The sequence below is a fragment of the Gordionus sp. m RMFG-2023 genome, chromosome 1, assembly GCF_954871325.1.
Source record: "Gordionus sp. m RMFG-2023 chromosome 1, tfGorSpeb1-WG-v2, whole genome shotgun sequence".
Taxonomy (NCBI): domain Eukaryota; kingdom Metazoa; phylum Nematomorpha; class Gordioida; order Chordodea; family Parachordodidae; genus Gordionus; species Gordionus sp. m RMFG-2023.
Genome location: NC_088775.1, coordinates 54,655,667 through 54,799,845, shown reverse-complemented (window position 1 = coordinate 54,799,845; position 144,179 = coordinate 54,655,667). Strand labels below are relative to the sequence as shown.

Below are 144,179 nucleotides of genomic sequence, written 5' to 3'. Positions count from 1 at the left end.
AAATATAAAAAAATTTTTTTTCATATTTTATTAACGACCTGGATTTCGGATCATGGGCACATTGTCAATACATTAAAAACCTACCCAAAAATATCTAGTAATAATAATTTGTCGTTTATTTCGAATCCCGGAAAAAAACCCCAGGAAAAAACCCCTAGGAAAAAAAACCCCCGGAAAAAAAAACCCCGAAAATTTTTTTGGCATATTTTTATTTGGATTTAATAAGGTATAGACAAATTAGTATTTATAAAAAAAATATGTAGATCATATATTCACCATAAAAAAATTTGATGTTCAAATTGTTACTAGGACAAAAAACATCAGTAAAATAATCCATGTATTACTTATTTTCGTAATAATTATTTGCTTTAGTAATAAATACAATATCTATCCTTAATTACTATATTAAGTAGACTAAATTTGACAAAATTTGTAATAAGATCTATTTATTTTATTAAAAAATCATTATTATGTATATATGTTAGCGGCAATGTTAAATATTCGGCAATGTGAGGTAGTGGTAGGCAGGGTAATTTTGTTATTTCGGCAAATTATACATTGCCGAAATAACCAGGCAATGTGTAATTTTTGTAATATTATATTATTAATAATTTTTTCGTTATTATTAATAATTTTTTAAGAATAATTATATTTTAATTTGTTTTATTTTTAAATTTTATATTTTTTTTTCAATATATTTTTTTGATTGATATTTTTTTTTAAATATATTTTTTTTACTAGGTCCGTGAAGTTGGCCGCACAATTTTTGATTTTCAATGGTTTATCAGTTGGTGTGATTAGTACCCGATTTGTACCGATTTGTAGCGTTTTCAGTTCGATTTGTACCATCACCGTTTTTGAGATATTCAAAGAACAAAATGGGGGGCTAACTTCACGACAGCCCCCCAACTTTTGAACTTAAAAATAAAAAGTGAATAGGTCGATAGAGAATGATTTGTACCGATTTATATCGTTTTCAGTTCGATTTGTACCTTAACCGTTTTCCAGCTATTGACCGTTGAAAATATGGCGCAAAAAAAAACAATCAAAATTTATTTTTTTAAAGTTTTTTTAAAGTACAACGGTAGAGAATTTTTTTCTCTTCCTAATGATGCCTCAAATTAAGCTTTATCTTCATTATTTATTTCGGAAATCAAATTTTAAATCTTGTATTATAGCGTGAAGTTAGCCCCCCCTCCGATATTCAAAATTTGAGATTTTTCAAATTTTTAAAACGGGATTGATTTGTACCCGATTTGTAGCGATTTGTACCGTTTCAAACTCGATTTGTACTATTACCGTTTTCCAGCTATTGACAGTTAAAGATATGGCGCCAAAAATAAAAAAACACTCAACATTTATTTTTTTTAAAATTTTTTAACGTACAACGGTAGAGAATTTTTTCTCTTCCTAATGATGCCTCAAATTAAGCTTTATTTTCATTATTTATTTCGGAAATCAAATTTTAAATCTTATATTATAGCGTGAAGTTAGCCCCCCCCCCTCCCCCGATATTCAAAATTTGAAATTTTTCAAATTTTTAAAACGGGATTGATTTGTACCCGATTTGTAGCGATTTGTACCGTTTCAAACTCGATTTGTACTATTACCGTTATCCAGCTATTGACCGTTGAAAATATGGCGCCAAAAATAAAAACACTCAACATTTATTTTTTTAAAATTTTTTAACGTACAACGGTAGAGAATTTTTTCTCTTCCTAATGATGCCTCAAATTAAGCTTTATCTTCATTATTTATTTCGGAAATCAAATTTTAAACCTTATATTATAGCGTGAAGTTAGCCCCCCCCCCCCGATATTCAAAATTTGAGAATTTTCTTATTTTTAAAACGGGATTGATTTGTACCCGATTTGTACCCTTTCAAACTCTATTTGTACTATTACCGTTTTCCAGCTATTCACCGTTAAAGATATGGCGCATAAAATAAAAAACACTCAAAATTTATTTTTTTTAAAAATTAATGAAGATAAAGCATAATTTGAGGCATCATTAGGAAGAGAAAAAAATTCTCTACGGTTGTACGTTAAAAAATTTTTTAAAAAAATAAATGTTGAGTGTTTTTTTATTTTTGGCGCCATATCTTTAACGGTCAATAGCTGGAAAACGGTAATAGTACAAATCGAGTTTGAAACGGTACAAATCGAGTACAAATCAATCCCGTTATAAAAATTTGAAAAATCTCAAATTTTGAATATCGGGGGGGGGGGGAGGGGAGCTAACTTCACGCTATAATATAAGGTTTAAAATTTGATTTCCGAAATAAATAATGAAGATAAAGCTTAATTTGAGGCATCAATAGGAAGAGAAAAAATTTTCTACGGTTGTACGTTAAAAAATATATAAAAAAATAAATTTTGAGTGTTTTTTATTTTTGGTGCCTTATCATTAACTGTCAATAGCTGGAAAACGGTAATAGTAGAAATCGAGTTTGAAACGGTACAAATCGGGTACAAATCAATCCCGTTTTAAAAATTTGAAAAATCTCAAATTTTGAATATCGGGGGGGGGGGGCTAACTTCACGCTATAATATAAGGTTTAAAATTTGATTTCCGAAATAAATAATGAAGATATAGCTTAATTTGAGGCATTATTAGGAAGAGAAAAAAATTCTCTACCGTTGTACGATAAAAAATTTTTAAAAAAATAAGTGTTGAATGTTTTTTATTTTTGGCGCCATATATTTAACGGTCAATAGCTGGAAAACGGTGATGGTACAAATCGAACTGAAAACGGTACAAATCGGGTACAAATCAATCCCGTTTTATAAATTTGAAAAATCTCAAATTTTGAATATCGGGGGGGGGGGCTAACTTCACGCTATAATATAAGGTTTAAAATTTGATTTCCGAAATAAATAATGAAGATGAAGTTTAATTTGAGGCATCATTAGGAAGAGAAAAAAAATCTCTACCGTTGTACGTTAAAAAACTTTAAAAAAAAATAATTTTGAGTGTTTTTTATTTTTTGCGCCATATTTTCAACGGTCAATAGCTGGAAAACGGTGATGGTACAAATCGAACTGAAAACGGTGCATATCGGTACAAATCATTCTCTATCGACCTATTCACTTTTTATTTTTAAGTTCAAAAGTTGGGGAGCTGTCGTGAAGTTGGCCCCCCATTTTGTTCTTTGAATATCTCAAAAACGGTGATGGTACAAATCGGGTACTAATCACACCAACTGATAAACCATTGAAAATCAAAAATTTGGGGCCTACTTCACGAACCTTTTTTTACTTGATATATCTTTTGATCGCTAATTTTTTTTATTTTTTGTATTATATGATTTTTTTAATATTTTTTTTTCAATATATTTTTTTGATTGATGTTTTTTTTACTTGATATATCTTTTGATCGCTAATTTTTTTTATTTTTTGTATTATATGATTTTTTTAATATTTTTTTTTAGTATATATTTTTTTTAAATATAAATATTTTTTTAATATATATATTTTTTTGATTGATATTTTTTTTAAATAAATTTTTTTTACTTGATATATCTTTTGATCGCTAATTTTTTTTATTTTTTGTGTTATATGATTTTTTTAATAAATTTATTTAAATATATTTTTTTGATTGGTATTTTTCTTTAATATATAATTTTAAAATGATTTTTATATATTTATATTTTACGTAATTTTATCTATTACATATCTTTTGATAGATAATTTTTTAGGTAAAAGTGACAATTGTCATAATCTTTATTTTTAAACTTTTTTGAGTTTTTTTAAAGCAAATAGATAAAAATATGTTTTGTAAATATGTTAAATTAATATTTCAGTGAAAGTGTACTATAGAAAAGTGACAATTGTCATAATCGTTATTTTTAAACTTTTTTGAGTTTTTTTTAAAGCAAATAGAATAAAATATGATTTGTAAATATGTTAGATTAATATTTCAGTGAAAGTTTATAGAAAAGTGACAATTGTCATTATCGTTATTTTTAAACTTTTTTGAGTTTTTTTAAAGTAAATATGTAAAAATATGTTTTGTAAACATGTTAAATTAATATTTCAGTGAAAGTGTACTATAGAAAAGTGACAATTGTCATTATCGTTATTTTTAAACTTTTTTGAGTTTTTTTAAAGTAAATGGGTAAAAATATGTTTTGTAAACATGTTAAATTAATATTTCAGTGAAAGTGTACTATAGAAAAGTGACAATTGTCATAATCTTTATTTTTAAACTTTTTTGAGTTTTTTCTAAGTAAATAGGTAAAAATATGTTTTGTAAACATGTGAAATTAATATTTCAGTGAAAGTGTACTATGGAAAAGTGACAGTTGTCATAATCTTTATTTTTAAACTTTTTTGAGTTTTTTCTAAGTAAATAGGTATAAGTATGTTTTGTAAACATGTGAAATTAATATTTCAGTGAAAATGTACTATGGAAAAGTGACAATTGTCATAACCATTATTTTTGAACTTTTTTGAGTTTTTTTAAAGTAAATGGATAAAAATATGTTTTGTAAACATGTTAAATTAATATTTCATTGAAAGTGTACTATAGAAAAGTGACAATTGTCATAATCGTTATTTTTAAACTTTTTTGAGTTTTTTTTAAAGCAAATAGAATAAAATATGATTTGTAAATATGTTAGATTAATATTTCAGTGAAAGTTTATAGAAAAGTGACAATTGTCATTATCGTTATTTTTAAACTTTTTTGAGTTTTTTTAAAGTAAATATGTAAAAATATGTTTTGTAAACATGTTAAATTAATATTTCAGTGAAAGTGTACTATAGAAAAGTGACAATTGTCATTATCGTTATTTTTAAACTTTTTTGAGTTTTTTTAAAGTAAATGGGTAAAAATATGTTTTGTAAACATGTTAAATTAATATTTCAGTGAAAGTGTACTATAGAAAAGTGACAATTGTCATAATCTTTATTTTTAAACTTTTTTGAGTTTTTTCTAAGTAAATAGGTAAAAATATGTTTTGTAAACATGTGAAATTAATATTTCAGTGAAAGTGTACTATGGAAAAGTGACAGTTGTCATAATCTTTATTTTTAAACTTTTTTGAGTTTTTTCTAAGTAAATAGGTATAAGTATGTTTTGTAAACATGTGAAATTAATATTTCAGTGAAAATGTACTATGGAAAAGTGACAATTGTCATAACCATTATTTTTGAACTTTTTTGAGTTTTTTTAAAGTAAATGGATAAAAATATGTTTTGTAAACATGTTAAATTAATATTTCATTGAAAGTGTACTATAGAAAAGTGACAATTGTCATAATCGTTATTTTTAAACTTTTTTGAGTTTTTTTAAAGCAAATAGAATAAAATATGTTTTGTAAATATGTTAAATTAATATTTCGTAAGATTAATTTATTTTTTCCTAAAATGTTAATTACGTAATATATTTAAATATAGAATACTGCATCGGTTATTTGTATATCAATTAACTATAAATATCTTTGACTTATTTATTTCAATTCTGTGAGTAAATACATTTTAAATATTTATTCAACGATCTGAAATTACAAGTTAGAGCTACTATTGAAAATTAAATCTATCAAAGTATTAAATAGCTTTTCGAAAATGAATATAATTACGAAATTAATTTTAGCATTTTCAAGTTAGCCCTCATATTTATATTTATTTTAAACAATTACTAAGACAATACACCAAATATTCTATATCTAAGTTTTTTTCGAGAAATGAAGGCCTTTGGATAATTTTTTTACTATATTTTATTGAATTATGCTAGGCTCTCTTTGAAGGCCTTTGGCCAATTTATATTTTAAATTTTCCTCGGGTTTATAATCTTTTTTTAAAATATTTCTTACAAATTTTATAAGGTCATTATTTTTATTCATTTTTTTATAATTTTATTACATCATATATGCACTTTTAGTTGAATCTAGGAAAATAATTCCCCGGAAAAAAAATCCCCAGGAAAATAATTCCTAGGAAATAAAATACCCTGAAAATAATTCCCCGGAAAAAAATTCCCAGGTAAATAATTCTCCGGAAAAAAAATCCCCGGAATAAAATTCCCCTGGAAAATAATTCCCCGGAAAAAATATCCCCACTATATATTGAATTGCTAATGCATTGCTAAACTGCATTGCTAAAAAGCAATCAATCATAATCAATCATAATTCAATCAAAATTTTATTATGTATATTTTATTAATGATAATTTTTTAAACTTTTTTTAAAATATACTTAAATCATTAAATGAAGAATATTGATTAAATATCATATAGTATATAATTTTATTTTTATTTAATATTATTAGTAAGAAATTTATTTTTCTAGCTTATTAAAACAAAAGTACATTTTATTCAATTTTAAAAATTAACAAATATATATCCGTAAGAGGGCGTTATATGTTTTAATATGTATCATTTTAGGAAACCGGAATATATTTGGGTATATATACATATGAAAAACCTAAAAATTAAAAATTTTTTTTAGGTTTCTTTGATGTTTAATTTATGAGTAGGTTTAGAATAGTAAAACAATGGAAATTTTCTAAAGTAAATATTGCTGGCGTTATTTATCAAGATCACTTCATTTTTGTTTTATACGTGTATATTTACGTGCTAAGCATTATAAAAAATATTTTGATTTGACCGATTGCCGAGTTCAAAACCGACCACTTTAAGATAAATTGAAAAATGTTGATTTTTGTTTTATGTATCTATAAATATGTATAAAACATAATTCCAAAAAATATTTTAAAAATATCGTGATTTGACCCGAAAACCGACCGAATGACCAAATACTGCATTGCTGGCGTTATCCATGGAAAAATCTTCATTTTTGTATTATACGCGTATATATATATATACGTGCTAAGCATTATCCTAAAAAATATTATGAAAATAATTTGATTTGACTGATTGCCGAGCTCAAAACCTAACTTACTAAATATTTGATTGATAAAATTTACTAGTAATATGATTTGAAAATGTTTATTTTTTGTTTTATATATATCTATAATTACGAGTAAAACATATACGATTCGGTTATCCGCCAAACCACGATATTTTTTAAATATTTTTTGGGATTATGTTTTATATGTATTTATAGATATATAAAACAAAAATGAACAATTTTCAAATTATATTACTAGTAAATTTGAATCTAGGAAAATAATTCCCCGGAAAAAAAATCCCGTGACCAGGATCTGCTCTGCAGTATTTAATTAAATAGAAATGTTTTTTAAAGTCAAATTTCTTCGAGGATTTGAGATTTTAAATAATAAAACGAAAGTTAAATAAATCTAGTTCACTTTTACACACTTTCATCAACTTTTAGGTATTTATTAAAAAATTATTTTTACACAAATTTTAATCATTTTTTTAGAAATATGATAAAAGGCTTTTCACAGTTTACTAACTCTTAAATAGCGCCCCTTTTTGATTTTACAAGGATAAGCTATTAAATAATATAATTTTATAAATTTTGTGGCGAAATAGGAAATTAGCAATTCAATCTGATACCCTCTATTTGATAAAAATTATTTTACTGAAGTATTTACCTACTTTAAGAATTTAACTGACTGAATACAAAATAACTATAAAACTTGCAAAATTATATTTTTTACTGCCCAATTTTAATTAAATACTGCCAAAAGTAATGAAAAATGCTGACTACTTTAATCAAAATACATCCAGCAGCAGTGAGTATTATATTTTTCTAATCTAACAATTATTATTTTGCTTATGAATTTTTTTCAAAAGTTACAGAAAAGAAATAATTATAGTTTTATTAAATGATTAGAATAATAAATTATATTATTCAAAAGAAACAATTCTAGAATGTATATGTTCTCCAATTGAAGAGAGAAAATTGGGCAAGTCCCTTCTCTCCTCTAAATAATCAATGCATAAATTTTTTAAAATAGTTTGTTTCGTTGCATAAATACGATTTTTTTTGGGAGTGTATGTCCCAATATTCCATTGGCCGATCTTTCCCATATCAACCGCTATTTCCATCCTTATTTTTTCGAGTAGTTCCCATATCTTCGGTTTTTTGTTGCCTACAATATGCTTAAATCGGTTATTCCATCCTTCACATACATTGTTTGTTCGATTTTCCCCAGCAATCGTAACATTGAACACATTCCATGTTTCTGGTGGGAACAATGGCTCTACTTGCCTTTGAGAGTTTTTCCCATGTCTCAATTCTCCATTCACATAATTTTTATCAAAATAAAACAATAATTCTTTGTTTTCATCCTATACAATGGTTTTTAAATACTCTATACCTCGTTTGACATCGTGTATAGGTAAGAATGCTAATCCATCGATCATAGCTGCAAATAAGCATAACATTGGATCATTCCGATATGATGATTCTAACCCCAATTCCTGAATCTTTCTATGAGTTGATTGAGTTAGATGATAAAAACATCCTTGGATGTTGATATCTCTACCTAAAAGTTGAAAAAATATAGATTAAAATTATTGTATAGGTTTTATTTAATATTTATGTCTTTATCAATTTTTATTAATTACACTGTGTGACAAGAAAAATGGGAGAAAAAATAAATAAAAACAAGTTTTGGTGCAGAATTTGACATTGAGTTTGAATTCGTTTTCTAAGTTTTCCCTTCACGTCAAGTTTTAAAAATATTATCGTATAAAGGCAACTTTTCGAAATCTCAAAAATGGTAAAATTTAGGTCTTTATACGGATATATTTTAAAAAGTATCAAATGAAAATCCCTGAAAATTGGTGATAGTGTTAGACTTATATTTCCTTATAAATTTATTAATTTTTATAATTTTTTATCGATTGCCTTTTGAGAAAAATGGTAAAGAATTTCGTTTTGGGGGTCTTAAGTTTTCAATTTAAATTCCCGGCAAGAATCGTATAAATATGTTGGCGGACTCTGCTGGAGTGTCTTTTTTGAAAATAAATCCTCAACTTTATATTCGCGGAAATATATTTAGATTTACCATTAAATGTTTTTAAATTAGATAAATTTTATGTTATTGTTTAATTTGTTTTAAATTCAATAAATTTATTGTATATTACAAGTTAAATCCTATATAATAATGAAGGAGGGGGTGAGACAACGGACCGATAAAAGGTTTATTAAAAGTAAAATATGAGATAGGTTAGCTTAGCATAATATATTTATTTAAATATGAGAAATGTAACTATTTCATTTAAAATAAATTGTTTGGGAATCGTACCTTGTGCAGTGTAGCAAAGAGAACGAAAGCACAATAAATATATTAAATGAAAGCTATATTAAAAAAGAATCTAGAAAAATAATTCCCCGGAAAAAATCTCCGTTTTTAAGATAATTAAAATTACAAAATTAATAAATTAGGAGAAAAAATTCCCTATAAATAAATCAACGATACCCAGATTGATGGGTGCTTGTTCCCAACCAGATTAGAAAAACGATGATTCCAACCTTCTCATTGATTATTTGTGCGTTCTTCATCGGATAGAATGCTCTCATTCACGTTCCAAGTTTCTGGAGGAAATCGAGGCCCAATTCGACGTGTCTGGGATTGAGAATTGTTTCTTGAAACCTCTCTTGATACTCCATTGACGTAATTTTTATCGAAATATTCAAGAATATCTTTACCATTGGTCGGAGTAACCGATCTCAGAAATGCCATTGCATCGCCCATATCACATAAAGGAACAAAAGCTAAGCCGTCCAACATACCACAAAAGAAGCTTAGGGCTTCATTGGTTCTGTATTGCCTTTCCATGCCTCCTAGCTTTTGTATTTTCCTGTGGGAACTTTGACACAAATGGTAAAAGCATCCTCTGATTATGATATGATCTCCTAATTGAAAAAATAAATATAATTATTTAACATATTAATAATCATATCAATGACAGTTTTAACCGCGCTCATAGCAGACCTTTCGAAATCCATGTATATATAATGGATCAGGAAATAAATCCCTCTCTTGACATTTAGACAGTAATATTTCGATTTTTCATAAGTATTTTGTGTTATTTTTTTAGTACACAATAAACAGTGGTGATAAAAATATGTTTATTGATACTCTAACGATATATAATTGTAGAAAATTTTTGGGGGACATGGCAAAATTTTCATCCATATACCATGATGTTGTATTTGATATTAAATTCAAGGATTCATCCGTTGCAAACATGATGATGCGTTCTTCAGCTTGTGGGCCATTATCAAATAATAAAAATCTTTCTTCGTTCTGGGAACCACAATTCGCCCAATCAACTATAATATATAAATTTTTATGTAAATAATTTTATTTATACTAATACCTTCAATAACCTTCCAAATTATCAAGATTTAAAGGGTTGTTCTTTGCCTTATGATTCCTTAGGGTTCTTTTGATTGAATCTTCAGATATCATGTGTGACTGAACACTTTGAACTAATTTTACAACTTCCTCTGCTTAAATTTGAAGAGGTTTTGCTAAAGCGTCTGCACATCGTTTTTTCTAGTTTGCAACAGATTTCATTGCTACTAGTCCATCTAAATTTGGTAGATGATTATGAGCTGTTTCAACTATCGGGTTTTGATTTTCAAGTGTTGATGAAAGTATTGCCCGTCATTTGAAAGATGAATATTTTGAACAGCGCCATCTTATCTTGTTTACGCATTTTTTATGAATGGTATAAGAATAACCTTCAAATATGATTTTTCCAGGATGAATTAGATCCATTAGTTTTTTAAAATAAAATTAAAATTTTATGACTTAAACATTATATAATAAATTATCAAATTAAAATACAATAAAAAAATTTTTTGTCTTTATTTACCATATAAAGATGATACAAATTATTAATTTTGTCTTAATACCAGGAATTTTAGCGTTTTTAATACTGTTAAATAATTTTAATTCTGTTGATTAAATATTAATTTAAACCCTTAATGATAAACAGTAAGTTAATACATCTTAATAGCTGTTCATTTAAGTATTTGCCGAGCAATTATATTTTTTAACAAATTATTAAATTTTCAATTGTCTAAATACCAGGAATTGCAGCGTTTTCAATTCTGATAAACAATTTTAATTCTGTTGATTAAATAAATTTAAACCCTTAATAAGGAATACATCCATGAGCAATCACTTATAAATTTATTTATCAAAATTAAATTGAGAAGAAAAAATGAGAAAAATAAGTTTTTTTTCCATGGGTTTTTTTTTCCTGGGAGATTTTTCCAGGGGTTTTTTCTCCTATTACCGTTTATTTCTTAGTAAATTGCTCTATTATAGTTTATGAATCTTTATAAATATTCTTCCACTATAAAATAATGACAATATTCTTCCAATATGAAATAATGACTCAAAATTAAAATTAATAGCGATATATCATCAGATATCAAAATAATGGCACATTCATCAAATATCAAAATAATTGCGATCTTTTTCGACTCAAAAACAAAATTATTCTATTTTATTTTTTATCGAAGAAAAAATATGATATAAAAAATAATAATCTCGATTGACATTTTCTTTAAAATAAATAAACATTTATATTCCTCTTTAATTTAACATCTGCGACAATTATATTGTGCCAATATATTATATTCTCAAAATACTATTTACATACATGCATTTTTTTAAATAGCAATTTATTTTTATCTTATAAATAGTAAATACAATATATTCTCAAAATATTATTTATTTCTATTTTTATAAATATCAGTTTTATTTTTTTATAAATACAATCCATAGAATTGTCATATCATTAATACACCAGTGGCGTTTCTAGGGGGAGGGGCGCAGGGGTTCGAGCCCCCTGGAAAATTTGAATAGCCCTTTGAAGCAAAATTTTTTTTAATGGAATCTTATTGAACTAAAAATAAATTTTTTTGATTGCCACCTGAAAGATTTCTTTTATAATTCTATTAAGTAAAATATAGATTTAATTTTATTATTTAAAAATTAATAAGACTATTTAAATATTTATTAAATTAATACTATTTTAAATATTAGATTAAATTATTACATATAAATTATGTTTTCACTATGTCAGCTAGCAATCAAATTTTATGTTAAAAATAGAATATCAATATTACTCACTAAATATTAATTTAGCATTAACAGTTGAAGTATTATTATTTAAATTATTTTATTAATTAAATAAATATAATCATTTATTAATTGAAAACTAAAAATTTTAAAATTGTAATTAGCAGAGTTCAAAATGACTAATCAACTGTATATTTATATCATACCTACTCCTAAAAATATTTTCAAGGTCCAAATAAGTATAATAAAAAGTAAGTAAGTAGACATATAGTTTATACTCTATTATATACAGTTGTTTATAAAATATAAGATAAAATTACACTTTTATAGGCGTATTTGACAGTTATAATATATTACAGCTAATATTATAATGAATTTTACTAATAAATGCTTTTGATAATAAATATAGTAGCAATTTGCTTTCAAGTATTTAACGCCATTTATTTAGTTATAAATAATTATAAAAATTAAACATTTTATTATTCATCCTACAAATAGATGTAATAAATTTGATATCTTTTCCTTTCTTTTTTACTTTAGGAAAGCTATTTTTTCTTTTCAAAAAACAGTTTTGAGTTAAATTTTTAATACAAGCATATTTTTGATATTTTTACAAACTACTATTATTTTAAGATATAATTTACCAACTAGAGGTGGTGCGACAATATATAAAATCTTAATTATTTCATCATATCATTCTGGTCCTTATTTTATAGTTCTAAAATATTTCATTTCTAATATGGCATCCTTGCCGTGTAAATAACTCAAGGCTTCAATATATTTGCACAACTATTTCTTCCAAAGATTTTTAGTGTTTTTATTTTATCAATTTTTACAACATAATAAATTCTGATACTAGTTTACATCGTGAGTGTCATGGTTAATACTGCAAATTAACCACTATTATTTATGTTGCTATGTAATTTAAGATTATTGTTGCAAATGTTGAAATAAAGAGATAAATAATAAATGTTTATTTATATCAGATTATTATTCTTTTGATAATATGTTTTTATTGGAAAAATAATATTTTATTCAGTGTGTGATTTTTTATTTTATTAAATGAGTTGTATATTTATGAATTGGAATTTGAATTATTCGATTATTAGATTGTACTATTGGAATTTAATAGATGAAAAATAAAGTGTAGTTCTTGTAGTTTATAATTAATCGTATCAGAGTTAAAAAAGTCGCCCACCCTTCAAAAGCCCAGATACCATATAATTATCGTTCTTTTAGGACATTGATCATTTCCTCGTCATGTATCGAATTGTACCTTTGAACATTATCAACTTTTAATTCTTGAATTTCGACATGCGAATTATAATAATTAATATATACATACACATTTGTATTCAACAATCCCATACAATTATTGTTTTCCTTTTCGTAATTTTCAATTATAAAACAAATAATTGACCACAAACAAATAAAAGAATACGATTAGGGATAAGAAATAATAATTTATAATTATCACTATTAAAACTACATATATCATTATATCCTTATATTTATCACTGTTAAAACTAAATATGCAATATTATTATATCGATTAAGAAAATAATATTAACCACAAAAAAAAATTAATATGCCATATAACAAAAATACTAAACTACAATATATTTATAAATAAAATATCACCAAAATCGTATTTTTTGTTACAAAAAAAAATATAAAGATGTGACGATGGATATAAAAAATTTAAATTTATAATTATAACTATTATATCATCACATCATATTCCATACCTTTTTAAAACTCTTTTATTTTACATAATTCTTCACAAGGTCAAAGTTTAAAATCTTTTTATGGTCCACCAACTTTTTATTTAAAGTTTTTTTTTATCACATATTATTTAAAAAAAATTTATTTTACATTGTTTCACAACAATGTCTCTTTAAATTTAAAAAAAAAATTTTTTTTTATAAATTAATTTACACAAAAGTTTGTATTTCATTGAACTTTCTAATACCATGCCACGTGGTATTATTCACATGAATTTATTAAAGTCAATGTTTTTTTTTATTGATAACAATTTAATTCTTAAATTAAAATATTCTTCTCTATTGCTTAAGATAAATAATACTTTTCTTCCCAGATGTTATTCTTATTAAAAATTTTGTTATAATATATTATCACTTTTAATTAGGCCTTACTCAATTTTGTATTTACCCGAAAACACCAACACTATTAATTTCTTTTTCAATCATTAAAATTTTATTCATTATATTTGAATCACCATTAATATCATTAATATTCATGCCTAAATTCAACTCTGAATATCCATATTTTTTTTATTAAATATATTGAAATTATTTTTAACAACACTATATATATTACAAATTTTGTTATTAATATATGATCTTTCAATTTCTATATGATTCTCTTTCAAATCATATAGTCATTGCAATTCACTCACATATTTAACACAATTCATGGCCACATGACCCATTTTCTCACATTTAAAACACATTCGGTCATTATCTTTATTGTTCATATCTTTTTCACTTAAATTTAAAATAACCGAATCTTTTATATTACGTATCACGGGATTTATCAATACCGATGGTCTCTTTGGAAAACCAGCTTTAAAATTGGCTTCATTCACTATGCAATTCTTTTTAATATGACCTGTGAAACCATATCGATGACAAATTATATCATTTTTATCATTTAATTTTACATTCTAATTATCATTGATTTTTCCCACTATGACCCCTCCGGCCACAAATATCAACAATTTTCAAATTATTATTTTTATTTCTAATTGTATCTATATCTTTAGAAATATTCTTCAAATTTTCTTTAATTTCTTTTATATCATTTAAAATTACACCTTTTTTCATTTCTTTTAACAAGTACTTTACAACCTTCATAGGTTTATTAATCACAATTTCAGAAATTTCATTCATAAATGAATCTAACTAACATTTATATCTTCTGACGTCATAATACTTTTACCAACAATAGGCATTTCACTAGTATTTGACTTCTCATTCCCACTGGAATTACTTATTTTCTGAATATTTAAATTTCTAAGTTCAATTAGAATCAAATTTAAACTATTTTTTAGATCTTCAGAAAAATCTAAAAATTTATCAGATGTCATAGGATTCACATCCACAACATTATCATCTAACTTACTTTATTTGTAAAATATTTATTCTTAATTAACTGTATAATAAAAATCAATGAAATATATAAGATGAAAAAAATCAAAGCTGTAACCACACAATTGGTCACATCCAATTTATCAAAACTCGAATTAAATACTTTAACAAAATTAATCTTATAAACTTGCATTTTATTAAAGTTATAATTCCTATTATTACTAATAAAAAAAAATAAACCATGTTCTCATTAAATTATTGATAATAAAAATTTTATCCTAAACAATAATTGCGTTGAATGCAACAAGATATTTAACAAAGACAATATATTTTTATTTACCTTTTTTATCCGGATTCGAATGATCCTTCAAATTTCTTCCTCGAATAAAAATGATCTTCTTTGGGAACTGTGTCCTATAAATTTATTTCTCTTTATTTAAATATTTTTCCCAGTAAAATTTCGATCCTGGTTCAACGTGTACCACTTTTTTAACTCTGATACGATAAATTATAAACTACAAGAACTACACTTTATTTTTCATCTAATAAATTCCAATAGTACAATCATAATAATCGAATATCAAATAATTCAAATTCCAATTCATAAATATACAACTCATTTAATAAAATCTCCGACTCATTTCATATAAAAAAACACACACTGAATAAAATATTATTTTTCCAATACAAACATATTATCAAAAGAATAAAAATCTGATTGACATTTATTGAAAATAAATAAACATTTATTATTTATCTCTTTAATTCAACATTTATTACTACAACGGCTGAGAGCATATGATTGCATATTTTAAATAAACAATAAAGGTCAACTGTGTAGTAGTTTATATATTATATATCATTTTTAGAAATTAAATATCTAACAATAATTTTCTCGATTACTTATCTAGCTACCATCATGTCATCTAAAAGGAAGCTCTAACCACTTAATAGTTTTATGATTTGGATTGGTCGTTTATACTGGTTTAGGCCTATAAAATTTTCCTTATTAGTCCATTCTATAAATGTGTAAAATGGTAACAGAGAGTTATATTAGTTTGATAATCTTTTGTCAATGTAAGTTGCTAAGAATTATATTATTGCATTATGTGGTTTTTAAAAACTATTATCAATTGAGGCATATGTATGAATTAATTTCTTTTTTATCACTTGTATTCTTTAGACATTTTTTTTATATCAGCAATCGAAAATATTTTATACTGTAATATATAGATTTTGTATTAAAAATTTTATTTTTAGAAATGTCTTGTATTGTTTTAATTATTTATATGCCAGTTTATTTTGTATGCATAATATAATAAATGAGGAAATTAAACCCCATAAAATTTTTTTAGTTGAGCCCCCTGAGATTGTTAAGGCTAGCGACGCCCCTGTAATATACTATATATTCTCAAAATATTATTTACACAATTTTTTCATCAATTTGTAATATACCAAATATATGTTTAGAATAAAAAAATAATACTCGCTGAAAAATATGATAAAATACCGAATAGGTGAATTTTTTGTTTTATACCAGGTCGAATATAATTTAAAAAAATTACTAACCGGGCCTAAAGTTTCTAAACCCGGGCCGGGCCGTAAAAAATTTTGAAAAAAAATCCGGGCCGGGCCGTGCAAATGGCTCCTCTGCAGGTCTCTGAAAAATAGACTTAAAATAAAACATTATTACAAAATATACCTTTTTTGAAAATGGTTTTGACTTTTCTTCCTTTTTCCAAGTTTTTTAGAGAAAAAGGAAATATTAAATAATTGAATATTATTGTCTATAGCTCCACAGGGAAAGGGATTTCATTTATATTATCGTTATAAATTGATTTTTTAAAAAATTTTTAACATAAAATGTGGCATTTTTCTAAATGGGTGCTAATTTTTAAAAAATAAGCTACTAATATTTGAAAAATTGGGTTTAAAATTTTCCAAAATTTGTATATTTCAAAAGGGGGTTCCTATTCTTAGACATCCAAGACTGAAGCGCCTAGAGAAACGCAAAATGTAACGACCTTATTTTTTTGATATTTTAATTTGGAAAATATTTTAGATTACATTCATTAAAACAATAAATTTATTGGTAAAATATTAAAAACGACATCCCCCCCCCTCCTACACACTGTATATAAATATAAATCGATTTATGGCTAAGCTTTATGCACTATAAAGATTTTTTTAAATTTTATTTTTCAATATTCTCCATTTTTTATGATTAATTTATGCAATAAATCTTATTTTTTAAGAATAATTAAGTATATTACTACTTGTAATCTTGTTAGAAATTGTTATTTTATAATAATTTAGTTGTTGAGTCTTATAATCAAAAAATCCTTTATATTATTTTAGAATAAAATAAATATTAAAACATATGGATGATCTATATAATTAGATATAGCATCTTCTTATAAGTTAAAAAGCACAAAAAGTGTTAAAAATAAAGTGTTCAAATAAGATAAATATTAACATGAAATATACCTTTTTTTTAAATCAAGAAAGCATGACAAAGTTATTAAAACGGGCTGGATTACGAAAATATTTAGATGCTACGACAAAACGCCTGGGTTCCGTTTCAACGTCAACACAGTTTGATATTGTTTTTGGAATTGATGGAACTAAAAGCGTTAATTCCAGCGATTATAAATGCACTTTAAATATGGTTAAGGTATCTTGATATAAAATCGATTAATTATAATTATATACAACATAGGGAATCAAAATTTATGCTGTTTTTAAAAAAAAATGACTAACAAGAACCAAAAAAATAAAATTTAAAAAATATTAATTAGATTAACCAAATTAGTAATTTAGTAAAATCTTGTATTGCATTAGAGTAGTGTTGATAAAATCCAGATTTGGGTAGATTTTTAAAAACGGTCCGTTTAAAATATAACCTATATAATATTATGTAGGCCTCGTGCAAATAGATGCCCAAACCTTTTTCTTATCAACGAGAAAAATCTCTAGGCTTTAATAATATTATGGTTTTAATCATATTCGGGCCGTTTTTAAAATCGACCCGAATCGGGCTTTTTATCAATACTACATTAGGGTATAATGGAAATCCTTTTTATATTAGAATCGTGGAATCCCATCTTATATATACAATTTCAATTATTTTAAATATTTTTCAATTTCTTAATTATTTCACATTCATCGTTAGCATTATAATTATCTTTTGAAGAAATTTTTAAATAATCTTTTTTAACTTTTTCCTGGATTTTCAATTGTTTTAAATAAATATCTTTTTCACTTAAGAGTTTCATCTTAATTGATGTCTTCCCTATTAATGGTAATGAATCATTTCAAGGGCAGCATTGGATGTTATTTTTTCGAATACTGTAAATTTTATCATTAATAGTTAATGATTTATTCTAGTTATCATCCAAGGAAGTACATTTATTAGACCTTAACAACGTATGCTTATCCAAATTGAATGTATTGTAATATACTTCTTAAGAAAAAAAATGTGAATTTTAGAAACGAAGTTATTATATTACATAAGCATTAACGGGAATAGAATATTGCGAAATAATCATTTACATTTCTTGCGGAACTTTGACAATAGATACACACAACTGACCGTGGAAGCTATATATGTAAAAGTAGGGCTACATGCAGGGGGCGGATAGATAATGTTTTGGGTAGAAAGTATTAAAATGTAGAATAATGTTGATTTTGAGAGTGCTTCCATATATGCAAGTAATGTTTAAACTTGATTTGTTTCTAGAATACTTGTAATCAGGTAAAAACCATTCATAGTTAATTGTTCTCTCGGGAAAACTCAGTTTAAAATCAATTATTAAAAATAGTCTAATTAGTTTAAAAATAAACAAAACGGTTATAAAATGAATTAATGACAGTAGATATTATAAAATATTTAAACTGAAAATCCCCATTAAAAACTATTTTGCTTCGATACTTACAGGGTTACCTAATCAGAAACGAGAAAGTCCCAATCAAAGGATGAAAAGTGTCAAGCAAAGAAAGGTCTAATCAAAAAAAGTAAAGTGTCAAAAGGAAAATTCCCAAAAGGAAAGAAAAAGTCTCTCCAAAAAGGAAAATGGTTGTTTTTTAAAATATTTTTTTCTTGTCATTTTTCAAAAAAATAAATAAAATAAGCTTGATTAGGGATTTAGCCTCTTTATATCTTTATTTTTCTTACAGGGTTTCCCTTTTAAAAAAGGAAAATTGTCAATCATAAAAGGAAAAGTGTCTTTAATATTTATTTTCTGATTTTTTCTCAGTTTTGACCATTCTTTTTTGTAATTAATTTTAATTTTCATTTAATTTTTATTTCTCAATGGCAGACAATTTTTTTATTAGAATTTTTTGCATATCAAATTATTTAATTACAATTGCTGGATTAAATTAATCGTTTGTTGATAATGAACCTTCTTAAAATCTAATAAATTTAAACTATAATACCAAACGATATATAAATTAATAAAATATAAATGTTTGACTAAAGGCTTAGGTAAAATTTTTTGATATATTCTCTATTAATTGAAGTGAGATTTAATTTATTATGATATAAATAACTTATAAAAATTAAATTATTACATATATTCATTAATAAAGGAATATATTAATAGTTATATTTCCTTTAATATAATTTTATTAAAAATAATTATAATTACATTTTAAATTTCAATAATATTAATATAGGCCTTCCTATTATTATTTTATGAAAAAAAATTTAAAATTTTTTGTTTTGATATATTTTAAAATCAGATTATATAATTACTTAAATAGGCGTTTGACTAAACAAGGGAAACTGCAAATGCTTAAGTAAAATTTTTCGATATAAACACTATTAATTGAAGGGAGATTCATTTTCTTATGATATAAATAACTTTTAAAAATTAAACCATCAGATATATTCAATATCAATAATAAAGGAATATACATTAATAGTTGTATTTCCTTTTTTCTCATAACAAATAGTTGAAATCATTAAATATAATTATATTAAAAATAATTATTATTACATTTTAAATTACAATAATATTAAATCCACTGGCATGGACAGGGTTGCCATGCCCCCCCCCATTAGCGGGAGACTCCGTAATTTTTTAGTTTACACGCAGACATCTCACTCCCGCAAAATTACCGCAATTGGAAATCTTCGCTAAAATCTACCCCAATTTTTTAAGTTCTCCCGCAGTTTTTTATATAAAAATAATAATTTTGAGAGACAGTAATTGATTATTTTTATATTTTTTAAATAAATTTTAAATATTTATTCGAAAAACATGTCTAGTTTGTAAATTTCTTTCTATACTGTTCTATTTTTATTCAATAATAAATCAACATCATTCCATTCATATAAGTCAGTACAGGAGAGTATATCAACAGATTGCAATACAAAAATATTCTCCAAAAATAATAAATAATACAGATGCAACTACAGTTGCGAAAATCGTATGCATCTATCATGTAGTTCAACATTCACAGATCATCACAATATGGGTCGAATCTTTTCCCCATAATATTTAACGACTCCAATATAAGTGCAAACTTTACTTGTGGTAGAACAAAATGAGCAGGGCTATCTCAAATGTTTTAGGACCTGAATCCAAGAGGTCATTTATAGACGATTTGAAAAATGGCACCCATATGCAATTTTAAAAGATGCATCTAATAAGGGAAATATTAAAACATTTCCCTTGATTCTTCGCTATTTCAACAAGAATGAAGTCATTTCAATAAATTAAAAAAAATTTCCTCGGATAGTGAAAAATTCAATGTTATATCTAACCACATAATGGTTAATATAGCTGATTCAGGGTTATAAATGAGTTGCATGTCAGCTTTCTGCGCTGATAATTCCTCTGTGAATTTTGGCAAAAACCAAAGTATATTTACCGAATTGAGGCAGCAAAATAATGAATTAATATCAACTGACTGTATATGCCATATACTAAATAATTCTTGCAAGAAGGCAAGTAATGTACTATCCGTGGATGTCGAAATAATTGTGATAAATGTTTTAACGATTTAGTTCATCAACTAAAAGAGTTAATGAATTAAAAGAGGTGGTGGAGTGGTCTGACTTGGAATGATGTGAGTTGTTGCGACATGTACCTATCAAGTGGTTATCATTAATACCTGCCATAGATAGAATTTTAAAATTTTAGAACCCCTAAAAAAATACTTCTTAACTAAAGATTTTAAAAGCTGTCCTAAAATTTTGAAAAATTTTTTTGAGGATAAAATGGCAGAGGCATATTTGAGATTAGTTTCACATGTAGGAAATCTACTTCATGCAGTTAATATTCATTTGAAATAAGAAGATTCTTCATAAAATCATGCTACAGCACTGTTTATCTCTACAGTTAAAAATTGATAATGAATTTTATGGCGCTATTGCTAAAAATATCATATTAAAATGTTCAAATAATACTCTAATTAATATATTTTTAAATGAAGCAGATATTTTTATTAAGATGCAATCAAAATTTGATTTTAATAACTCTATTTACAAATATATTAATATTATGACCTTGGAACAGAAACCATCATTGATGGTTTTGTAATTTTATAAATATATTAAATACCGATAGAAATTGATGTCTTGTTTGAGGAGATAGTAAATCTCTCTATTTGCCAAAATACTTAAAGTTTGATGGTCTACAAACAGAGGAGAAATGGGTGGAATTTTTTCGTAACAACGATAAATCCCCATGCTTGGAAAACATATGCGAGTATGTTTTCTTTTTACCTCACTCTATTGGAGCGCATTTTTAACTGCCTGGAGAAAGGAGAGAAATCGGAAACAACATTAAAGGCCGAGCTAATTAAATAAAATATAATATTTCATGGAATTTTATAAATATCTCAATAACCGTTTAGTTTCATTATTTAAATCTCAAATAAAATATAATTAACATTATAACTATTTAATTTTCAATATTCTTTTTTATATTTTATAAAATCTTATTTATACATTCTCATAAAATAAATATATTTTTTACATTGTAAAATTAATATTTTGAATATTCTGGCAAATCAAAAATAGAGAGCATTACAATCTTCTCAAGTAAGATATCAATATCTATCGGTATTTTTAAAATATTTGAACATTTAAGTTTAAAATTTATTGTCAATTTTTAACTGTAAATTATGAACACATCTGCAGCATAATTTTGTGAATCTTTATTAAAAAAGATTCTTCTGATTTCAACTTCATATTAACAGCATGTAGTGGATTTCCTACTTTCAAAATGTTAGGACAGCTTTTATAATTTATTTAAGAAATATTTTTTTAAAGGTTTGTAAAATTTTAAAATTCTATCGATGACGTGTATTAGGAACATGTCGCAACCAACATTTCGCTAACTCAATTCTGTAAATACACTCTGAATTTTGCCAAATTCACTGAGGGATTATCAGATCAGAAAGCTGACATACAATTCATTGATAATCCCGAATCTGCTACATATACCATTATTTGGTTAGCTATGTCTTTGGAATTTTCACTATTTGAGGGAAAAAAATTTAATAGTTTTATTGAAACGACTTTAATTTTGTTGAAATAGCGGAGGATCGAGGGAAGTGTTTTAATATTTCCCTTATTAGATGCATTTGTTAGAATTGCATTATATGCTCATCTTTCAAATCGTCAAAAATTGACCTCTTGGATTCAGATTCTAAAACATTGATGATATCCTTTCTCTTTTTGTTCTACAAGTAAAGTTTTCATTTATCTCGGAGTCGTTAAATATTATGGGGAAAAGATTCTACCCATATTGTAATGATAAGTAGCTCTGTGAATGTTGTACTACATAATAAGTGAATACCAATAACGCAACTGTAGTTGCATCTGTATTATTTCTTATTTTATTTTTGTTTTTCAATAGTAGATACACTCCCCAGCACTGATTATAAATAATGTTATTGAACTATAATAAATAAAATAATTATCATTGAAATAACAATATTACCTTATTATGCATTTAAACGTGATAATTAAGCGCCTATCCCTATAATGTTATACACAACACGCGGTAGATTTCCAATTGCGTTAGTTTTGCGGGACATTGCATAAAATATATTTTTTACATTGTAAAATTAATCGTTTGTGTTTTTTTTTTATAAAATTTTATCATGTTTACATTCTATTATATTTAAAAAACGCTCGTTCTTTTTATAAAATTAATATATTTTCATAAATCAAGATGTTATTTTAATAATAAAAATAGTATTCAAAAATTTTTGCCTCGTACTATAATTATCTATTTTATTTTGAAAAATAGTTACCGATTTTGTATTATATAAACTAATTGTTATAAAAAATAATAGAAGGATAACTAAGTCAATTAAAATCCCGGGCGTTGCGGGCTTTTTTTAGCAATTTTTATATTTCTCCCACAAAATACCAAATTTCTTCCCCAATTTGAAAATTTTGACCTGGCAACCCTGGGCGTGGAATTATAATAATTTTTAATATAATTATATTGAAGGATTTAAACCAGGGTTTCAAACCGAACCGAACCGCCAAACCGGAATGGACCGTTATTAATTTCTGAACCGTAGCCATCGAACCATTATAAAGATAATCTAAAAGAGCGAACCGAACTGTTATAAATATTTTAAACTGGTTTAAAACGGTTTTATAAAATTATTAATTTTAAATTACTAACCTAAATTTGAAATTTTAATTTTCCTTGGAGGCAATTTTTAAATTAAATTTTTTCAAATTAAATTTTTTTTAACAATATCTACTAAATATCAATCAATGCCAAGTATTGTTTTTGAAAATTACCAATTAATTAGATAAGATATAATCTTAAAATCACACTCTTGACTGAATTAACAAGTTCTTATATATATATATATTAGTTATTAATTAGCTTTTATAATAATACTTGCTAATAATTTAGGGAAAAATCATGTAATTTTACCATCAATAACTAACATCTAATAAAAATCAAGTACTGATTTTTAACATTTGAAGAAAAAGAGATCGCCAAAAAACATCTTTTTAAAACTTGGAACTTGCTACAAAATTTAAATAATCAGAATATTGAAATTTTAGACACTATGCCTACGTGTTCACATACGAAAGATAATTTAGATGATGATTTTTGTTTTGTTGCAACACCAATAGTTTTTTTCGAGAAAGGTATAAATTACACTATATATGGGCTAATTGAAAATATAATAATATTTACCAATAATGGTTTAGAATTTAATTATTATATTACAACAGGCCTGATATGTATTACTTTAAAATACTAATCATTGTTATTAAAAATTAAATTAAATTTAAATGTTGCACATAAAAAAAATTTAAAAGCCTTTAAAACCCTATTTGACTGTAAATAAACTGTGATTACAAAATTTTCCATATAAATGTGAAAACAAAATTTTCCATACAAGAATTTCGAGGAAGAACAAATAAAAATTTTTTTTAATATCGAGTCTGTAATAAATTCTTTAAACAAGCGTCTTTTCGTTCAGTCCCATATCAGGCGCACGAAGGTCGTATCCAGGCTTCTTCCCCACCAGCTATCAATAAGCTTGGTGTCCCCATCCTCCACTATGTCGCAAGGGGGAAACTTGCACTAACGTCGATAATAATATGAGAACGGTATAGAATTTATGATGACACAATAATAGTAGAATTTATGATGACACAATAATTTCTTTATTTAAAAAATTTCAATGTATTTATTATATACAAAATGTCCTTATATATATATTATTTTCTTTTTAAATAATTAACTTTTAAACTCAAAATAAACATAATACATGTCCAATTACAATATAAAATAACGCCTTAAACATTAAAAAATAAATAATATAATATTTAACAATTTTGAAGATTTATTAAAGTCGCATGAAAGCCTTAATAAGAATAATTCTCAGGGAGATAATTATAATAAATGTTTGATAATATCAGAGTTGTTATTCGCTACTTTTAAAAGTAGCGCGCTACCGTTATCGCTATTTGTCAAAAAAAGTAGCTCGCTATTAGCTCTTATTTTTTTAAAGTAGCTTTAGCTACTTTTTATAAAAAAAATTTAGAAACAAATTTGTTTTATTTTTTTGCTTATAATGTTATTGTATAGTAAATATATAAAAATCATCATTTATAAATATTAAAATATAGTTTGTTTTGATTATAAAAAAATTTATGTAATAAAAATAAATATTTATGGTAATTTGTTGCATTTTATAAGTTTTTACCTAGTTTTATGTGTCCAACTATCTACCGTGGTACATATACATAATATATATGATATCTTTGATAACTTTACTATTAGAGCATCTTTCATCACTTTAAAGTTATCTGCTATTTTATTCATTAGTGTCTGGCGACATAAAATTGTTGTACCAGGGAATAGAATTTTAATCATCATGGTAAATGATGGATTATCAACAAAGGACATTGGCTGAACTGTATCAATTATAAAATCAACAATAACTTTATCAGCCAATTTCTGAGAAATATTGGCATTTGGATTATTAATTAATTGTTTGATTTGAATTAGTATTTTTGGATGTAGAGTCGCCTATACCAAAATTATTTAAATGTTTCTCCATTTCCTTAAAACTATTGGTATGAACATTATAAAATAAATACTATTAGAATGTAAAAATGACAATTTACCTTTTGGTGTTTCTTGAGGTTATAACTGGATTGATTTGAGGAAATATTTTTTTTACATTTTAAACAAATAAATTTGAAGCTAGTTTTGGTTTTTATATTTATTTTAAAAAAATTTTCAAATCTAGGGAATGGGAAATTTGTATTATAGCTATTAAGAACATTTTCTTCCCAGGTATTTTCCATTTCATTAATATCATTGTCTGAATCACTTTCAACGATTTGGATATCCATAGGCGATGACATTTTAAATTATTAACCCGTGATTTAGGTGTATAATACAAATGAAAATATAAATTACATATTGAAAATATAAATCACAAATTGAAAATATATTTCAATTTCAAAATTAAATAATAAATCATAAAAATTATAATATTATATTTAAATTTTGTTTATACTTACCTTTATTATATTTTTAAAAGTAGCGCGCTAAAAAATTAAATAATTATAAAAAAAAGTAGTCGCTATTAGCTATAGCTACCAAAAAAGTTAGCGCACCAAGTAGCTCGCTACTTTAACAACTCTGTAAATATAGAGATTAGAAAAAGATACTAATCTTTTGAATTATTGGGAAAATATAAAGAATAGTATGCCAGAACTTTATAAGTTAGATATAATTGTGCTAGCAGTTCCAGTATACCTAAAACGAATTATTTGTTATTTGATATTCGACTCGATTCGATTCGTATTTTACGAATACGAATAATACGATTATTCGATTCGAATCGAATTCGAATAAGGAAAACATATTATTCGTCGAATAAATTTTTATCTATTATTCGATCGAATTATTCGAGATTATTCGATTAAAATAAAAATATTGAAAAATAAATTATTAGTAGGAATTATTTGCAATTATTCCTATTTAATAAAATTTCCTAATGGAATAATGAAGAAACATTTTATATTTCTAAAATTGTTGTTAACGGCTGTTTTTATTCGAATAACTTCATAATATAAAATTAACTTCCGAAAATTGTTTTATGATGGACGAAGTAGTGTTGTTAAACGGCTCGTTTTGAGCCGATTTTTAAAAACGGCTAACTCAATATTTCATCCAGAACAATATTACGCAAGCCTGAAGATTTTGTTTGTAGAAGGAACATAGGTTTGGACATCTATTAGCAAAATCTCAAGGCTTAGGCAAAATTTTTCTGGCTAAAATATTGAGTTAGCCGTTTTTAAAAATCGGCTCAAAATGAGCCGTTTAACAACACTAGGACGAAGAAAGTATTTATTATTTATCTTTATCAATGAGAGCCGGTTTTTAATATCAATGAGGCGGTTATATTATTCACAAATAAATAAAAAGGCTATTAAAAATGTTCAAGAGATAAAGAAATTGAATTATACTATCATTGCTGCTCTCACAATTGCAGGAATATTCAGATTCGAAGTGATGCCCCATGCAGCTATATACTTTAGCAACTTTATAAATGAAATACTAATCATTTTGATGATTACATGATGAATTTAATTTTTGTGATGGATTATGTTCCATTTTATCATAACCATACAATTAGGAAATCGATAGAAAGAAGAGGGCATACAATAAAATATTTACCATATTACAGTTCTTATCTTAATTCCGAAAATATGTATTTTAATATAATTTTGTCAGAAATTAAAATCCAAATAACGAGAAATTAAGGGTATGACTAAATACTGAATTGCTACAATGCATTGCTAAAAGCAATTAATCAGAATCAACAAAATTTTATTAAATAATCTTTTTTTTTAAATAATATTAAGGAACATTTTTTTTAAATATTCAAAAATCACTTTTTTATTTTAAATATCAAATAATTTATAATTCTATTTTTAGTATATTAATAGAAAAAAAATATTACTAGCTTATTGCAACTCAAATTTTATTTTTCTAAAATTTAACAAATACATATCTATAAGAGGAGGTCCGTGAAGTTGGCCCCACAATTTTTGATTTTCAATGGTTTATCAGTTGGTGTGATTAGTACCCGATTTGTACCGTTTTCAGTTCGATTTTTACCATCACCGTTTTTGAGATATTCAAAGAACAAAATGGGGGGCCAACTTCACGACAGCCCCCCAACTTTTGACCTAGAAAATAAAAAGTGAATAGGTCGATAGAGAATGATTTGTACCGATTTGTACCGTTTTCAGTTCGATTTGTACCATCACCGTTTTCCAGCTATTGACCGTTGAAAGTATGGCACCAAAAATGAAAAACACTCAAAATTTCTTTTTTTAAAGTTTTTTAACGTACAACGAATAGAGAATTTTTTTCTCTTCCTAATGATGCCTCAAATTAAGCTTTATCTTCATTATTTATTTCGGAAATCAAATTTTAAACCTTATATTATAGCTAGTAGCCCCCCCCCCCCCGATATTCAAAATTTGAGATTTTTCAAATTTTTAAAACGGGATTGATTTGTACCCAATTTGTACCGATTTGTACCGTTTCAAACTCGATTTGTACTATCACCGTTTTCCAGCTATTGACCGTTAAAAAACACTCTTTTTTAAAGTTTTTTAACGTACAACAATAGAGAATTTTTTTCTCTTCCTAATGATGCCTCAAATTAAGCTTTATCTTGATTATTTATTTCGGAAATCAAATTTTAAACCTTATATTATAGCGTGAAGTTAGCCCCCCCCCCCCGATATTCAAAATTTGAGATTTTTCAAATTTTTAAAACGGGATTGATTTGTACCCGATTTGTACCGTTTCAAACTCGATTTGTACTATTACCGTTTTCCAGCTATTGACCGTTGAAAATATGGCGCCAAAAATAAAAAACACTCAAAATTTATTTTAAAAAAATTTTTTTTAACGTACAACGGTAGAGAATTTTTTTCTTTTCCTAATGATGCCTCAAATTAAGCTTTATCTTCATTATTTATTTCGGAAATCAAATGTTAAACCTTATATTATAGCGTGAAGTTTGCCCCCCCCCCGTTTTAAATTGATTTCCGAAATAAATAATGAAGATAAAGCTTAATTTAGGAAGAGAAAAAAATTCTCTACCGTTGTACGTTAAAAAAATTTTTAAAAAATAAATTTTGAGTATTTTTTATTTTTGGCGCCATATTTTCAACGGTCAATAGCTGGAAAACGGTAATAGTACAAATCGAGTTTGAAACGGTACAAATCGGGTACAAATCAATCCCGTTTTAAAAATTTGAAAAATCTCAAATTTTGAATATCGGGGGGGGGGGGGAGATGGGGCTAACTTCACCCTATAATATAAGGTTTAAAATTTGATTTCCGAAATAAATAATAAAGATAAAGCTTAATTTGAGGCATCATTAGGAAGAGAAAAAAATTCTCTACCGTTGTACGTTAAAAAAATTTTAAAAAAATATATGTTGAGTGTTTTTTTATATTTGGCGCCATATCTTTAACGGTCAATAGCTGGAAAACGGTAATAGTACAAATCGAGTTTGAAACGGTACAAATCAATCCCGTTTTTAAAATTTGAAAAATTTTGAATATCAGGGGGGGGGGGCTAACTTCACGCTATAATATAAAGTTTAAAATTTAATTTCCGAAATAAATAATGAAGATAAAGCTTAATTTGAGGCATCATTAGGAAGAGAAAAAAATTCTTTTATTTTTGGCGCCGTATTTTCAACGGTCAATAGCTGGAAAACGGTGGTGGTACAAATCGAACTGAAAACGGTACAAATCATTCTCTATCGACCTATTCACTTTTTATTTTTAGGTTCAAAAGTTGGGGGGCTGTCGTGAAGTTGCCCCCCCCCCCATTTTGTTTTTTGAATATCTTAAAAATGGTGATGATACAAATCGAACGGAAAACGGTACAAATTGGGTAATAATCACACCAACTGATAAAGAAAATCAAAAATTGTGGGGCCAACTTCACGGACCTCTTTTCGACTTATAGACCTACCCTATTTTTTGATATAATATATTTTCATTTGTTATATTATTTTTTTAAATATATTTTTTAATTGATTTTTAATATATATTTCTAAAATGATTTTTTATATATTTATTTTTTACATGAATTTTTTCTTGATATATCTTTTGATCGCTAAATTTTTTTTATTTTTTGTGTATTTTTTTAAATATTATTTGAGATAATATATTTTAATTGTTATATTATTTTTTTAAATATATTTATCTTTATATCTGGGTGTAAATACATGTAAAAACCTAAAATTTAAAAAAAAAAGATAGTTTTTTTGAAATTTAAATTATGAGTAGGTTAAGAATAGAAAAATAATAGAAAACTTGTAAGGAACATATTGCTGGTGTTATTGGTCAAAGTCTCTTCATTTATGTTTTATACATGTATATTTAGGTGTTAAGCATTATCATAAAAAATATTTTGAAATATTATGATTCAACCGAATGCCGAGCTCAAAACCGACCACTTACTAAATATTCGAGTGACCAAATTTGTTTATTATCTATTTAATAAAGTTCATTTTTGTTTTATTTATTTATAACTATGTGTAAAACATTATCCCAAAAAATATTTTAAAAATATCATAATTTGACCGATAACCGATTTTAAATTGAAATACTGCATTGCTAGCTTTATCCATGGAAAATTCTTTATTTTTGGTTTATAAGTGGATTTTTAGGTGTTAAGCATTGTACTAAAAATATTTTAAAAATATTATGATTTGACCGAATGCCGAGCTCAAAACCGATCCCTTACTAAACATTCGATTGACCATAGTTGCTATTAATATCAATTGAGGTCAAATCATAATATTTTCAAAATATATTTTAAGATAGTGCTCACCACGTAAATGCACGTATGTAAACCAAACCAAAAATAAAGAATTTTCCATGGATAACGCCAGCAATGCAGTATTTAGTCATTGAGTTGGATTAATCGGTTATCGGTCAAATCACGATATTTTTAAAATTTATTTTGGGATAATGTTTTACACGTATTTATAGATATATAAAACAAAAATTAACAATATTAAATTGATATTACTAACCAAATTTGATCAATCGAATATTTAGTAAGTGGTCGGATTTGAACTCGGCAATTGGTCAAATCATTTCAAAATATTTTTTAGGATAATGCTTTGCACCTAAATGTACACGTATAAACCAAATATGAAGAATTTTCCATGGATAACGCCAGCGTATTTCCTTTTCAAATCGGTTATCGGTCAAATCACAATATTATTAATTGGGATAATATTTACACGTATATAGATAAATAAAACAAAAATGAACATTTTATAATTGATATTATTAGCAAATTTAATCACTCGAATATCAAATAAGTGGTCGTTTTGAGCTAGGCATTCTGTCAAATCATAAAATTTTTTAGGATAATGCTTAACACCTAAATATACACTTATAAATCAAAAATAAAGAGATTTTGATCAATAACACCAGCAATATGTTTCTTACAAGTTTTCTTATTTTTCGATTCTAAACCTATTCATAAATTAAATGTCAAAGAAAACCTATATATTTTTTTAAAATTTTATGTTTTTCACATCTATTTTACACCCAAATATAAAAAAAGCGCTAATCAATATTCATTCTGGTTTCCTAAGATGATATTTTCATGTTTATGCATTTAACGCCCTCTTAAGAATATATATTTGTTAAATTTTAAAATTGAAAAAAAAACTTGAGTTGTAATAAACTAGTAAATAGATTTTTTTTTCATTAATATTGTAAAAATAGAATTGAAATTATTTAATATTGAAAATGTTTATGAAAATTAATTTAAAAAAAAGATTATATAATATTAATTTGATTTTTAGCAATGCAGTATTATTTAGTCATACTGAGATTAATTCGTTTTATAGAGCATGGAAAAGAAAGGAATATCTGAGAGGATGTAAATAATTATTTTAGAAATATGGTTACTTATATTGCAAAATGTAGAAGAGAAATTATTAATATAAATTTTTGTTTCTTACTATATTATCATGATTGTAATTAAATTATGCAAAAATTTCTAATCAAAATAAGGTCTGCCAATGAGAAATCAAAATTAAGTGAAAATTAAAAATAATTAAAAAGAATGAGGAAAAAAAATTGAGAAAAGAACAGAAAAATAAAAATATGACTTAAGAGATTGAAAAAGTTAGAAATATGTAAAAGTTAACATATAAGGAGAAAAAATCATAAAAAGTCAAAATGTTATTATGTAGGATGAAAAAAGCGAAAAGAATTGTTAAAAAAATGGAGTAGGAAGTGAAGAAAAATAACAGGGAAAATTTATAATTATTTTTAAAGTGACAAAAATGAATTATCAAAATTGAGAAGAAAAATAAATTAGGAAAAGATTAAATGACTTAAAGAAATCGCAAAAAGTTAGAAATAAAATAAGAAGGAATAATAAAAAAAATAAAAACTATTTGAAAAAATAACGATCTTTCTTTTTTGAATTATACTTTTCCTTTCATTTTAGGAAATTTTTCTCTTTTAATCGACACTTTTCCTTTTTTGATCGGATCTTCCTTTTTGATTGAACCTTTTCCTTTTATCATTGACACTTTTGCTTTTTTGAACGGGAAACCCTGTATTTCATACCCAAAATGGGCCCCTTAAATATGCATGGCCAATTTTATCTTAAAAATATCATTTCAAATCCTTAATTCGCAATATATTCGAAGAAATACAATCTTTCTTTAATAAATAAGAGGGAATGCATTAGCGGTTATATATTCACTGTAATGCATGCGCAGTATGCATACGCGATAATGTATTCACTGCTTTTAGATTTTCGTTCTACTAACATGTAACCAGAATGAAATAAAATGTTTATTAATGGAATTCAATTTCACACTAGAAGAATGGGATTTCATTTAAAATGAATTTTTTTTATATATTTAATGATACCTAGAGCAAAGATATACCCATTAGTAGTGTTGTTAAACGGCTCATTTTGAGCCGATTTTAAAAAAACGACTAACTCTATATTTTATTAGGAAAATTATTATGCAAATCTTAAGATTTTGCTCATAGGTGACACAAAGGTTTGAACACCTATTAACGAAATCTCGAGGCTTATACAATATATTTCTGGCTAAACCATTGAGTTAGCTGTTTTTAAAAATTGGCTCAAATCGAGTACCCATTAGAGATCTAGAATGCCTTGGGTCGGGCAAAAATATTATAGGGCCGGGCATGAAAAGATTAGATGCATGGCATGCTCAATAGAGAATCGATAAAAATCTTCTAATGCCTATAATTTTAAAGATTAAGAATCTGCTAACTATGATTATTTATTCAATAAATATTTTTTTAAACTTTTATGTTTATTGCTATAAAAATCATGAAACCTAAATCCTCATTATTAGGATATTTCTGGGGAGGCAATCTTAATAAAATTCGAACAAGACCCAGCAAAGATTAAATAATAACCGGGCTGGGCTTAAAAATTTTGTAATTTTAGTACCGATTATAACTGTTGGGTTGATACTGCCAATATTTATTTTTATTTAAATTAATAGATTTTTAGTTATTTTAAATATAATATTATAAGTTATTTTTTACCCAACCCCTAAAGTTTTTCTTAATTAAAAAGTAAGCATTATGCTATTTCATTAATTTTTTTCACAAATTTTGAAATATTTATAAACATATTAAAAAAATTTGACAAATGATTCCTATTGTATTATACCTAAAACATAACAATATATTCGATTCTAATATAAAATATATTATTTGTCGAATAATTTTTTATTTATTATTCGTATTAATTTAAAATTATTTATAATGTTTAAAAGAACTTGTAAATATTTGAAATGATTCATAAATATTAAAAATTATTAATTAAATATGAAATTATTTATATTTATTGCATTTCCTTGCGGAACTCTTTATTTTTTTTCACATCTATAAATCACTTTTGAAATTCTAATAATACATTTTTTCATTTTTGAAAATATTTTTAAAGAATTTAATTTTCGAATCGAATATTTGACGAATCAAATCGAATGTTATTGTTTCTACAAATACGAATTATTTTATATTAGAAAATAGGAATTGAATTCGGATTAAACAAATTCCTTAATACCATTCGACATATTTAAAAATTTAGTTTGGACTAGTAGCCCTTAATATTTGTCAGCTATTATACATTAATCTTTCATTTTCCTCACTTTTGGTAAATCTAGTTAGAAATTCATCCCAATTTGTTTTTTTACTATATAAATCTTGATAAAACAGCATAAATTTTGACAATTTACTAGAGTGTAAACTATACCTTAAGTTTTTATTTGATTCGTTTTTAAAAACTTTATCATAATATATGTATAAAATAGATGATTTTTCCTAAAAATAGCATTCTATTTAAAATATCTGATAGGAATTGACTAAGCTAATAAATGCAGTTCAGCCTATAAATAAAAATGGGACAAGGGTAGGAATAATAAAATTTTCATCCGAGCCAATCATATCATTAAAACTGTATGAGGGCAATAATCTAGAAAAAGTTTTATCTGCGTTAGCTGATTCAACAGCTCCCGTACCTGGTAAAATTTCAACCTTATAATATATCATTTAAATTTAAGAAATTTTTAAAAAAATATATCATTTAAATTTAAGAAATTTTTAAAACACATTTATACATTTAATTTTTTTTATATAATGAACAGGCGTAAGGACAGATAGAGTAATCAATGTGGCAAGGAGAATGCTCAAAGGTGGCGGTAGACAGAAGGCGATGAAGCTTATGTTTATCATAACAAATGGTAATTCTAAGATCAACCCTAAAAAATCAGCGGATTTTGCTAGAAGTGATATAAGTAATTAAATATTTATAAAATTATTATTTATAACAATTGTCAATGTTTGGTGTTGCTACAAAAATTTTAAAACCCGAGTGAAAATGGTAAATTCAACCCTAAAAGGAGGATGAAAATTAAAATATGAAATAATGAGATTTTTAAATTTTTATTATGACATTTAATTGAAAAATCTTCCATCACTTTTCTACGGTACATCTTCACTGAAAAATCTTCCATCACTTTTCTATGGTACATCTTCACTGAAATTTAAATAAATTTCTATGGTACATCTTCACTAAAATTTAAATAAAACATGTTTACAATATATATTTTTACCCATTTGCTTAAAAAAATTTCAAAAAAACTTAAATGACGATAATGAGAATTGTCACTTTTCTATGGTACATCTTCACTGAAATTTTAATATAACATGTTTACAATATATATTTATACCTTGCTTTAAAATAATTTTAAAAAAGTTCAAAAATAACAATTTAAAATTTTAACCTGTTCCTTCAAAGAAAAAGAAATTCAAAAAAAAATATATTAAAAATAACTTATAATATAACTCATATAGTTATTTTAATGACAAATTCTCACTTTACTTCTTTTTGTTTATCTTCTCTGATTAGTCGACTAAATTAGTCGTTTTTAGTCGACTAATCGACTAATTTAGTCGTTAAAGTTTTTAGTCGAATTGTTCGACTAAAACTATTAGTTAGTCAACACTACTGTATATGAATAAGTAGCGAAATTCAGGAACTCTAAAACATTTATTATTGAAGGTCACGGTCCATGGATGTCTGAAATAGACCGGCTGAGACTGTGGTACCAAATAAAAAGACCCATCTTTTTATTTTTTTATTATTTTAAAAATATTTTCGTTTTTATCTAATTTAATTCTTGTTTTATCATCCTAATTTAATTCTTGTTTTATCATTCTAGTAAATATAAAAGTAATCTATGTTAAGAATATCAAATCAAATATGTATAATAAAACTATATAAGTATTTAACTTAATTGTTTGAAGAACTGCACTGATAGAAGATACCTTTTGTCCATTATAGAACATTTTAATATTATTTGGTTCATAGTTTAGTTTGATATTTATGTAAAGGTACTGGGTATAGTAACTTTGAGCTCGTGGATTATATTAAAATTGAAAGTAAATTTTAAAATGGACTAAAAAAAGAGGTTAAAAAAATAAAATTTAGTAGGAAAGAAAATAAAATTTATGGTGATCTAAATGATTTTATTGAACTTATGTTTAGAAGAAAAGCTAAAAGAAGTCAGGCCACTAAAAAATATGTTTATTGATTTGGAGGTATTAAAAATTGGGAGCAAGGAAAGATACCTGATTTTAAGGCAAGGGAAGATGAAGATAAATATTTAATACAATGGATAGCTTTAATGGTAGGAATGAAATGAGAAAATGTGATAGTAAAATATACAGGCAATATAGGTCATATGATAGAAAAATAATAGGTATAAAGAATATTATAACTGTTATTTATATTTATAAATGTTCAAGCCACTTTGTGTATAAGCCCAAACTCTAATTTTGCATATCCTTACTGTGTATATTACAAAAATAATTGCGAATTCATATAATAATAATTTTTTTAAACTTCTTTTACAAGTAACAATTAACATTTCTATCTTATTTTTTTTTATAGATGCGAAAATATTTGTAATACCGATATCCTCTAACGATGTTGATTTTACCCAATTGAAAGTTATAACAAGTCCAATTACTTCTAAATATATTTTTAACATAGCCAGTAATTGCGATTTTGTAATTCCATTTTGATAAACAATTTTATTTAAATAAATGAATTAACATTGTATGCATGTCGTATGCAAAAAACTATATAAAACCTTATATTATTTTAATTTCATTTAAAATTTTTCCAATTTCTCTAATAGTTCACATTATACTTCGATTTTCTATTCAATAAAAAGAAATCAATTGTAAGTAGAAAATTGTCAAACCATGAATATTGTAATTTTAAATTGTCAGGAGAAATTTTTCGATTAGTAAAAGATAAAAATTTATAAAGTTTCGCAATATGTCATGAGTATGACAAAAAACTCACAATTAATAAGAGATAACTGTCAAATAATAATAGAAAACTGGCATCTGATTTATATAGATTTGATGTAAATTAATTTGGATATCTTTTACATTATTATAATATAAAACACTTTAATAAGATTTAGTTTTAATTAGGGATATAAAAATAAAAAAAACAAACAAATTGTGTTTTCAAACAAAGAATAGGTTTAAATATATTTTGAAACACTCAAAATATAAATCATAAAAACAACAAAAAACAATGCCACCAACAACGATGGAAGAACAATGAAAAGTATATTCTGTTTGATTTATTTTTTTTATATTATATTAGATAATAAAACCATCTCAAGAAATCTTCAATTCAAGGAAATTTTTTAATTGGATGAAATATATTTAAAAATAAAAAAATTTGTAGGATTAAAGGTTAGAGAGATATGGGTTAGGGTTAATTAAAAGTTCGAGAGATATGGACTAGTGTTAAAATATATAAAAAATAGTTTTAATAAAGTTTATTCATTTTTATTAATGACTTGTCAAATCTGACAGGTCATGTGATTAAAAATGCATTCCTTGAGTTGGACCAATGAAATTAATTTTCTTATTCAAAAAAAATGTAGAGATTAATTAAATATTTTAAGAAAATTACAATAGTAATTATAAAATGATTGTGATAATGAAAAATTTGCAATACAATTAAATTTATTTTAAAAAAATATTTGTTTTTGTTTACAAAGAGGTCTTTTTTCATCCCTAGTTAATATATTTTAATTATAGAATTATTAATAAATAATGTTTTTAATTGCAAATTTACAATAAAAAAACTCAGCAAAAAATTAATAAATTATAATCCATTCATATCAAAATTGTTTGCATATGTTTCAACAATCCCCACAGTTGTAGTTCAATAAAAAAGAATATTCTCTAATTGCTATTTAGTTCGCTCTATGAATAAGAGAAATAAATTAACAAAATCATTAATAAATAAATTATATATAAATATTAAAAACTTTGATTCATTTTAGGTTGCATTTCAAGTAGTTCTGGATCATCTTCAGGCAAAGGTGGAAGCTCCTTTTATTTAAAAAAAATTTTTATATTTTTTGCAACCTTTAATAAGTAAATAAGTGATTAAAGTTATAAAATTTAGATTATATATAAAAGTATTATCACTCACTCGTAGCAAAAACCGCTCCAAGACACTTATAAAATATGGGAGGACTACATCCCAAAGTACCCCGTGGAACCCCTATCCTCCTAGGACATAAAGAAATGATAAATAAGGACGAACTATAACTCGTGATGGCCAGATCCATGACGGCTATAAAAGATCTGACATTCTGTTGGTAATCCGGTTTGGTAGCGAATCAAAGGTGGAATGCTGTAAACATGAAGAGAATAAGTGGCTTCTATACCCTCAAGCCTATAAAGCAAATAGCATCTATATCTATAAAATTTAACCCATTTCCCCTCCCACTTTTTAATTACATACTCAAATATATAATAAAAATACAATTTAATGTTTTAAAAAATAATAAGGCTGGATTCATAATGGGATCTGATCCGACAGGATTTTAAAGCTGATCGAATTTTAAAATCTGTTTCTAATATCAATTTTCTTTAAACCCTATTATGAATTCAAATGTCTGTATGAATGAAATTGAAATTTTTTGGAAATATTCTTGGGGAAATGCTTATCCCCTTAATAATTTTTTTTTAAATTTAACTATGGATTAATTAATAAACCGCTTATGTAAATTAAATTTTTTTTTATATTGAATATAACACCTTTGCTATCAAGCGCTTGTTCAGATTCATAATGAACGGAGGTGTTTGAATGACAATAATTTAGGAAAAATTTACTATTAAAGGTTTATTTGGAATATGGTTGCCTGAGAATTAGAATATTCTATCTTCACTGTAAAATTTTACAGTTGTTTTAAAAATTAAGTTTCTATTGTTTTCAATAGATGGTTAACCTAATATATGATTTAATTTGAGTTATTTTATAAATATTTTGGATTTTTTATGTAACTAGATTAGTATAATTACAAAAATTTGATATGTAAAAAAGTCATTTTTGACAAAAAGTGGATATAAAATAACCTAATTATCATGCGACGATATTATAAATAATTATATTGTTATTGTTGTTATATCATTCCAAAATTATTATTCTATTAAAATAAATTTACACTATATTTAATTTATTTGTATTGAGCATAAATTTTCTTCAGAAATTTATAAAATAAGACTTGGAAAAATGTCTTAATAAAAATGTTACTTATAAAAGGATCGTGATCCTATTTTAAAAAAGGGATCCTGGATTTCGATCCATTTTTTGAAAAGATCGTGATCACGATTCGAGCCTGGTGTGTCCATTTATCGTCCTTCATATTTTGAGATGTGCAATTATTCATTAAACATTATTAAACATTTATATTTTTTTTGGTTAACATTTCTGAGCATTGTTTGAAATTGAAAAGAAATGAGGATTAAGGATGAAATGGATTTAAAACATTGAATAAATGAATATATCCCCAAAACCAAGAAGAGTATCCAAACTCCCTCTTGGATTACATGTTCTTAAATTTGTCATGTTTAATATAATAGTTTTTTGATAACCAATAAAGAAACGGGATTTTTCTTGGTTATAAAGGTAAAACAATAAATATGTAATAATCTTAAAATAAAAAAGTATTTCCAATAAAAATACCCACATGATGGTTGAATAATATTTCCCTGAAGCAATTGCTTCAAAGGTGTGTACCCCCAATGCAAATTTTATAACAGTTGGTTTTTACCCCCTCTTCTCGTTGTAGGAGCCACTCATGGTATCAAATGAAAATTGACCTGCAGTTCGGTTTTCGGGAAAGTATGACAAACGCAATTTTCGCAATTATACAATACAAAAGTATCAAGTAGAGAAAAAGAAGCTTTACTATATATTCGCAGAGTTTATTAAGGAGGGGTATTATCAGGAGGCTGCACGAGATTACTAGATAATGCTCCTCAAACATAGATGAATGGTGACAGATATTTCCAGTACTAGTAATATTGATAGTAAGTCCAAGGATGATGGCTTACTTAATTAAAGTCCTACAATCAATTTTTTTTAAATTTCAGCCATAGCGACACGATTTTTATTAATTTCAACGGGCCCTGTTCCGATCGGGAATTTTTAATTAAAAATACAAATTAAACGTATTTTATAAATTTAAATAAAAAAAAATAACTAATTGATTTTTCCATATTCAAGGGAAGTTTTAATTTTATTTTAATAAAGGAAAAAAACATTACTTCTTATTTTACTTTATTAAGTCCAAGGCGAGGTATCGGGCTGGTTTATAGGGCTATAAGTCGAATTTGATATAAAAAATAGGGATATATTTGAGAAAGTGAATAAGTTTTGTTGCATAAATGATACCTGAGAACGTTGATTCTGCGATTATGACAAGGGTTTAAACACGGATTTAAGATGTTTAAAGAAATGCTATCCTTTTGTCTCTGAAGGGATGAGTTTATATACGCTGTGTGTAACAAGTTATATGATCCATGGTAGGGAAATATGATAAATAAAAGTGAAAAAAAGGAAGATGATAATAATTTGATGGATGCTTAAGGTACCCCGAAACCAGGTGGTTATACTCTTTTTTACTCTAGGCCCAGCCAGTGACGAAATAAAATATATCTCAAACTTTATTTTATATATTTTAATGTTATACATTAAATTAAATTGAAACTCTAACTTTGATATTTTATTGATGTTTATTCATTTTATTTATAATATTTATTTCAGACAAAAAAGGAGAATAGGGAGGAAATGTGCCAGTAATATTTTTCCGGACCACGGGCCGGATATATATTTTATTGATGATCACCCCACCGGCTCTACAGAATTCTAGTGTGAGGCATCTATGAGGGAATGAAGGGCAAGAAAATAATTGATAGATGATGCCATGAGAAGGCCGAGAGATGTATTGTGTTGAGCAAAAAATCAAAAACAATATAAATGAATGTGGTCAAGATAGATATGAAAAAAAAAATACGTTTTAACAAATGTTTAAGATAGCAGAAAATGAAAAAGGGGGATTCGAGGTACAGTTATTCCACACCCACCCAGATAAACCTAAATTAGTTGCCATTAAACAAATAAGAAGATAAATCAATTAAATAAATTAACTGAGACTTTTAAGAAATTTGATGGAACGTATCCTTTAACTCCACCAAGGGATCCCATATAAAAACCATCCGGATCCATATCGCCTTCCACAATGATAATATCACCAATTTTGAAAGATATTTCAAGCTAATTTATAAAAAAAATTAAAATTAACGATTTTTATAAAATGTTTTAATGCAATTGATAGAATGTTAGAGCAAGTTATTATATCGCATTAAATTAATATTAGTATAATCTTCAAAAAAAATTGTTAGTAAACAAAAAATAAACAAACTTACATCGGCGTCGACATTTGGTGACAAAACCTTGGGGTCATAATCGTACAAAGCTATCATCCTTTTGGACTTGAGAGGAGATAAAGAGGACGGAACAGCTTCTGATGTTAAGGGTCGGTCATCGGGAAGTCTAGTTTCACCTTCGATGTTCCGTTTTATCACGCCCTCTTGAATATGCCGAGTTTGAAAAAATCTTTCCGATGAAATATTACTATTTGAGAAAAATTTCTATTTAATTGGTAAAGTTTGATCAACATTTAATCATGATATCCTAAATTTGAGTGTCATTGTGAAAAATTATATAATATAAGTTTAGACCTAATTTTAGGCCAGGCCTGGATTTGAATTTTTTTATTTATTTTTAAATATCAACCCAAAATTTTATTGGCATAACGGATGTTATTTTTAACATTTTACGACGTGACCCGAAATTTTTAAAATTTCGTTATTTTGAATAATTTAGCTGTATTTTCAAATTTTTTCGAAGTGAGTAGTAGTAAATGAATATTAAACGCTCTGTTATAAGATTGTTTAACATTTTCAACCAGATTAAATGATATAATTTTAAAAATAGGACTAAGTTTCGAATTTAAAGAATAAATTTTATAGAGTTTTTATCTAGTTACTAAAATATTAAATCAAATTATAGAGCAGAATTTAGAACCACCTTAGAACTGAAACGCCATTTCAAAATTTTCAGGCAGAAACATTTAAAATAAAATAGTGTCAATTTTAACAGTGCTTCGAACACGCTATTATTTTGGTCAAGTTTGGTTCAAACCCAGATCAAAATCGTGACCCGGGTTAGGTTCAAGGTAGATTAACAAAATAGATTCGAAGGTTCATAGGAGTTAGTCAAATTTTTAAAGTGCCTGTCAAAATTTTTAATTTAAGTAAAAAGGCTATTTTTAACTAGGTATATAATATTTTATTGAAACTTTACTAAGGCAATAATTAATAATGTCATAAATAATTGATTATCTTTATAATTATATATAAAATTCAATAATATTGGAGAGAATTTATTCATCAATATAAAGCATTTTTTCCAACATTTCCTCATTAAATTTTAAACAATTAGCCTGAGTTCGATCGTTGGAGGAAGGGGGAGGGGGTTCAGATACTCACGAAAAATACCGTCAACCTGGCTCAACAACTCTGTGTTCGATTCGAAGACCTGCTATTAAGGATATTATGTTCGTAATATAGAAATTGCAATATATTCTTTATTTTATTTTCAAATCCTTTATTCTTTTGTCTATTCAAATTTACCAAAAAATGAAAAAATGATAAATAAACATTACAAAAATATAAAATAAATAAACTAATACATGATATTATGTGATTAAGGCGATATTATATTGTTCAAAATGTTGTTATTCATTTATTAGTTAGAAAAATTTTCAAAACCTATTTATAGAGTGTAACCGGAACTTTAGGAACCAAGTCAAATCTAAGAACCGGATCACTTTTTTAGATTACCGACGCTCTCTTAAACGAATAAGATTCAACAAAGCAGTAATTTTTTGAAGAATTCAAAACCGAAAGCTCACATTCATATCATATACAAAGAGATACAATTCAAAAACAAAACTGGGCTTGTTTTACTCAGCCTTAATAGAATCTATAAAAAGTTTTTAAAAAATTAATGACTTATTTTTATCGGTAACTGCTAAAGGTTGTGATGCGTTTTGAGAAGTCCTTCCTTTTACCGATCTAAAAGGTGGGTACTCAGAGTTTTTGGATCTTTGCTTGAAAGAAGCTTCATCAGTTTTTTTCGTTGCTTTATTTTTTGAGTTTTTGCTGGCGTTTACTAAAATAATAATAATAGAAAAACAATAAATTTTGCCATGAAAGTATAAATAAAACCAATTCAAATAGATATCACATCAAAAATTTATAGTTTTTGGTACTAGGAGAAACAGTTCTTGTCCGCATACATTTTCTTTTAAATTAAAAGAAAATTATAACAGACCATTATTTTAGTATATTCTCATTTCAAAATTATTTTACTGAAGTTTTTCTAATTTTTTTGCTAAAATTCAAAAATGTTGTCCTCTAATTATATATAATATATTTTAGTTTAAATTGTGTTAAGCTCAGTTCTAAAATCTGAGGCCGAGGTCTGCTATTACTTTTAAAAAAATAGGTAGGGATACGCTAAAATTGGCAAAAAAAAATTGCGAGAATTTGAGAGGAAATTATTTTGTTTATAATTTAATAGTTTTTATCGTTATATAAAATACATTATATTATATAAAATAGCTATTTAAAACTAAGAATATATTAAAGACTATATAAAAATTGTTTCTAAATATAAATAAAATATAAATATATTTTAACAATGAAATATTTCAATAAGGTAAATTTTTTAATTAAATGGCGGGCATTTTGTCCGTTGCCCGGTCATGTTTTAGACATAGTGACTTTTATCAAAAATATTATGTCCTAACCGGATTTAATTAATGTTCGGAAAGGAGACTATGAAAATACAAAAGGTCATTCATTGTGTGTTTGAAAAAGACACTATGCGACTAAAAAATGTATATATATATAAAATGTAAAATTTCGTGAAAAAATCTTAAGAATATATAAAAGAAATGAGAAAGCGCTTTGATTACCTTCCTCCAAATTTAAGTCATGATCTCTGTCATGACTACTAGACATTTTTCTGTTCGAAATATTATTCCTCTTAGATCCAGGATATGAAGGCTTATGCTGTTTGATTTGTGACACATCGACCGATACTGGTAGGCTAACCTTAATATCTGGGTAAAATGGCACATAGCTTATGGCTTGTCCTAATTCTGCTGGGTTCAAAGGTGAGCTCACCATGTTTATGGGAACTAATCCCACGATTTTGCCAATTAATTCGCGTTCTTCTTGGTTCAGTGAAGCCGGATTAAAATGATCATCTTGATTGGAACTAGCTGAGGAGATTGAAGAAATAGGAAACATAGGATCAGTCGAGCCCCAAAAAAATCCATCAGGGTCTAGAGCGGAAAGAACTCTTATTAATTGACCATTAAGAAAAGAAAGTTCCTCCTATATACAAAAGTTAGGGGGATGGGCAAAGAAATATGTTTTTAATATAATATGAAAATGGATGAAATCATAGGATATATATTATTAGATAAAAATATTCGAATATGAATAAGTCATGTATATCTAAATGAATGCAGATATAATAAAATAATATTGCTTAAATACTTTGGCTGCTTCGGGATCATTAGGTGACATTGTACTAGGATTGTAGCTGAAGAGGGCCCGAACCCAAACGGGCACCTTTTTATCAGGATTTATATCCGCTCTCCTCCTGTCAAAATGATTGGCTTTTGAATTAGTCCTAGAATAAGTACTTGTCGCTTCGTTCGCTCTATCTTTTTCCACATCGAAACGGGGCGGATAATTTTGTATAGTTTCCAACTCATTATCCTTAAGGCTATCGTAATTATCGTATTCATTAACTCTTTGTCTGTTTCCTCCATTAATATTCAATAGGTAATCGTCCCGCCTTCTTTCCATAAATTGTTGACGAGGGTATCGTGTAAAAGAGGAGACGGGTCCCGAACTACCAAAATTTCTAGGAAGAGTACTATTATAACGCCTAGGATCCCCAGTCATATCAATTTTTTCATATGCTAAAGCAACGTTTTGGGGGTAAAAGGGCCTTTCGTACCGATTAATTTCGGGATACTGGACTTGAAAGGGAGGAAAATTATAGTAGGGATCGTAAGTTGGGGGATTGTAATCGTAAAATACATTATTGCACGTCGTCAAAGATCTTCTACGAGTTAAAGGGAGAGGGAAGGTTTCAGAGACATTAAACGTTAGAGCTAGGTGGTATTAAAATAATGAAACAATATCAAAGCTGTGATTCTAATATTAAATAGGGGTTCCATTTCGGAGAATTTAAAAAAAAAATAGTTCAGCTTTCAGGACGCAAAAATATGAGGGCTGTAAAATTAATTTAAATCATTATATGATTGATTATATAAAACAATTTTAAAAAGATACGAAATATCTACATTAATGCAAAAAATAAAAATACCATGAAAATGGTTTTCAATAATGAAAATAAAATTTAAAAAAATTCTAACCTTAAATTTTTTATAAAGTGATTCGGGCTATCTGAAATATATTACGGAGCTAATATTTAGTAAAAATATATAAAAGATAACGAACTTAATAGTTATTAACACAAACCTAAATTTAAAAAATATTATAATTTGAATTTTATTAATAACAAGCATGTTAAATATGTGACAAAATATTTTATATTAAAAGAAGCAATATCTAAATAAAACTGAAAAACATTTAAAATATGCATAAAGAAATTTTTATACGGGAAACCGCGGGTCTGAGAATGTCAAGTTTATTGAAAGGCATTAAGATATTGTCAGAGCCCCTACGCGTCGAACCGTTTTTTTCGATACTTCTCGCTTTCATAGGTCCTGAAACGAAAGTATTGATTGATTTATAGCAAGGGGCTTCGTTTCTGCCGTAATTATAATAACGAGGATCATTCTTTAAAGTTGGAGCATATGCTGGAGTACCATTATTATAAGGTAGAGAAGTTTTGTGTATATGGCAGGCTTCAGTTTTGTAATTAAGTAAAATATATTATTAGATTATCCTGGGTAATATGGCATTTAGCATTAGATTGTTATTCTTATTATTAGGGCTGTGCCGATATATAAATTATCCTAAAATTTCCACTGATCATTTTCCCAGAATTGATGAAATAACAGAATCGAGTGGATCGACATAGCCTACTTAATATTTAAACAAGAAATTTTAATATTCGTACACCTAACATAAAACAAGGCCATAGGTAAACGCATTTGCACACTTTATAGACTTTTTATTTGACAAATTATAAGATTTTTGAGGGATAAAATTGAATTACTGAACGTTAATATATAAAATATTTGTTCAAATAAGTGAAGTCTAAATTTAGATAATTTTACGAGAAAATGATACATACAAATGAACAACGAATTCATAATACACAACTAATAGAGCTTACAAATTCAGATTTACAGGTTGACATTTAAAATACATTACACGCTTAAATTGTAAGAACTATAACAACGATATAAAATAAGGGATAAACCATTACGTTGAGATAATTGTGTATTAACGTGGCCATCACCGCCACCTACATTAAATGGGACGGATGAGATGCATGATTGAGAATATTTTGAAGCTGAAGTCTTTAAGTTCATTATATTATATAAAAAAATTTAAATGACACCTAAAATTGGATAAAATAACTAATGCTAAAATATGAAAGTTGGACTGGGAAATTTAAAAATCTAGAGCAGATTTGTTATTTAATTTTTTTAAATTTTCTCTATTTATATTGGAAGGTGCAAGATGATCGATGAAATCCCATTGTAAATTTTATTCATGAATATATTTAAAAATAATGATCATACATCAATTTGGGCAAATATATTAGTAAATGCTAAATATAAAGGAGGAAATTTTTGAAATAAATAAAAATTAATAATCTATGAGAAACAAAAAGTTGAAAAAATAATTTTATAGGTTTAATGTGAACAATAAATTTATTTAAAATATTTGACCTTTTTTTCACCAGATTAGTTATTTTTCGACAAATTTTTTGTCTAACTTTTCTTAACTAATTGGCTATTTTAATTTAAATGAATTAATTTGTTTCCAATTTTTCCAAATAGATCATTATCTTAAACGAATAGTGCAATTAATTAAGCATAATTGGAAAAACAAAAATAATTTGATGAAGATGGTCTACTAGTTTTTTAAAAAAATTCGGACTTTATTTTCTTTATATTTATATTGTTTTAATAATTTGGATAAAAAATATTCTAAAATTTGGTTAGCAAAAATTACTTGTGCTAATTTTAATATTAATGTGTAAGACGATTTAAAAAAAAAATCATATATAATTCGTTATTCGTATATTATACTATTTAATCTCATTATTTTCCAATTTTACATTAATAATATATTTTAAAAACAGCAAAAAATAAGAATTTTTTTTTTAATATCTCACTGAAAATAATATATTATATAGATAATTTTTCATACATAATGCAATATTAGTTTCCCAGAGAACTTAATTTAAATTTATCTAAATGTGAAGAAAGAACAAAAGAATATTAGATGGCAAAAAATAGCAAAAGTTTTATTTATCCTGGAGACGGAATAAAAATAATATTTCGAATTGAAAAATTATTATTTTCTATCCTAATTCTTTTAAAAAATAAGCAATTTTTGCTCAAAATTCTCAGTAAAATTAATTTTAATTTGTTTTGTCATTATTAAAGATTTAATAAAAATTTTATAATATCTATTATTTTTCATTTTTGGGATATAAAACAATAATATCTAAAAAGTTTATGACGATTCTGATTGGTAATTCGATCACTTGATTGAGTTTTTTAAAAATCTTATTATCAATGGATATGAATATAAATCCTTATAAAATACTTCAATGCATAGCAAAATTCAATTATGTGAATCCTTGATAAAATGGTTCTATTTTCAGCACTTTTATTATACGAATCGAAAGTAACTTTAAGTTATACATTTTGCGAAATCAGTATTTTTTTTCAAAAGGTGGATATAGAGAGAAGAGATGAGACTACTCATTTAATAATAAATTGCTTGATTTTAGAAAATTATTATGTGCTATATTCGTCAATTATAGATATGGTGAATTCCATATCAAATCGACATAAAAGTCAATTCTCAAATCGACCCCTTTCAATTTTTCTTAAATTTTGCATACTGATAGTAATACTATAACTAAGAAAAAAATAAAATTTTATTTTACCTCCCAACACCTTACCAGCCAAGATATGGACGTTTAAAGCGCAGAAAAATGGTACATTTTTAACAAAATGAATAAATATTTATTTTTAAATATCTCGAGAAATAATTATGCATGATTTAAATTTTATCATATAGCTTAGTAATAGTTCTTTAATATGACATAAAAACAAATACAATAGAAATCTGATTAATGTCGAAAACCGAATGTATAAAATAGAAATTACTATAGATAGATATCACACTGCCTTATATTTGTACAAATTCCTAGCCTGGAATAAATGGCTTTAGGAGTTATGACTCTTTATATGGCTAAATTGAACAAATTTAACATAAACATCATTATATTTAAATTTATGAAAAGTTATGAAATAATGCTTATTTAAAAATTATATCTAAATGATAGGTCTTACTTTTATTTTATCTTTAACTAATTTTTTGAGAGGTGGCTGGGATAATATGCTTTGTTTAACATTTTGGATAAATTTTGTTTCGAAATTACTTGAAATTTAATTCTAAACATATTTATAACTTTATTTGCCTCAAATTGCATAATTACATATAAATACAATTAAAATTTTATATTTAAAATATATCATATATAAAATAATCCAAAGAATTTGAATCTTTTGTTTTCTCCTAGGATAAAAGCATGGAACTTTTGTGTTCCAGATTTCTTTGCTCTCAAAACCTGCTTCCAAGATGATTTTCTTATGTTAATATATTCATTATCTTATAAATATATGCATGGTTTCCCCAAAAAAGGAAAAGTCCCAATTTAAAAGTAAAAATTTCAATAATAAAAGGAAAAGGTCCGATAAAAAAAGGAAAAGGTTCAATCAAAAAAGTAAAAGTGTCAATCAAAAAAAGGAAAATCCCAAAGACTTGGGAAAAAGCCCGATCAAAAAAGGAAAAGTGTATAAAAAAAGAAAAGGTTCAATCAAAAAAGGAAAAGTGTCAAACAAAAAAGGAAAAGGTCCAATCTAAAAAGCAAAATTCCTAAAAGGAAAGGAAAAGTGTCAATCAAAAAGGAAAATTGCTATTTTTAAAAATTTTTTCTTGTCAATTTTTCTTAAATTTTTGTTTATTTTCATTATTTTTCTTACTACAATTTATTTTTCACATTTTTGATAATTCTTGTCTTTTTTTCAATAATTTATAAATTTTCCCTGTTATTTTTATTCACTTCTCTACTCCATTTTTTTAAAACAATTCTTTACTTTTTTTTCGTCATACATAACAATATTTTGACTTTTTATGATTTTTTCTCCATATATTGTAATCTTTTACATACATTTCAAACTTCAATCTTTTAAGTCATTTTTATTCTTTATTTTTCTGATCTTTTATCAATTTTTTTTTCTTCTCATTTTTGATAATTCATTTTTGTAATTATTTTTAATTTTCACTTAATTTTTATTTCTCGCAGACAATAAAATTTAAAAATTTAAAAAATGATTATATTTTATTGATTTTCATATCGTTTAGTATTACAGTTCAAACTTATTTAATTTTAAAAAGGTACATTATAACCAAACGATTTAATTCAGCAATTGTATTTAAATAATTTGATATGTAAAAAATAAAAAAATTTTCTGCCATTGATTAATAAAAATTATAAGTGAAAAATAAAAATAATTACAAAAAAGAATTATCAAAAATGAGAAGAAAAAAAATTATGAAAAGATCAGAAAAATAAAGATTAAAAAGGACTTAAAGAGATTGAAAAGGTTAGAAATGTATTTAAAAGATTACAATATAGGTTTTCAACAAAATTAAGACACTGTTATTAGCAGAAGAAATGTTAACGCCGTACAACGCTAAATTGCCGTTTATGGAGTGTGATGCTTCAGCTACCGGGCTTGGAGTAGTATTACTTCATCAACCAGGAAAAACCCATCGCTTTTATATCTCAGACGTTGTTGCAGTTTGAAAAACTGTATGCGCCAATTGGGAAGGGAGGGCTCTGCTGTTCAAAATAGAATAATTCCATAATTTTATTTACAGCCGAAGATTTGTACAGAACATAAGCCTTTGGAACGGTTGTTCGGAGAAAAGAGGGATGACCCCAAAATATCAAACAAACACCTGGCTCGTTGGGCTTGGAATATAGTCGCGTATGATTTTAAGGTGGAATACAGACCGGATCGTGAGAATCTTGTAGCTAACGGCTTATCTAGATTACTTGTACGATATCATAACGAATCGAGATACAAAACACGTATTGGTGATTCGTAATATCAATTTAGAGGATATGCAGGTTTCAGAGGGAAACCTCTGCAAGAATTCGGTACAAGATCCAATACTAAAACAAGTGGTATGACATATTGAACAAGGTTAGAGAGGTTTTAATAGGAAGGAAGAATAGGAGCTAATAATTTTCCATACCCAGTGAGAAGAATTAATGGACAGAAGAATAGTAGAACGGAATGGCAAATTGATCCCAACTAAACTTAGGAATGCAGTGTTGGAGACACTACATCGGACATCCTGGAATAAACGCGATGAAATCTATTTTTCGGTTGTATTGTTGGTGACCTAAGTGTGAAGAGGACATCGAACGGTATATAAAGCTTTGTGTTGGGTGTCAAAAACGACCTATACTCATGAAATATTACCAAAGAGCCATGAGATCGTATAAATCTAGATTTTGCAAGACCGGTTGACTCTATGGCTAGTGGAAATAGATTCATATTCAAAATGGGCGGTAGACCTGATGAGAAACGCATCGGGAAGGAGATGATAACGAGATTTAAAAGTAATTTACTACCTTTGGGGTACTTAAAAGTATTTTAACTGACAATGGACCAATTTATTTCTACAGAATATAAGCTATATTGTGAGAAAAACAACAATTGCCACATTCGTTCAACGCCATACCACCCAAAGACAAATAGGCAGGCAGAACGAACCATTCGGACCTTGAAAGGAAGGTATTATGTCAGTCAAGAATCAATTACTGATCCACAAGAAGCAATGACTCAAACGGTAACAGCGTATATGCTGTGAGAACTCGATGGGTAGGTCGCAAGCGAAGATTATGTATGGTCATCTAATAAGAACTAGTCTAAATTGGACCAGATTAGAAGTAGAAAATGAGATAAATAAATCCAATAAGCAAAGTAGAACATGAGACATATTCCAGTGTTAGGGAATTTGACGTTGGTCAACATGTATGGATAAGGAACGAAACCACTAAGGGTTGGAGAGAAAGAATAATTCAAGATAAGAAGAGGTTATATTCCTATAATAGAGATGCCAGATCGTATACTGCGGCGAAAATATGCTGCCCAGTTAAGGGGCCGTGTGTTAGCAGATACTATGGAACCGGTGATGGCGAGCGGTGATCAGAGGAAGTGGGATGAGAGCCAAAATGAGAGCGGACACATAAACCGCCAAAACGAATGATTGAAGATGTAGGCGTCTCTCAATTAACAAAGAAGAAATGTAGTAAAGTAGTAGTATTATATTGTAATATTCTATTATATATTATATGTTATAATCGTCAATTAGATATGATTATATATATATAGGTTTATGAATATATATATATAGGTTTATGATTAATATAATAGTGTAGGTTAACTACCTAACTCATATCGACAGCATAAATCATTATGTAAATTGAATAAATAAATATTGTATGACAGAATCACATATATTAAATATATTTCTTTTAAAGGGTGGAAAATATATTTATATTCTTCTTAAATTTGAATACAAAAGTGTAAAATTTTGTTATACTTGATTGAAGCTAAGTAACATATTCGATTGGATTAGGTATTCTATAATAAATGGGCAAAATCTTTTTTATATTCAAAAAAAATTGTGTTTCCCAGCCCTGATGATGGATGATACTTGAATTTACAAATTAATATGGAGAAAAAACCTTTTTCGAAAGAATATTGATAAGGTAATACCAGACTGTTATAGTGTTTAAGCTTTCGAGCATATAATGATAAAGATAGCTAGCTAAATCGAGAATTACAAAATTGATTCCAAAAGTTATATCAAGCATTTACAGATTAAAAAAATTTATCGCCCTGCATACTAGTTGTATTAATTGCGAATAATTTAAATATTTTAGATTAATAGGTGAATATAATAAAACATTTAATTTCTGAAAAGCTCAAACACTAGAACTCTCTGGTATAACCTTAGCCATAGTTTAGTTTATGCTTTTAGGTATTTACCTTCGTATAATTTTGATTGCAATACTTGGCGTCATTTTCTGAATCCGAACGTAATTGTGACTGGTTTTTATTTTCAAATTTTTTGTATTCCCTGAGAAATTTCTTAAAAATGCAAACAAATTAAATAAATGACAATAATACTCGTGTATTTACAATAAAAATTGCAATCATATGGATTATGGAGAAAAATATATTCTGTTTCCATAAATACTTTTGTTTAGTTCAAAAGTTAAAAAGATCATTGATTTTGTAAGGTAGAAGAAGGGGAGTAAAAATAAGGCTTAAAAGATAGCATAATATTATAAACGATGTATATGTAGCTTTTTTAAAATATTAGCATGGCTAGGAAGGTATAAATAATCTTTGAAATTGTCACTTTATTACTGTTCTTGATTAAATGTACAAAGGTGAATTAGATTTCGCGAGCTCAGATCATTATAAAGTGCTTTATTCAAGGAAGAAATATAGATGCTTATATTTAATATTTAAAAAAAATAGATTTTGATGTAGAATATATTTCAAAAGTTGCCTGGAATATAATTGTTCGTATATTAGATTATTATTCACGATCTAAACAATTAGATCATGGGATTCCATGAAGTTTAATAATAAAAAATTATGCATACAACATGAGGCAGTAGAATATCTTTTAACTTTAACATGATCATTTAGCAGGTAAATTGTAAAAAACATTTAGTAATTTTGATTAAAAAAACATACTTAAGGCAAGTATTGGGCAAGTTAAATTGGATGCATTTTTATTGATGTCTGTAGAAAAAAGAATTATTGGCGCAAATTGAAGAAATTCTTGTTTATTTTCTCTTAAGAATTATTTAGAGAATTATGAACTTCAAAATTATATCATCATTTAATTCATTTTAAAATGCAATGTCTAATTTATATGCATAATAAGCCTTACTCTCTGTATGTATCAACTAATACAGAATATATGATTTTATATGTAAAATTTTAAAAATAAAATGTGATCTATCACATACTAGTCTTTTCCTCTTTTTTAAATTTAATGAGCTGCGATATAATTTTTAACCCATCGAGCAAAAATACTAGGAATAATAAAAACCAACTAATAAGAATAAGTTTTTAAAAGAGACCCAGCTGAAGGCTGGGGAAAAGCAAAATGAACTGCATGAGGACGAACCCCCTCCCTCAAATGAGGCCGCTAGAAAAATTTTCTCATATTGTTAGATGATATAGAAACATGAATAAGTCAAAATTATTGTCATCTGAACCTGGATAAGTTGTTAAATTTTATTATTTGTCCACGATAAAGTCTTTCTAAATTTTCATTGGTTAAGCATGCCTTTATCGGAATATGGTAATAGATCCGTTGGGGTAATTAACTCTTTCAAAATCCCGGGTTTGTTGGTCTATAATACTAAAGTAATCTCAAGGGGCTTAAAAATTATTGCTTTTAAATCACCTGTTTTTTAGTTTGCATTTCAAAATGACCTTTTTTCAGCTAACATTTGAATGAACTTTTTATGTGTATTTTTTATATTTTTTTTAAAAAAAAAGGGAGTTAAAGCCCTTGTGCCCTCCTAGTGATGCTACTGGTTTAGACCTATGCTAGTACATGGAGGTTGAATGTATAAACCAAACAAACAAATATAAATATGTATGTAAGGTAAGGCACTAAAATTTATAGCGGATACTGAATTAACAACTAAATATGAAAATAAAACGATCAACTCACATAAATTATCATTTCTATCATGACATAAACTTGCTCTAAATAATATATCTATTTTTTTTAAATGGTACATCGCGCATAAGATTTTCCTCATCGATACTGATGCCACAAGAGCTAGTATCAAAGCTGTACGAAATTGCACAAGGCGGCATTTGGTATTTTTCCATTTCTTCTTCTCGATTAGAATAAGTTTCCAATGTGCTTTCGTTAATCGTGATTTGAGGTTCTGGTCTTTCCAAAAATTTGGCGGGAAGTGAGTCACGGGATTGTAAATCCCCAGAAACAGATCTGACCGTTATAAAGGTTGGAATATCGTTTTGAAGGAACGTTTCCATTCCCAGTACAATGTGATCGCCTACAGTTTTCATAATATAATTAAATTTAAAGTGTTACTATTCAACTTAATTAGTATAAGGCCGTTTACATTTTTCTAAGCAGTTTCCTATGCATATTTTCATATTTTTTTTTATTTCCAAACAAAGAATAATAATTGGTCGAATTAATAAAAATTCAAATTTTCTTTCCTTGAGAGACCTAAATGATTTAGTTTTTTTACATTATATTATACAAAAAAATAATTGTACAAAATATTATTCTTTTTTTGGTAAATAAAAAAATTGCTGGATATTTGCCTAGGAATCTTATTTCTCTCTGTATATTTAACCTTTTTCTAGACTCAGTAAGGTTAGCTAATAAAATTTGTTTAATTCAGATGTTAAACGGCCCAATTTGTGTCGACTAAAATTTAGAATTATAGGTAGGCCTAAAACGAAGGAAAATTATTCGTGTTCGAAATCATTTATTTATAAATTCGTAATTTTTCGTAAATATTTTATTGTAAGTATAATAAAAAAGATGTAATTAAATTTTCCTAGTGGATATCATTTCGTTTAATTTTATTTCCTATTATCAAATCATATATAATTTATATTTTCTGATAAAGTTATGGAAAGGGAAACGCCCCAACAAAGTAAACTAAAATATAATTATTTTATTTGATGGTTTCTTTTAATCATTTTTGGTGTTATGAACAAGTCAAAACATTTTTATGGAGTGTGCCTCTTTCCCATATTCTTAAATTCCTGGCAGATAAATAACTAAATTTTTTTGACTAGTTTTTCTTTAATTAGAAAAATCCTTTTACAATTTAGTAATCTTATTAGCAAATTTTAAAGACAATCAACTAATTGAGATAAAGTATCATAATCACTATCATATAAAATCTTCATCCTCATTATTAATTACATTGTCATAATCACCTCTAATAAAATAATATTACATCTTAAATAATTTTATATTCAATTTTAAAACATAATAGTCTAAAATTTATATACTACAAAATTAAAATAATGATATTTTGAAGTTTTAATTGCAGTGACTTAGCCAGGATTTCCTCACCAAACAAAATGTTAAATTTATTTTAAATATTTGCATATAACAAAATTTTAGAGAGTATTTCATTATAGATTTTATTTATTATATAAAAATACTTTAATAGCATAAATAACATTCCTTTATTTAATCATGTATTTATTTATATTATTTAAAATAAATTTCAAAATGTAGATATTTTATACAGATAATTTTAAAAATTTTATTGTATAAAAACTATTTTACAAAAAGTAATTTAACAATCACATAAAATATAAGTAATTCTTATGCAAATAATGGTATTTAAAAAAATATGAAAATATTATCAAAATATAAATAATACAAAGTACTATGATTAAAAATAGTATTTGCATAAATTTTAAGAATTAATATAAAAATTATATAAATGTTATAACTAAGAATTCATTTTACTAAAATAAATATATATTTAAAACTAATATAATCATATTGCAATTTTTTGATTTGGAGAGGTCTAATTTTCTCTAAGATTTTACTAATTCATCTAGAAATGTATCAACAAGAGGAATAAAAATGTTAAGTAAATTAAAATAATGTTATTTTTAAAAAACAGCCCCCCCATGCCTATGCCAATGTTTAATTAATTTACTGTTTCTTAAGTTGTCTTAAATATTTTTTCAGCTGCTAATGTATTATTGATCTGGAATTTCAGCAAGGATGGTAAACTTTGATTTTATATGATATAAATAATTTTAAAAATATTCAAAGATCAATTAGAAAATCTTGATGTAAGAAGAAATGGTGAAGGACATAGTCAATTCTCAAATAGTTCTAGATCTACATCAATATCTGATCAAACTGAACCGGTTAATGCTAGGCGGAAAAATTCTTTTTATGAATCATTATCTGCATAATTCTAAAACAGAAACAGCTAAATGTAAAATATGTAATGTAAAAATAATGAGAAAAAACTACCACTTTAGTCATGATAAAAGATTTCATCAAAAAATTCAAAATAATAATAAGATAAAAAAAACTATTTAAATGATGTATCCAAAACAAATGCTGATGATATTAAACATTATTTATTAAAATTTTTCTTGCCACACATGAATTTAAATCATTTATTAGGGCTTTAAATCCTGACATAAAAATATGTTCAATACTTTCAATTAAACAATATATGAATGAAATTTATAATAAAGAATTCAATTAAGTTATAATTATAAATGTAAAGTGCCAAATCAACTTTGACATATGGCCAAGCCCTACTAATATACCATTTTTAGGGTTGACCTGCCACTTTAGATGAAAAATGGGAGATGAAGTTGTTATTAGTATAATACCATATACTGATTCACATTCTATTGAATATATATAGAGTTTTCTCAAATTATAATATTGATAAGTAACATAGCAATTACTTGTGATAATGCTATCTCTAATTCAACTTTCATAAAAATTCTTCGTATAAAACACCCAACTTGTAAAATTTTACATGTACGATGTGCACACGTACTCAACTTAATAAAGTAGACAGGCAAGTATCAAAACTAAGAACAATCATAAAGGTTATTTCGTAATTCTTTAACAAAGACAAATATTATGCTAAATGTATGCTCTTCCCTACTTCCCCTATGTGAAATATTTAAAATTAGAAACATCCATCAGATGGAATAGCTCTTATATAATGGTCGAAAGAGCTATTAAAATGAGAAGGGTCATTGATGAAATTGTAACTCAGATATATGATGATTAATGTTGTTAAACGACTCAGCCGAGTCGGCTTAACTATGCAAGTTGAGTTTTTAGTCAAAAAAATAGAATCATTTTTACGACTCGAGTTTTGAACTTGAGTCGTAAACTCAATAAATAGTTTATTAAATTTTATGAAACTCAATTGCTTATATAAGTGTTATTTATTGGTTAATTGTGTAAAACCCAGATCCGTGGCTTAAGTCTAAAAATCGACTAAACTAGCAATGAGCACAAATCACAAGCACAACCATTATATTTTAAGTTGTTTTTTTCTTGACCTTATTAAGGTATATAAATATATGATTATTAGAGGCATCAATCGATATCTAATTAGAACTAGTGAATAATTAGCAAACCAAGCCCCACCGCTCTATGGCAATTACTAAGTAGGTTAGGATTATTATTGGCACCAATATTGATATGATGGAATGGTATCAAATAAGTCTAGTTCTACCTAATGGTGTATATAAGTTTGACTTGGAAGCGGGGGCAAAAAATAAATATGGTTACTCGTATAAAATTTTTGACCATCATATTTTCTCTTAAAGGGCATGTTTAGATCTTAACATTTTATTTTTAACTTTTGTACAATATTAAGAGAAAATATTTGCTAGATTGCCAAATTAGGATTTAATTCGGGTTCAGGAATTTTAAACTCTATTTAACGGAAATTTTGTTAATATGAACTTAATCGAAATTCCAAAAATTGATATCCTTTGTTTGGAAATAAAGGATTCCTAATCTAAAAAATTCTACAATTATATTTTAAAAATATAATTAAAGGAAAATAATACATTTAAATTAATTCAATTTATTAGTCACAAATCAAATCACAATACACATATTATTATTATGTTTCTTATTTTAATTTTGAATGAATTTAGCGTCTAGCTGGCACCACCAATTTTTTGTATATTTTTTAAAATTATTATTTTAGAAAATAAATAACCAATCCCTCCCCTTGTTTCTTTCTCCCAAAATTTTTTTTTCTCTTTAGCTTTCACCTTTTCTGGTGGTAAGCTCCTTCAACATCTCTCTCCACTTTATGTTATTAATACAATCTCTTTTATCTAATTTATACTTCTTTATATTGGCTCTAACTTTATGGCCCCATTGAAGTTTTGGCCTTCCTCTTTTACGTTTGCCCATCACTAACTCTTAACTTTATTTCCTATGTAGTTCATAGGCCTTCTCATTGTGTGCCCATACCACCTAAGTCTGTTTAACATTAACTTAGTCTTAATGGGCACTACCTTTAAACTACTTAGTATTCTTGTACTGCACACTTTATCCTTTCTTGTTACCCCAGCAATCATCCTCAGCATTCTCATCTCCATGGTTTGTAGACTTCTCTCGTTTGATTCTTTGGTTGGCCATGTTTCTGAACTATATAGAATAGTTGGTTGTATTATGGAACTGTAAATTTTTCCCTTTAATTTGTGTGGGATTCTTTTATCAAATAGCACTCCAGATAAAGATCTCCACTTTAGCCACCCTTGATTAATCTTACTCTTTATCTCTTTTTCTATTGTGCCGTTTGTTTGTATAGTGGAGCCCAAATATTTGCAGCTTTCAATTGCCGATATCTGCCATTTATATCAATACTATCTGTTTCATCTCCTCCTATCACCATATACTCCGTCTTTTCTCTATTTACTTTTAATCCGTGCGTTTCTAGGATATTTATCCAACTCACTAGTCTTTCTTTCATTTCATCCTTAGATTCGGCAAGTATCACAATATCATCTGCAAATATCATATTCCACGGGACTGTTTGAGGTATAATAGACTGTGCTAATACATCTATTACTGTAATGAAGAGAAGTGGGCTGAGAGCCGACCCTTGATGAACTCCTTCGGCTATTGTGAAGCCTGCTGAAGTACCTGTTATGCTACGGACCATTGTTGTATGGCCCATATACATATCCTGTATTATTCTTATATATTTTTCGGCAACATTTTTATGGCGTAGCGCCCACCTGATAAGTTTTCTTGGGATTCTATCAAAGGCCTTTTCTAGATCGAGAAAGACCATGTGTAGCTTTTTGTTCTTTTCCCTGTATTTTTCAATCATTTGCCTAATTGCGTGGATAGCATCGGTTGTTGATCTTCCAGGCATAAAGCCAAACTGAGTCTCTCCTATTTCGATTATATCTCTTAATCTTTTTTCTATTATTTTTTCGTATAGTTTTAGACAGTGTGACATTAGTTTTATGCCCCTGTAATTTTGACAATTATGTGGATCCCCTTTATTTTTGAAGATAGGAACTAGATAGCTTTGCCTCCATTTTTGGGGAACCTATTCATTTCCAAGTATCTTTGTATAGATTTGTGAGGAGATGTATTCCATCATCTCCTAGTGCTTTAAGGCTTTCTATTGGAATATCGTCAGGACCCCTAGCTTTGTTGTTTTTCATATGCTTGAGGCATGTGATTATTTCTTGTTGTGTTATAGGTTGTACAAGGTTTTGACAAGGGGAGTGTTCGTCTAGATGCAGTATGTGCGGATTAAAGTTGAGAAGCTCCTGAAAATATTCTCTCCATCTACTCATTATTTCTTTTTCCTTTATTATCAATTTCCCATCTTTATTTTTGATTACTTTCGGAGCTCCGTTTATATCCCTAGAGTTCTTTTCTCGCTGTTTGGCTAATCTGTATATTTTATTTTGGCCTTCTTTGGTATGTAGATCTTCGTACATGTCATCGTATGCCATAGATTTGGCTCTAGCCACCGTCTTTGTAGCTAATCTCTTAGATTTTTTGTATCTTGTCTTGTCATCTGCGTTTTTGGATTTGTACCATATTTTATAAAGGGCTTTTTTCTCCTGTATAGTGGTTTGTACCTCTTCATTCCACCACCATAGTTCTTTGTATGATTTGTTGCCTCCTCTTGTCAAGCCTAGTGTCGATTTGGCAGTGTCTATTAATCTGGATGAAAGGTCTGTCCACATTTTTTCACTGACTTGTGAGGAATCTATTGTTTCAATGTTTGCATTGATTGCAAAGGCATCTGTCATTGTTTTTAATTTGCCCCATTTGATGCATGGTTCCAGTTTTATCTTGTTTTGAGTGGATTTATTTGAGATGTGTAAATCCATGACTAGTAGCTTGTGTTGTGCGGCGATATCTTCTCCTGGGATGACTTTGCAGTCTATTACATCTTTTAATCTTCTGCGAGAGATTAGTATGTAATCTATCTGTGTTTTTCTTGTACAACTTTCGTATGTTATTAAATGACTATCCTTTTTCCTATAGTAGGTGTTGGTTAAGGCAAGGTCGAAGGCTTGCGCAAATTTCAGTATATGCTCTCCTTCATCATTTCTTTCTCCATATCCAAAACCACCATGATGCCTTTTGTAGCTATCTCTTGCTTTCCCCACATGCGCATTTAAGTCACCACCAATTATGACTAGGTCATCCTTAGGGATTTCCATTACAGCTTCATCGAGGATAGCTCTAAAATCATCTTTCTCTTCTTCCTTGCAACCCGTTTGAAGAGCATATAATGAAAGGATGTGTAGTATTGATTGACCAATGCAGAGTTTTATCTTCATTAGTCTATCAGAGATCCTGTTGACTTCTACAACTGAGGAGGTTAGATCTTGACTGAGGATGATGCTGACACCGTTCCTATTGCTAACAAGTCCATTATAGTACAATTTATACCCATCTCCAATCATCAAAGTCTTCTGTCCTTTCCATTTCGTCTCTTGTATGCACGCTATATCAACTTTTCTCTTGTTCAACATTGATGCCAATTCTCTCGTCTTACCTTTAAGCGTCCCAATATTCAAACTTGCTAATCTTGTTTTCTTTGCTTTGACCTTTACTTTATTTTTCACAGGATTGAGGTCTAAACCCTGCGCGTCGCTTGTAGGGAAAGCCCTATCTTTCATCATATTTCCATTTGTTTTCTTCATTTTGTTTATTGTCTATTTTCAAAAGAATTTTAACCCAAATCGACTATTTCTTTAGAAGAACTAGGAATTGTTAGTCTCTTAATGGGCATGATGGCAAAGTTTAATCTAGTAACTTGAGGTCGGAATTGATTGTTTCTTATGGAAATTACTGTTTTCCACATAATTTGTTATTAAACATGCTGATTTTGCTTCTGAAATTAATTATATCACTTAAAATATTTTGGTCATCACAACCTTATAAAATGGCTAAATCATATACTTCATTGAATTCACTACTAGTGAGATGCTCCTCTAGATATTGGTGACCCAAAAAATAAGCAACATTGTGATCACATGTTATATAGTTTTTTCCTGTTTCAAACATATTTTTAATTTTTTTTTCTTTAGATTTTTTTAGAACATTTGACAATATTTGACCAGGTCAAATACCTCTGGTCAATTGACTGAATTTGAACGGTCAATTGACTAAATTTAACAGGTCAATTGATCCACTTGCCAACCCTGCTTAAAAGTGCCATCTTAAAACATTACATCTGTTTATAATTTTTATAAGCTTTAGAAAAAATTTTGAATCGAATCGAATAATGATTTTATTATTTGTATGAATATGAATAATAAATTTTTCGATTCATACGAATACGAATAACGCAATTATTTGATTCGAAAATTCTAATCGAATACGAATAATACTATTATTCGATTTGATTCGTATTTTGTAGACCTGATTATAGGTTATTAAATAAAAATTTTGATGTGTATTTCATTTATTGCTGAAATTATTGAGGTTTTAATACATTTTATTTATGAATGATCAATTAAAATTAAAATTAAATAATCATATCGAATAAAATAATTTATTTTATAAGAATGTAGCCTATAATAATAATTTAAGAAAGAGACCGTAATTATAAATTAAATGGCTGCCAACCTCTTCCAAAATATTTTTAAACAACACCATTTAAGCTAGGTATATCCATATTATGTGGTTAGTATAATTTTTGGGTTAAGTTTTCACGACATATGGGGAGATTAGATAATTTGAAAAGTAATTATATTTTTATATTGGCTGACGATCCTTAAAATGCAGAATAAATATCTATTTTTTTTAAAAAAACCAAGACCATAGAAATAATTTATACTGGCTGAATTTTTTTTTTTTAAAGAAATCTTTATAAAAATTCTTTTTAAAAAAATCCGCGCAGCCGAAATTTCTTTTAAATAAAAATACGGGCTGGGCCTGAACATATAAAACTCGAGATGGATTGCGCAAATGGTACATCTGCAGAAATCTTAATTTTAAGTATTAAGAACAAGCTTAGTGGAATTTATTTTATACATATGTATTTTAGGGTAAGCGGAAAATAATTCCCCGGAAAAAAATCTCCAATAATAATTCTTAGAAAATAATTCCCCGGTTCTAAAAATTTTTAAATATTTTATTTGAGGATTTTTATTTCGTGGATATATTTATAGGGAATAATTTATCTTATTTTATTAATTTTGCAATTTTTAAATATTTTATTTGAGGATTTTTATTTAGTGGATATATTTATATAGAATTATTTCTCCTATTATATTAATTTTGTCATTTTTAATATCTTAAAAAACGGGGATTTTTTTTCTGGGGAATTATTTTTCTAGATTTATTTTAAGGTAATCAATCAATTTTTAATTATTATTTAAGAATTATATTTTATATAAAATAAAAATACTTTATAAATAATTTAAATTGGAAAGTGAATGTGTATTAAAAGATGCAATATATTTTGGATGACTTTAAAAAAAATTGGTGAAGCTGATTGATAAATATTTACTTTTTCAATTTCGCTTTAAATAATCATATTGTGTCAACATAGAAGGATTTTTCTCTAAAGGAACAAGTTTAAAAACAAAAAGTTACTGTTTAAATATACCATATGTTTTAGAAAATTACAGGTGGTTTGATTGTGGCCCTTATGATTTGATGGCAGAGTGCACAAGCAGCTTGCGGATTTACCATTTTTGGTTATTTAAAAAAAATGATTGAATATTTACAATTTAGATTTATATTCTGAATGTAAGATCGTAGAGCAGAAGTTATCGTCAGTAAAACTCATTATTTTTCCATTTCAGCCAAAAATATAAATTAATGCTTGCAAATATTAAGCATTTTTCATCAAAATTAATTATATAAGAAAATGAATTATAATGAATTACCATGGCACAAGATCAACCAACTATGGTTACATATATTCTATATATAGCTTGAAAAAAATCTACAAAAATTTTATGCATGGTAAATAACTCCTAGAATAATTTTTTAAAAAATTAAATAACACCCCTTACAAATTATTTACATAAAAGATTTTTTACAATAAATATTTAACATTTTTAGGTAAAATTTGATCAAAAATTCTTCTTCTTTAAAAAAGGAAAAAAGAATGGAATTATAATATAAAGGATTGGGGAAAAAATAAATACCTAAAGGAGTTTGAATTTCTGCTACTTTAATCCCGTCAAAGTATACTTTGTAACCTTCGATGGCGCACTCAGCATCATCTTGTAGATCAAATTTAAACTGTAATTCGGTCTCTAAAGGAACGGGGTTCCAACTAAGTAAAAAGGCACCATCTTGTGGACCCGGTTCTATTACTAAATTTGTAGGAGGCTTGGGCATTTCTTTTATAAATGAGAAAAATAGAATTTTATTCAAAATAAAGATTTTAATTGTTTAATCTATATTCAGAAAACATTAAATACTTTTAAATTGCACCAAATATAAATCATGTTCGTTGTTAAATATGAGTTAAACTATTGTACCTATTTTATATTTTTGATATATGACAAATTTCAAACATACTTTAAACCCCGGTTAAAAATGGTCTTTATTTAATTCATATCTATAATTCTTAAATATTGTTTATTTAAATTAAATATAGAACTAATATCTAGACGCGACCATAAAGAAATTTCCGATTTAGAACTCAGTCTTATATTATGGTTGAAATTTCATAAGAGTCTCAATAGAGATATTACGAAGGTTATAAAAAATATCAAAAAAATTGTTATTGAACTAGCAATAATCTGAAAACTCAAATTTTAGGTTAGCCTATGTAATATGTAATTGTTATATATTCACTATCCAATAGGAATTTTGAAAATCAGCTGATTATTTGAAAATGTATTTTTCAATTTATTACAAAAAAAATTTCATGTTGGCATATAAAATTTAAAAATAAAAAACTTCCGGGGAGTGTCTTAAATTCGATCGCTGCCTCATTGATAGATCGAAATTCAAAAAGAGTGGCGTCGGCGGAAGAAGATCGATATGGATTTATTTTGTGTAAAGAACTCGCCCTAACTTTAACTCTGTATGGTGTGGATGGGGATAAACCTTTATTATGTAATTAAAAAAAATTTTTATATTTTCTTTAGTTTTATTTGCAATTCACTTAGAACTAGTTTTTATGAAAAATAAATGGTTTAAAATAATATAGGACCTTTTAGCCGATAGTATAAGATGCCAGGTTTCAAGGTTTTGACCTGAATATTATTTACGAAAATTGTGTGATGCATATTGGTATCGCTAGCCAGCCACACAATAATGCAACCACATTTTGTTATTTCAATGGCTCGAATCCGAGTAGGAGTCGATGTTGCATCTTATATATAATAAAAAAAAGAAGTTATATAGAAATTTAAATTGGACTCTTTCCCATATTAAAACATGTCCTTATCCAGATCGAATTTTTAATAGGGCACGAGCAACAAAAAATTTTTTTGGTTAATGTTGCATACTTTTTATCGGCACATTCGAAGTATTTGAAACAGATTGAGATAAAAACATAATTTTTATTTATAAATTTTACTTATAACCTTTGCATTTTTTATGATAACTAGCATATAAATAGTATATTAGTAAACATTATAGTTTAATAATATACATTAGAGATCTGCAAAAGTAGACTCGGCCCGTACCCGGCCCAAACGGGATTCGGATCGGGCCTAATATTTTTTAAGTTCGAGCCGGGCCTAGTCCGGCCTAAAAAAAATTTTAAAATTTATCTAAATTTATCTATTTTATGTTGAATTTTTTATGTAAAATAAAAATATGTGATTTTATTTATAGAAAGTAAACGCCATATAACATATATCGTTTATTTTGAATAATTATAAGAATTAATTTCCATATTTATATAAATTCGGGCTGGACCGGGCCAGCAAAATTTTTTTAAAAAATTTTCGGGTTCGGGCCAGGCTGGGCAAAACTTTATAAAAAAATTTTGGGTCGGGCAGGGCTTGAAAAATTAGGCCCGATGCAGATCACTAATATACATGATTCAAATTTATTGTTTATATAATTCTTATTCGTTTTGCAGTTAATTTTAAAATTAAATTTGTTGTGATTTTATATTTTAAAAAAATAAAATTTAAAAAAGAAAAATAAAATAAGCCAATATCAAATATTAATAAAAATATAAATTAATAAATATAGAGAAAAAAAGGGATCAAATTAAATATACACAATAGCGATCACATTTTACTTATTCATTAAAGTAATTTCCATTTCCCAAATTAACAATTTTATGTGAATAAATAAACATAATTTTTAATTTCTACTTTAGATATAAAATTAAAACTAAAATTCCAAGAGCTCTGGTTGGGATGAAACAAAAAATTTGTGCCCAATTTAAGTTGGGCTCTGACACCAATTTTTTTAAAATTCCTCATGTCGAACTCGGGCCGCGAAAAGATCATTATGCAGGGCTCTACATGTGGATGAAAATATAAAAATTATTAATTCCAAGGAAAACCCCATTTCAGGAATATAAAAGTTTAGTACTTTTAGGCCTCGGAAAAATTAAAGTTAAAATTATATTTATATTGTGAAAATTATTCTATTTAAAATAAATGATATTGAAACCAGTTTAAGGGGGATCGAATAAGGGTCGCGACATGGGAAGTGGTCGATGTATTGCATTGAAGGCATTGCTGCATACAAGACCAGATGTAAAGGAAATGGTGCAAGAATGATTGGCTATACTAGTGAAAAGTATAAATTCATTTGGCAAGGAAGTAATGATAGTAAGGCTGGAGTTGGGGTATCGGTTGCAGAGAAATTGGTAGACAAAGTAGTCGAAGTGAGAAGGCTAGATAACCAGATAATGGTTATCAAGATGATTTTGGTAGAAAGCTATATATTATCTCGGCATATGTTCCTAGGTTGGAAGAAGTGAAAGATATATTTTGGTACAGTCTATTGGGGGTGACATCGAGACTGGCAAATGAAGAGGGGATTATCCTGGCTGGTGATCTGAATGGACATGTAGGAGCGAGTAGTGAGGGTTATGAAGAAGTATATGGAGGGTACAGTTACGGCATAAGAAATCTGGAAGGGGAGAGAATTTTAAGTGATTCTACTATGGATATGATTGTCTGTAATACAATGTTTGTTTAAGAAAGAATCAGAGAAGCTTGTGACTTAAAAGTTGGTTAGTACCAAAAGTGCGGTGGATTATATGTTCTTAAGGAGATGTGATAGATGTATACTAAAAAATGTGAAAGTGATAACAGGAGAGGAATGTATTAATCAGCATCGACTAGTTATAGGAGATCTTATTTTTAAAGGCACCAGGATCACTAAAAGAAAGTTTGTGCCAAGACTGAAGGTCTGGAAATTGAAGGAGGAGAGTGCAAGACGACAATTCAATATGACATTGGGGGTGGCACAAGCATCTGGGGTAAATGCAAGTGGGAAACCATGAAGAAAGCCTAAGTGATGACAACTGAGGAGGTATGTGGCTGGACAAAAGGGCCGCCTATACATAAGGAGACTTGGTGGTGGAACCCGGAGGTAGCGAAAGCTGTGGATGAGAAACGCAGGTGCGTCAAAGAATGGTATAATAGTAAAGATAATAGTAATAATATTTACAAGATAGCGAAAAGAAATGCTAAGAAATTAATAGCGAAGGCGCAAGAAGAAAAAAGGCAGGGCTAAAGAAATGGAATGCGCTGAAGGAATGGGAAATGTGGTTCGAATGGCAAAGCAGATGGCAAAAAAGAGGCAAGATATGGTAGATGTTAAGTGTTTGAAAAATATTGAAGGAAAAATGGTGATTGATAGTAATGGTATTAAGAACACCTGGAAGATCTACATGGAAGGAGTTTTGAACAAAGAAAATGAATGGGATAATAATGTTAGTTGTGCAAAGGCAGAAGGTCTAGGGTGTAAATTTGGCAAGGATGAAATAAAGAGAACAGTGAAAAAGATGAAAAAAGGGAAGGCATCGGATTTAACGATGGTGGTATCAGAAATGTTTAAAGGTTCTGATGACTTAGGGATTGAATGGTTAATGAATTTGGCAATGTCACAAAAGGAACAATTCCCAAGGACTGGCAAAGAAGTATCCCAGTATACAAGGGAAAAGGTGATCCTTTAGATTGCGGGTCTTACAGAGCTATTAAACTCTTGGAACATGCAATGAATTTGATATGAGAGGGTGTTAGAGAAGTGGATAAGGAAACAAACTAAAATTGATGAAATGCAGTTTGGTTTTACATCGGGGAAATGCACAACAGATGCCATTTTTGTGGTGAGACAAATACAGGATTGTATTACGCGTTTGTTAACTTGGAGAAAGCATTTGACAGGGTGCTGCGTGAGGTTACTAGATGGGCCTTGAGAAAATCAGGTGTGGAGGAATGGTTGGTTATCGCAGTGATGGCAATGTATGTGGGAGCACAAACAGCAGTACGGACGGATTATGGTGATAGTGAAAGCTTTGAAGTGAAGGTAGGACTTCATCAAAAATCCGTGCTGAGTCCATTTCTACGTTATCATTATTATGTACCCCTTTCATGCACGATCTACAAATTCTTGATAACATCAAACTTCCTATTTTCCCGCTACATCTATTATGTACTCATTTATGGCATCTGGTGCATTGGATTGAATTTCTAGCAACTCCTTTCCCACATACACCACAAGGCCACTTACCGGATTCCTCCATCTTTAGATTTTCCCCACCAATCATCTCCTTTGTCTTTGCTATATTCATTCTCAGACCCTTTGCTTCCATAGCCATACTCCATTTACTAATTTTATCCCTCAATTCTTCCTCACTGTTTGTCATTAATACAAGGTCATCTGTATATAATAGCTCCCAGGGAAGTCCTTCACGTATTTCTCTAGCCACCACATCCATTATTAAGATAAATAATTTGGATATTGGCAATAGGCTAACCCTAGTAAAAGTGGATAAGTTTTGTTATTTGGGTGATATGCTAAACGCAGATGGTGGTGTAGATTCTGCCGTGGTTGCAAGGGTCAGACAAGCATGGAATTCAGAGAGATGTCGTCTATTCTAACAAATAAAAAAGTCTCTCTGAAGTTAAAGGGGAAAGTTTACATAAGCTGTGAGAGGAGTTGTTTAGTTTATGGCGCCGAAACATGGGCAATGAAATCGACCCACGAAGCAATTAGAAAGAACAGAGATGAGGACGATTAGATGGATGTGTGGGGTATTTCTGAGAAAGAGAAAAACTAGCAAGGAATTGGGAGCAAGATTAGGTATAGAAATGATTGGAGTGATAATGCGAAGAAATAGACTAAGATGGTTTGGGCATGTGGAATGTAAGACAAAAGATGACTGGGTAAAGAGATGCACTTTGATGGAAGTAGGAGGATCGAGACTAAAGGAAGGCCCAAGATTATGTGGATAAATGTGATAGAGGCGGATATGAGAAAAATGAATCTTACAAATATTAATGCTAAGGACCGTCAAAAATGGGGGAAAAAATCAGAGGGAATACTGGCCTACCTGGATAAACCTGGAAATCGCCATAAAACGGAGAAGAAGAATACAAAATGATGAAACTAAGGAGGAACATAATGATAATATAAATATAATTAAAAAAGTTAATAATGATAAACAATCAAAATCATATAATAATTATAATACGAGGTATGAAATAAAATTCCTACCACTCCTGCGGCAGAAACCATAGAAGGGAAAATTGTCTTTTCAAGAATCCCACTTGTTATAAATGCAACAAAATTGGGGACACTGTTCGAGTCAGCAGAAAAGAAATTATTAATAAAATTAATACAGCAGATGAATATAATCCTGAATTGTGGATGGATATAAATAAACAACAGCGATATCAGAATGGAATTAGACACTGGAGCTGGGGTAAGCATAATAAACGAAATAGATTGGAAAAATAAATGTCCTAAATTAACAAATTGCATGCTAAAATTTAAAAGCTATACAGCAACCAATATACAAATATTAGGTATGACTATAGTAAAAGTACAATATAAGGAACGAACATTAGAACTACCTCTCATAATTACAAAAGGATATATAAAAGGAGAGAAATAACACATAAAGACATGATTAAAATAAAATATTAGATTATTACATAACTACGATATTAGATTATTACATAATTACGAAAGAAACAATGCGAGATGTTGTACTCTCTAAAGTATATAGGTATACAATAGACGGATGGCCAATAAACTATGATGCATGTATAAAGGAGTATAGCCAAAGGAGGGAGGTAATCACAACAAAGAGAGGTTGTTTACTTTGGGGAACTAACAACGTGTTAGACATGATACAACAAGGACATATTGGAATGGTAAAAATGAAAATGAAAGCAAGACATTGGCCTAATATAAACCAAGATATAGAAACATGGGTCAAAAAATGTAGAGAATGCCAGGAACAACACGATATGCCTCAAAAGACATCAATTCAAAATTGGCTAAAACCACCAAAAGCATGGCATCGAGTTTATATTGATTATGCTGGATCATTACAAAATCATTATTGGTTGGTAGTGGCAGATGCCAACAGTCGGTGGCCAGAAATAGTTCCCATGACTAGTACTACAACCGAAGGCACGATAAAAATATTAAGAAATATCTTTGCCAGATTCGGATTTATTAAGATAATCGTTTTTAATAACTGGCCACAATTCAGCAGTAATGAATTCTATGATTTTTGTGAATGGAATACATCTAGTGCACGGAATTCCATACCATCCTCAGCCTAACGACATGGCCGAACGTTTAGTTTGAACCTTTAAACTGAGCATGAATAAAAGAAATGAGTGGTTTTAGAAACCAGTCTAGCTATTTTTCTCTACCATTACCGAAATAAACCAGGGGCAAAAAATGAACAAAGTCTAACCGAGATACTGATAAAAATTAGTCCAAGAGGATTGTTAGACCAAATATTCGAAAGGGGGAACAAAAAGGAGAAGTTAGAATACCACTCAAAAAATTCAGATATATGAAAAAGTGTTGTCGCGATTTACAATAACAAAGAAAAAAAAATGGGAAAAGGCCATTATTAAAAGCATACTCGGATCACTACAATATAAAGTAAGTATAGAGGCTAAAACAATTATACGTCATACTGATCAATTAAGGAAAAGAAACGAAAATATATTAACCCTTCACTAGAAAGGTGGAAAAAAAATCCCTTAACTACAAAGGTGGGGTCTATTTTACACCAAATTTTGATTAGCTATATCTCAGAACATATTAAAATTTGAGATCTAAAATTTTGAATTTAAAAAATTATTGGAAATAATAAATACAAAATCTTAGATTAATAGTTACTTCTAAAAAAAAATTATGCAAATTTTCCTAAAGTTGCTGAAATAAAATTTTATTTCTGAGACCTTCCTTTAATTATAGTTTTATCACCAAAAAAATTTTAAAAAGCAAATTTTATTAAATCAATGTTGAATAAAGATAATTACATAAATTTTATAAAAAAAAATATCAAATATTAAAATAAATATTAATCATCAAATATCATGTAAATTTTTGTAACAATTTTGTTATCATAATATAGTGTAGAAAGCAACAATATATTCTTATACTTTTTTGGTATGTATGGAAACTACAGTTATATTTTCTCTAAATGCAAATAAACTAAATTTATATCTCTAATCATTACTTGACTCACAATCTACATAAAATATTATAAAAATCAAATATTAAATAAACATTACTTCCACAACTTGATGAATTAAATTTTCCATATGCATCTTTTATATATTTAGCTCCATAAGAAAAAATAATAGTATAAAATTTTGGGCCACAATACAACAATGAAAAATTTTAAAAAAAAATTTTTTTCAATTTTATATAATTAGTTTGTAATATACAATAATATTAATTAATTTAAAAAAATTTGGAAAAAAAAATTTCGTAAGTACAAAGGTGGGACCTATACTACCCCAAGCTCGACAAATTGGAAATATTTAAAAATATCAAATCAATAATCTTGAAATTTGGTAGATGTTCCTTATAACAAAATATTAAACCACTATAAAAACCAGGTCAAATTATCTTCAGGATTTTTAATTACCAAGATTATAAAAGCCGTAGGGTATTATTTACCCAACCTTTGTAGTGAAGGGTTAACAGAAGAGTATGAAGTAGAAGAGAGAACCGAAGAGATAGTAAGCAAAGAGGACGTAGTAAACATAACAATGAAATGAACCTAAAGGAGAGGGAGGAAAATGATACAAACCAAGAAGCTGAAGGAAGTCACAAAAGTTAGAAACTATAAAGTCAAGATCGATATCCGAAAAGAATACGAACAAAACCAATTAGATTTCGAACAGCAGCACTAGACCTCTGGAGCAAAAATTCCCCAAATCAAGAGACTGGAACTTTCCATTGATAGAGCATTGCGTTGATTACTTACAATTCAAAGCTGTTCAAAGAAAATCTCCATGGATCTTTCTCCACCTAAACCCTAACCCAATTATACATAATGACAATGATATGACCCCTCTGCCAGATCCAATAATTCCAACTTCACCCATATGCCATCTAGGATATGAATGGTTAGAAACTGTACCTAGTTCTAATCTAAGCTTGTTATTAACCAACGAAGAACTCAGAATACCATAGGCCTTCGCTTAGGATGTGAAATCGTAACACCTACATCATGCGTCCTATGTGAAACCCATATCGATAGTCTTGGACACCAACCCCTTCACTGTCGTTTCTCAAAATGCAGATTACCCAGACACCATGCTATCAATTCAATCATCAACAGAACCTTGAAATCCTCAAATATTCCCTCCACCCTGGAACCATCCGGCCTCAGCCCCGACAATCAAACCAGACCAGATGGTATGACGCTAGTCCCTTGGAACCAAAGGTCTACCTCTCGCCTGGGATTATACTTGCGTGGATCGTTTTGCCAGAACTTTTTCTTCCAACTCTATCACGAAAGCCGAAAACACAAAAACAAACAAATATAGCAACCTTAAAATGTTTTGTGTTCCAGTAGTCTCAGATACCTGTGGATCATTTGGACCCCAAGCTCTAAAATTATTCAAAACAATAGGGCAAAAGTTAGGCTTAATCACAGATGACCCAAAAGAAGGCTTCTACCTTCGACAGATAATATCAACTGAAATCTACCGTTCTAACTACATATCCATACATGGGTCTATAAGCCCCGTTGATCATACCTAATTAAATGTTTAATTATTATTTTATTTAATATAGTTTTTATATAAATTTTATTTTACAAATAGTTTACATGTTATTTTAAATATATATAATTTTTAAAGAATAAAAGAAATGAGCATTAAAAAAAAATGTTATGTATTGAATTGTTTATTTTGTTATTTTTATTTTTTTTTGTAAAATGTTTATTTTCATTATGATATTGATATATTATTATATGAATTTGAATAAGAAAGAGAAAATACCTTTTGCTATGAAATAAAAAAAAACTATATTGCAAGAATTATTTCTAACATTATATTTCGATTACTACTATACATATTTTCGGTTCGGCCTGGATTTTTTAAATATATTACATTTATTTCTAATTTTTATAGCTAAAAATATTTAAATATTCGGTTTAAAAATATATGGGCCTAGTATTTTTTAAAAAGAAAATTTAGGCTCGATTTTTTTAGGTCTAGCCTGGGTATATTTAATAAAATTAAAATAAGGCCCGGCCCGGGTATATGGGCAGGGCCGGTCTTAGGGCTGAGACTGCAGGTGTCTGATTTATACATAAAAAACTGAAGGGAAAAATTCCGATTTGATTTCATGATTATTTCCGGTTTTTGAGTTTTAAACTAATTTAACATTATATAACTTTAAAGGCCTACCATTAGGCTATATAAAGAAATTTAAATGACGTTTCCAAATTTGTAATGGGTGTAGATAAAGATACATCGTATAAAAATAAATCTAGATATAGATGCATCATCTAAAAGCGTTTTTAGATACTAATAAATTTGCTATAGATATAATTTTTATTATACCTATCCATGGTGTGCATAATGATTAGGATTCTATATAAAAAAATTCAAAATTTGATGTCAAAACTTATATCATCTGAGGGGTGCCCAAAAAATTAATATAAAATAATTTAATATCTTTGCAGATAAGCATCTAATAATAAGTACAGATATCTCTTGAATAGTATATAGATACTTTAAAACAACTGGACGTTTCTAACTTCATTATATCCAAACGTATCTAAAATTAAAGGGAGTGCATTTTCAAAAATGCCTACATTTTTTAAACATTTATAGGCCCATATGCCGCTATTTAGAATTGGGGGCTAAAAATATTTTTTTAGTTCTAATATATACAAACTCTTGTAAAAATTTCAAAAAAATCTGAAGGGGTCGAGTTGAATCCTGTTTTTTTCTGTTGATTTGTCATGGAATTAATTCACCATATATATATTCATATTAAATTTTATGTATAACAAACTATTTAATTTGAAAAAGTAAAAACAAATTAAATATCAATTACAGGGTTTCCAATAAAAAAGGAAAAGTCTCAATCAAAAAAGGAAAAGGTCCAATAAAAAAGGATAAGGGTAAATCATAAAAGGAAAAGGTTCAATCAAAAAAGGAAAAGTGTCAATCAAAAAAGGAAAAGGTTCAATCAAAAAAGGAAAAGATCCAATCAAAAAAGAAAAATTCCTAAAAGGAAAGAGAAAGTGTCAATCAGGAAAGGAAAATTCCTATTCAAAAAAGGAAAATCGTTATTTTTTTAAATATTTTTAAACACAATTATAAATTTTTTTCCTTGGCAATATTTCTTAATTTCTTAAATTTTTTATTTATTTTTATTATTACTATCTTATTTCTATTGCGATTTCTTTACTTTATTTTTCTTACTATATTTTTTGATAATTCTTTTGTCTTTTTAAAAATGATTTATAAATTTTTCCCTGTTATTTTCTTAACTTCTCTACTCCATTCTTTTAACAATTCTTTCCTTTTTTTCATCATACATAAAAATATTGCTGTTTTTTATGATTTGTTTTCCTTATATTGTTATCTTTTACATATATTTCTAATTTTTTGAAGCTCTTTAAGCCATTTTTACCTTATTTTTCTACTCTTTATCAATTATTTTTTCTTCTCATTTTTATAAATTCACTTAATTTCTATTTCTCAATGGCAGATAATAGAATTTTAAAAATATGAATTTAAAAATGATTATATTTTATTAATTTACATACCGTGTATTACAGTTCAAACTTATTTAATTTTAAAAAAGTAGATTTTAACCAAACGAATTCTAATAAAAAAAAATTGTATGTCATTGAGAAATAAAAATTAAGTGAAAAATAAAATACCTATAAAAAAGAATTATCAAAAATGAAAAGAAAAAAAATTGAAAAAGATCAGAAAAATAAAGATTAAAAATGGCTTAAAGAGATTAAAAAAGTTAGAAATGTATGTAAAAGATAACAATATAAGGAAAAAAGATCATAAAAAGTCAAAATATTGTAATGTATGATGAAAAAAGAAGGAAAGAATTTTGAAAAAAATGGAGTAGAGAAGTGAAGAAAAATAACAGGGAAAATTTATAAATTATTTATAAAAAGACAAAGGAATTATCAAAAATGAGAAGAAAAATTGAAAAGATAGTAAGAAAAATATAAAGTAAAGACGCAAAGAGTTAGAAATAAAAGAAGGAATAATAAAAATTTAAGAAATATTGACAAGAAAATTTTTTAAAAAAAATAACGATTTTCCTTTTTTGATTGACACTTTTCCTTTCCTTTGGGGAATTTTCCTTTTTGATTGGACCTTTTGAGACTTTTCCTTTTTTGATCGGACTTTTTTCTAAACCTTTGGGACTTTCCCGTTTTTGATTGGGCCTTCTTTTATGATTAACCCTTTTCATTTTTTGATTGGACCTTTTCCTTTCATGATTGAAACTTTTCCTTTTTTGAATGGGAAACCCTGTAATACAATAATGAAATATAAAATATTAAAATCATAATATTGAAATTTTTCTTTATAAAGATAAGAGCCTCAAGTTTATGTAATAATAAGCTTCTCCCATGAGGGTTATCTATATCACCAGTTGTGCTGAAGACTGATTCTGATGGATTGTTGATGCCAAGTACAAGATTTGTCAAAGTTGGAAACCTTTGAAAATTAATCCTCCAATAATCAAGAGGATTGATAGAAAATAAAATATTAATATTTTTGGTAATTAATGAAATTTAAATTGCTATAATTTTTATTTATTATAACTTCTTTCATAATAAAAACAATGGAATAAACAATAGACAAATTACAAAAATTTTGGATAATTTTCTTTTATATTAGTTTAATATACTTTATTTCTTTTGTCGTTAAAAAAATGTAAAAAATCTTATTATTTTATAAGTGACTTTTTTTATGGAAGTTATTAAGATTTATTATGAAAAATGAAAATTAGTTCAAAAAAAAATAAAAATGTGAATAAAAATAAAATAGGTGTAAAATCTGTCGTATCACGTCAATACCGCGAAACTTTTACCGCGAAATGTATTATCGCGAATGTCGATTACCGCGAAAAGATATTATAGCGAATGCATTATAGCGAATGTATCATAGCGAATGTATCATAGCGAATGTATCATAGCGAATGTATCATAGCAAATGTATCATAGCGAATGTATCATAGCGAATGTATCATAGCGAATGTATCATAGCGAATGTATCATAGCGAATATATTTGCGCGAATGCATTACCGCAAAAATATTATAGCGAATACATTACAGCGAATGTAATACCGCGAATGCATTATCGCGAATGCATCATAGCGCATGTATTATAGCGAATATATTAGCGCGAATGCATTATAGCGAATGCATTACCGCGAAAACATTATAGCGAATGCATTACAGCGAATGTAATATCGTGAATGCATCATAGCGAATGTATTATAGCTAATATATTAGCGCGAATGCATTATAACGAATGCATTACAGCGAAAACATTATAGCGAATGCACTACAGCGAATGTATTATCGCGAAAGTATCATAGCGAATGTATTAGAGCGAATACATTACAGCGAATGCAATATCGCGAATGCATTACAACTAACATTATCACAATGCAATAGTGATTTATATTTGACAAAATTATATAAAAAATATGTGGAATTTGGTATACTCAATTTTATTAACGATTAGATTAAGTCGTTTTACAAAAGACCCTATTAATAAATATTTTAAGATTGATTCTAATATAAGTTAATTTTTGCCCCAACAAGCCCCAAACCCCAGGCTTGTAGATTATATTGGTTTATTAAGTCTCCTATAGGATAATTGTTATTATCAATAATACACCATTTTTATATAAATAATTCATAAAAAATTTCAAAATGTGATATTATATTTTAAAAAATGTTTAAGTTTTAATGAATTTTTTAATTTTTTTTCTAATTCTTTTGATTATCAACCACCAGAAAAGGAGAAAGTTAAAGGGAAAAAAATAGAATTTAAAGCTATAATGGCCAATGAATACTTATTATATCATATCATATTTTTAAGCATAATATAATTAATTAGACTTAATTCTAATAGCCCCTAGTTACTGATATGATTAACCCTTTCCAGCGCTAAAAAAATATGTTGATAATTTTTAAAATTTTTTAAATAAGTAGATGAAGGGGAACATTGGATTGAGACCTCTATCTTATTAAATCTTTTGTAATCGTCAAAATTATTAATTTTATAGCTTTAAAACATAAAATCTTATCTTTTTTAAATTTAAACATTGTTAAATTTAAAATAATAAATGCCAACTCCTGTTTCAAATATAAATCTTAAAATTATAAAAAATATATTTAATTATATATTTTGGTGGTTTCAATAGAGATGATATGATATGTGAATTTAGTTCAAATTTAATATTTTGTAAGTTATTTTCAAATCATATTATTCCTGAAAGGGAATGCCTACAATAAATATTTTTAAACATAATGATTATGAGACTTTATGAAATGGGAAAAGAAGATTTTTTAATTTCATATTCTGTCTATTAAATTATTTCTAAATCTCACTGTGCAAATTGGTTTATTATTCATGATACGGTTTAAAACAATTTCAACTTTAAGAGAGACAGAAGGCCACAAATCCATATTTTTATGCCGTTTAATATTATAATTTTAATTATGCTTTAATATTATTTACTTACCTTAAATTCCGTATAAAACAATTTATAAAATACAGAGAAAATATTCAAAATAAAGAAATTTGAAAATTTAGGGCAGGGCTTTAAATAATCAGAGCTAAAAAATGCAGACCGAAGAACACAGGTATATTAATTTACGACATTTATATTATTTATTTTATTACTAATTATGACATTGAAATATGTTAAATTCAATTTTGTCTGTACTGTAAAAAATAGCTAAATATTAATAAAAGTATACTAGAATCAATCTTAAAATATAAAAATTTTATTAATGTATAACTTAAGTTAAGTGTTTGTTGGGCTATCTCATGGTATTTAATAAATTCAATTATAAATTGTCAAGCTTATGATGATATTGACAAAAACGACTACTAGCCCTATTCCTACTATTAAAAGAAAGTTGATAATGAGATCAAAAATTTTGATTATTTACAGGGCGGCTAAAAAACGTCGCGTTTTGAAATCTTATTAACTCCGAAACGTGTCATTCGTTTTTTATGAAATCTCCTGTCTTAATATTCTCAAAATATATAATTTTATAAAGTGGTTTTTAGAAAATTAAGATAAAAAAAATGTAGTAGTACATATATATTTTTAAAGATTTCCTTTAATTCATAAACTATAACATAAAAACAAAATATTTAAAATTTTATAAAGTGGCTTTTAGAAAATTAAGATAAAAAAATGTAGTAGGACATATATATTTTTAAAGATTTCTTCAAATTCATAAACTATAACATAAATTATTTTGGCATTATTAAACAAATCTCATTATTAAATACCACTAACAATATAAACATACGATAATTTTCTAAATTATGTATTTTATAAGATCTGATAATCATAAAATTTTGACATGAGAAGAAAAATTGGAATCAAGTTTAATTCCTGAATTCTCTAGGAAAAAGTGGAATATTAATCCAGTTCACCAAGCTAACCCCATGGTTATCATATAAATCATCAAGCTCCTTTTGTTTTTCAACTAAGATTTTATCAAGCAAAACCATAGATTCGTAATACGAATTCCACTAGAATTTATCAGATACCTACCCAATTTCTTGATGTTACCTGCCATATTGGTAGACATTTTTTGTTTATTCCACAAAGTAAGACACTTTTGGAAAGAACTTTGTGATATTATTTTATGTTATCAGCTAAAGCTAAAAAATTTCTAATGCCCATAATTAGGGGAGACCGGTGTTATAATGAACCCAGGGTTATAGTGAGAGTGGCTTTATTTTCTAGAGTATTAAACTCTAAGAGATAATTTTTTACCAAAACTATATACTTATATATTGCATATGCGGCTATAATTTTTATTTCTATCGGACCGCTTGAAGAATTTTTATAATGCTTTATAATATTCGTACCTTCAAACGTAACTTTTTACACTTTTACTATTTTTCAAAAATAAAGATTAATATACAATTTTACCACACAAAAATCATCTTATATAAAAGAAAAAATCCTATTTTATAGAATAACAATTTACCCGAACAAAATTGATAATATAAATACTTCAAAATATGATCTTAATCAAAGTGGTGCTACTCGGGCTATTTTTATGGTGTTAGGTCTAACCTTATTTTTTTGCTATTTTTTAAAAATTTGACATGCAAAAAAAGCCAAGGAGAGACCAACTAAAAGAAAAAAAATCAAAAAATGTTATTATATGATAAATAATTGTTTGGTATACAAATAAATTATATCAAGCATAACAAGCAAGACTGCTTTCAATGTCAGTTATTAGTTACATGGCTTTGCAATTTTATTGTTTTTTTATTTGCAAAGATTGTGAATGTTTTAAATGATTTTATATATCACTTTTATGTTTTAAATCATTAAATATATCCTAATAAAAAAATATATAACTTTTATATATGGAAAATTAAGCAGAGTTTATAATAGCCTCGACCAATGGCTGTCCCCGGGTAGGGTTCACTCGGTTACCAAAAAAAATCCAGGAAAAATGATATTTTGAAAAAATTATTAGAGATGTATTTTTGAAATTTAAACATATCATAAAACTAATAGAGCTGAACAAAAGGAGATATTTTTTATTAAAAATGATAAAGTACTTATAATTTTCTTAAGGTTTGCCTTTAGGGTTCGCCATAACCCCGTTCTCCCCTACAAGTTTTCAATAAATTAAAAAGAAAAAACTTAATGTTTAATATTTAAAATGATTAGATGAAAAAGAGAAATCTATTTTATTACTTAGAATCTTTTTTACATATTTTGAGTCAAAAAAAAGAAAAGCCTTAGCCTTAATTTCAATAAAAAAATGATTTTAGAGCCAATCCCCATTTTAACTTAATTTTCAGATTCAACTAAGTTAGTCGAAAAGTCGATAAATATAAAATTGTAAATTTCATGAAACTCCATTCGCGATATGATAATGCATTCGCTATAATGCATTCGCGATAATTCATTCGCTATAATGCATTCGCTATAATGCATTCGCTATAATGTATTCGCTATAATGTATTCGCTATAATGTATTCGCGATAATTCATTCGCTATAATGCATTCGAGGTAATATATTCGCGATAATGCATTCGCGATAATTCATTTGCTGTAATGTATTCGCTATAATGCATTCGCGGTAATGCATTCGCTATATTATATTCGCGATAATGCATTCGCTATAATATCTTTTCGCGGTAATCGACATTCGCGATAATGCATTCGCGATAATACATTTCGCGCTAAAATTTTCGCGGTATTGACATGTAACCAAAATCTGTATCTGTAAATTTTTAAAAAAATTGGCTAATCCGATATTTTATATAAGTCCAATATCGGCGCCGATCCTGCAGATATTCAATATCGTTACAGCCCTACTAATTAATAATTTTTTTAATCTTAATATATACATGGAGCCATGAGCGGATTAATTGTAGGGGAAAACTCTAATCGGATTTTATGGCAGAGATAGAAGAACTCCTTGGTATCTTCAGATAAAGTAGATATTCCTTCCTGTCTAGTTTATAGTACAATTTCGTGACCGAATTACCCAGATTAGATGTGACCACATGAATAAAGTTAGGAAGAAATATTTTTTTCTTTTCTTGATTTCTGCGTTTGAGAGGCAGTTTTTGTGCATGAATTAGGTCAAATCATCAGAATAGGTAATAGAGAAGTAATTGTGACTGTATATTAAAAAGCGGACCTGGTTTTAAAATGAAAATATATAAACCGGCGCAAAAAAAAATTTTTTAAAACGGGATGAGCCAAATTTATATTTTTACAAAACCTGGGCCTTAAAAAAAATAATTTAAATTATATAAATTAATCAGTTAAAAATAATGAAAAATCATGTAATGGTTTTCGTATTGTTCATTTACCGCTCTATTACCATTTTCCCTTAAACCATTTATAATACGAGTCAAAATAAAATTTTGTAAAAGGCTTAAAGTGATCAAAATTTTAAAAATCCAGACTTGGATTAAAAATAACGGTACAGTCAGGGCCAAATTTAAAAAAAAAATCAGAGTCGGACATGAAAATATTTTTTTTAGGGTTAAATTTTTTAATTTGATTTTTGATGGGAGATAATGGAAGTTTTATAGGTTGCTCTCTAATTTCCCCAGACTGGATACGGACCTTATCTTTAAATATATTAAAATAAAATATATTATAGTAAAAACGTAAAATTTCGCTAAAATTTACCTCTTCCTATAGTTATCGTACAAAAGGCATCGTGAGAATGGCCGACAGGTATAACGGATATAATACTTATCCTGTGAGTCTAATAATATTTAAATTGAAATAAAGAATACAACAAAATCTACATTTTAGGCTTATAAAAATCCCCCTACACCTCCCCTTTCCTCCAAAAATGTATACAATATATCCCTCTAAAGAAGAACTTGAAAGAAAATTAGTAAGCTAATAAATTTTTAAAATTATGATTATAATAAAAATATTTTAGAATAATGCATTTTTATAAAAAAATAATGAAAATCCAAAATTACTTTATAAAAAATATAATATAGCCAAAAAATAAGTAGGCCTAAATCTCCAATAAAATTTATAGGGGAAAAATATCTATATTAGTGCCCTCTAGAAATATCCAGGCTACGCCTAGGCTCACAAGTTCTACCTACCTCTACTCAGTGACTGTCTTTTTGCCATATTTAATTGATTACTGATTATATTATACCAATACAATAATATTGCCATGTTTTTCTTTAATTCATTAGCAATAGCAAAATTAATATATATATTTTTTACTTTATAAAAATCGATATCTTCGATAAGAGCTCGCGTTCTTTGGTCGCGCTTTGTCACGCACTTAACAACACCATCGACGATGATTTGATATCCTTGAAGCGCCTTCTCAGGTAGTTGTTTAGGCTTACACCAACTCACCAATATACTTTTCTTAAGTCTCTTATCGACCGTTAAAAAAGTTGGGTGAGGAACTTAAAAAGGTGATAGTGATTTTGAGGGGCGGGGTAAATATTACAAATAATTTGGATAATAAACGTATATCAGTAAGTACAATTTATGTTAAATAAAACATTGAACGAATCATATTCCTATGATCGATATAATATAATTATTATAGACCTCACGAACAAATCCTAGTCCGATTTGGCCGAACTCAGACAGATATTTTCTCGGATTAGGTCGACGAACCTTAATTTAAAAATTCATTTCGGACTGAATTGGACATAGATTTTTTTATTTTTTCATAATGTTTTTATGAAAATTATTTTCAAGAATAACCATAAATGTTTATTCTTAAATGCTTATAATTTTTCATACAGTCCAATACAAAAAAAATCGGGATGGCTATTTCTAGATTAAAATTTTGAACCGGATAAAAAAATATTGGGTCGGTCCGTCGAAAAACGCAGATAGGGTTGGATGAGAAGAAATAGTTGCAGGGCTCTGATATATACAAAAAATTACATTAAATTGTGTAAACTCAAGAAGTAAATACACCGCTTGAGGCTCAGCAGGTAGCTCGTTCTAAAGCCGGGTACAATTTCTTCTGAGCCCTAACGTCGTAGGGAAGTTATTATATAGAAATAATCAAATAGATACATTATAAGAATATTAGACTAATTAAAATTTACCATCTATAGTAAAATATACTTTTCATATTTTTTTACTAATTTTTATTTATTTTGCTTATGAAGTCGTGCATCATATTCTAATTTTTTTATACACATATAGAATGGTAATAGTAATGTTTATCTAAAGTTTTATAAAAAACAGTTATTTTCATGATGAGTATATAAATTTTATTCTGGGAATAATAAGTCCAGACATTTTTAAAATAATTTTTAACTTTTCTTTTATAAAAATATATACAATTTATTTTGATACTAGATTTCAAACACTTAATTCACTTAATTTTGCCATAATTAACAGCTATTAAAATATTAATTTCACCTTTGGCATTATGTTGATGTCTCAAACTCAAAATATCTCCTTTTTTTTACTTCATGTTATCTATAAATAATTAGGCTTCCTCCTTTTTCTACTCGACTAGTTAACTCTACCACTCTCCAGCTTTTCCTTTTGTTCTTTTAATTTATTTAAATATCATGTAGGTTACCGGTTCTTTTTATAATCACCCTAGCTGCCTCCCACTTATTCGCATATGTTTGGACGCAGATAACCCTTTTTAAACTGCCTATTAGTAACTATCTCGCTTTTTATTGTAATGGCTAGTTTACTCAGCCATAATTAATTTCATTTTGAGTTTGAACATCATTTTACCTGGTCTTGCTCCAGTTGTTGGGTGTCTGGCTGTAATTTACCAAAAATTGATACAAGCCTATCTTGGTTCAATTAAATTTTATTGCCGTTTTCATTGTGCGTCCTACCTATATCTGGCCGTTAGCAGTTAGGTGGTAAAGCGACGTGAATGTCTGCTTTATTCCCCTTCTTATAAAATGCTAGCAATTAATTGGTTCTGCACTGGGCTCCTGCACATATGTTTTGGATTTTCCAAATCTTGAGCTACGAATATTATAACTTTTCAATTACTACTTTTACCTCCATCCATTTCGATTGGCTATCAACTATAATTAAATAGTAACCATTTTGAATAAACCGTGTCCATGTGAAGCTTGCTCAAAGGTTCATTATATATTTAGGACATAAAAAGTTATCTAATAATAATCTCCATAATCAAAACATCACTTTTTTTGTATAAATTCAAGGAGACTATATAGACTAATGTTAATTTTTTGCCATCTACCAGTATCGAACCCGAGATCATGATAATCATATCTAACATTTTGATTATAATATTAGTCCAACTCAATTAAATTTTGCCATTACCATTTTGAATTTAATTAATCTATAAATTTTTTAAAGAAAATAAGGCTTCAATTTATAATATATATACTTTCATTACATATGGCTGAAATAATAATTAAATTCATCAAACCTACCAATGACCCTTAAAAGTTTAAAAATTTTATGAGTCACAATATCAAATATTCTTAGGTAAGAAATTCACTATTTAGTTATATCAACCTGCAGAGGTATCATTAGCACGGCCCAGCCGGGCTTGGATTTTTTTTTCAAAAATTTTTTTCGGCCCGCTCCGGGTTTTTTATTAAAAAAATTTCAGGCGAAAAAAAAATTTTTTTAGGCCTGGCCCAGATCTTTTTAAAATATATTATTTTTATTTTTTTTGAGATGTTCTATCATTTTTATATAAGTTTAGTATGTTCATTATACAAATACAAAAGCCTCATCTAGAAAGATTACAATTTTTAGGTCTTAAATTGCAAATACAAATGTATAAAAATGAAGCCTAAAATATTTTTTATTGGGCACATAAATATAATTTTTTGAGAAAGTATACAAACCTCTCAGCTAGCAGGATTAATTTTTTTAGGCCACAAATTACAAATAAAAATGTAGAAAATATTTTTAATTGGGCACTTAAAGACAATTTTATTAGAAATAATGTAATATAGGTATATTGAAAATATACAAATATGATTTATATTTGCATAATGAGGTACTAAATATATACTTCACTAACATATAAAAAAATAATAGAATATCTCAAAATAACCTTTCATCAAAATAAAGGAATAAAGATTAATTTATTATTCAAACCTCATATAAGATAATTTGATTTCTGACATCCATAATCAAATAAAGGGCATATGATTTACCCATCATCAAATAAAGAAGAAATGTGTTATTCCCTGTCATTCTTGACGGGTTATTAGCTAGTAATATTATAAAAGAAATCCTCATTTTTAATTTTATATATAAATGTTTAATATCTCATAAATTTCAATATGCGTTTGATGGAGGTCCAAATGACAGGTAAACTGCAAATGTTGCAGGTATACATTCTTTACATAGCCTATTAGCTAAGTTATTAGTTGATATGAGCGTTCGTAACCTGCAACTGCAACATTTGCAATTTACTCAGGCATTTGCGGCACCATCAATGTTGAAAATTAATAGATATCAAATACACAAAAAATTTAAAATGATGATTTAATTTATAATATTATAACTTTTTAATAAAAAGTGACTGAATATTTTTTATTTAAGGGAACATTGTTTTATTTTCTATTATTCAATATTTTATAAATACTGGCCTGAAAAAATTTTGAATAAATACTGTACCATCGATAAATTTCTTGCCCAAAATTTTATAAATACTACTTAAAACATTAATTTTTTGTTAATAAAAAAAAATATTGCTCATTTTAATTCATTTTCCCAGAAAAATAATAGCCTATAGAAAAAAAGAATATAAAACAAAAATGTTTAAATATAAAAAAAACGCCAAAAAACAGAACAGTCAAAAACTTAATGAAACACTCATATTAAATTTAAAAATTCATTTTCATAATAAAAGTTGATTTATTTAGGATAAAAGTCCGTTTTTTAGGAAAGAAACAAGCGGTGATTTTTTTCTGTTTTAAATTAATACTACAATCCTTATAGAGAATAACTACCAACATTTTATTGCTAATTTTTCATTACATAAATCAATTTATAATTTGCTAGTTTTGTTAAATTGTGTTATTTTTAAAAAAAAAAAATTTTTTGTTTTTTACACCTCTATTTTATTAAAACTAAACTCCATTTAACAAAATGAGAAAGTTATAATTGATTCTGATTATGAAAAATTTTTAACAAAATATTTGATAAATTATATTTAAGATGATTGTGATATTGAAAAATTCATAATAAAATTGGAAATAATATTTTCCATAAGGATTGTAGTAGTAATTTAAAAAAAGAAAGAAAAATTTTTGTACCTTTTCCCGAACAAACGGTTTTTTATTTCCGACCCACTCTATAAGACTTCAAATTTAATTTTCATAGAAAAGGGAGAAAATAAGAATTTTCTACTAAGGTCTGTGTCAAAGACAAAAGATCAGTTGTTCGAGTTCGGTCAGATCGGGAAAATCTGTTAAAAGTTAAACAGTAAGTAATAAGTGATGAGGTTGAAATAATACTAGAAATTTCCATAAATAGAATGTATTATAAATTCGATACTGTTAATCTGTTAAATTAAATTATGAATATTTAATATATCAAAGAATTAAAATAAATGTTATAAAATTAAATATAATTCAATTCACAAAGAAAATAATAATATTCTCTATGCGTTTACAATTATCGGCATTATTTTTTTTAGATAAAACGTGTTGCATGCGCGCTATTATATATTTAAATACTTAAATAATTTATATTTAAAGTTCAGTGAAATTTATTTGTATATCTCAAGGCAACAAAATATATATAAAAACATATATATATTTTCATTTTGTGATCACTTGTTTTTGCTTTTTGAATATATAAAAATATATTGTAAATTACTTGAATAAAAATCGTTCCAAATTTAATCTTCAAAACTATAATTTAATTTTTTGAATTCCTCCGTAACTTATTCAATACAATCACACATTTTATTCTATTTGTTATTACCACCACCCCCACCAATAATCGATATGGTGGTAATAAAGAATAGAATAAAAAGTGAGATTGTATTGAATAAGTTACGGAGGAATTCACAATATGAAATTATAGTCTTGAAGATTAAATTTGGAACGATTTTTTATTCAAGTATTTTACAATATATTTTTTATGTATCAAAAAAAAGAAAACAAAACAAGTATCTATCATAAAAGAAAAACAAGTCATCACAAAATGAAAATATATATTAATTTATATATATTTTGTTGCCTTGAGATATACAAATAAATTTCACTGAACATTAAATATAAATTATTTAAGTATTTAAATATATAATAGTTTAACTGAACTTTAAATATAAATTATTTAAGTATTTAAATATATAATAGCGCACATGCAACATGCACTCCCTCCAAAAAAAAAATATATATATAAAAAAAAAATTTTAAATCTTGAAAACACAACATTGTACAAAAAAATGGGGAAGGAAAGAGATCGTTAGGCATGCGAGAGGTAACTCTTATAATGTTAAATGAGTAATAGGGTTAATATTTAATGTTACAATAATGGTTTCATTATTATCATAATACCCAATACTTACATTAAGATTAACAAGGAATTATATAAACAATAATATATATATATATATATGGTGATAGTAGGAACTACAATTGGGAAGGGGGAATAATTGTCATTATTTCCTCTTTTTTTATTGGAATATAATTAACACGGGGTATGTATGATACATATATTATCAAAAATTTATATGAAAATATTTGGAAGAAAAAGTTAAATAACAATGATTAGTATACCAACAAATCAAATAAATTGGGAGGGGAATGGGGAGGGGACAAACTAGCAATACAATATAGTTTTTTTTTGTAATTATACCCTTGACTTCGACATATATAAGAAAGGTATAATTTACACTATAATTGTGCTAGTAGTTATCCATAATAGTTCTTTTTCGTAATTATAAATAAGTTACACTATATATGGTTAATGGAGAGGGGTCAACCTAAAAATAGCATAGTTTTTTTTCGTAGTTATACCCTTGACTTAGAACTGTAAGAAAGGTATAACTTACACTATATAAATTGGAATAATATAATAATAATAACCAATATCGGTTTTAATTTAATTATCATATAACCACATTCCAGAAATTGTATTACTTTAAATACTAATCCTTGTTATTAAACAAAAAAAATTAAATTTACAAGTTGAAAAAAAAATTTAAGGATGTTTTAATTGTAAAACAAAAAAGGTGCTTACAAAATCTTTAGCAATTATGAGAATGTAAAAAAATTTTTTTTTATAACGATTAAATTAAATCATTCTTTAAACAACGGTCTCTACATCTTCAGACCCATACCTAACACGAAAGGATATAACCAGTCTCTTTAACACGTCTCTCCAATAAGTTGGTGCCCCTATCCTCCACCATAATCGATATGATGGTAATAAAGAATAGAATAAAAAGTGAGATTGTATTGAATAAGTTACGGAGGAATTCACAATATGAAATTATAATCTTGAAGATTAAATTTGGAACGATTTTTTATTCAAGTAATTTACAATATATTTTTTATATATCAAAAAAAAAGAAAACAAAACAAGTATCTATCATAAAAGAAAAACAAGTCATCACAAAACGAAAATATATATTAATTTATATATATATTTTGTTGCCTTGAGATATACAAATAAATTTCACTATACATTAAATATAAATTATTTAAGTATAAATATATAATAGTTTAACTGAACTTTAAATATAAATTATTTAAGTATTTAAATATATAATAGTTTAACTGAACTTTAAATATAAATTATTTAAATATTTAAATATATAATAGTTTAACTGAACTTTAAATATAAATTATTTAAGTATTTAAATATATAATAGCCTTAATTTAAAAACCTTACTCGGTAAATTTGTATCATATTGTGAAGTTTCAGTTATAGTTAAATGCTTTTTTTTAAATACAATTTTTGGGGAAATGATATTAATTGTTAAATAAATGTATATATTATAAAAATAGGGCTGTGCCGATCCACAAATTTTTCATCGATCCGATATTTATATTGAATTTTATATACCATCTATCTTTGAATCAATGTCATAGAAATATCAATATTTTCTATTATGAAAAAAAACTAATCACGAATGATTAAGTGTATATTTTTTTTATTCTATAAAATTTATTAATCTCATTTAAAATATTTGGAATATTTATGTGCGATTGTCTAGTGTTGTCAATTAGCTCCACTTAGCAGATTTATAAAAAGGGCTAAATCAAGATTCTAAAATATTAATGCTTAAGCCTCGATTTAGACAATAGAAGTCAAAACTTTTCTGCGACATGTTGGCAAAATAAATAAGCTTGGGTAATTTATTTTTAGCCAAAATCTTTAGCATAGTGTAAAATTTTTGAACAAATTGTATTTTAGTTCCTCTCATTAATTTATTATTATAAAAAATATATACAATTATAAAAGCAATCATAAAATAACCAAAAAAAATATATCGGTCCGATCCGATATTTTTTGAAAAGGCAAATATCATGTGTCCATCCGATATTTAATATCGGCACAGCCCTAAATAAGGACGATTTAAACATTATATAGTAAATAAATAACTAATATTTATTCAATATATTTATAAATTTTTAATATATTTTAAAAATCAAAATTTTTGATTCATTTTTTCATTCACAAGCTAACAAAATCGATAATTCAGTTTTAATCTCGAAACTGCAAAATTTGTGTAATAATGAGATTTTAAAATTTATGAATTAAATTGTAATTTTTAAATAACAAGCTTCTTTCTACTTTTTAGGTTTCATAACAAAGCTTTATTTTAATAAATTATGTAAAAAGACTGCGAAGAATACCTCAAATTTAAACGATAATGTCTAAAATATATAACTGCATTGTGCGATAAGTTTGCTTGGCAATTTATAACAGCCAATGACAGGTTAGTGAATAGGTTGTACTAGGAAAATTTTAAAGGTATTCACATAATAGATATTCAGATGAATTAGCTGGTTGTGACGGTAATTCCCTACTCAATGTAATCCAAAGTTACAAACTATGGATTTGCGAATGAAAGAAGTTTTATGGATAAATCAAAAATCTAGTTTGGAAAACTGTAAAATATAATGTTCACAAATTTTCTATAAGCTTAAAATATTTATTTAAAAGAGGTTACCATTTATTCAATGTAATTCATATAATAGTATTGTGTATAAAAACCGAATAACAAATAACATCAATTAGAGGGGAAAAAATGGATTTAATGTTAATGATTTAAAATATTTTAGGGAATATGAAGAAAACTTTATATCATTAGCCTTAAAAAAATGAATAAGTATTTCATGTCCAAGCAAATAAGACTTATTATTTGATGGAATTTAAATCTAGAAGGGCAAGGAGTAAGAGGAAAATGGACTAAAGTTACATTAGGAAATTAGCAAACAATTCATTCCACCAGGTTTCGTGGGTCTCTTTGAAATCGAATAAAACTTTGCATGGTGAGTATGTTGTGAGGAATGAAATTAAATTTTCTATGCTCTAAGGGTGCATTCATAGTGCGACAGCGATACGAAAATACAAATATATGTAATTACCAATGACTATTCATAGTGAGCTTTTGCGACGCGACATGACAATCCTGCCACATTTGTCGCATTAAACATAAAAATCAAGTTACAAATCATTTTGTTTTTTTTCCATGCGACATAACTACAATATGGACGAAAAAGAAAATTTGCAAGTAAATTTTTGAAATGCTATTAAGATAATAAATGTTATACGTATATATATATTAGAATATAAATAAATATTATGTTAATAATTTTTTATAAAAAATCAATAAAGAAGATTTGATCAACTCCATCAGATACCATCAGCTAAAAACAATATTGAGACAGGTAATTAAAAAGTATATTAAATTGAAATATTTTTCTTTTGCAGTAGAGATGGCCAAGTCATCATGGAAAAATCTGTGATTGCTTTATGAGGGAACATAAAAACTATAGAGCCAGGGATTCAGTATACCAATTTGAAAAAAACAAATCCTGTTATATCTAAAATTGATAAAGAATGCTAGAGCAATGTATGAGGAGTGGTAATGTAAATTATCAATATGAAGATGGTAAATATACTAATTTTTCTTAAGATTCCATTGAAATCCCCTGCATAGAGACAAGTAGTGAAGCTACAATTTTAAGGAATGATTGTAATCATATTTTATATAAATAATATTAATATATTTAGCATCACTATCAACTAGTATAGGATCAAATTTATCTTGCAAAAAATTAATTAAAAAGAGGGATATTGATCTAGGTAATTTGCATCATTTGTAAATATATTTATAATTTTAAACTAGATCTATTTGAGAAAATTCTTGAAATAGAAAAAATAAAAGAAAATAAATTATCAACAAACTCTTGGATCAATGTTATGCTTAAACAAACCTTTGCAAAAAAATTTGAAAGTGGAAAGAAAAAACTCATTAAAATTATTTTTAATTTATTGTTAAATTATGAAAGATCATGAATAAAAAATATTATATTGCATTGTTATTATTTCTTTGAAGAGCTTTTATATTATTTTAATCATATTTAAGACACATATAATAAATAAACTTTCTTTTTATTAAATAATTACAAATCAATATAAAAAAAATAGAGTAATATTTTTTAAATTTATAAATTATAAAGCTATAATTTATTTCTATAAAAATATTCAGAAAAGGCATCTCTAATATTTTTAGAAACCTTTGAGGGTTTTTTTATTGAGGATTCCATAAATAATTATTTTGTTTAGGATCTTGAGTATCCTTGGGGTGGAGATCTATGTTTTTTTTATCAATAACTAAGTTTTTATAATTGTTTTGCTATTGGTGACATTGGTATCCAAGACTCGATTAAGAATACACCATTTAGATGACAATATGCCAAAGGTGCATTCCACCATTCTTCTGGCCCTTGAAAGGCAATGGATAGTTACATCCTGTAATATTTAAGCTATTTTGATTATATAAAATAAAATTAATATAAACTTATCAATATTTCTTCTACTGATGATTTTTAATAAAATTTGTTTTTTTTACCATTAGTTTTGATTTAATATAGGTTAAAGGTTTTAATAGGAATAATTTTAAAGTTGTATAGATACCTTTTTTTTTAAAAATAAAAATATGCTTGTCACAACTACTATGAATGCTATGTCGCTTACGACATATCAGCTGCTCTGTCGTTTAATGTCGTGTTGTGTTTGTCGTATCGCTGTCGCTCTCTACTATGAATGCACCCTAACTCAATTAGTTCCGGGGATATGGCGGGAAAAATAAAAAGTGGTGTCCTTACTAATTCGTAAAAACTATTAAAGATTACTCAAAATATATAAAATCCTACATTTGGTATATTTAGATAGCCCTTGAATCCATTTTTTAATAATTTAATTTTTTTTTAAAAATTTCAGGTGTTTCATTTCTGGAAAAGGTAAAGGTTGATATTTTAATGTACTTGGGCATAAAATTGTCCAAAAATGACCATTATTTTTTCAGTTATTAAATATTTTCCAATACCATATTGAATTATTATTTTTAAATATAATTTTAAAAAACAACATTTGCTCTAAAATAAAATATCATTATTTAGTCATTGATCTCCATTTGGGTTTTTAAAAAGTCTATGAATGTAAGCGTGTAAGTACGCCTTGCTGCTTGATATTATACAATTTCTAAAATATTATTGACAGGGGATATTATATTTATCTTCATTATGTAGAAAATGAATTATGAAGAGGGTCCATGTGGATGCAGAAAACTAATTAGCACTTCTTCGGCTATTTAATTTTCATCTACAACAACCGCCGCACACCAAAAGTTATCGTAGAAACATATTACATAGCCATTAAATATCATGAATTCTAAATCTCGTATCTTGAACTTTACTTTCTAGAGCATTTGAATAAATTTTTGGTTCACTAGTTCTCAGATCTAGTAGAATAATTGCTTGTATCTTTGTGGACAGTTATTGCGCGTTTTATTAAACCTTTTACCAATATAATTTATTCTCGAATGAAGATAAATTGTTCAAAAGATTTAGTAAAGCACGCGCAATAAAACATGCGGTTATTCCATTAGGTCTGAGAACCATTAATACAAAAATTCAGAGTTGTTACTATATTTTTTTAAAAACACAGCGGAAGCTAGCTCCTATTAGGGCTGGAGAGGAGGAGCGCCGCTCCACCTCTATAATATTTATTAATTAAAATTCAATAAAAATGAAATTTTATTTAATTTAAATTTATCCATTATTAAATGTTGAGCCGAATTTTTTATTGGTTTTTCATCTAATCATTTTAAATATTAAATATCAAGTTTTTCCTTTTTATATTAAAAATTTTTTGGAAAATCTTGTAAGTCATATTAATATTCATTTTATAGATATATAATAAAAAATGGCTTCGATATTATGGATTTAGAGATCATAGAAGAAGAAATCGAATTTCCATTTCTATCATACAAAAAATATTTTAAACTTCTAAAAGATGTTGATTCAAATGATCAAACAAATTTAAGGGCAAAATGCCTTTTGTGTTTAAATAAAAGTCATTTTCAAAAGTGAGCAGCTTCAATCTAAAAAAGCATCTAAAAGTAAAAAATCTTTCTTTTAAATACAAAATGATAACTATATTTTTTTAAAAATGGTTATAATTATTTTTTGGCAATTATTATAGTTAAGATTGGGTTGCTAGATATGATGCTTTTTTAAATATATTTTAATATTTATTTAATTTTCTAATTACTTGTTCAACCTCCTTATTTTATACATTTTTTTTCTAAACTTAATTAAAGTATTTTTATTTCATATAAACGTGGTTACTTTACTTAATTGAATTGTAACATCCAAATTAAAAAAATACATTTTATTATGTTAATCAATTTATATTTTATTTAGTCTTAATTTAATTTTTTTCTTATTTTATTTTCATCAACTATTTAACGTTTTATTTTAACAATATAGAAACTTGAAAAATAATTATTTTTATATTAATCAGTAAAACAAAATAATAAAAAAAACTTACAAATAAAAAAAATAAAATGCCTAAAAATGATTTTTTAACTGCCCATTAAATATTTGTCCATTTCCTATAAAAAAATCTAAGCCCACCCATCCAATGTTTAAAAAAAATTTAACCCGCCCGCTCAGCCCGCCCAAGAGTATAGCCAAGTAAATATTAAAATAATCGTTATCTTCGTGAAATAAATAAATTTTAGGTTATGGAGCCTTTGAAAAAAATCTAAAAATTCTTGAAGGGGAGCTTCATATGGATATGGCTACAACCATTTCTAAACTTATTTCAAAATTAAGAGACTTGGCAGATTTAGAGTTTTGCCAACCTCTTGTAAAGTCTCTTATAAGCGGTATTAATAAATGGTTTATAGTAAAAAATAAATTATATCTATTTAAATAGCTTTATTGCAGATTTTCAAATGTTTATTGTTAAGTAGTTGTAATTTATAATTCTCCTTTAAACTACTTGTTTTGTTTTGGTAATGACATTTAAAATTTAAATTGTTTTTCTTTTTTTACTTGTTTTTATTATGGTAATTACATTCAAAATTTAAATTGTTTTTCTTTTTTTTTTGAACTACACTAATTCTAATTGTGAATGACATTATATTAGTTACAAATTTTATTATAAAAAGATCGATTTTCATTTTATATTTGCGGTGTAAAATTAAATCGATTCGTAAAAAAAAAAAAATAATTTTCGTAATTTCGCAATTCTCAGAAGCACCAATCGCTCAGAAGTTAACATGTGGGCAGTCCGCTACATATTCGAGGGAATCGTAAATAAATAAATATGAAACAGATTCCCAACAATAATGTTAATATAAATATTAAATTTCCGATATACTCAGGCAAAGGCGATCTTTTTTTAAGTAGATTCGAAGACATTTTCAAAGGACACTGATATCTCAGACATCGAAGGTTGAATCCTTCATAAGAAGACTACCAGACGAAGTATATATCAAGCTCAAATCGATATGTTCACCTACCGACTTCATTAATCCATCGATATTGATTGAAAAATTTAGGTTATTATAGTGCGCACAAATTGAGCGTTGCAACGCTCCGTTTTAAAAGCTAATAATACATTTTAGATGGTATTGTGCAAATTGGATTTTTTTACTGCAAGCGTTAGTTTGATTTTTTTTATGCTTTTTTAATTTTGCGCTAAAATTTGAAAATGGATACAAAATTGTAAGTAAAATTTATCTCATATATTTATTGATATTATATCATTTATAATATATTAATTGATATTTATATAATTTTAGAATATATTAATTTATATTTTAGATAATTTTAGAATATATTAACTGATATTATTATTAGAATAGGTTTTAATGGTTTATCAACCATTAGTTTAAGGTAAATGTATATATGAACAGTGATAAATTATATTTTTATTAGCATGGAGATGGAGTTTCCATAATGATACAACTGTATCATGCTTAAAGAAGTAGTTGAATTTGAATATAAAGCAATGATAAATGACAGAAAAACTACTGACAATTTTAGTCCTAAAGAAACTACACCAAAGGCTACTGGTTCAAAAATAAATGCACTCATGGGTAAAAGACTTTTGGCTCTTTTGGAAAGGGTGTCATCTGAAAGCCAGTAAAATACATATTTTTATCTATAAATTTAATATTATTTTAGATTGTATCCACGATCAATGGCAGAAGGCTTGGAAAGTATAAGTCATTCATATAAATACTTTTTCAATTGTGAAGTATCAAGATTGTATCATACTTTGATGGAGCAATCAAAGGATCAAAATACTACATTATCACCAACAAATTCAACAGAAACAACTTTAAATCAAACATCAAATTTTATCTTAGTGTGTTTATTTTTGTAAATATGTTTATTTATATATATAATAAAGTAATATTTTATATTATAGTGTCCATTTTTGAAAAATATATATAAATAAGCAAACTACTCAAAATTTATTTAGCATTTTTATTAAAATATATAGATTATTATAAATATATTAAGGTAGGATAAACAAATAAATATTATAATAATCAAATTATGAAAGAATGAGATTAGTAAACAGTTATGAAAATCCAATAAGTAAAAATATAAGGGGTAACATGATTGAGAGAAGTGTACAATAAAGATTTAATAGTGTATATATATTATAAAATTTGACACAATAATTAATTGAGATCAAATTGAAGCCTTTCTAGGATTTTAATTCATTGACATATAATTTAGCCAATATTATCTTTATAAATTAAATATTATGAAAAGAATAATAGTGTTTGATTTTTTAAGATATTGACTATTAATATAGAAAACTTACTATGTTTTATTGAGCTAACAATATTTTATTTTGACATCACCTTATGTGATTGATCAATTAAATAAAATTTGGCAAAGCTTCTGGCTTCAAAATCTCATACAGATGGTATGATTATATTATTTTAATAAGATATTTATACTCTTACATGTTCTAGTGTACATTTTTATTATTAAAAAATTGAAAATGTAATTAAATTATTTTATTTGCATTATTTGTAAATTATAAGTATATGTTCTCCTCATCCTTGTATAATTAAAATAGCAATTAGTTGTTTATATTTTAAACTAAAGAAATCCATATTGTTTAATAAAAATTAAATCATGTTTCAATTTTAAAACAAGGAAAAAACGTATTCTTTCAATTTAAAAAAGATGCGTTGCGTTAAAAAACGCACTGCAAACGCAAACTCAATTTGTGCGCACTATTACATCCGAAAAAATCTACAAGTTAGATCTTATTATTATTTAAAGCAGCTGTACAAGGTAAAAATAGTTACATCAATTGGGTAAGTAGATTATGCATTTTAAAAAATGAGTGTTTACTAGATGATAGTAGAGTTATTGAAAAAGTAAAAATTTCGTCAATCAGCAAAAATATTAGGCAGAAAATTACGTTAAAAGAAAACATTACTAAGAGATGATTTTGAGGAGTTAGAATTAAAAGAAAATATAATTGCTAAAGTTGAAAATATTTCTTTAAACGAAAAAACTGAAGATGAAACAATCGTGAAACATTTAAAGGCAAAGAGGTAGGAAAACAGAAGAAAACAAGATGGTGAGATATGGAGACTATGACCAAAGACAAAATTTACAATCTAATTACGATAACAGACAACGATGGACAATTCTTTCTTTCTTTCTTTTAAGCAATTACTTTCAAAGAAATAATTACAACCCTAGATATTTTTTTTTACATCAAATATTCCTTTTATTACTACTATCAAATAAAATTATATTAAAATTAACATATCAAATATAAAATATAAAATAAAATAAAACATTATTTAAAAAAAACGGAGTGGGACTACAAGTTCCCAAAAAACATGAATAGTTATATTTTAAAATAGTTATTTGTAGATTTTGTTTTAAAAAATAGTATTCTTTTTGGTTCTGATGTAAGGGCTCTTATCTTATCGCCTATATTTTTTAAGAATTTTAAAGTTCCGCTTGGCATATGTCCAAAGGAAGAGATAACGAACGGTATAAAAATATAATTAGTGAATTTGGAATATTTCATTGTTTTTTTTTCTCGGCTATATAATATGAGTTATTACAATAACGTCAGGGAAAACAACCTAGGATCGTACAATAATTTTTCAAGATTTGATAATAGAACTAGTTATAATAACCATAGATTTAATAATGATTATAATTACAGATATAACAGACATTATAAGGATTCAAGATTTATTTAAAGACATAACAATAATCTTAATATTAGAAATCAAGGAAGAAATCAAGTATGTGATTGTAGGTATCATAACAACGATAATAGTCGATACACAAAGTGAACACTGTAAATATAGAAGAGATAAAAGAAGATGATAATGATAAATTAGAGAAAGAAGAATATAATTTATATAATTTGGACATAAACAATATGGATGCCGATAATGATAACACAGCTAATGATGCATATAAAGTTACAGTATATTTGAATGACGTGCCAATATTAATGGAGATAGACACTGTTCTAAGTTCAGCATCCTACAGATTCATATTGTAAGAAAGATTGGAATTAAAATGGACACAAAATTAACTGGATACGATGGAAAAATAATAAAAGTGTTAGGTACTGTCCAAGTCAAGGCAAAATTCGAGGACAAAACTCAAATCTTAAATGCTTATGTAGTCCAAAGTGACAAGATAGCACTTTTGGGAAGGACCTGGATTACAGTTTTTGGAAATATACTAGATAAATTTGTGAATTTAGTCGAGGAAGATTATGATAATACTATTCAAGAATTAATTAGTCAATGCAATTTAAAACTTAACAAAAAGCCAATACTTTGCAGCTATGTCAAATTACGTTTAAAACAAGATGCCACACCGAAAATCATACCACCAAGGCGTATACCATATTCTAGAATTGATTTGATAGCAAAAGAACTTCAAAAGTGGATAAACGACAAAGAACCTGTTGAAGATGTTAGATGGGCTAGTCCTCTCACTCCCGTTTTTAAGAGCGATGGCTCACTTCGGCTCTATGCTGACTTAAAAATACTATAAATCCTGCTTTAGAAGATTTTAAGTACCAAATACCGCGCGTCAATGATTTGATTGCAAAATTGTCTAAAGGCAAGAAATTTACAAAGATTGATTTAAAAAAAACATTTCTTCAAGTACCTATACACAAAGAATCTAGAGATTTTTGAGGGTGATGGTAAAGAGAAAGCCATTGCTTTCGCGTCAAGAGCATTATTAAAATCAGAGTTAAACTATACAAATATTGAAAGATAAGCTTTATCTGTTATATACGCGGTAAAAAAGTTTCAAGAATATTTAATTGGTTCGAGATTTATAATAATCACAGACCACAAGTCACTCGTTTATATATTTACGAAGGGACTCAAGGATAATTCTTCCATATCAATGCGACTCCAAAAATGGAGTTTGGCTATGGGGGCTCATGACTTTACGATAATTCATAGACCCGGGAAACGAAATGTAGTACCAGATTGTTTGTCAAGATTACCATAAACTAACACAAAAGAGATGGTACAAAAGACAGATGGTGAAATAATTGATGATAAATTATGGGGCATACCAATAAATTTTAAAAGAATAGTTAAAGAAACAAGTATTGATAAAGTGAATGAATTAAATCGAAATATATCGTCAAATTGAAATATCGTGATAAGTGACAAAGTTTGGTATAAAGCTTTCAAGGAAAACATTTGGGACAAAGGTACGGTAACATGTAAAGATGGGAATTTATCATATGAAATATATACTGGAAACAAAATTATAAAAAGACATTTAGACCAGATTAAAAAAAAGTTAAATAAATATTATACCGCTTAATAATGGTACAACAAATTTGGAAACAAATACTTTAAATTTTAGAAGGGGAAGAAGTGATGACCAGTACGAAATCAAAGTATACAAGTATAAGATCAGAGTCTTAACAGTCAAAGACCAATCAGAAATATAATATTGCCTAAAAAATTCGAAAATTTTATATGAATGTAAAAAAAACTTTCAATAGCTTATACTATATAAACAATATTTATTTTGTGGATCAAAACTAATGAAATATATTAATGATGTGATGACTAATGATAACTATCAAGATCAACCAAGGACAAACGAACAATAAATGATGAAGAAACCGGTAAGCAAGACAAACGATAAGATGTTAGACAGAGGGCAAAAACTTTTTTAAAAAAAGAGTTAAATGTTAAGTAGCTGTAATTTATAATTCTCCTTTAAACTACTTGTTTTGTTTTGGTAATGACATTCAAAATTTAAATTGTTTTTCTTTTTTTTTGAACTACACTAATTATAATTGTGAATGACATTATATTAGTTACAAATTTTATTATAAAAAGATCGAATTTCATTTTATATTTTTTGCAGTGTAAAATTAAATCGATTCGTAAATAAATCAAAAAATAATAATTCTCGTAACTTCGCAATTCTCAGAAGCACCAATCTCTCAGAAGTCAACATTTATTATGATATTATCATTGCAGCTATTGTCCATCCTGCATTCAAATTAAATTGGAAATGGATAAAAAATACACAAAATATGGAACTAAAATACAAATTGATTAATTTTTTAAGAAAACAAATACCTAATACAAAAATAGCTAATAGTTCACGGGGACCCTGCTATGATTTGGAAGATTTTTTTGGATTCCATGAAATTGATCATCAGGAAGATAATATGTTGGACAAATATTTTTTTAGATAATGACACCAAAATTACTATTTTGATAAATCCCTGAATTAAAAAATATCTTTATAAAATATAATACCCCACTTCCCTCTAGTGCTCCTGTGAAGGGCCTATTTAGCATTCCAAAACAGGTCTTAGGGGGTAGGCGTGGATGTTTGTTAGATTCTAATTTAGAAAACTTATTACTTTTAAAAGCTAATAAAAGATTATAAATATTGATAGATCATTTAATATAAATAAAACTTTTTGATAAAAAAATATGATTTTGTTTCGTGTGCCTTCTAAAAAAATGAAAGTCAAAGGAGAGGTTATGGAGTGCCACTCCATAATTTGGAGAGGGAGCTGGCTCCTTTTTAAAATGTAGTAGCGGGAGCGGGAGCTAGCTACTTTCAAAAAGGAGCGTTAACAACTCTGTAAAAATTTATTCATGCTCACGAAGGTAAAGTGAAAAATATTATTGATATTTATATGTGAAACATCAATACCAACTGTTGCAGATATGGTATGTTGACCAATAATGAGTTAAGAAATGGATTCAGGATTATCTAATGATACCAAATATAGCTCTCTATTATTTATATTTTAAGTAATCTCTATTTTTATCGGTTTTTGCAAATTAGGAAGAATGTCATATGTCATTTTTTAGCATTGAGCCGCCATATCTCCGGAACTAATTGAGTTAGAGCTTAAAAAATTAAATTGCATAGGTACTACATATATTATCATAATGCAAAGTTTCATTCAATTTGAAAGAGGTTCACGAAAATAACCTTTTTTGATTGATTTGTCATGGATGGCCTAAATGTGATTTGGTATTTGGTGAAATTTTGTTTTCAAACTAAGGTGCAAGTAAATATGACAATGTTCAAATTTTGCATCCTAACTAATTTGTTTTTGAATATATCAAAAGTCAAATATGAAAAATGACCTATTTTTACGCCTATCGAGTCATTCAATTAAAATTGACTAAAAACTCCTACATACTATCACTCCTCCCAGGGGGTCGTGAAAATGGTGATCGATTTGACATGGAATGACCTAAATACAACAATTAGAATTCAAGCTATAATTTATACCATAAAATCACCTTCAAAAGTATTGTACCTTATTTGAAAGTTTGGGTAACATAATTCAAAAACTTTGGTCCAGGTTAGTCCATGGCCCGTTGGCAAATTTTTAGATCTAAGCCAGGCGCGTGGCAACCCTTGGCACAGACTTTTAAAAAAGCATAGGAAAGAAATCTCAAACTCAAAATATTTATTATATTATCTATTTTATTATTATGCAATAAATTTAAATATTTAGCAATAACGTTGATAATTTGATGAATTTATCACAGAATATGATAAGAAAATGAATATCGAATTTATTTTAAATCTATTTTTTCAAATTTATTTTATAATGCAAAAGGGGAAGAAAATATAAAATTACCATATTTTCCGGCCACGAGTGGGGACTATATTTTATGATGTTACGGCAAGCTTTGCAGGACCCTAACATAAAGTATTATTTTAAATATAATATCTTTACATGTCAGGGGTTAACAATATCTTTTTATGTATGATATGCACCGTTACCACCCATTAGTAGATATAGAAACCACTGATAACAAAAATAATAATGTAGTATTATGAAGGTTAATTATCCTTGGTATCAGACATTGGTATTGGCTAAAATGGAATGTATAAGCAAAGAGCGAAACTGATTGATGCAGTGAGTTCGGCGCAACTGTTGTTATATTGTGTTTTTGTTTGAATCATAGAGGTTCCAAGAATTTTGTTAGTTAATGCAGAGAGTGGGAATATATTATATCACTTTTTAAAAACATGAGAGTAAAGAAATACTGAAAAAACAAATCTCGTACAACCCGCAACTGTGTTTTAAAATCGGTAAAAAATTATCATAAAAAAAATATTATTGCATTTGGAGAACTCTTAGTGAAAAGTCAATCAAATAAAATAAACTATACCTAAAATATCAGAATTAGTAGTCAAATACGATTTCGAAATCAGCGCAATAAGACTGTCTATCAAGCAATCATCGTAGACGTCGACATTTCCTTCACTCGCGTGTTCGCTATTATACTCCTCCCTACTATCTAAGGCTCTTACAGTGGGCTCATTATCTATATCACCATCACGTTCTTCTCGATATCCCCGAGGACTTCCTTTGAAAAGAGCTTTATCAGTAGCCGAAGAAGGGCAAACGAATGAATTGGAAGAAAGGTAAAGCAGGTTACAAAGTTTAAAGTAATCGGCGAGCAAATTAGTCGGGACCGGTTGCAAGTGACTTTTTGGAACTATGCCGCGTTGACCGTCACTTATTTTTTCGACCGATAAGAATTGGGTATTCAAATTGCTGTTGCCGCTTAGACCAAACAAAAAATCCCCAGCCGAAATCTCCATATTTCGGTGAGGAAGCCGTTCGGGAACGGGAGTGGGAATATTATCGAATTTTACAACGTAAATGGGAAGCAGATTATTTCTATTCGTGTCTGATTGATATGGATCATTAATAGTTTGAGCGATTGAGCTCGACATATCTGGAGGTTTCTGAACCGTAGTGGCATTCGCTTTAGAAAGTGATGTGTCTTGGGTGATAGGGGTGTTCAATTCTTGGTCTCGAGAGGCGATGTCATTTTGAACGATAGGCGATTCAGAGGGACAAGAATCAGCGCTGGTGAGACTGATTTGATGATTCCAAATAGGAATTCCTAAGTTAGGTAAGGAGGGCTTAACGTTGTTAATGGTTGTACTTACTGGAGCAACGATGAGGGGTTGAGAAGAAGAGGCCTGGGATATGGGTGGTGGCTGTAAAGTAGTATTCGAATTAAAACGAATACTTTGTTTGGTGTTTAAAGTATGAATCGCTTTTTCGTATTCCAAGTCCAATTTTTTGAGCTTTTCATCCGTCGTGTTCATATCCTTATTGGATTAAAATAAAATAATAATTTTGAGAAAATTTCATTAAAAAAATGTAAAAAATATATCATAATTATTTTCTATTTTTAATTTGAGGGAATTTTTTTATCAAAAAGAGGGTGCGTTTTATTAATCGATTACATTATTTTAAAGTGTTTTTGATATGTAATAATGGCTAATATTAAAAAACAATTAGGGTAATAATATGATTACAAAAAAAAGGGTTCAGTTATCATTTATATATTAGCCTTGCAGCTGAAAGGATAAAGTTATTAGCCGGATCATAAAAAGCTAAGTTAATAGTTATTTTCAGAGACCTGTAAGGCCCGTTCGTAAATTTTTTTAAAAAAATAATCCGGACGGGCTGTAAATTTAACAACGAATATTTTAAATCGCCTATTAGCTATAAAAATTAAAGTAATATATTTTTAAAAAATTCGAGCCAGGTCGAAAATTTTTTTTTTAAAATCGGGGCTAGACCTGAAAATATAAAATGCGAGCCGGGCCGAAAAATTTATTTTAAAAAAATCCGGCCGGTTGTGCAAATAGTACCTCTGCAGGTCACTGGTTATTTTACATAATACCATATTGCAAAATTTTTAATTCGCATTTTCGCATAAGCCAATATTACTGATTTAACAAATATGTTCATTTTCGCTCACTTTCATCTAATTGGCGAATAATTTACTTAATTAAATTCTCAGAGCAATCAATTTGTTTTTATTTTTTTTATGGATGGGTTCTATGAATATTTAGAACATCATTGGTTGGTTGATCATAAAAGAATTTAACTTAGGGCAAGCAGAGTGCAATGATTATAATATTGCATTTATAAAGAAATGTAAAATATAAAAAAAACGTTAATCAAAACATCCCAGGATTTGGATTCTTGATCGCTATCAGCAGCCTCGCTTAGATGGGAGGATTGGCCACTAAATTCTGATAAGTTTATTTCGTCTATACATAAAGGGTCATGCTCCATCGCTTATTTGAAATGTGTTAGTTGTTACAATGGTTCAATCGTAGTAAACGGATAATTTACGCCTATTTAATATAATTAGATAAAATACAATTGATATCATTTATTTATTGCTATTAAAATATAATCTCATAAGAATGTGATATTATAGCGTCAATGGAGTGGGGCACAAATTTAGAGCCTCCTCCCTCAAGATTAGATTTTTGGAAATGAATTTTCTTTTTAATGGTACTTTTAGATTTTTTCTAATTTTTTCTAAGTGAGCCCCCTACCTCTGTTGAAAAATCTAACGATGTCACGGATGGGGTAACTCTCCTCTTAGCTTAGTCTAACCGCTTAATTAAGATCAACATAGCCAATAAAAATATAAAATAATATCAAAATAATAAAGTATATAAGAAAGATTATATTACAAAATTTAATATAGAAGATGGTTGAGCGGGAAGAACGCTTGCCTTTAAATCGTTAAGTCATGGGTTCGAATCCCGTTACATACAAAAAATTTTCTTAAAATTTAACATTAGAGAGATATAGTCTCCATCGATTTATTTAACATTAAGAAGATAGGAAAGTTGATGAGAAAAATAAAAATTAACATTAAGGATATACGAAAACGTTCATTTCTTGATTACGGTGATTATGTATATAGATAAATATTACCAAAAATGTTTCTTTTTAAAATAAAATCAATTCATTTTATTTAAATCGATTTTTATCGATTAATTTACTTATTTTTTTATTATTTTTATTTTATATATACTAAAAAAATATAAAAATTGGTTCTTTTTTTAATTTTCCTTTTATCCTTCATTTTTATTTATCCAAAAATATAGGAACGATGATAATTAAACATTATTAATCGGATAAGCGAGAACAAGAATAAGATCTTATTTATTCGATAAAATAACTATATTTGCGTAAAAATTTAATATAATACTTAATAAATTCCAAAACTAATTATCAGTTCATTAATTATGTCAGGGAAATATAATAAGCTTATCTTAATTATCCCTATTGCTCCAGCCTTTATATATTATATTTTATTTATTAAAAATTTGTTCCTCATTTTTATTTGGAATTGTGGCCGAAACGCAGGGAACAGGATAGGAAAAATTTTAATTTTTTTTTAAACCTTGTATTTTTAAAAAATTTAAGTTTATCATATTTTGATGAGAAAAATTGGCAAGGAAACCAGTGATCATGATCCTGGTCCACTAATCTATACATTCAATAAATTGATTTCGATAATGTTTTATCGAGTTTAAAGCTAAGCATTATATAACTTCTTAAATATTTTATTATTTATTTTTCTTCTTTCCAATCGTCAAAAAAAGAAACGCAATATAAGTGGTTTGCAATCTTTTTGTATAATTTTTCTTTCTTTATTTTTTTCCAATATTTTCCACATAATTTATAGGGGAAAAGAAAGCTATCTATGGCTAAGTAATTATCTCGATAAAAAAAAAATTTGGCAAATAGTTGTGGTTAATGCGATGAAATTTTTTTTTAAGAGATAATATCGATTTTTCAGTTTTATATTTATTCATTGAAAAAAAAACTATAGTAGCCCTGTAGAGTAATGTCAAAAAAAAAAGTCTGATGTTAAAGTAATAGATGCATATGAAAGTAAAATTAACAGAAGTTTATATTTTGGTAAGTAACTTTAGCTAATACCTAGGTAGATTTTTTTAAAACGTAACACCAAATTAACTAGTTAATTTTTAAACTTTTGATTATAATTTCCACATTTTTGTTTAACCATTTTAAATTGGCATTATAATTTTGTATACTGATTTTATAGAGCTCTATAATTGTAATATGTATATATAAGTCAATTTATAACAGGGATGTGAACCCGAACCCGGACCCCCTCTGGACCCTCGTATTTTGGCGAACCCGAACCCGGCTCTTTTTAAAAGTGGAGGGTCCAAGGGTTCTAGGTGTCATAAAAAATTTTAAAAACAAAAATATTTTTTTAAAAAATAATTTAAATTTTATTAACTTTTTTTGTGAAATCATTTATTTTATCTTCGCGTATTTCTTTAAAATTTCTTCCTGAACTTCCATTTTATTTAGAGATTGATATCATAATTTTCCAGTGTATAATATTTTATTATGTAAATTTATTAATAAGCTATGTTATAGAAATACGTTGATTATTTTGAAAGTGAATTATTTTTTAGTACAAGTAATAATATTTTAATATAAATGATAATGCACAACACGTTGGTTCTCAATTTGTATGATGCTAGAACGATTATTAAGTTTGAAAGATTTCTGTAATGATTTTATTATAGGAGCATGTGAAGTCATTTTGTCGGGAGATGATTGGTGCCAAATAAAGGACCTTAATAGTGTATTAGTTCCTTTAAAAATAACAATATTAAGATAATAGAACAATTATGTTTATTTGATTTTAAGGCATATGGATTGATTAGATGCCGATTAGATTTAGAAAAATTTACAGTCCTTTTTATACGATATATTAGAAAACATGAAAATTCGAGAGCAACAATATTTGCAAAATAGTGTTGTATACGCTTCTATATATTTACCCTCGATATCAAGTTTTATTGAGTATTTAGCAAAAACAAATGGCTAAAGACCATCTAAAGGATTTATGGCATAAGCAAAAGTCCTTTATTTACAATATATTGAAGGCTACGACAATACTATTGGTTGTAGTGATAATAATAATAATGATAGTAACATTGATGATCTTGAAATTTTACTTTTAGATAGAGAAAAAAAAATCAAATTATCATCAGATAGAAATAAGGATCAAAAAATGCCAAAGTTCTCAGAAGTTAAGAGAATAAATAAGGATATAAATATTTTAAAATTCTAGGAAGAAATTTCTTCAATATATCCAGAATTATAAATCTTATCTAGAATCTTCATGTATGTACCGGCGACCAAGTACAATAATTTTATAAGATAACTATCTATTTTAGGTAAGGATAGAACGTGAATTTTCATCTTTGAAATATATATTGTCTACTTTATGTGGAAATCTCAAGGATGATATTTTAGAAGATATTGTTCACATCCCTGATTTATAATTAATGTTCATATAATATTAGATTATTGATAAAGGTTAGTCATTTGGGCTAAAATTTTTCCGTGAAAGACAGTGAATATTGAATAATACAATAAGATATTAGACGAAAACATTTTCTTATTTAATTTATAAGCTACCTCAATATCTTAACCCTAGGATTAGGCCACATCTCCTTTATCTAATTTTGATAAAATCAAACAAAACCCTTGAATTCACCCAGGACTTAGCCTATAACTAGTTAGTTCCGTTAAAATTAAGCAAAACATTTATTGTTTAACCAGGGGTTCGAACCGAACCTGAAGAAGAAAACCCGGGTTTTGGGGGAAAAAATTTGAACCCGAATCGAACCTGAACCCCGTTTATAAAACTTTCAAAACCCCGAAACGAATCTGGCAACCGGGTTCAGTGTATTGTTTAAATTAATATATGAAATTTGTATAATTGTAAATACAAATATTAATAATTTACAATATTTCCAAATTTCCAATTAAGTGAAGTGTTAATAAATTTTAAACAACTTAATTCATTTACTCCATTTTTAAATTTTTTAAAATTTATTCTCAAAGATTCCTATTGGATTTTTAATAAATTTTAAACAATTAAATTCATTTACGCCATTTATTTTTAATTTTTAACTTATTCTCAAAGATTATTAATTAGAGGAAAATGAAAGTGAACAAGTCAAAGTACAAATTATATTGGATATTGTTAATTTAAAGAAATATGTCTAAATAAAAATTTTTAAATCTAGACATGACTATGCTCTGTATTTTTAACTATATTTTGCCTATAAATAAAATAAAAAATTTATTTTTTATACCAAATTTATGTCTAGTTTTCAATTATGATTTAAATATAGATTATTTGTCTTATCAATTAAAAAATTCTTAAACCCGAGCTAAACCCGGAACCAAACCCGGGTTCAAAAATATTTCCCTGAACCAAACCGAACCCGGGCAAAAATTTTGCCGGGTTCGCATCCCTGAATGTAACCCAATAACTAATTTATTGTACTCAGGCATTAGTCCGTATAGTTTAATCAGGCAAAATATTTATATTTATTGATATATTTTCTATTGGCCTTTACCGAATTGGGTCAAAATTTATTCATTTATAAAACACAGTAGGATTTTGCTATAAATAAAGTGAAACATCAAAATATATTTTTTTACGTGGTCCTCCTGAATCAGAGGTTTACCAATATCAAGTATAGGACTGATATTGATAATCTTTATCGATCACACTTAATTTTTCTAATTTTTTATTATTTTGAATCCCCTTTTTCTTAATGGGATAACAAAAGTAATATGTTTAGAGGTATATACGACTTTACCTTTTAAAGTCCGATTCGATTTTGCCGATAATTTGATATTGACCGATCATCAGTATCCAATTTTATTAAAAACATTATAAGAAAATTATATAAAATAATAAAAAATATATAAATGTACTAATAAAGTAAATGAGCTATTCTATTTTTAAAAGAATGATTACCATGCATTTTTATTAATTTATACCATATAATAATTAGTGTTGTTAAACGGCTCGTTTATAGCCGATTTTTAAAAGCGACTAACTCAATATTTTAGCCAGTAAAATATTGCCTAAGCCTCGAGAAATAATAACATATATAAATAGAATGATATCAAACTGATTCTCTTAAAAAGACCAGTCCATTCAATTATTCCTATTAAGTTAATAATTTAATAAGGCCGGTAAAGGTTTATAAGCAACTATTGGAAATTAATATATTTATTTAATAAATATACTTGAATATAAATAAAACAAAATTAATATATAATTTAAAACTAAACTGAATTTTTATTCTTAAACCTATGGCCAAAGCGTGCTTAAATTTAAAAACTTTAGATTAAAAAAGTATGTATGGGGCCAATACTTAGCCTAAGTATCGTTTAAAAGTGAGGTATCAGTACACTTATGATAAAAATAAACTTACTGAAATTTATGATAAGTTCCATGATTTAGCACCTTAGAAAAAAGGAATATTTAAGAAAGATCAAAATTCATTGTTTAAAAAAGACAATATTTGAAATTTCAAGTAATCTAATTAATATTGAGTCCATAAATATCCAAAAAAAATGCGTAGATACTTTACAAAATGTAAATATGAGTTAAAATATCTTGTGTAGTTGTAGTAATAGCACAATCTACAATAAATATTTAATACCTGTATATATAAAATTATCATTTTTTTATTTAATGTTTTACTTTTATTCCGAAATGGATATAAATAGGTAAGCATTGTATTTTTATAGCAACTGAAACTGATACTATAAGTTTAGTATTTCCACCAAAGACGAATAACGATAAAACCACCTGAACATTGAGATGTACAATCCCGCCATATCAATTCCGATATACCCTAGTATATGGGAGGAAATGTTCATATTGAAAAGATGGGAGCTGTTCGAACGTAAGCTAAAGAATATATTTATGATCTGACTATGTTTGAATCGGAAAATATTAATTTGGTTGCCAAAAAGTTTTAAGGACTTATGTTTTGCTAAAATTAAAACGATATGCGTTAAAAATTTTAAACCGCAGTGCACGATATTCGTCTCTAGACTTGAATTTATTCAATTGAGGCTAAATTATGAAACAATAACTGGATAGCAAGTAAGTTTCCATTAATGGCCAGATCGTGCAAATATACCGACTATATTGACGAAAGTCTCCAATGATCAATTGGTTGTATAGGCAATACCAAATCTTTGATTTAAAGGAAAAGTTCTCTTCAGGCCTGGGTAAAGATAACCCTAATTTATTCAATTATATTTTATATCTAGTTATTGCGATAGAAATACCTAAGAAGGAAATGGTTAACAAAGTGATAAATAAAGTAAGTCAAAATATGACCGAAAAAAACTGCAGAATAATAACTTCCAGAAAAATGTTAAAAACTATAAGAAATACAATTATGAGAATAAAAGATTACTAACAAATGCCAAAGTACGACAATGATCACCAGAGTTTTACATCGGGAGGGTTAAATATATTTTTTAAAATAAAGGGCCAGTAGACGGGAAGTGAATTTGAAATATTTTTCGGGTGAAATGAACAGACCGAGTCTAAATTTATTAAAAACTATTCATTTTTTATTTTATAATATTGCATATTTTATAAGTTTATGTAAAAATATATTATAATAAAATAAATAGAGCAAAACCAACCAATAGCATTGGGAGGGCAGGCGTGTTAGTTAAATTTTTTAGATAAATGGGCGGGTAATTTTTTTAAACCATAAGCGAGCTTTCAGATAAAAAAAAAACTTTCTCATTACAATGAGCACCCTCTTGAATCATCTGTTTGCAATAAACTAGACATATGTCTTGAGCGGTGATGCCAGAGATTTACATTTGGGTTAATGGGAGGATGACTTGAAAAATTTAATCGAGCGAGGCTTCAAGTCAAAATATTATTAGTAAAAAGTGTCTCCCCATGGACAGGGTGGCTGGACAAATGATCAGAGAGAATATTTGATGCAGTTGCAATGTATCAATTCCCTGAACGTTGGAAAAGGAGAGCTTAGACTTCTATTTTAATATATAACATTCTGAGAGAAGAGGAGAAAATTAATATAGTATTTCAGCTAATCATATTGGTCTATGTACGAAACTGTAATTTGTTAGGGCGGTACCGATATTAAATTTAGGATCGGCATCGATAATTCGTTATCAAAAAACATCGAACTGATCGATTTTTTTGCTTATTTTATGATTTTATAAATTTCATAGTAAATGAATGAATGTTCATTTATTGTAATGTTTAAAAAATAGTCACAAATTTTATATTATTTTTTGTTATATTATCTGCAACAAGAAAAATATCATAAAATATCTAACAAGTCACATTTAGCTAGTGTTGTTAAAAGTCTCAATTTAACCAATTTTAAAAACGGTTAATTCAAGATTTTGTCCAAAAGTAAATACTAAGGCTTATTGATTGTCAGAATTGTTTAGAACTCTATTGGCTAAATTTCGAGACTTAAGTAATAATATATTGGCTAAATTTTAATTTCGTTCTTTTTAAAAATTGGCTAAATAGAGCTATTTAACAACTTTATAAACCCATAAACATTGCAAATATTTTAAATGAGATTATTAACTTTCGGAGAATTGAAAAAAACAAATTACACTTAATCAATCGCGAAAGTTAGTTGATTTTTTTATAAAATAGGAAATATTGATATTTTATGACATTGGTTCAAACATAGATGGTAAATAAAAATTAATATGAATATCGGATGGGTATCGGCTTTTTAGTAATATCGGATGGGTAAATTTGTGGATCGGCACAGCCCTATAATTTGTAATTAGCAAACATATTGTAATATCTATATAAACTATTTCTATCTTTTACATTTAAAATTTACAAATCATAGTTTATTATTTATGTTAAATTTTTATTATTATATTTCGTATGATTTTCGCAAAATATTATTACTTAAACCTAGAAATTTGGATAATAGAAATCTAAACCTCTCTGTAATCTGTGGGCAAAATCAATGCGAGGGTAATTTATTTTTGGCCAAAATCTAAACGTTTATAAAAATTTGCTAAATCGAGCCGTTTAACAGCACTAGCTAAATGTGACTCGTTATATATTTTAATTTTCTTGTCAGATAATATAACAAAAAATAGTATAATTTTTAATTATTTTTTTAAACATTACAACAAATAAATTTTATTTTATTTCCTTATTAATTTATTATTAAGACATTATTTATTTCTTCGGTGTTGATCCAATTTGATATTTAATATCGGCACATTAAAAAAAATCGAAAGTTAATAACTTTCAAAAATTTTATGAAATCATATTTAATTTTAGAAATTTTCTAGAATTATGCGTTAGGCATGTTTTTATTTTTATATTTAAAATAGCTTATTTATCTATTTTAATTAAATTGGATTGGAATTTTAATTTTTGATGTTTTGGATATAGCCTTATATAAATCATATAAATGAGGAGTAAATAAGTTTTAAAACTTTACTATATTAATTTATTTAGAAGATATATATTATATAGAACTCATTGTTCTCATATATAGATATTGTATATTAGTATATAGAACATTTGATTTTAATAAGGGCTGTGCCGATCCAAAAAATTTTCTCCTATCGGATATTAGTAAAAAATCGATCCGATAATAATATTGATTTTTATTTACCATTTATCTTTGAACTAATGTCATAAAAATTCAATATTTTCTATTCAAAAAACAAACCCACTTTCAGGAATTTTATATCCTTTAAAGGTTTATCATCTCATTTAAAATATGTGTAATTGGCAGAATAGTGTTATTAAATAGCTCGATTTTTAAAAACAGCTAAATTAAGATTTTTACGAGAATTTTATTACACAAGCCTTATAATAATAAATGTCCAAACCTTTCTGTCAGCAAAATCTCAAGCTAGATTTTTGATTAAATCTTGAGTTAGCTGTTTAAAAACATTAGTTTAATATATCTCGTTAGATATTTTAAAATCATTTTCTTAGGTAATGATATATGACGTTAGACCACTTGCTAAACAACCAAAATTTATTCAAATTCAATAAGACCCATTTTTTGTAATATCGATGAAGTCACGTGGTCGAGTCGTAATTCCATGACAAATCGACCAATGATTCGGCCGACCATCTCAAAAATGAATGAAACTTTGCATGTTAGTTATTTATGTTGTAAATGTTAAGAAAATCAAAATTTTAGAGTGCTAGCTCAACCAGATCCAAAGATATACGCCTTCAAAGTCGAAAGTCGCGAAGTGCGTGATTTTGCGTGATTTCTTTAAATCGTGTTTTTTTAAAAAATACTTACGATAGAGTTACAATTTATATATCATTCTATAGCCCTTAAAATTTTACGTTGGAAAATATTAAAAAACATTAAAAAATTTCAAGTGTTTTCTTATTTCCGGTAAAAATAAAAAATTAACATTGTTAGGAAGGGATAATTTTTGGGTGTTAATATTCGCTAAAAATGTTTATTACCTTTATATTAAACGATTTAATAAAAAATCTAGAGAGCCATTTTTGTTTTTTAATTTTATTTAAATTTTTATTGTTTTTATAAATAAAAAAATGTAATATAGATGGCGTTATATTAAAATATATTTATAATATATAATTTTTAATAAAATATGAATAGTATTGTGATTAAAATTAAAAAAATCAATCGAGTATAACCAAGAATGATGTCCTGGGGCGATATGTAAGCAGGCAGCCCATACAGATATTATTTGATTGACGCTATATTGTAAAATAAACATATTTTAAAATTTTATTCAAACTATTATAAATTTGCGCTTATCAATAGAAATTCATAAAGTTATAATTTGTAGATATATACTTTCATTTTTGTGGATCTACTATCGTTATTATTTGAAATTAAAGATTTTATCAAATTATTTTATTTTTTTTATTCTTTTCTTTCTATTACATTTTTTAATCGATAAATAGAAAATTTAATTATCAATCAATGATTGAAAAAAACATAAGGTCTAAAATAATAATCTTTTTAACTTTAAATCTTTTTTTTAATTTGGCATTAAAAATTGTAATAATGAAGTTGCTTTGTACCAATCCTTTTTTTTAGAGGGCCACAAATCTATTTCAAAAAATCTACATAAGGTAAGTTTATTTAGATTCACTAACATGACGTTATTGCAGTACATTTATACCAGACTAAAATGATAAAGTTTTTGACCAATCAATTCAACAAAAAGCCAAGCAAAATATATTACTGCTCCGACGGATCAGCTGCGCAATATAAAAACAGAAAAAATTTTATAAATCTGTGTTATCGTGAATCAGATTTTGGTGTAGCAGCTGAATGGAATTTTTCAGCTACATCCCATGGAAAAGGTCCATGTGACAGCTTGCGGAACATTAAAAAGATTAGCAGCAAGTTCAAGCCTTCAGCGCATCAGTTCTGGCCACATTTTAACGCCAATTGATTTATATCAATTTGCAAAACAAAACATGCCATCAGCAAATTTTACGTATATAACAAAAGAACAATACAATTTGTAAGAGATTAAACTTCAGAAAGATTCAGTTTAGCACGTCCCATTCCACCTTTGAGTTTAAGTAAGCTTGAATCAAAAATATATTCATGTGCAGAGGACTTTCAAATTAACAGTATCTCAAATGCTGATAATTTGCCTTTTGCCGATAATTTGTTTTTTGCCGATATTAAAGGATTCGTAACATGTGCTTATGACGATTTTTGGTGGTTAGCCACAGCACTAAAAAAGAATGAAATTACGGAGGAGATATATATATCCTTTTTACATCTCCATGGACCATCACCATCCTTCTTTTACCCCACAATTGAGGAAAAGATATGGTTACCCATTAATCAAATAACGATAGTAGATCCTACTACAGTGACAGGACGTACCTACAAATTATCATCTCAAGAAATTCTATTAATAAGAACAAAATGGGATAAGATTAAAACAAGAGGTATTTTTTTTTGTAATTGTTTGTGTATAAAATTTTAAAATATGTTTATTTTACAATATAGCATCCAAATAAAATAATATCTGTATAAGCTGCCTGCTTACATATCGCCCCAGGACATCATGCTAGGTTATACTCAATTGATTTTTCAATTTTAATCACAATACTATTCATATTTTTATTAAAAATTGTATATTATAAAAATATTTTACTATAACGCCATCTATATTACATTTTTTTATTTATTAAAAATAATAAAAATTCAAATTAAATTAAAAAAAACAAAATTGGCTATCGAGATTTTTTATTAAATAGTTTAATATAAAGGTAATAAACATTTTTAGAGAATATTATCACCCAAAAAAAATCCCTTCCTAACAATGTTAATTTTTTATTTTTACCGGATATAAGAAAACACTTGAAATTTTTTAATTTTTTTTTATATTTTCCAACGTAAAATTTTAAGGGCTATAGAATGATATATAAATTGTAACTCTATCTTAAGTATTTTTTAAAAAAACACGATTTAAAGAAATCACGCAAAATCACGCACTTCGCGATTTTCGACTTTGAAGGCGTATATCTTTGGATCTGGTTGAGGTAGCACTCTAAAATATTGATTTTATTAACATTTACAACATAAATAACTAACATGCAAAGTTTCATTCATTTTTGAGATGGTCGGCCTAAAATCTCGTTTTTTTGGTCGATTTGACGTGGAATCACCCATATATCATGTTCACTGGAACCACCAAGTTGGCTTAAGAAAAAAAACAAGCCCCTTGCTGGATTTGAAACCAGAACCATTGAATTGTGATATACATACTGAAACGACTACGCCATATATGCTTCTCAAAATCATCAACTTTTTTCTTATATAAGGAGAAAATAGCACTATCTAATATTTTAATAAAACACATAAATAATCAATAACGTTACACTCTGCATCATTAACCCATTTTCTTATTGCAGATATAACAAAAAATTTTAATTTATAGCTACTCTATCTTTTAAATTAATTCAATTTTTTTAAATGTATTTAGTTCCTTTTATGAATTTAATATTATTATAAAATCATTTATAAAATAATAGATATTACTGAAATATAAAATTAAAATATTAATTGTAATTTAATGACCGACCAGTGATTCGGGCGACCTTCTCAAAGATGAATAAAACTTGTCATGTTAGTTATTTATGTTGTAATGTTAATAATATCCAAATCTTAGAGAGCTCAACCAGATCCAAGGATATACGCCTTCAAAGTCGAATCGCTTTTTTAAAAAATAGATAGAGTTACAAATAATATATTATTTTATAGCCCTTAAATTTTTACATAGAAATTAAAAAATCTAGGTGAGGTAAAATAAAAAAATTAACATTGTTAGGAAGAGATATTTTTGGGTGTTAATATTCTCTAAAAATGTTTATAACCTTTATATTAAACTATTTAATAAAAAATCTCGATAGCCATTTTTGTTTTTTTAATTTTATTAAAATTTTTATTATTTTTATAAATAAAAAAAGATAATATAGATGGCGTTATATTAAAAATTTTATAATATAATATATTTAATAAAAATATGTATTTTATTGGTATTAAAATTTTAAAAATCGTTTGAGTATAATCAATATGATGTCCTGAGGCAATAAGTAAGGAAGCAGCCCACATGGATATGGTTATTAGAGCGCTAAATTTTAAAATAAACATATTTTAAAATTTTATAAAAAAATTACTTCTTGTTTTAATCTTCTATTTTGCGCTCATTAATAGAATTTCCTGAGGCGACAATTTGTAGATATGTCGATGTCAGGGTTGCCATGTCTCCCCCCATCAGTGGGAGTCTCCCACAATTTTTTAGTTTACCCACATACATCTCACTCCCACAAATAGAAATCTCCCACAAAAAGCTCCCACAATTTTTTTTTTTAGCATTTTAATGTTTTTATTATATAAATAATAATTTTGAGATACAATATTTGATTATTTTTATATTTTTAAAAAAAATTTTAAATATTTATTCGAAAAATATGTCTAGTTCTTTTATTTTATTTTTCCGCTCTAAAATGTATTTTTCATAAAATTCTCCAATTTTCCACTCGACATTTTCAAAATTTTTGTGTTAGAAAGAATAGAAGTTAGAACAATATGTATAATTATTATAAATATATTTTAAATTACTTAATATATTTTATATCGTTATCTAGAATTGCAGTGCTCCACTCGACATTTTCAAAATTTTTGTGTTAGAAGAATAGAACTTTTAGAAGTGGATATTATTCTAATCTCTAATTCTTTTAAATAAAGTTAGAGGATGAATAATATTGATTAAATAATATTTTTCACTACTTACTTTTATACTATTCCATAAAGTATATGTCAAGCAAAAGATTATAAATATAATTGATATATTATTCAACAATAGCTCAGTTATAACAAACGACAATCTACCAAATATTATACCTGCCATCGAGAGAATTTTAAAATTTTACGAACCCTTAAAGAAATTCTTCTTAAATAAAGATTTTAAAAGCTGTCCTAAAATTTTGAAAAATTTTTTCGAGGATGAAATGTCAGAAGCATATTTGGGATTAGTTTCACATGTAGGAAATCTACTTCATGTAGTTAATATTCAGTTGCAATCAGAAGATTCTTTATTGATAAAGATTCACAAAATCATGCTACAGCTCTGTTCATCTCTACAGTTAAAAATAGATAATAAATTTTATGGCGCTATTGCTAAAAATATTATATTAAAATGTTCAAATAATACTCTAATTAATACATTTTTAAATGAAGCAAATATTTTTATTAAGACAATTTTAGAATATTTACAATCAAAATTTGATTTTAATAACTCTATTTACAAATGTTTAAATATTATGACCTTGGAACAGAAACCATCATTTGATGGTTTTTGTAATTTAATAAATATATTAAAATTACCGATAGACATTGAAGCCTTGTTTGAAGAGATTGTAATTTTTTCCATTTTTTATGATTCGCCAGAATACTTAAAGTTAGATGGTCTAAAAGCAGAGGAGAAATGGGTGGAATTTTTTTGTAATAACGATAAATCCCCATGCTTGGAAAAAATTTGCGAGTATGTTTTCTCCTTACCTCATTCTAATGCCTCATCGGAGCGCATTTTTAGCCTGATGAGGACTGCCTGGAGAAAGGAGAGAAATCGAATTGCTTTAACAACATTAGAGGCCAAGTTAATGGTTAAACAAAATTATAAAATGTCATGCCAGGAATTTTATAAATATCTTAATAACGACGGTAAACGTTTAGTTCCATTATTAAAATCTCAAATAAAATATAATTAACTATAACTATTTGACTTTCTATATTTTATAAAATCTTATTTATACATTTGCATAAAATCAAATAAATTTATTTTTTACATTGTAAAATTAATATTTTGAATATTTTGGCAAATAATAAAAATAAAGAAGCATTACAATCTCCTCAAACATGACATCATATTAAATCTTATTAATAATTATCCGATAATAGTAATAATATTCTTACTTTGGTATTTCTGCAGCATAATTTAGTGAACCTTTATTAAATTATATTCTTCTGATTGCAACTGCATATTAACAGCATATAGTAGATTTCCTTTATGTAAAATTTCTAAATATACTTCTGCCATTTATTTTTGAAAATTTTTTCCAAAATATTAGGACAGCTTTTATAATTTATTTATTTTTTAAAGGTTTGTAAAATTTTAAAATTTTACGATGGCGCGTATTAGGAGGAACCTGTCAACCAACATTATGCTGAATCAATTCTGTAAATACACTGAGGAATTATCAGATCAGAAAGCTGCCATGCAATTCATTGGTAATGTCAAATCTGCCATATTTACCATTATATATGGTTAGCTATGTCTTTGGATATTTCATATCTGGAGAAAAATTTTTTAATAGTTTTATTGAAATGACATTAATTTTGTTGAAATAGGGGAGGATCAAGGGAAATGTTTTGATATTCTGTTAGAATTGCATATGTTTGCACATCTTTCAAATCGTCAAGAATTGACCTTCTGGATTTATATCCTAAAACATTGATGATAGCCTTGCTCATTTGTGTTCTACAAAGTATACTTTTCATTTATATTAGTCGTTAAATATTATGGGGAAAGATTCTACCAACATTGTGATGTTAAGTAGCTCTCTGAATGTTATACTGCATGATAGGTATTTACCATTTCCACAACTGTAGTTGCATCTGTATTATTTCTTATTTTTGAAGAATATTTTTGTTTTGCAATAGATGTTGATGGACTGCCCTGTACTGATTTATGCTTTGAAGATTTTTGATGCCTCAAAATATCATATTCCCTTCCCCCATTGTATTAACTAAATACTGTAGAACAACTTACCCGCACTGATTATATATTTTTTACATTGTAAATTTAAAATTGTTGGTTTTTTTATAAAATCTTATTTATACATTAATATAAAATATACTTTTTTACATTGTAAAATTACAATTTTTTAATAAAATTTTATCTTGTTTACATTCTTTTGTATTTAAAAAAGTTCGTTGGTTATTATTTTTAAACAAAATTAATATATTATAATAAATCTATTTTAATAATAAAGATAGTATTTAAGAAATTTTGTGTCGTACTATAATTACCTATTTTGAAAAATAGTTGCGTATTTTATTTTGGAAAATAGTTACCTATTTTATTTTGAAAAATAGTTGGCTATTTTATTTTGAAAAATAGTTGACTATTTTATTTTGAAAAATAGTTGGCTATTTTATTTTGAAAAATAATTACCTATTTTATTTTGGAAAATAGATTCGATTTTATATTTATAAAAAATAATAAGCGGATAACTAAGTCAATTCTAAATCCCGGCCCCGTAAAATTATTTTTTTAGCAATTTTCATATTTCTCCCACAATTTTTATATCCCACAAAATACCGAATTTCTCCCACAATTTGAAAATTTTGACCTGGCAACCCTGGTCGATGTTATTATTTGATTAATGGGCAACCATATCTTTTCCTTAATTGTAGGGTAAAATAAGGATGGTGATGGTCCATGGGGATGTAAAAAGGAACTATATATCTCCTCAGTAATTCATTTTTAGTACTGTGGCTAATCACCAAAAATTGTATAAATACATGTTACGAATCCTATTGGCTAAAGACAAATTATCGGCATTTGAGCTAATGTTTTGAAAGTCCTTTGTATATGAATATATTTTAAGTTTACTTAAATTCAAAGGAAATACAGCATGTATTTTTAAATCTATTTTAAATTGTATTATGTATAATTTACTGATGGCATGTTTTGTTTTGCAAATGATACAAATCAACTGGTGTTAAAATGTGTCTAAAACTGGCGCACTAAGCTTGAACAACTAATCTTTTTAATGTTCTGTCAATGCCGTCATATGGACCTTTATTATGGGATGTATCTCAAAAGGCCATTCAGCTGCTTCACCAAAATCGGATTCATGATAACACAGATTTATAAATTTTTTCCTGTTTTTATTGTGCAGCTAATCCATCAGAGCGGCAATATATTTTACCTGGCTTTTTGCTGAATTGATTGGTCAAAAAAATAACGATAGTAGATCCATAACAGTGTAAGGATATATCTACAAATAATGGCCTCAGGAATTTTTATTAATAAGCGCAAAATGGAATACGATAAAAATAAGAGATGTGTTTATAATAGTTTGAATATGATATTTTAAAATATGTTTATTTTACAATATAGTGTCCTAATAATCATCTTATCTCTATGGGCTGACTGCTTACATATCACACCAGGACATCATATTGGTTATACTCAATTGATTTTTTAATTTTAATAACAATACAATTCATATTATTAAAAATATTATATTATAAAAAAACTAATATAACGCCATCTATATTATCTTTTTTTATTCATATTATTAAAAAAATTAAACAAAAATGGCTATCGAGATTTTTTATTAAATAGTTTAATATAAAGTTAATAAACATTTTTAGAGAATATAAACACCCAAAAAAAATCCCTTCCTAAAAATGTTAATTTTTTATTTTGCCATAAATAAGAAAACAATTGCAATTTTTTAATATTTTTTGATATTTTCCAATGTAAAATTTTAAGGGCTATAAAATGATATAATATATATAACTCTATCTTAAGTATTTTTAAAAAAAAACAAGATTTAATGAAATCATGCATTGCACGATTTTTGACTTTGAAGGTGTATATCTTTGGATCAGGTAAGTTAGCACTCTAAAATTTTGAATTTACTAAAATATACTTAATAGATAATTATCATGCCAAGTTTCATTCATTTTAAAGATGGTCATCCAAAAATCTCGTTTTTTTTGGTCGATTTGACATGGAATGACCCATATATAAAATTAAAGGTGTTAATTATATATTTATATACTATCATGATATAACCAAAAACAATAAAAATATCAAATCAGTTTTTTGAAAATATAGGCCTTATCTGATATTTTTAAAAAACGTGAAATATTGGTCCAAATCCAATATTGACGATCAGCATAGCCTAGCAATATAGGTATGGAACACAATTGATTTATAAAATGGTTGTTATATAAATAGATAGCAATAGATAAGATATATTAAAGCCTTAATTGGTAGGAAAAAAATTATATACATATTAAAAATGTGATGGCCACAAAATTTTTTAAAAAAAATGTATCAAGCCTGGGCAGAATTTTTGTAAAATTTAATTGAGCTGGGTCTGACAATTCCTAAATTAAAACGGGCCAGGCCAGGCAAATTTCAAAAGCTGGGCCAGGAAACATGTGCAAAAGTAACAGGCCAGGCTTAGCAGACCTATATGATAGATTACAAAATTCTATAAACTAATATCATTAACATTTTAACCTGTAAATTAAAAACAATCTACACTTAAAATCTAATATAAAAGTAAAAAATTTTGATGTTGCATATTTTAATATAGACAACAGCAACAATGTATTGAGGAAGCACCTCATTACTTGTTATTATTGGAGAAAATTTTTTGGGATCAATTTAATTGGTATATACCCTTTGAAAACCAAAGGTATTTTTACTATAGCCATTTGTTGTGATTTAATATAACAATCTATCCACACATAGATGATAGATCTTCTTTTAAAAAATGTAGGTCAAATGTTAATAATGGCAACCCATAAAAATGTTGAAAAAAAATTTATGTTAATAATTAATTTTTAAATGATACTAAAATAAAAAAAACATAATCAAATTTATAATCATGATGTAATCAAATCATTACTTTGAACGAACATGTTTTTTGGCTTGTCTGATTGTCAAATAAATATTTATTGCAACTAGGCAAAAATAAATCAAAATTTATTCTCCGGAGATTTGTAAATTTATGAATAAATATATAAAATTTATAAGAAGAATGAAATAAATTATAACAAATTAATAAGAAAACTGCAAAATATTTGATAGCATGATTGACACAAAACTGACAATTATGACTAGTGTTGTTAAACAGCTCGTTTTGAGCCGATTTTTAAAAACGGCTAACTCAATATTTCATCCAGAAAAATATTACGCAAGCCTGAAGATTTTACTCACAAAAGGAACAAAGGTCTAGACATATATTAACGAAATCTCGAGACTCAGATAATATTTTTCTGGCTAAAATATTGAGTTAGCCGTTTTAAAAAATTGGCTCATAATGAGCCATTTAAGAACATTAATTATGACTGTAGACATGTACTCTACCTAAGGATTAGTTTCAATTGCTATATTATACATATTTAAAACGCAAGTGTGCATAGAATAACGTTTTTACACAAGATAGGAGATTAATTTTAACATTTAAAAATATTATCTTTCTTTAAATATAAGAAATTGGTTAAGAGATTATATCAAAAAATATGCTTGAAACATATAGGTAATATATTTTTATAATTTATATAAAATATAATAAATTACATTTATACACAATAATACAAAAAAATGGATATTCCGAACAAGTAGAAGAAATTTCTTTATAGAAAGTTAGTAGAGATAGTTAATATTCCTCTATTATATAGAATTAGTTACAAAATATTAGGTAAAATGTCACTTTACATATAATTGATAGTTATAGAATGTATTACACTTAAAATTTAATAAACTTTACTAATCAATGTTTTTGATAATAAATATAAGCAACAATTTGCATTCAATTCTTTCATCTATTTATAAAAAAATGATATTAAATTTAATCATCATATTATTCATCTCACAATGGATGCACCTTATTAGATATTGACGCTACTCAAATATAGAAATATTTATTTCAATTACATTCTTTAAAAGATATTTTCTGCTGTCCTTATCAATATTTTATGGTCTTCTGTTAAATATTTAATTCACTATTGGTAAATGTTATTGGATTGTCATACGATATATAAAATTAGATATATTGTACTACGACTCATAATATTCCAATGTTTGTGCATTAATCATATTAATTTAATTTATAATTTAATTTTATCAATAATTTGAAAATTATATTTTACATTTATTAAGATAAATAAATTAAAGTTACACACTTTATAAAAAATTATTGTATATTATTTATTTAGTAATTTTATGGATCTATTAATAGTAATTATGGGATCGGTTCTAAATCGCTAAACGAAAAATCGCTAAACGAAAAATCGCTAAAAAATGGGATGTTCCCAATTTTGTTACCAGTGAAAATCCCAAAGATGTCTACTAGTGTTTTATTTAAAAAATGAAGATTCAAACCGTAGCAGAAAACATAAATAATTTACTTAAGCTTAGGAAATTAGATATTAAAGTATGTATAATTTATAGATATGAAAATTTTATTTACATTTAAATTTTTTTACTTGTAAACCAATTCAAAATAAAACTTAATTGTAATTATATATTATTATATTTTAGATGTTTCACCTTTAAATATTTGAGATACATCTATTTAATTTATAGTTATTTAATATGATTTATAATTTTTAACTTGGATTTGAGAGGGTCAAGGATTCTCCATGAGATTAAGAAGATATTTGAGATACATCTATTTAATTTATAGTTAATTCATATGATTTATAATTTTTAACTTGGATATGAGAGGGTCAAGGATTCTCCATGAGATTGAGAAAATATTTGAGATACATCTATTTAATTTATAATTAATTAATATGATTTATAATTTTTAACTTGGACTTGAGAGGGTCAAGGATTCTCCATGAGATTGAGGAGATATTTGAGATACATCTATTTAATTTATAGTTAATTAATATTATTTATAATTTTTAACTTGGATTTGATAGGGTCAAGGATTCTCCATGAGATTGAGAAGATATTTGAGATACATCTATTTAATTTATAGTTAATTAATATTATTTATAATTTTTAACTTGGATTTGATAGGGTCAAGGATTCTCCATGAGATTAAGAAGATATTTGAGATACATCTATTAATTTATAGTTAATTAATATTATATATAATTTTTAACTTGGATTTGAGAGGGTCAAGGATTATCCATGAGATTGAGAAGATATTTGAGATACATCTATTTAATTTATAGTTAATTAATATTATTTATAATTTTTAACTTGGATTTGAGAGGATCAAGGATTATCCATGAGATTGAGAAGATATTTGAGATTAATTTATAGTTAATTAATATTATTTATATTTTTTAACTTGGATTTGAGAGGGTCAAGGATTCTCCATGAGATTGAGAAGATATTTGAGATACATCTATTTAATTTATAGTTAATTAATATGATTTATAATTTTTAACTTGGATTTGACAGGGTCAAGGATTCTCCATGAGATTGAGAAGATATTTGAGATACATCTATTTAATTTATAGTTAATTAATATTATTTATAATTTTTAACTTGGATTTGATAGGGTCAAGGATTCTCCATGAGATTGAGAAGATATTTGAGATACATCTATTTAATTTATAGTTAATTAATATTATTTATAATTTTTAACTTGGATTTGAGAGGGCCAAGTATTCTCCATGAGATTGAGAAGATGTTTGATTACATCTATATGATTTTGAGTTTATTAGACACTTGTAAACCAATTCAAAGTAAAACTTAATTGTAATTATATATCATTATATTTTAGATGTTTCACCTTTATCATCAAACATTATCTTAGAACAACTGAGATCAAATTTTCAAGGTAAAAATATTTTATTACATAATTATAAAATAATAAACTCAAAATCATTTAGATGTATCTCAAATATCTTCTCAATCTCATGGAGAATCCTTGACCCTCTCAAATCCAAGTTAAAAATTATAAATCTTAAATAAATATTATAATTTTAGGTACTATAACCATTATCTAAACACAAATTTTAAAATAGGTTATACTCAAAGTCATTCAGCTTACACATCCCCTCTTTGCTCATATATCTCCCCATATATTCCTGATTTTCAAAGTAACATTTTTATAACAAATCAATTTAATCTATAAAATATAGATGCTCCCAACATATCAAATGATTTCTATACATCTCCTCTTAATTCAGAAATAGAAAGTAATAATTCTTAATGAAAATATATATCACTATATATATAGGCAATTATTTTTTAGAAAATATGGATAATTATGGATTTGCAGAATCTCTAATAGATTTTAATGAAAATATACATATTTTTGGTAAATTTCTATATAAACATCTAAAAATTTTCTTATATTTTAGAGGAACCAACATTTATCGATAGCCAAAAGGGCAAATCATTGCTCTTTTTTTTAAATTTTCTTTACCGTTATAACGGTACATACAGGAATACAATTAACTACCGTTGTCTAAAAGCTGATTGTAAAGTGACGTGTATATATATTCAAGGATACACAATATCCACATGAACATCAAAATCATGCTATACTTTTTCACAAATTAAAAACTTTGCAAACAGTAAAAGCAACGGTACAACAAAATCCTTTAGATACAAGGATCAATATCTATCTAAAGGCATTAAACCAACAATGCTCTGAAGATCCAGATATAATCAATTATCCAGGAGCCTTACCACCTTTTATTTCCGTTAAAAATACGATTAACCGTATTTTAAAACAAACCAGGTTAAATATTCCCATTAGCAATGACACAATTGTATTGACCACTGAATTGATAACAACATTCAGTGGTGATAGCTTCTTAATAAAAAACAATAATAACAAACTTATTGTATTTGGGTCTGTCATGTTCGTCAGTTTATCTTCCTATACAAAATTCATTTATATGGATGGGACTTTTTACACATGTCCACGTTTTTTAGCCAATTATATACTATACATATGTATAATCAAACGATGATCCCTACCATATATGCACTTCTTCCAGATAAAAGGAAGGAGTCATATATTGAGCTATTTCAAATAATCGTGGAATATGGGACATTGAATGGTATCCAGTTTTCACCAGACATGGCACAAACCGACTATGAAGCAGGAGCGATATCTGTTCTACAATTTGTATTTCCCAATATTTTAGTAAAGGGTAAAGTTTAAATTATATACAGTTGTATAATTTATTTTTAGACTGCTTCTTCCACTTTACGCAGGCCATTTGGCGTAAAGTTCAGCATTTAGGTGTAGTCAAGCAGTATAAAGAAGAGACTGCTGTATACACTATTGTTCGAAGGATGAGTGTATTACCTTTATGCAAGAGAGAGGACATTCAAGTGGTCCGTGATTCTTGTGTAGATCTAGCAGCCAATGACCCGTTAATATTAAGTTTCTTAATATATATGGATACTACCTGGATAAATTCTGATGCAATCTTTCCTCATCAAATTTGGACCAGGTAATTATTTCATTTTTATTAATTCCTCACAATTCATATAAAAGTTTATAATATTTTTAACATTTAATACATTGTTTGGTGTTAAGTATAAGATTCAAGGTCCTCGCAAATCATCTCGAAGGATATCACCATTCCCTCAAGCGAATGGCAAAAAATGCTCATCCGGACATATATTCATTAATTCGCGTTTTAAAAGATAACCAACGCCTGACAGAATTTAAAGTTATACAAATCAAAAACGGGGAAATAGTTACGGAGAAAAATAAAAAATATGTGATATTTAATAAAAAAATTGTAAACTTAACAGCATTATATGATATTACTTCTAATTTATTTTTTTTTATTGATAAAGTGTCTGATTTAATAAAATCATATTAAATATATATTATTAAATTTAAAATAGTTGTAGATATATTGTTAATAAAAAATTTAATATAAAATTGATAAAAAAGACCAATATACTTGGTGTTTCGATTGAAATGATACTTTATTTTACTTATTCATAACTTAGTAAATTTTTTGTTTATATGACAAGATTTTCACTGGATGTAGATTTCTATCATAAATCTATATACAGCGTCTACATGAGCGGGAGGGGTAGGAACAGTTTGCATCCTATTTTTTGAGGGGGTGGGTGGTAAGCTGCTTTAATGGGGGTAGGATAAAAAATTTTTGGGGTTATCTATTAAATCTTGAGATGAAATAAGACAAAATTTATTGCTGTAAAAATTAATACTATTATTATGGAATTATTATAATACAATTCATCGACCAAATCTATATATTGCAAACAATCATACACATTGTTTTCCAAATAAACTATCCATTTAAATGTAATTTAAGGTTTAGATATTTCAGCAAGCTCATAATGCCATAATAATTAATTCATTGTAAATAATGGGAGTTTTAATTGAATTTATTATCTAAAAAATAAATTCTTTATATTCACAAAATATCGATAGATGGTAGTAGAGATAGATTAATTTAAGTTATCCTTTATAAATTCTTTGAAAAGAATATCAAGTATCAATAAATTAAATAGGTAAAAATAATAATAAAAAGACACCGCCGCCAGGAGGCGGTAATTTTTTAGAAGGTTAGGCAAAGGTTTTTGAAGGGGGTTTGCCTCCAATGAAAATCCTGACATGTAGACACTGTCTATATACCCCCTCCCCCTAAAAAAAATTCGCAAATAAAAGAATACTCCCTCTATAACTTCTCAACTATCATCTCGCTAAATATTATTAATATAAAAAGGTTACTTTTTAAAACATGAGGTAGATGTAATTCATCGCATATTATATGTTTAGGATCAAGTTATAATTTAAATTAAAATATAACTTGATCCTAAATATATATAATATTGATGAATTACATCTACCTCACATAAAGGTATTGGTATTTTATATTTGGATTCTGGTCTGTATTTTTATGAACTGCCTTAAGAATAATTATCCGAATATGATTGTTACCTCTCATGCCCTATTGATAATTTTCTTTGTCATTATACCTATTTTAGTTGGGGGTTTTGGTAATTGATTAATTCCTTTAATTCTTTCATCTCCTGATATATTTCATCATTAGGGTCCTAATAATATTATATATATATATTAAAATTTATTATAATATCCCCCTTAAAATATATATTTGTTATTAAGTATTGAATATAATTATTGAGAAAATTTTATATTGCCATTTAAAATATTTTTGTAAAACGCCTTGTTAATAATATAATTTGTAATTATATACTAAAATTTATTATAATTTCTCCCATAAGATATATATTTGTATTAAGTATTTTAACTATTGATGAAATTTTTTAATGCTTTTTAAAATAATTAAAAATTTATAAAACGCATACTTAATAATATTATATATATTAAAATTTATTATAATATCCCCCTTAAAATATATATTTGTTATTAAGTATTGAAGATAACTATTGATAAAATCTTTTATTGCCATTTAAAATATTTTTGTAAAACGCCTTGTTAATAATATAATTTGTAATTATATACTAAAATTTATTATAATTACTCCCTTAAGATATATATTTGTATTAAGTATTTTAACTATTGATGAAATTTTTTAATGCTATTTAAAACAATTATTAAATTTGTAAAACGCATACTTAATAATATTATATATATATATTAAAATTTATTATAATATCCCCCTTAAAATATATATTTGTTATTAAGTATTGAAGATAACTATTGATAAAATCTTTTATTGCCATTTAAAATATTTTTGTAAAACGCCTTGTTAATAATATAATTTGTAATTATATACTAAAATTTATTATAATTACTCCCTTAAGATATATATTTGTATTAAGTATTTTAACTATTGATGAAATTTTTTAATGCTATTTAAAACAATTATTAAATTTGTAAAACGCATACTTAATAATATTATATATATATATTAAAATTTATTATAATATCCCCCTTAAAATATATATTTGTTATTAAGTATTGAATATAACTATTGATAAAATCTTTTATTGCCATTTAAAATATTTTTGTAAAACACCTTGTTAATAATATAATTTGTAATTATATACTAAAATTTATTATAATTTCTCCCTTAGGATATATATTTGTATTAAGTATTTTAACTATTGATGAAATTTTTTAATGCTTTTTAAAATAATTAAAAATTTATAAAACGCATACTTAATAATATTATATATATATATTAAAATTTATTATAATATCCCCCTTAAAATATATATTTGTTATTAAGTATTGAATATAACTATTGATAAAATCTTTTATTGCCATTTAAAATATTTTTGTAAAACGCCTTGTTAATAATATAATATGTAATTATATACTAAAATTTATTATAATTTCTCCCTTATATATATTTGTATTAAGTATTTTAACTATTGATGAAATTTTTTAATGCTAAAATAATTAAAAATTTATAAAACGCATACTTAATAATATTATATATATATATATTAAAATTTATTATAATATTCCCCTTAAAATATATATTTGTTATTAAGTATTGAATATAACTATTGATAAAATCTTTTATTGCCATTTAAAATATTTTTGTAAAACACCTTGTTAATAATATAATTTGTAATTATATACTAAAATTTATTATAATTTCTCCCTTAAGATATATATTTGTATTAAGTATTTTAACTATTGATGAAATTTTTTAATGCTTTTTAAAATAATTAAAAATTTATAAAACGCATACTTAATAATATTATATATATATATTAAAATTTATTATAATATCCCCCTTAAAATATATATTTGTTATTAAGTATTGAATATAACTATTGATAATATCTTTTATTGCCATTTAAAATATTATTGTAAAACGCCTTGTTAATAATATAATATGTAATTATATACCAAAATTTATTATAATTTCTCCCTTATATATATTTGTATTAAGTATTTTAACTATTGATGAAATTTTTTAATGCTAAAAAAATTAAAAATTTATAAAACGCATACTTAATAATATTATATATATATTAAAATTTATTATAATATTCCCCTTAAAATATATATTTGTTATTAAGTATTGAATATAACTATTGATAAAATCTTTTATTGCCATTTAAAATATTTTTGCAAAACGCCTTGTTAATAATATAATTTGTAATTATATACTAAAATTTATTATAATTTCTCCCTTAAGATATATATTTGTATTAAGTATTTTAACTATTGATGAAATTTTTTAATGCTTTTTAAAATAATTAAAAATTTATAAAACGAATACTTAATAATATTATATATATATATTAAAATTTATTATAATATCCCCCTTAAAATATATATTTGTTATTAAGTATTGAATATAACTATTGATAAAATCTTTTATTGCCATTTAAAATATTTTTGTAAAACGCCTTGTTAATAATATAATTTGTAATTATATACTAAAATTTATTATAATTTCTCCCTTAAGATATATATTTGTATTAAGTATTTTAACTATTGATAAAATTTTTTAATGCTAAAATAATTAAAAATTTATAAAACGCATACTTAATAATATTATATATATATATTAAAATTTATTATAATGTTCCCCTTAAAATATATATTTGTTATTAAGTATTGAATATAACTATTGATAAAATCTTTTATTGCCATTTAAAATATTTTTGTAAAACACCTTGTTAATAATATAATTTGTAATTGTATACTAAAATTTATTATAATTTCTCCCTTAAGATATATATTTGTATTAAGTATTTTAACTATTGATGAAATTTTTTAATGCTTTTTAAAATAATTAAAAATTTATAAAACGCATACTTAATAATATTATATAATCTTTTATTGCCATTTAAAATATTTTTGTAAAACGCCTTGTTAATAATATAATTTGTAATTATATACTAAAATTTATTATAATTACTCCCTTAAGATATATATTTGTATTAAGTATTTTAACTATTGATGAAATTTTTTAATGCTATTTAAAACAATTATTAAATTTGTAAAACGCATACTTAATAATATTATATATATATATTAAAATTTATTATAATATCCCCCTTAAAATATATATTTGTTATTAAGTATTGAAGATAACTATTGATAAAATCTTTTATTGCCATTTAAAATATTTTTGTAAAACGCCTTGTTAATAATATAATTTGTAATTATATACTAAAATTTATTATAATTACTCCCTTAAGATATATATTTGTATTAAGTATTTTAACTATTGATGAAATTTTTTAATGCTATTTAAAACAATTATTAAATTTGTAAAACGCATACTTAATAATATTATATATATATATTAAAATTTATTATAATATCCCCCTTAAAATATATATTTGTTATTAAGTATTGAATATAACTATTGATAAAATCTTTTATTGCCATTTAAAATATTTTTGTAAAACACCTTGTTAATAATATAATTTGTAATTATATACTAAAATTTATTATAATTTCTCCCTTAGGATATATATTTGTATTAAGTATTTTAACTATTGATGAAATTTTTTAATGCTTTTTAAAATAATTAAAAATTTATAAAACGCATACTTAATAATATTATATATATATATTAAAATTTATTATAATATCCCCCTTAAAATATATATTTGTTATTAAGTATTGAATATAACTATTGATAAAATCTTTTATTGCCATTTAAAATATTTTTGTAAAACGCCTTGTTAATAATATAATATGTAATTATATACTAAAATTTATTATAATTTCTCCCTTATATATATTTGTATTAAGTATTTTAACTATTGATGAAATTTTTTAATGCTAAAATAATTAAAAATTTATAAAACGCATACTTAATAATATTATATATATATATATTAAAATTTATTATAATATTCCCCTTAAAATATATATTTGTTATTAAGTATTGAATATAACTATTGATAAAATCTTTTATTGCCATTAAAAATATTTTTGTAAAACACCTTGTTAATAATATAATTTGTAATTATATACTAAAATTTATTATAATTTCTCCCTTAAGATATATATTTGTATTAAGTATTTTAACTATTGATGAAATTTTTTAATGCTTTTTAAAATAATTAAAAATTTATAAAACGCATACTTAATAATATTATATATATATATTAAAATTTATTATAATATCCCCCTTAAAATATATATTTGTTATTAAGTATTGAATATAACTATTGATAATATCTTTTATTGCCATTTAAAATATTTTTGTAAAACGCCTTGTTAATAATATAATATGTAATTATATACTAAAATTTATTATAATTTCTCCCTTATATATATTTGTATTAAGTATTTTAACTATTGATGAAATTTTTTAATGCTAAAAAAATTAAAAATTTATAAAACGCATACTTAATAATATTATATATATATTAAAATTTATTATAATATTCCCCTTAAAATATATATTTGTTATTAAGTATTGAATATAACTATTGATAAAATCTTTTATTGCCATTTAAAATATTTTTGCAAAACGCCTTGTTAATAATATAATTTGTAATTATATACTAAAATTTATTATAATTTCTCCCTTAAGATATATATTTGTATTAAGTATTTTAACTATTGATGAAATTTTTTAATGCTTTTTAAAACAATTATTAAATTTGTAAAACGCATACTTAATAATATTATATATATATATATAAAATTTATTATAATATCCCCCTTAAAATATATATTTGTTATTAAGTATTGAATATAACTATTGATAAAATCTTTTATTGCCATTTAAAATATTTTTGTAAAACACCTTGTTAATAATATAATTTGTAATTATATACTAAAATTTATTATAATTTCTCCCTTAAGATATATATTTGTATTAAGTATTTTAACTATTGATGAAATTTTTTAATGCTTTTTAAAATAATTAAAAATTTATAAAACGAATACTTAATAATATTATATATATATATTAAAATTTATTATAATATCCCCCTTAAAATATATATTTGTTATTAAGTATTGAATATAACTATTGATAAAATCTTTTATTGCCATTTAAAATATTTTTGTAAAACGCCTTGTTAATAATATAATTTGTAATTATATACTAAAATTTATTATAATTTCTCCCTTAAGATATATATTTGTATTAAGTATTTTAACTATTGATAAAATTTTTTAATGCTAAAATAATTAAAAATTTATAAAACGCATACTTAATAATATTATATATATATATTAAAATTTATTATAATGTTCCCCTTAAAATATATATTTGTTATTAAGTATTGAATATAACTATTGATAAAATCTTTTATTGCCATTTAAAATATTTTTGTAAAACGCCTTGTTAATAATATAATTTGTAATTATATACTAAAATTTATTATAATTACTCCCTTAAGATATATATTTGTATTAAGTATTTTAACTATTGATGAAATTTTTTAATGCTTTTTAAAATAATTAAAAATTTATAAAACGCATACTTAATAATATTATATATATATATTAAAATTTATTATAATATCCCCCTTAAAATATATATTTGTTATTAAGTATTGAATATAACTATTGATAATATCTTTTATTGCCATTTAAAATATTTTTGTAAAACGCCTTGTTAATAATATAATATGTAATTATATACTAAAATTTATTATAATTTCTCCCTTATATATATTTGTATTAAGTATTTTAACTATTGATGAAATTTTTTAATGCTAAAAAAATTAAAAATTTATAAAACGCATACTTAATAATATTATATATATATTAAAATTTATTATAATATTCCCCTTAAAATATATATTTGTTATTAAGTATTGAATATAACTATTGATAAAATCTTTTATTGCCATTTAAAATATTTTTGCAAAACGCCTTGTTAATAATATAATTTGTAATTATATACTAAAATTTATTATAATTTCTCCCTTAAGATATATATTTGTATTAAGTATTTTAACTATTGATGAAATTTTTTAATGCTTTTTAAAATAATTAAAAATTTATAAAACGAATACTTAATAATATTATATATATATATTAAAATTTATTATAATATCCCCCTTAAAATATATATTTGTTATTAAGTATTGAATATAACTATTGATAAAATCTTTTATTGCTATTTAAAATATTTTTGTAAAACGCCTTGTTAATAATATAATTTGTAATTATATACTAAAATTTATTATAATTTCTCCCTTAAGATATATATTTGTATTAAGTATTTTAACTATTGATAAAATTTTTTAATGCTTTTAAAATAATTAAAAATTTATAAAACGCATACTTAATAATATTATATATATATATTAAAATTTATTATAATGTTCCCCTTAAAATATATATTTGTTATTAAGTATTGAATATAACTATTGATAAAATCTTTTATTGCCATTTAAAATATTTTTGTAAAACACCTTGTTAATAATATAATTTGTAATTGTATACTAAAATTTATTATAATTTCTCCCTTAAGATATATATTTGTATTAAGTATTTTAACTATTGATGAAATTTTTTAATGCTTTTTAAAATAATTAAAAATTTATAAAACGCATACTTAATAATATTATATATATATATTAAAATTTATTATAATATCCCCCTTAAAATATATATTTGTTATTAAGTATTGAAGATAACTATTGATAAAATCTTTTATTGCCATTTAAAATATTTTTGTAAAACGCCTTGTTAATAATATAATTTGTAATTATATACTAAAATTTTTTATAATTACTCCCTTAAGATATATATTTGTATTAAGTATTTTAACTATTGATGAAATTTTTTAATGCTATTTAAAACAATTATTAAATTTGTAAAACGCATACTTAATAATATTATATATATATATTAAAATTTATTATAATATCCCCCTTAAAATATATATTTGTTATTAAGTATTGAAGATAACTATTGATAAAATCTTTTATTGCCATTTAAAATATTTTTGTAAAACGCCTTGTTAATAATATAATTTGTAATTATATACTAAAATTTATTATAATTACTCCCTTAAGATATATATTTGTATTAAGTATTTTAACTATTGATGAAATTTTTTAATGCTATTTAAAACAATTATTAAATTTGTAAAACGCATACTTAATAATATTATATATATATATTAAAATTTATTATAATATCCCCCTTAAAATATATATTTGTTATTAAGTATTGAATATAACTATTGATAAAATCTATTATTGCCATTTAAAATATTTTTGTAAAACACCTTGTTAATAATATAATTTGTAATTATATACTAAAATTTATTATAATTTCTCCCTTAGGATATATATTTGTATTAAGTATTTTAACTATTGATGAAATTTTTTAATGCTTTTTAAAATAATTAAAAATTTATAAAACGCATACTTAATAATATTATATATATATATTAAAATTTATTATAATATCCCCCTTAAAATATATATTTGTTATTAAGTATTGAATATAACTATTGATAAAATCTTTTATTGCCATTTAAAATATTTTTGTAAAACGCCTTGTTAATAATATTATATGTAATTATATACTAAAATTTATTATAATTTCTCCCTTATATATATTTGTATTAAGTATTTTAACTATTGATGAAATTTTTTAATGCTAAAATAATTAAAAATTTATAAAACGCATACTTAATAATATTATATATATATATATTAAAATTTATTATAATATTCCCCTTAAAATATATATTTGTTATTAAGTATTGAATATAACTATTGATAAAATCTTTTATTGCCATTTAAAATATTTTTGTAAAACACCTTGTTAATAATATAATTTGTAATTATATACTAAAATTTATTATAATTTCTCCCTTAAGATATATATTTGTATTAAGTATTTTAACTATTGATGAAATTTTTTAATGCTTTTTAAAATAATTAAAAATTTATAAAACGCATACTTAATAATATTATATATATATATTAAAATTTATTATAATATCCCCCTTAAAATATATATTTGTTATTAAGTATTGAATATAACTATTGATAATATCTTTTATTGCCATTTAAAATATTTTTGTAAAACGCCTTGTTAATAATATAATATGTAATTATATACTAAAATTTATTATAATTTCTCCCTTATATATATTTGTATTAAGTATTTTAACTATTGATGAAATTTTTTAATGCTAAAAAAATTAAAAATTTATAAAACGCATACTTAATAATATTATATATATATTAAAATTTATTATAATATTCCCCTTAAAATATATATTTGTTATTAAGTATTGAATATAACTATTGATAAAATCTTTTATTGCCATTTAAAATATTTTTGCAAAACGCCTTGTTAATAATATAATTTGTAATTATATACTAAAATTTATTATAATTTCTCCCTTAAGATATATATTTGTATTAAGTATTTTAACTATTGATGAAATTTTTTAATGCTTTTTAAAATAATTAAAAATTTATAAAACGAATACTTAATAATATTATATATATATATTAAAATTTATTATAATATCCCCCTTAAAATATATATTTGTTATTAAGTATTGAATATAACTATTGATAAAATCTTTTATTGCCATTTAAAATATTTTTGTAAAACGCCTTGTTAATAATATAATTTGTAATTATATACTAAAATTTATTATAATTTCTCCCTTAACATATATATTTGTATTAAGTATTTTAACTATTGATAAAATTTTTTAATGCTAAAATAATTAAAAATTTATAAAACGCATACTTAATAATATTATATATATATATTAAAATTTATTATAATGTTCCCCTTAAAATATATATTTGTTATTAAGTATTGAATATAACTATTGATAAAATCTTTTATTGCCATTTAAAATATTTTTGTAAAACACCTTGTTAATAATATAATTTGTAATTGTATACTAAAATTTATTCTAATTTCTCCCTTAAGATATATATTTGTATTAAGTATTTTAACTATTGATGAAATTTTTTAATGCTTTTTAAAATAATTAAAAATTTATAAAACGCATACTTAATAATATTATATATATATATTAAAATTTATTATAATATCCCCCTTAAAATATATATTTGTTATTAAGTATTGAATATAACTATTGATAAAATCTTTTATTGCCATTTAAAATATTTTTGTAAAACGCCTTGTTAATATTATAATTTGTAATTATATACTAAAATTTATTATAATTTCTCCCTTATATATATTTGTATTAAGTATTTTAACTATTGATGAAATTTTTTAATGCTAAAATAATTAAAAATTTATAAAACGCATACTTAATAATATTATATATATATATATTAAAATTTATTATAATATACCCCTTAAAATATATATTTGTTATTAAGTATTGAATATAACTATTGATAAAATCTTTTATTGCCATTTAAAATATTTTTGTAAAACGCCTTGTTAATAATATAATTTGTAATTATATACTAAAATTTATTATAATTTCTCCCTTAAGATATATATTTGTATTAAGTATTTTAACTATTGATGAAATTTTTTAATGCTTTTTAAAATAATTAAAAATTTATAAAACGCATACTTAATAATATTATATATATATATTAAAATTTATTATAATATCCCCCTTAAAATATATATTTGTTATTAAGTATTGAATATAACTATTGATAAAATCTTTTATTGCCATTTAAAATATTTTTGTAAAACGCCTTGTTAATAATATAATTTGTAATTATATACTAAAATTTATTATAATTTCTCCCTTATATATATTTGTATTAAGTATTTTAACTATTGATGAAATTTTTTAATGCTAAAATAATTAAAAATTTATAAAACGCATACTTAATAATATTATATATATATATATTAAAATTTATTATAATATTACCCTTAAAATATATATTTGTTATTAAGTATTGAATATAACTATTGATAAAATCTTTTATTGCCATTTAAAATATTTTTGTAAAACGCCTTGTTAATAATATAATTTGTAATTATATACTAAAATTTATTATAATTTCTCCCTTAAGATATTGTATTAAGTATTTTAACTATTGATGAAATTTTTTAATGCTTTTTAAAATAATTAAAAATTTATAAAACGCATACTTAATAATATTATATATATATATTAAAATTTATTATAATATCCCCCTTAAAATATATATTTGTTATTAAGTATTGAATATAACTATTGATAAAATCTTTTATTGCCATTTAAAATATTTTTGTAAAACGCCTTGTTAATAATATAATTTGTAATTATATACTAAAATTTATTATAATTTCTCCCTTATATATATTTGTATTAAGTATTTTAACTATTGATGAAATTTTTTAATGCTAAAATAATTAAAAATTTATAAAACGCATACTTAATAATATTATATATATATATTAAAATTTATTATAATATCCCCCTTAAAATATATATTTGTTATTAAGTATTGAATATAACTATTGATAAAATCTTTTATTGCCATTTAAAATATTTTTGTAAAACGCCTTGTTAATAATATAATTTGTAATTATATACTAAAATTTATTATAATTTCTCCCTTAAGATATATATTTGTATTAAGTATTTTAACTATTGATGAAATTTTTTAATGCTATTTAAAACAATTATTAAATTTGTAAAACGCATGTTTAATAATATTATTATGAATTATATATATTAAAATATATTATATTCTCACCCTTAGATTTATATTTGTATTAAGTTTTTATATAACTATTTGTTGTCATTAATATTTATTTTTTTAGTGGTATTTTAATTTTTAGCGATTATTACTTTAGCGATTTAGAACGGGAACCGTAATTATAATACATTTCACTTTTGTTTTAAGACTTATCTTTGTCTTATATTTATTTAGTAATAAACATATTTGGTTTTACTTTTTTTATATATAAATGCTTTTTTCCAAAAAAGTATAAATTATAATAACTAGTTTTGTTAAAAAAAATATTAACTTTTACATTATTTCTTTCAAATTATTGTTTAAGATATGTGCATAAATTTTCGGGGGACAGGGGGTAGGGAGAAGACTAAGGAGGATATTTTTTATTAGCTTAAAATGATATTTACAAAAAGTGATAAATTTCTGAAGGGGGGGTGGGTATTTCTCTCTCCCTGCCACCTCTGGCTGCGCCTATGACCCTTTGACTAACTTACTTACTCACGATAACTCTGGGAGTTGAGACAGTTCGGACTTACGATAAAGTGGAAAACAAATAAACCAATTTGGATAGAGGGCCTCAGACTTCAGATACTCAAAGCACTTCCAGAGAACCTCCAAATCAAATCAAGACTATTCTCACGCCACACTGACAACCCTTATGGATGCCCTCTCCAAAGCGAGCACCCAGAGAACTGGCCTTCCACGCTCTATCTCTACCGACTGCTCTACCCACGGATATTAATACGGGCTCGGAAAAATATGACAGCGTCCAAGAACGTGAGAGTAATTTCTCTATACACGTTTCTAAATTGTGTAGACATCAACCCGATGATAGAGCCATTCCTAACATAACAACAGAACGTACGAAAGCTTATAGGATTAATGAATGAACTTAAAGAGCCAAAGTGTAAAAATGAAAGTGACCAGGACGAACTTAAATACATAAAGAGGATGGTAAAGCGTAAGAATGAAGACGCAGATATGGTAATCTGTGAAGCAGTATCGTAAAGACTCAGGATCCTCGCCCTCGCCATTCATTGGAATTGGCAGACAACTAAAGAAAATGACCTTTCCACCAAGAACAATACATGAACGTAAAGGAGATTAGGATAATCCCGTATCGGCTCTTTCGAGAGAAAGGGCGTGCCACAAGAGGTACGTCTTCCTACAGGTCCAAAACCTAGAAAGAGGCGCCCTCCTCCAGAGGTAAGAAAAGAAAATAGAAAGTCGATGATCCCCTTACATCTTTCTTCTCTCCTATCTCATCCTCTTCTACTTTCCCTAGAACTCTATCTCTACCTAATACCTAAACTTAGGGCTAAATACCCATCAGTCCTTTTCAGGGCTATTTCCCATAGAAAAAGGCAACCAAGTCCGGGACAACGGATCACCGACCTGGAAAGTGGGCAGCTCCTCCCGGAAGGGCTTAAAAAGATTAAATATCTAACGGAATTGAGCAAAGCTCTGGTGGATTAGAATAGTGCAATCAGCCACATTTCCACCAACAGACGCTGTTGACGTCAGTCAAATATTCTAACCATTATCAGATCGATGGTCGTTGTTATCGGAGGATTCGGAAATCCAGGAGTGGAGAACCGATAGCCCTTCAACAGCCTCCTAGTCTTCTTATGACATTTCCCTTCTGGTGGATAAAGCAGTGTCTATCATTAGAGAGCTCGCCAGCCGGAGATTACAGTGATTTTGACGCGCCCCAAGAAGGGTCGATGGTCTTTAACCTATCAACAATATCCTCAATGGTATCATTGACGTATCCACCGATTCCCATCTGACGTTGGATTCACCAATGGACCCATGCTGAGAATATCGGGAGATGATAGACTTACGCCAAATGGCGTATTAGCAAGAAATAAAAGTTATATTTTTTCTTATTTATACGCATTTTCCGAATCGATATAAAAGTTACGAAAATTTAACGAATCATTTAAAATTTGTATTTATAATAAAATGGATGTATAAATAATATCGTGGACGAAATTTAGTAAACTATAAAGCAATATAAAAATTTAAAATACATAAATCTTTATATATCAGATTTTAGAATGTCACCAAAAAATACTACCATAGTAATACCTTATTTATTTCCCAATATTTAGTTGACTCAAAAATAGTTCATACCAAAGGTAAATTGTTGATATAAACAAATTTATAAACCTTTTAAATAGATTTAAAAACTCAGAAAGAGATATATTTTTATCTTATAAAGATTTACAAGATGCTATAAAGCAATATGAAAATTTAAATTGCATAAATCTTTATATATCAGATTTTAGAATGTCACCAAAAAGTACTACCATAGTAATACCTTACTTATTTCCCAATATTTAGCTGACTCAAAAATAGTTCATACCAAAGGTAAATTGTTGATATAGACAAATTTATAAACCTTTTTAATAGATTTAAAAACTCTTCTTTCAAATATGAAAGAAGGAGATATATTTATATCCTATAAATATTTACAAGATGCTATAAAGCAATATGAAAATTTAAATTACATAGATCTTTATATATCAGATTATAGAATGTCACCAAAAAGTACTACCATATTAATACCTTACTTATTTCCCAATATTTAGTTGACTCAAAAATAGTTCATACCAAAGGTAAATTGTTGATATAGACAAATTTATAAACCTTTTTAATAGATTTAAAAACTCTTCTTTTAAATATGAAAGAAGGAGATATATTTTTATCCTATAAAGATTTACAAGATGTTATAAAGCAATATGAAAATTTAAATTACATGAATCTTAAGATGGCTATGAATTAGGAAATTTAGAATGATTGAGTAAAGAATAAATCTTACCTTGTGCTTCAAATTTACAAATAATTACTCATTTTTTATATAAATTTTTTTATTGAATTTATGTTGAAATTTATAAATTATATTGTATGTCTTATTTTAAAGGTTACCTGTTAAAGTTCTTACCTTGTGATGACTTATTCTATAAAAGTGACACACAACAATCCCTAACAAGCTTCAAATCTACAAACAATTGCTCATTTTTTATATAATTTTGATTATTGAATTTATGTTGAAATTTATAAATGATAGTGTATGTTTTATTTTAAAGGTTACTTGGAAACATTAAAGATCTTACCTTGTGATGACTTATTCTATAAAATTGACACACAACAATCCCTAGCAAGCTTCAAATTTACAAACAATTACTCATTTTTTATATAAATTTTTTTATTGAATTTGTTGAAATTTATAAATTATATCTTTTGATATTATTTTTTTAAATAGAGTTTAAAAAATAAATTTCTCTTAATGAGCTCCCATAATGTTCTTAATTAATTTATCTAAATTAATTTAATTTTAAAAATTTATGATTGGACATTTTTATTCATTTTATAAATGATTGTATTAACTTCAATAATATATTTCAATTTAATGAATAAAATTTATTTAATACTATATTTCGTGTATAAATTTTAATACTATATTTAATTGCGTCATTTAATACTAAATTTCGATTTAACCCTTCACTAGAAATGTTAAAAATTACTTAAACTTCAAAGGTGGAGTCTATTTTATCCCTAGTGCAAAATTAATAAAAATTAGATTTAAATAAAAAATTAAATTTGTAGGCAAAATTCTTCTAAAAATAACTTAAATATTTTACCACAAAAAAAATTAAATTTGTATGCAAAATCTCCTAAAAATAACTTAAATATTTTACCACAAAAAAAATTAAATTTGTAGGCAAAATTCACCTAAAATATGTGGAATTAATAATTCCTATATTTTACCACAAAAAAATTAAATTTGTAGGAAAAATTCTCCAAAAAATAACTTAAATATTTTACCACAAAAAAAATTAAATTTGTATGCAATCCTAAATATAACTTAAATATGCGCAATTAATAATTCCTATATTTTACCATAAAAAATTTATAGGCAAAAATAAAAAATTTAAAAAAAAACCATAAAAAAAATAAAAATAATATACCCCCCCCCCCCCCCCGACAGTGTTAACACTTTATTAAAACTTATTTGGTGGCAATTTATTTTATTTAAAAAAATGATATTCATGTTATATACTAAATTTTTTATATAGTCATTTTTGAGTTGATGATTTAAAAAAATGAGGATTAATTCAGATTTTAAAAAATCTCCAAATTTATTTTTAGAATGTAAAAATTGTATTAGCAATACAATTAATCAAAGTAAAATAATAATTGGGATGATTATATGGTGTTGGTGTTGTAATGAAATGTATATAAAAATGTTATGATTAAAAAAGATATCTTTATAGTCTATATATCTATTTATAATATGTTAAAATAGGATAAATAAAAAAAAATATGCATAAAAACAAGACAAATACAATCAACTAAAATATTTTTGGTAAAAAATATAAAATATCAATATTTGTAGTTAATCTTTAAAATCAATAACATTTACAAAATGGGATTCAGAATTTATAATATAAATGTTTTGGTCAAATTTTTTTATATATTTCCATCATCATATTTAAATGGTGGATAAATTTGCCAGCAAAATGAAGCTCCATACCTAGCATACACAAATATCGGGGTATTGAGAAGTGTGGCAACACTTCACAATTCAATATCCGTTGCCCATTCACCATTCTTACTTGCCTTTTCTATTATATACTGTTGCACATCATCTTCACACGTATTATGACCTTGAGTATAATCTAATATATTTTTTATCATTATTTTTTGCAGCATCAGCAAGACCATATGTGATCTAATCAAACTATAGGAGTTTTGTTTTCCTGTTATCTCCATACTTATACATCTAATTATTTTTTTAAAAATTTAATTATGTTACTGTTTCTAAAAACCTATCAATGTTTTAAAAAAATAATAATATGAATTAATAATGAAAAGGTTAGCAGGGATCAAGGCAATAAACAAAAAAGTTTTATTATATAATGTATTTAAAAAATATTAAACTACAATTTAACTATATTTTTAACTAAAATCTATATATAAATTTATCCTTTATATATATAAAAAATCTATTAAACAATTTGAAGTCTTGATAATATATATTGTCGAAATCGTGTTTTATAAATCGTTAAATAAATTGTCTGAAAAACTTTATTTTATATAGTGAAATCTTGATAATATATATTGTCCGATATCTTGTTTTATAAATCGTTAAATAAATTTTTAATCTAGTAATATAAATTATTTCTCTAATTTTTAATTACTAAATAAATTTACTAACATTACAATGAACAATTTTTCTGATTCTCTAAGAATTATATCCCTAAATGCTAGATCCCTAAATAATAATAAATTTGCCCAACTAAGAATAATATTAGATACCCTAGCGGTTGACATTGCTTGTATACAAGAAACACATTGGATTGATACTTGTAAAATTAATTGCAAAGGTTACCTACTCTTTAACTCGGGCGAAACTGAAAAAAACTGGTGTGGAGTTTGTATATTGATCGAAAAGAATCTATCGGGCTACATCTCAAAATTCGATGGCGTAAATAGTAGGGTATGTAGCATAAAAGTAAATACGAGATGTAAAACCTTAAATATTGTAAATATTTATATACCAGGGAACTATACTGAAAAACAACCATTCTTCATTTTTCTTGACGAATATCTAAATAAATTTCCGAAACGCGAAAACTTACTAATTGCTGAGGATTTTAATGCGAAAGTAGGAAAAATCGATATAAAGAATCATATTTCCCTTGGTTCAGGAACACTAAATATTAAATCCGATATTGGAGGAAAACTACTATTAAAACTCTGTCATAAGTTAGATCTTCGAATAGCTAATACTTTCTTCGAACATTCGGATAAAAGAGAGATATACACATATTTTATCCCAACATACAATACTTGGTCTCAAATAGACTATTTTATTTGTAATAGGTCGACTATGAGTTGGATAAAAAATATTAAAGTTCTTCATCAGGTTTTATTTAACTCTGACCATAAAATTATAGATTGCTCTATGGTAATAGACCCGAAGATATGGCATATGAGGAAGAAAAGAAACGGAAAGTCACTTTCGAGACGTCCCAAATTAGATATCGAGGCTTTAAATGATCACAATATCAAAACAGAATATATAAAACAAATCAGAAATAATTCTCATAAATTTATCGATCATACTAACAACTTATCCTCGGACACACTATGGGAAAATACCCGTGACATTTTCAACAATGCGGCATCAAATTCCTTACCAGCCAAGATGAATTATCCGGACTGGATCTCAATAGAATCAAAAAATCTTATTTCAAATCTAGTGGGGAGTGGTCATTATAGGAGAAACAGAGCCATGTATATCCTAAACGATATAAGTCATAAACTCAGAAGAGATAAGAGGAAATTCCTTGAGGATCGTGCCACTGAGATAAGTAATTCGTTCAGTGCAAAT

The 144,179-nt window shown here is 25.8% G+C and overlaps 3 protein-coding genes and 2 long non-coding RNA genes across 10 annotated transcripts; 4 read left to right on the top strand and 1 right to left on the bottom strand.

Moving 5' to 3' along the window:
* The first annotated feature begins 34,083 nt into the window (after nucleotides 1-34,083).
* Nucleotides 34,084-36,184, top strand: LOC135931381 (uncharacterized). Its single transcript, XR_010573030.1, has 3 exons — nucleotides 34,084-34,181; nucleotides 34,305-34,454; nucleotides 36,113-36,184. It is a non-coding gene; the product is annotated as an uncharacterized LOC135931381 (long non-coding RNA).
* A 361-nt stretch (nucleotides 36,185-36,545) lies between these two features.
* Nucleotides 36,546-121,270, bottom strand: LOC135922583 (uncharacterized). Of its 5 annotated transcripts, none has more exons than XM_065456985.1 (19): nucleotides 121,140-121,270; nucleotides 103,202-103,386; nucleotides 101,391-102,345; nucleotides 81,434-81,624; nucleotides 80,870-80,948; nucleotides 64,199-64,360; nucleotides 63,943-64,092; nucleotides 63,180-63,377; nucleotides 53,763-54,046; nucleotides 51,981-52,082; nucleotides 46,085-46,184; nucleotides 45,315-45,563; nucleotides 44,179-44,669; nucleotides 43,590-44,013; nucleotides 42,622-42,781; nucleotides 40,972-41,179; nucleotides 40,700-40,819; nucleotides 37,521-37,584; nucleotides 36,546-37,455 (listed from the first exon to the last, which is right to left on the bottom strand). In XM_065456985.1, exons 2-19 carry the CDS (start codon nucleotides 103,322-103,324, stop codon nucleotides 37,442-37,444), a joined length of 4,074 nt encoding a protein of 1,357 aa, XP_065313057.1. In that variant the 5' UTR covers nucleotides 103,325-103,386; nucleotides 121,140-121,270; the 3' UTR covers nucleotides 36,546-37,441. The 5 variants fall into 5 exon arrangements, with proteins under 5 accessions (XP_065313057.1, XP_065313054.1, XP_065313058.1 ...); XM_065456982.1 differs by having other exon boundaries at nucleotides 36,549-37,455; nucleotides 44,179-44,804; XM_065456983.1 differs by having other exon boundaries at nucleotides 36,550-37,455; nucleotides 44,179-44,804; nucleotides 46,091-46,184.
* LOC135922340 (uncharacterized) lies at nucleotides 89,868-90,452 on the top strand. Of its 2 annotated transcripts, none has more exons than XR_010570860.1 (4): nucleotides 89,868-89,897; nucleotides 90,002-90,054; nucleotides 90,098-90,251; nucleotides 90,303-90,452. It is a non-coding gene; the product is annotated as an uncharacterized LOC135922340 (long non-coding RNA). The 2 variants fall into 2 exon arrangements; XR_010570859.1 differs by having other exon boundaries at nucleotides 90,098-90,256.
* Nucleotides 94,636-95,071, top strand: LOC135922362 (uncharacterized). The gene is made up of 3 exons (XM_065456743.1): nucleotides 94,636-94,827; nucleotides 94,870-94,904; nucleotides 94,944-95,071. Exons 1-3 carry the CDS (start codon nucleotides 94,658-94,660, stop codon nucleotides 95,069-95,071), a joined length of 333 nt encoding a protein of 110 aa, XP_065312815.1. The 5' UTR covers nucleotides 94,636-94,657.
* LOC135927537 (uncharacterized) lies at nucleotides 113,090-126,905 on the top strand. Its single transcript, XM_065463583.1, has 13 exons — nucleotides 113,090-113,264; nucleotides 113,523-113,867; nucleotides 123,978-124,034; nucleotides 124,087-124,143; nucleotides 124,222-124,296; nucleotides 124,339-124,395; nucleotides 124,437-124,517; nucleotides 124,561-124,692; nucleotides 124,778-125,066; nucleotides 125,141-125,361; nucleotides 125,403-125,667; nucleotides 125,754-125,916; nucleotides 126,867-126,905. The coding sequence occupies exons 1-13, from the start codon at nucleotides 113,090-113,092 to the stop codon at nucleotides 126,903-126,905; spliced, it is 1,956 nt and encodes a 651-aa protein (XP_065319655.1).
* The last annotated feature ends 17,274 nt before the right edge of the window (nucleotides 126,906-144,179 follow it).

Excerpts from the sequence above, each read along its gene's own strand:
- LOC135922362 (XM_065456743.1), top strand. The coding sequence starts at position 94,658 with ATGCTTAAAGAAGTAGTTGAATTTGAATATAAAGCAATGATAAATGAC. Across the intron at positions 94,828-94,869 it reads AGGGTGTCATCTGAAAGCCA|ATTGTATCCACGATCAATGG; the intron begins GTAAAATACATA and ends ATATTATTTTAG. Across the intron at positions 94,905-94,943 it reads AATGGCAGAAGGCTTGGAAA|TATCAAGATTGTATCATACT; the intron begins GTATAAGTCATT and ends TCAATTGTGAAG.
- LOC135922583 (XM_065456982.1), bottom strand. The coding sequence starts at position 103,324 with ATGGAGCATGACCCTTTATGTATAGACGAAATAAACTTATCAGAATTT. Across the intron at positions 102,346-103,201 it reads CCTGGGATGTTTTGATTAAC|GATATGAACACGACGGATGA; the intron begins GTTTTTTTTATA and ends TAATCCAATAAG. Across the intron at positions 64,093-64,198 it reads CTTATACTATCGGCTAAAAG|GTTTATCCCCATCCACACCA; the intron begins GTCCTATATTAT and ends TACATAATAAAG.
- LOC135927537 (XM_065463583.1), top strand. The coding sequence starts at position 113,090 with ATGATAAAGTTTTTGACCAATCAATTCAACAAAAAGCCAAGCAAAATA. Across the intron at positions 124,035-124,086 it reads ACTGAGATCAAATTTTCAAG|ATGTATCTCAAATATCTTCT; the intron begins GTAAAAATATTT and ends AAAATCATTTAG. Across the intron at positions 125,668-125,753 it reads CCTCATCAAATTTGGACCAG|TATAAGATTCAAGGTCCTCG; the intron begins GTAATTATTTCA and ends TTTGGTGTTAAG.